The following is a 138,395-nucleotide window of genomic DNA, read 5'->3' on the forward strand; positions in this document are numbered from 1 at the left end:
CTGTGTATAGTAAACAGTGACCGGCACAGCGTGCCCTCTTGTCTGAATGCCAGGGTCAGAACGACCTGTCATGTTGCCACTTTGATCATGGGATTTGGACCAGAAAGAACCTGGGATTTAGACTTCCCTCTGGGTTTGGCTCTTGACTCTGTCACCTGTTGGCTGCATGACCTTGGATAAGTTTCTTGACCCTCTGAGCCTATGCTTCTTCATCTGAATAGTGGGCGTGTGCAATCTGGGCCCCACTTTAGGATTCAGTCCTGTTTGGTGAACTAATGGGGAAACCCTATGGGGAATCGCCCTCTCTGGAGGAGCTGCAGGGAGCCAAGCACAGTGGGCTCACCAAGTGGCCAAGTGTCCATACTGGAGGAAGGGGTAGTTTTAAGGACATTGTGGTTACACTGGTTGGAATCCACCCTTGGTTCTACCCCATACTGGATCTGTTACCGAACCCAAGTCCAGCTACCACTGCCAAAACAGAAACAAACCACCCAAAAATCAAACTGTTGGTAGAACAGGAAGGCAGCTTTATTCAGCTGAGGAGATGGTAAACTAACTTATCTCAAAGACTCAGATTTACTGAGGGGGTTTTAAAGAGATTGAGGGCATGAAATCTGGGAGGTGAAAAGCAGGAGGTAGGGGGACATGTAAGAGGCCAGGTGCAAATTCCTGTGAAGAATTGTCCTGGCTTCTGGTCGCGTCCTTGATGTTATCTTAGGGTCCTGCAGGATTCTGATGTGCTTCGGGGTGGAATCAGCATCACTTTGTTGATGTCTTCCTTGGTTTCTCAGGGTCTGGATAGTATGTGTTTCATGGCAAGTCTGCAAGTCCAGGCCGACTGAAAAACAACTTCACATTTATGTAAATAATGTTATCTTACCCTGTAACCAAGTTTCAAAATATCAAACAATCATGGGAAATGAGGGAACTCAGAGAAACGCATGCTAAGAAAAAAACTGTCTTTTTTTTTTTTCTAAAGCCCATGTGGTTTTAGGTCTCAACATGGCTTCAGTTCTGCTTATTTCAATAGATCTTTGTCTGGTTCCTGGGCAGAGCTGTCTCTAAAACTAAAAGGATTGTCTTCTGATACTCCGTAAGACTCTGGGGTACAGAGTCACTGCAATGGGACTCCCATAAATGAGCAAAACAGGAGAGAAAGTCATCTTCACTTGACGTTCCTCACAGTAGCTTTACCAGAGTGAGTCTGCAGAGCAGGGAAAGGGACAGTGCCTGGCACCTGGGCACTGATGTATTGGTGAGTATATAAGACACCCTACCCCAGGGACCCCTCAAAAGTACAGAGTGGAAGGCACTTTGATGGAAACTAGGTTCTACATGAGAACTGGGAGTAACAAACTAGCATTTTGATTATTAGTCTGGACATGGCTTCATTTGCCCCACTCTTGGTGTATTAGGCAGGGTTATTCAGAGAAACAGAACCAATAGGGTATGTACAGATATATAACAGGGGATTTATAATGGGAGTTGGCTCAAAATTATGGAGGAAGTCATGGTGCATTTCCCAGTCCAAAGCCAAAGGCCTGAGAACATGGGGTGTAGGGGAGGCAGGGTGGATCATGTTTAAGTCCTGGAGTCCAAATGCCTGAGAACCAGGAGCTGCTCCAATGTTCCAGGGCAGGAGAAAATGGATATCCCAGCTCTAGAAGAAAGCAAATTCGCCCTTTCTCCACCTTTTTGTTCTATTCGGACCCTCAACTAATTGGATGCTGCCCACCTGCATTAGGGAGGGCAGATCTTTACTCAGTCTACCAATTCAAATACTAATCTCTTCCGGAAACAACTTCACAGACACACTGAGAAATTTACCAGCTATCTGGGCAGCTCTCAACCTAGTCAAGTTGATACTTAAAATTAACCATCACACATGGTGAAAGACACTTGGTTAATACACCATGGGGATCAAATGAGATGTTCCCAAGCATGAGCTTGTCCAGGGTGTTTTAGTCCATTCTGTGTTGCTATAACAGAAACACCTGAGACTGGGTAATTTATAAAGGAAAGAGGTTTACTTGGCTTACGATTCTGGCACAGCTGCATCTAGCGTGGGCCTCAGGCTGCTTCTACTCATGGTGGAAAGTGGCAGGCAGCTGGCGGGTACAAGCAGATCACATGGCAAGAGGAAGCAAGAGAGAGAGGAAGCAAGAGAGAGCGAGAAGGTGCCAGGGTCTTTTTAAACAACCAGCTCTCGTGGGAACTAATAGAGCCAGAACTCACTCATTAATCCCCTCCTCCCCCAGGGAGAGCATTAATCCATTCATGAGGGATCCGCCCCCATGACTCAATCAGTTTCCAACACTGCCACACTGGGGATCAAATTTCCAAATGAGTTTTGGAGGGGACAACACATCCAAACTCCATCACAGGGTGAATACACAGAAAATGTCAGATTTCCTCAGAAACCATGCAGGGAGCCCAACAGACCCTTTGGAGAATGCTCAGCATATCCCATGGTGTGTTTGGAGATTGAACAGCATTCCCATGGCAAATATTTTCAATCCGAAAGTAACCTGACACACATCTTTGAGCACTTCCTATGTGCCAGTAAGGTATACATACTAAGAGAGGTTTGAAGTTGGTTTTTTTTTTCACTCAGTACTTTACAGTTTACAAAATACTTACATGTGAATTTTACTTACATTTGTCCTCACAGTAACCTGATGATGTAGGCTCCCCCCATACAGATGAGACTTCATTTCAAAGAAGTGACATGATTTGTCCATGATAACTCAGCTGGTAAGGGGGGCGCCGCTGGACTTGAACCCAGTCTCTTCCAGTTAAAGTGGTCTGACTCCAAGTACTGGAGTGAAGACAGGTCTCTGTGGCTGGACATGCAGATGAGGTCAGCTGGGGCTTGAGCCCAATCTAACCCGAGGGTGGAAGAAAGGGTGTGAGGAAGGAGGGTCTGTGGGGAAGGCGGCCTCCCAGTTGGGGCTGGCCTGGGGCCCCTGGAGCTAGCACCTGGCTTTGCAAATTTCACAGAGAATTTCTATGGACCTGTCAAAAGGAAACTGCACTTCACTGCCCCTACGTCGCTGAAAGTCAGAACAGTGGCTTTGCTCCCATAACACTGTCTGGACCTTCCAAATCTCCTCTCGTGACTTTGGCAACTGCTAGTCTCAGGGTCTGTATCCCAATCATTTCTACGTTTCCCTGGAGAATTAGTTATGATGTTCTAAAAGTATGCAAAGCCACATACTGAAAGGTGCCAACGTGAGAACATTAGTTAGCCAGAAATAATGCTCATTTCAAATTACAGGGGGGGAAAAAAACCAGAAGAGATAGGAAAAGACATGAGCATTTATGGGCCAGATTCTGTATAATCTCTCATAATCTCACAATTATGATCTCTTACTATATTCACTACAATATAATTTGGAAAATATCATTCCCACTTTAACAGTGGATGAAACGGACATTCAGAGAGACAAAGTAACTTGGCCTAAGGTCACATAGCTAGTAAGTGGCAAACCTAGGAAATGAATCCAGGCCTGACTTCAGGGTACGTTCCAGTATACCATAATTTACGGCCTGTGGGATTCATGTGGAATTAAGAAGCAACCAGTAAACACGATTTCATTGACAGTAAAATTCTTGACCCTACTTTTTTAATTAACTCAAGTTTACAAACAATAGAATTTCCAAATGATCAGCTTCAGAAGAGTTCTTAAATCATTGAAGTACTCAGGATTCATAGAATCCCGATAATTAGACCTTGGCACTGAGGGAGATGCCCATGTGTAGCTGAGTGACTCTACATGTGACAGTGCCCTGTCAAAAATGGGGCCCACCTTGCACTGGATTGAGGATGCGGAGGAGATTCTCAGTCGAATCTGCCTGATTTCCTCAAACTCTGTTTAACACAAGTGCCAAAGATTGACACATCCTGCACACTTTGCTTTCTTTGGCAACTCCAACTTTGACAAGAGAGTAAAAACATCTCCCCCTTGACAGGAACAATGTGTGAAATGAAGGACTTCAGGTGCTTTGCCAGTCCCTGACAGTTCTTCAGAAGGAAGCACTTCCTGCCTGTTTTACTCAATCCTGGTGCAGGTGAGTCACTGCGTTGCCAGCCAGGCACGTATTTTAAGACACAAGAAATCCAAGCTGGAACCAGTAGTGAAAGACAAGGGATGGATTGTTGCCATTCTCTTTGACGGTGTCATGTTGTCATGGTGCTAGGAAAATCACTTCCATTTAGAGTCCCACTCACCAGCTGTTTTATTGGAATTTTTGACACTGGGAGGCTGGTGGCCTCCAACACAGGCTTGGGACATGGATGTACACACACTCATACATCTGCTGCAGACACCCACTCCGGAGGGCTTATGTGTGTTGTTTGGGATGTAGTTAAAAGGCTGTGCTCATGGTGAATGACAACCCTGTTCCCCCTAGACCAGCTCGAAGGGAGCCAGCATGACCCCTCCAGTTACCCACCTCACGTGATCTCACCAGAAGCTTTGGAGCAGTCAGCGACTGCATGAGCTCACCTCAGCCTCTGTCTCTGGTTCAGCATTTGGCTCTGGAAAATGCCACTGTTGCCTGTCTCCTAAACATTATTTCAAGGCTCAGGTGTTACACCATTCTGAGGGGTGGGGGGGAATTTGAGGTCCTCCAAGAGCTGGTGGACAGAGGTGGGGGGATGCTGCCCAAGGGAATTTACTAGAATCCATTGTCAGGCTGCATTCCACAGCCTGGCATTGCTGGGAAGTCAACTACCTGAGGCCTGTCCTGGCATCCACACTGCAAGTTCCCTGTATCTGCACTGAAGGGCGTGGGGCATTCACCAGTACCAGCAAGCTCGCTTTGAGCAGGAAATTAGGTTCTGTCGTGGCCCTCTAGGGTGAACCACACTGGGGGAGGCATGGGGACGAACTGCTGTCCCTACTCAGACTTTATACAGAGCTGGGTGAGCAGCGGCTGCCTCCCCCACCTCCTGCTTTTCTTTCAGCTGGCCTTACCTGGGGGACTGCAGTGGCCATGGGGGTGAAGTGGGGTTCTGGGGGCTACCTTGCTACCTGGCTAATCTGAATCCCCTTAATTAAACTAAACCTTCATATAAATGTTAAATAAATCATATAAATGTAAAATCCAAGCAAGTTCCATTCCTGGGCCCTGTAGTCCCTTCCCCTAGGTTCTGACTCAGGAGCCTTATTTTTATAAAGGGCCCAAGTGATTCGATTGCAGGTGGTCTAGGACCACGCTTTGAAAAACACTGAGGCAGAAACAAGCCAGCAAGCATATGGGATACATCTAGTATGAGTGGTAATTCATCTAGTTTTCTAAAAATAGCACTATGGGCTGGACTGTGTCCCCCCAAATTCATATGTTGAAGCCCTAATCTCCAGTACCTTAGAATGTGACTATATTTAGAGATAAGATCTTTAAAGAGGTAATTAAGTTAAAATGAGGTCTTTAGGGTGCGCCCTAATCCAGTATGCTGGTGTCCTTTTACTAGGTTAGGACAGATCAGTACAGAGGGAAGACCACGTAAAAACAGAGTAAAATGGACAACTGCAGGCCAAGGAGAGAGGCCTCAGAAAAACCAACCCCACCAACCTCATGATCTCAGATTTCCAGCTTCCAGAACTGAGAGAAAAATTTTGCTGTGTAAGCCGCCCAGCCTGTGGTATTTTGTCATAGCAGCCTGAACTGACTAATACAGATAGGAACCTGATCTCACTCAGTGATCAACTCAGAAGGTAGAGATTGCTTCAATATATTGTATAAACAAGGCTGGTTTGGGGACCAGAAGACATGAGCCCCAGACCTGGAGTCGAAGAGGTGGAGCCACAAACATAGAAAGCACGCGTGTCTACACTCGAAGGCCAGAGCCTTCTTCCCGGCCTTACCACCCAAGGCACTGTAGGTAAGACAGCTGTTATTTTATTTAACTAATCGGTATAGAGTGTTTACTATCATATTCTACACTGTGCAAATATTAATACATTTAATTCTCATTACAACCCTGTGATGTAAGGTCCACATCCCTTACTCAAACCCTTGGAGCCAGCAGTGTTTGGCACATCATAATGCTGGGATTTGGAAAAGGGCATGCAGTATATGTATAAACTACATAACATCCTGCAGCATCAGTAACAGAATCCTGTAATCAAACATACTAATATTTCTGTGGGGAAATGTATATGTTGCATACATAAAGACCATAAGTAGCCTTGTGTCAACTCAAGGAAGGTTTTTATATAAAATACAATTATTTCAGGTCAGGTTTTGCTGCCAAATGAGTTATAAATACAATTTTTGGTATTTAGAGATTTTAAGGTTTTGAAATTATGGACCTATATTATCCCCATCTAACAGATAAAGAAACTGAGGCACAAGGAGGTTAAACAGCTTACCCACATTTGTAAACTCATAAAAGGTGGGGCTGGGCTGCCAACCCAGGCTGTGTGGTTCCAGAGAAAGTGGAACACTACACTGGCTGCCTCTATGGGCCTAACCCGTCAGGACCCAAGCTTGCTATGAGAACTGGATGCAAAGTTGGTAGCCTTCTCTTATGAGTTGAATTGTGTCCCCTGTCCAACTAATACAAGATCCTTATCCAGTATCGGATTCTGCATGTGAGATTGATAGGTGGTAGCTAGTCACACTCGTTATCATTATGACCAAGGCCTCAGATTCTTCATTGAAAAATCAAGTCAGTCAATTAGATGATTTCTAAGGGTCTTTCTTTCAAGTCCCAGGTCTAATTTTCTATGTTTATAACACGAGGATAATTCAACTCCACTTATATCAATGGTCTGGTTCTTACAGCATTTTGTTGTTGTTGTTTTAAAGATCACCTAATGTAAGAGGTCTTAAAAAGTGAAACAAAACAAAAGAAAGAACTTATTTTTTTGTGTTGTGGGTTATACATTAAAACTGAAACCATGAGGGCCCTAATGTGCCTTCTGATGCTGCTGCTTGTCCTGTGAACTCACTCGGTCCTCGGCTTTTCTGAATCCCTTTCCCTCGTGTCTTCAAGGTCTGCGGAGTTAAACCCACAGTATGTGTTTGGGCTACAAATTCTGCAGAGGAACGCAGATCTAAGAGGTTGTTTTCTGTGAGTTCAGAATGTGTTTCTGGAATCCTATTTAGACCTGGAAGGTTTGGGTTCTTCATCCCCTCGCTGCCATTTCACTGAATAGATAAAAGAGAGTCCAAAAGGACTGTTGTTGAATAATTTTTCTGTTCATAGAACAAGGCATAATTGGGGCCAGACTAGGGAAAGAGGTAAAATGTTAAAAAGTTTTTCTCAGGCTTTAGTGTCAGGAATCCCCGTTGTCAAGCTGGTGTGGAGCACTTCGGCACCAAGCCAAGGGGCCTCTCATCTCCCCGCAGCCCAGGGCCCATCCCAGAGCCAGGGCTGGCTTTAGCACTGCCTAAAGGTTTTCTATCTTTGCTCCTTGTTCCTGGTTATCTTCCCCCAATTTTAGACGCGTGCCTTCTCCTATCAACAGATGCAGCTCAGTGGAAGTCTGTTGGGATACAAAAATTGTTGCAGGGTGGGGGCTGTCACTTTTTGGGATCTCCTGGTTAGTGATTCCATCCATTGCCAACATGCGAGATTTAATTAAGCAAGAGGAAGTATCTAATACATTGAGCTGCTTGGGAGTATCCTCAGTGCTTAGCCACAAGCATGGCACAGAGTAGGTGCTCAATAAAATTATCCGTTGGATGAATGAATCTTAGTTTTCTTCCTTCTTCAGAGAGGTGCTCTGTGATGTGTTAAGTTCAGGCATCGTGGCCACAAACAAAGTTGGAAGATGCTTCTGCTTCATAATAGCTGTCATGAATCATGTCCAACAAAAAGGTCCTGGGGTCAGGAAGTAGAGGACACAAAATCCTGGTCTAGCTTGGCCATTACCCACGAGGCCCCAGGGTCTTCAGCCTCCCTGTGCCTCACTGTCCTTCACTGCAACATGGAGGTCATCACGTCTGCTCTGCCTGCTTCACTGTTCACTGTCATGTTACAAGAACATGACAAGAGAACAGATGTGAGAGTTCTCTGAAAGCTTCAGAGACCATGCTGAGGGTATTACTTTTATTATCCTCTTATTGGTACAGACATTTGTAGCATTGAACTGCTCATAATTATTTTTGACTGCCTCAATCTCTTTTCTTCTACATGAGCCTTCAAGGACCAAAGCCAAGTTTACTTCCCTCCCCAGGTGAAGAAATATACATCCTGGTGAGGCCAAGCACTGCCAACTACCAGTCTCCTTGGAGCTCAATCATCTGCTTGGTCAGCAAACATTTTCTGCAGCACAGGTGGTGAGTGAAATGTTGATTAACAGAAGACCAGCTGAAGAATAGTTGTTCCCTGACCCAGTGGCTGTGCTGGATGCCACCCAGAGCAGAAGCAGCAGGGTCTCCTCATCCGGAGGACTGTGCTCCTTGACAGCATCCTTGAACCAGCCAGGGAGCCCTCGGCCCCCCAATCTGGACAGAGCAGGCCCGGGGGTGAGGCAGCTTGCTGGGGACAGCCGCCAGCAGCCAGCAGAGCGAGGGCATGCGCCCAGGCCTCCGACTCCAGGCCGCTGCCTTCTCCATGCCCACGCCTCTCCCTGTGGCAGGGGAGGGTGGTGCTTGCTTCCTCCCCGTCCTGCTGCAGATGCTGTTGCTAAGGTAACCGGGTGAGCAGAAAACAGAAGCAGCCCGGGGGGTCTTGCTGCCTCCACCTGTGCGCCCAGACAGTTTCTCGTCTCGGCCGGAAAGACACAGTCAGGCTTTTCGATCCACGCTGAGCGTGTGTTGGGGCCTGAGGAGAAATGCCTGAACTGTGTGACAGCCCGTATTCCCTGAACACTCCTGGGCATGTTTTTAGACAAGATGTTGAAGAAGGAGCAGATGATGAGGGATTGAAATTGCTTGAGTGTGCCAGTCATCAGTCCGTGGTGGGGCTGAAATTGCCCAGCTGTGGTATCCTTGGTTTACTTGAGGCCTCTGTAGCATGAGACGGCTGGGGGCCCAGCCTCAGCTCGGTGCTGTGTCTCTGGCTTCCCTGCTGTCCCCCAAGATGGGCCCCTCTAAGCTTTCAGACAGGGGCCTTTCTTAAGGAGCTACATGATACCATGTGGCTGATGTGCTGTGGTTGCTGGGATGGGTGAGCAGATTACAGCAAAGCTCGGGGCCTTCCCTACCTCCCTCAGCAGACCCACAGAGTTAGTTGTGAAGGAGAGAGGAGAAGGCAGGCATAATGAGCCAGTTTGGCTGCACTGACCCCTCAGAGGATGGCCAGACCACGGGCAGGGGCTGGAATTCGGTCCCCACTGCAGAAAAGGAGGGGAAGGGTCAGCGCCTGTACCTCGACCTCCAGCGACCCCCAGAAGAAGCCGAGCATGTCCACATCTGAGACTGGACTTCATTTAGGGACTCCCTGGTGTAGGACCTCACTGCTGCTACACACCCAATTTCTTTGGGGTGCAGTTGGAGAAGGCAGACCTGTCCTAGTGCTGGTCAGAGAAGTTCGGCCTCTTGGGGCCAAACATAGAACAGATACACATGAAACATAGATAAACAAAAAGAAGAAAATAAAAAACACTCATACATCTGCCACTGGGAGATCATCACGGTTAACAGTTGGGGGTGTTAGCAGCATTTGGGTTTGTGTCTTTTTCCTCTGCCTGCATTCAGCTCTTCAAAAGCCAAGTCCAAACCTCTCCTCCGCTCCATGTACCCCCAGAGCCACCACAGTGCTTCCCATTCAACAGGGACTCTGGGTGTGCATTTCAAATAAACGGGTGAATAAACACATAGATGAGTGAACAGAAGGTGGGAGAAGTTTCCTACCTGTAAGTTGCCCCAGAGGAGGCACAAGTAAGAGAAAAGAAAGGCGTCAGTCCTCGGAGGGCACACACACCCTCCCATCCCTTCCCCAGCTCTCTCTGCTCCCCCTGGGGCAGAGTTGGTGCCAGGAAGTGAGCGATGCACAGTGAACAGGCGAGACCTACACCATGACATTAGTGGAAGTATAGAGACTGAAGCCCCAGCCCTCCCTTGTGACTTGGAAATGTCAGCCATGGCTTAAGGGAAAAGAGAATTCATGGAAGCAACCAAGTCAAGGTCACCACATGCGTGCAGTATTTTAGGCTCAGCAAGCAATCTGGCAAATTTAAAGCCTCTTGTGAATGGGTTCCAAGAAACCTGATTTTAGCAGTGCCGTTGACACAGGAGTTCATCCCCATGACTTGCCCCTCACTGGGTTGAAGATTATCATTGATTTATCCAGAGCAGAAACAGCAGGATTCCTCATCATGTCTTGGAAGGCAGCCTAAGCAAAGGCACAGAATTAACAGATTGTCATTATTAATTCCAGTACAACTTCCTATGAGTCTGTGCAGTAAATCACAGGCCCTCTTAACAGGAGTTTCTCTGTGTTTGAGTGGAGTCAATGTTTTTTTATGGGGTAGGTCCTCATTCTTAATTATAAAGACAACCTTGAAATCACAAATATTCATTACTCCCACACAAGTCCAGAACAGGTGCTATAGGAGATGTAAAATAAGTAGAACAATCCCTGTATTTCTTTCATTTGAGCATCAATCATTTATTGACGCCCTTCTATGTACCAAACACTGTGCTAGGCGCTGATGTTACAGTACATTACAATTGTTATTCCTTTCAAAAGTGAAAAGATGAGGTCAGAGAAATTAAATAACTTACCCAACTCGCTCACAGTCACACAGTTTGTAAGAGACTTGGGATTAAAATAAAGGAAATAATCTAACAGTTTATTATTTTTTTATTATCATTTTAGTGCCATTCGTGTAGCTTTAGAAATACTCAGCCAACATTTCACGGGCCTCCATCTCACTAACCCACAGCAAGTCACAATTCACGCCAGGGGAGTAGGAAAGAGATTTGTGCTCATCTATTCTTCCACCAGGGAGCCTCCTGGGAGAGGCTGCTATAGGCACAACCGAGAGTCCACCTGCCCTCTCTCTGTCCTGGTTCACAGCGATCTGCTGATGCCTGCCTTCCACACAGTGCCCAGAGATGGCCCTACTGCTGGGGCCTATCGGAGGCCCACAACCAACAGAGCAATGGAGGCGATGCCTACCCTGCAGAGAGGTTCAATTGGGTAAGGTATACACGATATCTGGCACCTAGTAGTTTCTCAGTCAGTAGTAGCCATTATTGTTGTCCAAATCAAATCTCACCCTGCCCCCCCAAAAAAAATTTCACCCAAGAAGTGGAGTCATAATTTTTTAAGCCATGAACTATCAAGTATTTATTAAAGATCTATGTTTAAGCAGAAAGATTGATAAATGTTGTGAGGAAAACCTTGCTCACCCTCTCCAGAGTGAGTTTCCTAGACAGGCAGCAAATAAAACCCACAGCAATGAGCAATTATCCCACAACTCAAGCATCTGAGATACAGGAAGGAGAGATAACATTCTCCTGGGCGTCTGCAACCCTGGAGATAGAGGCGGTGAGTGTGGGTGGGTGGAAGCCCCTTAGAGACCCACTGGCTGAGACCCCCAGCACTGCATCACAGCTAACCTCTCACAGGCCTGCTTTCCACACCCTGTTTCTTTCTCCCTGTTCCCCAGAGTTCACTTTTTTTTTTTTGCTCATGAAGGTATTTTCCTTCCTGAGAGCCACCAAGAACCTCCAGAGCATCCTCAGGTTATCTGTCGCCAGGCCTGGCAGCTCCTCACAGGGTTCTGACCTCACCTCCGGCGTCAACCTTATCAGGTGTGGACAGAGTCCTCTCCCCTGCTCTGGGAGCTACAAGCCCAGGATTGTTTCCACACCCTGTCCCCTTCCTCTGCAGTAGAAGAGGGCCAGGCACCTCTGGGACTGAACATGGTGGTCACCTGCCAAGCCAGGAGTGACCACAGTGGTCTGCAAGTGAAGCCATGAAGCCCTGAATCTGGGAGGAAGGGTGAGGTTTATATAATTGTTGACAAAGAGCAAAGCAGATGCTGAGCTTGGCCAAGCAGGAGAGAGGGAAGAGGATGTTGGGAGGAGACCGCTCAGGTCCTCATGGGGACACCAGCAAGGAGCAGCAGGTCGTAATGGGGATTTAGTCTCCTCTGGAACTTTTATCCTGCTAGGGAGCATGGGGGTCCAGCTGAGCCCAGTCTTTTGAGAATTGGGTCTTGGGGTGACTGAAATAGGGATTTAGGGAGCTCACTGGGAACCAGAGAGGTGGACGTGGGCCCTTTGCTTCTGGGTGCCTGAGCACCAGTACCAGCTGCTCTGTGTCAGCCCATATTCCGTGATCAGAAAGGATGCGTCATTGACACTGCAGCTCTGATTTGTTTAGGTTTGTCTGCTTGAGTGCTCCTTGAGGTTGGTGGCCTGGGGGCAGGGCAGGGTGGGCGTATTTAATCAAAACTCATCCCATAGGGGCTGTGGCTGCCCGCTAGGTCAGCTGCAACCCCTTGTTCCTTTGCACTGGGCACTTGCCTTTATGGAACGTGTGCATGTCTGTCAGTAAACAACTTATTGACTGTCTCCTGAATCATGGGTGTGCAGTTCCCAGAAGCTTCACACATTAGTGTTTTCACATTCTAGGACCTGGAAGGGGGACAGAGGTCAGACAACTCCTCACTGTGGAGACTGAGAGCCCGAGAGGCTGCAAGCACCTGGTGGGCCAGGCCTCGTCCTGGGTGGAGAGCCAGGTGAGTTGCGCGAACCCACGGGGCTTGTGCCTGCGACTGGCAGCTGCGGCCTTGTCAGTAGAAAAGACAAGCAGGCACACCGCGGGCACATGCGGCCCGACGGCTGTGGCCCAGAGAAAAGGGAAGCGGAGGAAAGGCAGCGTTGCCTCCGCACAGCTTACGGCCCGCACGGGCTGTGACCACAGCTGGGAAGTCGTCCTTCCCTCAGTGATGCTCACACGCGTGCAGAGTGATGCAGGGCAGTGTCTCTCCGTGCCATGCTGCCTGAAACAGCGCAGCACTGGGAACAATCTAATGCTCATCGATAAGGGACTGATGAAGTAACGTCTAGTCTGTGCATACAGTGGCATGCTGGGAGTGACAGGCCTCACACATCGATGGGGCTGACCTCCAAAATACTCTGCCACCACAAACAAGTACAGCTAGGTCAGAGCTGTGCATTGCCATGTGTGTTTAGAAGGGGTGGGGGGACTGCGGAAGGGAGGAGGATATATATTTATGTACTTGTTTATGCATAAACTTTGGAAGCATTCACAAACTGGTGATGCTGTAATATTTTATTCCTCCAGGAAGGAGTGCCTCCGTGGGTGGGAGTTGGAGGGTGCTGTATACCAACCCAGCCCAAACTTAGTGGCTTAAGACAACCACCATTTATCCAGCTCACAGTTCCGTGGGTTGGCTGGGCCGGCTGCGGCCTCTCTCCATGTGGTCCATTCTCCAGATGCTAGTCTCACCTTCTTACGTGGCAACATCAAAGTTCCCAGGAGCAAGAGAGCAGCCCAGGGCACGAACGCTTCAATCCTATACTTGCATGATGTCTGCTAAAGTCCGGTTGGCCATAGCAATTCACATGACCAAGCCCAAAGTCAAGGTAGAGAAATAGACTCCATTTCTTAATGGGAGGAGCCACAAATACGACGGCCATGTGTTTTAATCTACCACACGGTAGGTAGGGCAGGGGCGGGGAGGATGGGAGCGACTGGTCTCTTTTTGACCTTTCATACTTTTTGAATTTGAGGCATGTCAATGTTACCTATGCAAAAATAACTAAAACTTCAAAAATTAAAAGATTCCTTGAGATTAGCTTCAGAATAATTTAGTTGTGGAAGGAGACGTGTGGGGAGAAGGGGGAGGGGTGAAGCAAGACTGGCTGTGAGCTGGTGGCTGCTGAACTGGGTGTGGACGCATGAGGGCTCCTAACACTCTCCTGCTTTGTGGATGGACAAATTTCCTGCAACAGAAACTTAAAAAAATAATGAAATAAAAAGGACTATTAGCAAATGCCCACATTCACTGAGGCTTACGTACAAGGTAAGTGCATTGCCCGCATCCTTCACCATCTCTACCAAGTCAACGCCCGCATCCTTCACCATCTCTACCAAGTCATCAGGGCCCTAGTTAACCCTGAGAACTCTCTGCCTCTGTTCCAAATGCCTAGTAAGAGTTCTGCCAGAGGCTGTGCCCTTAAGGCCATGTTCAGTCCATCTGGCAGATTCATCTTTCATGTCTGTGCCTGTGAATGCTGGTGTGTGCTCTGTACTTCTCCTGTGGCTGCTACAAGACAGCTCTGTGAGGGAAGTGACCATGGCACTTTCTATGGATCCAGTTGTGTCCCCCATTCCACTCCAGGCCGAGTCAGGTGATCCTCGCTCCCACCATGCCCTGGGCCTGTCTTTGCTGCCAAATCTCCACACTGTTAAAAATTGTTCATCACTAATCACAGACTAGTATCAAAGAATTACTGTTAAGTTTTTAGATGTGATAATGGTATTACAGTTATATTTTGTTTTATCCTTTTTCAGTATCATGTATATACTGAAAAGTGAACAAATCAGTGTACAAATTCAGTGTACAGCTGAAGAATTTTTTTAAAATGGAAAACACCTGTATTGCCAGCCTGTAGATCAAGAAACACATCCTTGCAAGCAGTATAGTTATGTTCTTTAAAAAAAAGGAGCCTTTGTTTTTTAGTAATAATTCTTAAATATCTACAAATGTAGTGTTATGATGTCTTGGGTTTGCTTCAAAATAATTTAGAGTTGGGGGAAGGTACAAATTAAATGAGATTGGTCACAAATTGATAATTTTTGAAGCTGGGTAATTTTACATGAGGGTCCTATGTTCTCCCCCCCCCACCCCCTCCACATACTTAAAATTATGAGAAAATTTTAAAAACAATTACTAGGCTTTAATTCAACCAGTGTCTCTGAGTCATGCAGTAAAAGCTAAGGGGTGGAGTAAAAATATCTATTTGGTACATTACTTGATAATTAAGGATCTGTGAGTCTAATGGATTAGAAATGTAAATAATTTATCTTTTAAAAACGAGTTTTCATGTGCCTATCTCCTCTGCGTCACTGAGAGCCCCCTGCAGGTCCTGGGTTTTATTCATATCTGTATCCCTGATGCTTAGCACAGTGCCTGGCACACAGGAAGTGCTCATAAGTGTTTGCTGAGCAAATGGATGCTTGAATGTTACAGCATATCCTACATAAAGCCTAACACAGCACAAGAGGGCACAGGTGCCCCAAACTGCTTCAAAACTGAAATTGAAATCACTTACTAATTTCAATTAACCAAGTTCTTTTCTTTTTGTATTTGCTTCCAAACAACAAGTTGCTTAAATCCTAAAATATCAGAATTGAGAAGCACTTAAAATCACTTTAAACAACCTTCTTATGCTATAGATGAAGAAGCCAAGGTGAGTCACACAGCTGGGAGGGACAGAACCAAAGCGGGAACTTGTCCTCATTAGGCCCAGTCTGGCCTATTTTTGTCATACCATCCAGCTCCATGGCTGTTAATTCCACACACCCACAATCCTATTTTCACAGGTAGAGACAGAAAACTTTAAGGAGGTGAATACAATTTTCCCAGGATCTTGGATCATCGTGACTACACAGCTCTCGGAATAACAGTGTTTGCCACATTGGGTAATGTCCCTTACTTTAAGGAAACTTAAAATTCAAAAGCTTTAATTTTTAAAACAAACACAGGGATGATTATTCTCATTATAAAGGGTTTTGGTGCACATTTTAAAAAGAGGTTAGCTCTCAAGTATCTTTGAAATATGAGTCAATTTCTAAAACTTCCATCTGCATCCAGCTTGTCAGGAACAAAGCAACTGTATAAAATCAGGCAGAGCCCAGCCCTGGCCCCCAGTCTTGTCATGTCAAGTGTCACAAGGGTGTTTTCAACATTCCCAAGCCAAAAAATAAATCAATCACAGATAACACACCAAGCCTGAAAATAAATGAGGGGAAAAAAATCTTAAGCATTTTTAACATTATATCTTTAAAAGATATATCAATAAAAAAGCTTTTTAATTAAAATGTTAGGAAAACCATGCCTTACAGTTTAATTGTGGATGCTTTCCAAGCAGCATAATTGTAGTGGTCTTTTTATGTCGTTCATGTTCTGGGCTTCTCCATGCAAAAGTTTTTTGCAGCTTTGTCCAGTGCCTCTTTCAAACATCTTGCGACACTTCCATCCCCCTACCTAACAGGGGTGGCTGGATTTCTTTGCTGTTAAGAGGATTACCGAGACATTCCCTTTATACTTAGACATTCCCTTTAACTTAGAAGACTGTGAATACAGGAAAGCACAAACAAGAGATGTCAAGGAGAGAGGTTGCAAGCAAGGGCTCACTTTAAAGAAGCTCTCTAAGCAAGGAGAAGTCAAAGAATGTTCTTAATTGACACTGATAAAAGCCCGGGCTTGAGAAACATGTACTGGGTGCCATTTTCATAGGCAAGCAGAGGGGTTAGTTTACATCCATCCATCATGGGTTAAACTTTAAGCCCTAGAACTTTGGGTGAGTCAGGGCCAGACTGGTAAAGAAATGAGATACCTTATCTCTAATCAGCCCTGCCTCAAAATAGCTCTCTCTTCCCTCGGGCAGAGACTCGTCATCCCAGCACAGAACAGTGCACGGAGGTGGCTGAACTCCACTTAATGAGAAAGTCAATGAGTGTGCTTTATTCATCTCTTGCACAAAGTTAGATCTCTCTGGGTGGAACAATGCATAATTTAGCAACCTTCAAGATGGCTTGAATAAAATCAGAAAATCCAGCCAGGAAGGACATTACAATTTACCTGGACGGACCCTTCATTTTACAGATGGGTAAACTGAGACCCAGAAAGATGAATGATTTGCAGAAGAACACAAAAGGAGTCCATGGCTGGGCTGAGAGCCGAAAACCTGGGCTGGAGCAGACACTCTCTTTCTCCTGGCAATGCTGCTATCCTCATCTAAAAAATAAATGAAACACTCATGCCCCTGATCATTAAGAAAATCATTTCCAATGCTCCAAGAGTTTCCGAATCAACACTTTTACAGGCAGCTCTTGTGAAACCCTTTCATTGTGAGTCTCTCAAACTTCCTCTTCTATCTTCATAAACCAGACAGCTTTATTTCGGGCAAAATATATGGGCTGCCACTGTTGTTTCTTTCCCTGCTGTTGGAAGAGAATGTTACAAATGGGTAATTGAAGTACTTATGGGGGGAGGGGAGGTTCTTCTTAGGAGAGAGTCAGACAAAAATGCCCACCAGTCTCATTAGTTGCTCACCCCGGCCAGGGTTGTGACTCACAGCTCAGGACCTGCCCTCCGAGAGACCATCTGTGACATGGCACAGCTCAAACATTCCTGCCACCACGCTTCCTGTACCACCATTTGCATACTGTGCCCTCTTTGTACATCCTCCACATAGTACACAGGCTCTGTCCCAGAGCTGTCTGAGGCACACAAGGGCTAAAGAGGGGTAGGGAAAAGCCAGGGGCTTGCAAAAGGTTGCTAGAAACTGGGCAAAGTAATGGGTATGTAGAACATGGTCAAAGGGCCCGAGTGTGCTGTTAGGAAAATGCCTAACTCTGTCTAGCTTTAAACAGTCTTGTTTCAGGTTATTACTATCTAGGAATTCATGTCAGAGGCTGAAGAGAAATCAAGTGCTCAGACAGGAAATTGAATTTCAACCCCCTTCCATTTCTCTGTGATTGTCATCTCTCCAATGTTCCCTTTTATTTCTTGCATGAGTCACTTGGACTGGACATATCACAGCTCTTAGGTAGAAATTGGTCCCCAGTTGCTCCTCATATGTGGGATTTATCACTTCTAGCTGGACTCCAAGCTACTCCCCAAAAGGTTCAGGGCTTTATAATTCCCACAATGAATCATGCCAGGGCTGGACATACAGCAGGTGCTTAATAAATATTTAATAACCATATCTAGCATCCCAGTTCTAGACTCACTTTGTGCTAAAAGGTTATGCCATACAGGCCCTCACTGCATTCATGAGAAGGCAAAAGGGCAAAGAAGAATGATCACCCAAGGTTTACACCCAGTGAAGGACAGAACCAGGCCTCAATCCCAGGTCTTCTGAAACTAAATCCAGCTTCACTGACTCTTCTATCTATCATAGGATGGAGACAGAGATATTATGCTAAAGGCCTTTAGGTTAGGGCCGATCCTGTGGCGCACTCAGTAGCGTGCTGCGCTGGGAGCGCGGCGACGCTCCCGCCGCGGGTTCGGATCCCGGTGCACTCACTGGCTGAGTGCCAGTCACGAGAAAAGAAAAGAAAAAAAAAAAAAATAAAGGCCTTTAGGTTAAAGTCAGTGAAAATGAAGTAGTATTATTAGGTCCTCGTTTGGGGAGGAGTCTTAGTTATAATTGTCACGCCAACTGTTTTTCTTTTTAATTTATTTTTCTTTCTTTTTTATTTTATTTTATTTTATTTTTTAAAAGATGACTGGTAACGTCATTTAACCTTTGACTTGGTGTTGTCACCACCACGCTCTCCCAAGTGAGCCACCGGCCAGCCCTTATTTTTCTTTATTGACTCATGATAACTGTATATTTATGGAGTAGAATGTGATATTAGGGTACATATATACAGGAGACAATGATCATATCAGGCTATTTAGCATAGCCATCACTTCAAACATTTGTCACTTCTTTGTGTTGGGAACGTTCAACATCCTCTAATTAGCCACTGAAGTTACCCAGTAATGTGTTGTTCACGGTAGTCTCCCTATACTGCTATGGAACACTGGATCTTACTCTTCCTATTTCTCTACAGTTTTGTGTCCACTGACCAGTTAGCAGTTAGCTCAGTTGGTTAGAGTGTGGTGCTGATATCACCAAGGTCTGGGGTTTGATCCCTGTATTGGCCAGCCGGAAAAAAAGCATTCTTTATGTCAATTTTTTAAAAAAGACAATTTAACTGATATATCCTTAGCTTATGACAGGCATTACACAAACATTTTCATCCATTTATGTAATTGTAAAAGTCTAATAGTTTTTTCTAGCAGGAATTCAGTCACAATCAACTGCTTTATCAGAATAAAAGCAGATTCCTTTTTAGCCGAAGAACTAAAAATAGGAGGCAAATTAATGCCCAGTAAATGAGATAAATCTCTCTGAGGTAAGGCCGTACTGTTCTAATATCAACTCAGTGTGGAGTTTGAACTTTCTCAGTAACGTGCATATTCATGTTCAAAGTTTATACTATCAAGGAACATCAACAAGCATTTAGTGAGTGCCTACTGGGTGCACAGCATGGTTCCGGCTGGCTTTCTAGTTTTGCAACCAATTGGTTATGGGACCTTAGGTTCACACTAAAGGACCCAAAATTTGTGAATGCCAACCATGTGCCAGGAAATTTGAAGACACTTTAGACATGATACTACATTTAATCTTCATGATAACCTTATGATTTACAAACAAGGACTCTGAGGAGGAGAGAGATCATTAATTTACTCAAAATCACACAGTTAATAAATGGCAAAGCTGGAATCTGAACTAGGTATTAGTGACTGTATAAGCCCGTACTTTTCCTGTTCTACTAGAACTTCTTAATCCGAATTCATATTGATATCACCTAAGGAACTTTTATATAATACTGATGTCTGGGATTCACCTCAGACCAATTACATCAGAATGTCTGAGGATTTTTTAAAATTTCCCTAAGTGATTATAATATGCAACCAGGGTTAAGAACCACTGCACTAGATGTGTTGAGCCTCAGTTTCTTCAACTGTACAATGAAGGGTTTAGATGGACATCTCTAAGGTTCTTTCTACTTCTTTAGTCACCAGAACTGTGATGACCTGGGGCCAGTTGCTGCTTAAGCTGCTTAAGCAGCCCCAATTTACACTTGGAATAAGCAGTTGTCACCTACTTTCCACTTAAGTGTGGGCTATGAATGAAGCTGTTTAAACACCCAAGGGTAAGACTCTAAAGCATACAATTATTTCATATATTCATATATATACACACACACATATATTTAAAAAATCAGAACAAGGCCCAAAAGCTCTAGAAAGATTCCCCATGCCACCCTTCTCTCTGTCTTCCTTTCCAGGTATCCATCATAGCTATTTGGTAAAATCCCTATTGATCCAAACTATTTTAATGCCATTCCTCTGTCATCATCACATCAAAAATCTTCTGAAATGTTCATAAAGTTTGACCCAGAATTACTCTCCTAGAAATCTATTCTAAGGAGGTAAACCAAAAGCAGAAAAAGCTTTAAGAAGACAGACATTCATTGAAGTATTATTTATTACAGTGGAAAACTTGAAGCAACTCATATGTCTAAATGTATAGGAAGGATTTAGTAAAATATGATGTAGCCTACAAAATGGAAAAATGGCCATTACAAATGATATTTACATACAGACTTTTAAATGATGTGGAAAAATACTAACATTTGTTACAAAGCTGAATGAAAATGTAGGGTACAAAATTAAAGAGTTAATCTATAAGTTAAATTACAGAGTTGAGTAATCTCAAGTATGTATTTTTTATTTTTATACATAGAAAAAGAAGAAAAATAAGATTATGCAAAGGTTAAAATATCTGACATTGTTTTCACAATCAATCCAATTCTAAATGTTTGAAGAACAGAATACAAACGTGGTTCTGAAGCAGGCCCTGTCCAGAGACATTTTGTATCTGGGCCTGGGCACGTAGGCTTCTATACACAGAGGACTTATAAACAGCAAAGTAGAAACACGAAGGCACAGGTCAACTGCATTTTTTAGGAGTGGGAAGCAAAGATAAATTTAAAACTAGTGTCAAGATAAGGGAGGGGTAGGTAAGAAAACCCAGTGGTGAGGGTCAATCCGACTTTAATCTAGGAAGGAGTCAAGAACCAAATGGGGTTCTCAAGTGAGTTAATAACAACCAAGGTTAACATTTTCAAAGAATTTTCATGCTCATTGTTTCACAGGATCCTCAAATCCCCCTGAGGTGGGTCGGAAGATTAGTGTTGGTGTCAGTCTCTCTTTACAGAAGAGGAAACTGAGTCTCAGGCAGGAGGAGGGACTTGCCTGGTGGCGCATGGGCAGGACCTGGGGAGGCACAAGGCCACAGTGCCGACCCTCTGCCCGCCCCGTGCGCTCAGGGCTGTCAGATCGCCACCTGCAAGGTAGGGTCTGCGGGGTGGACACACCGAACCTTGTACTTTTGCAAATAACAAGTGTTTGCACAGCAATCCCAGCAGCGCAGGGTGATTGCGGGTGGTGGACTCGGAGCTCAGGCTGTGTCTCGCTTTTGGGATGACAGGAGGTCCTGCAGTCAGGGGGCCGCAGGGAGATGCCAGTGGCTTGGGCTGAAACAGAGCCCTACCCTTGACCCTGAAGGGAACCTGAAGCTCCTCTAGGCGGAATTTTACAATGAAGGGCGTCCTGGGACACAATTCAGTGACTAAATAGGGACTATCTGAAAGTGCTCTACCCTGAAGACGAACTAACACATTTAATGATGACGATGACAAATTTAGGAAGCTATGGTAATTCTTTCCTGCTTTGCTTGTCTCACTTTTGCTTCTTTCAAAACAAGTCCTTTTTGCTGTTTTTTTTTTTTTTTTCTTAATTTTGTTTCGTCGATATACAATGTGGTTGATTATTGCTCCCCATCACCGAAACCTCCCTCCCTCCTCCCTCTCCCCCCCCCCCAACAATGTCCTTTCTGTTTGCTTGTCGTATCAACTTCAAGTAATTATAGTTGTTATGTCTCCCTGCCCCCGGTTTGTGTGTGTGTGTGTGTGTCTGTGTGTGTGTGTGTGTGAATTATATATTAATTTTTAGCTCCCACCAATAAGTGAGAACATGTGGTATTTCTCTTTCTGTGCCTGACTTGTTTCACTTAATATAATTCTCTCAAGGTCCATCCATGTTGTTGCAAATGGCAGTATTTCATTCGTTTTTATAGCTGAGTAGTATTCCATTGTGTAGATCTACCACATTATCCGTATCCACTCATCCGATGATGGACATTTGGGCTGGTTCCAACTCTTGGCTATTGTAAAGAGTGCTGCGATGAACATTGGGGAACAGGTATACCTTCAACTTGATGATTTCCATTCCTCTGGGTATATTCCCAGCAGTGGGATAGCTGGGTCATATGGTAGATCTATCTGCAATTGTTTGAGGAACCTCCATACCATTTTCCATTGAGGCTGCACCATTTTGCAGTCCCACCAACAATGTATGAGAGTTCCTTTTTCTCCACAACCTCGCCAGCATTTATCGTTCAGAGTCTTTTGGATTTTAGCCATCCTAACTGGGGTGAGGTGGTATCTCAGTGTGGTTTTGATTTGCATTTCCCGGATGCTGAGTGATGTTGAGCATTTTTTCATATGTCTGTTGGCCATTTGTATATCTTCCTTAGAGAAATGCCTACTTAGCTCTTTTGCCCATTTTTTAATTGGATTGCTTGTTTTTTTCTTGTAAAGTTGTTTGAGTTCCTTGTATATTCTGGATATTAATCCTTTGTCAGATGTATATTTTGCAAATATTTTCTACTACTCTGTTGGTTGTCTTTTAACTCTGTTAATTGTTTCTTTTGCTGTGCAGAAGCTCTTTAGTTTGATATAATCCCATTTGTTTATTTTTCCTTTGGTTTCCTGTGCTTTTGGGGTTGTATTCATGAAGTCTCTGTCCAGTCCTATTTCCTGAAGTGTCTCTCCTATGTTTTCTTTAAGAAGTTTTATTGTTTCAGGGTGTATATTTAATTCTTTAATCCATTTTCAGTTGACATTAGTGTATGGTGAAAGGTGTGGGTCTAGTTTCATTCTCCTGCATATTGATATCCAGTTCTCCCAGCACCATTTGCTAAAGAGGCAGTCCCTTCCCCAGTATATAGGCTTGGTGCCTTTGTCAAAGATCAGATAGCTGTAGGTGTGTGGGTTGATTTCTGGATTCTCTATTCTATTCCATTGATCAGTGTGTCTGTTTTTATACCAGTACCATACTGTTTTGGTTATTATAGCTTTGTAGTATAGTTTAAGGTCAGGTAGTGTTATGCCTCCAGCTTTATTTTTTTTGCTCAGCATTGCTTTGGCTATGTGTGGTCTTTTGTTATTCCACATAAATGTCTGGATAGTTCTTTCCATTTCTGAGAAAAATGTCATTGGAATTTTGATGGGGATTGCATTAAATTTGTATATCACTTTGGGTAGTATGGACATTTTCACTATGTTGATTCTTCCAATCCAAGACCATGGGATATCTTTCCATCTTCTTGTATCCTCTCTAATTTCTCTCAGCAGTGGTTTGTAGTTCTCATTATAGAGATTTTTCACATCCTTGGTTAACTCAATTCCTAAGTATTTTATGTTTTTGGTGGCTATTGTAAATGGGCAGGCTTTCTTGATTTCTCTTTCTGCATGTTCACTATCGGAGAATAGAAATGCTAGTGATTTTTGTGTATTGATTTTGTATCCTGCTACTGTGCTGAAGTGATTTATCACCTCCAAGAGCTTTTTGTAGAGGCTTTAGGCTGTTCGATATATAGGATCATGTCATCTGCAAACAGGGACAGTTTGACTTCATCTTTTCCAATCTGGATGCCCTTTATTTCCTTCTCTTCTCTGATTGCTCTAGCTAATACTTCCAACACTATGTTGAATAGGAGTGGTGAGAGTGGGCATCCTTGTCTAGTGCCTGTTCTTAAAGGAAAAGCTTTCAGCTTTTCCCCATTCAGGATGATATTGGCAGTGGGTTTATCATATATGGCTTTAATTATGTTGAGATACTTTCCCTCTATACCTAACTTATACAGGGTCTTTGTCATGAATGAGTGTTGAATTTTATCAAATGCTTTTTCAGCATCTATAGAGATGATCATATGGTCCTTGTGTTTGACTTTATTAATATGGTGTATCACATTTATTGATTTGCATATGTTGAACCAACCTTGCATCCCTGGGATGAATCCCACTTGATCGTGGTGAATAATTTTACGTATGTGTTGCTGGATTCTGTTTGCTAGTATTTTAGTGAGGTTTTTGCATCTATATTCATCAAGGATATCGGCCTGTAGTTTTCTTTTTTGGTTATATCTTTACCTGGTTTGGGTATCAGGATGATGTTTGCTTCATAGAAAGAGTTCGGGAGACTTGCGTCTGTTTCAATCTTTTGGAATAGTTTGTAAAGAATTGGTGTCAATTCCTCTTTGAATGTTTGGTAAAAGTCTGCTGTGAATCCATCTGGTCCTGGGCTTTTCTTTGTTGGGAGCCTTCTGATAACAGCTTCAATCTCCTTTATTGTTATTGGTCTGTTCAAATTTTCTATGTCTTCATGTTTTAATTTTGGGAGCTTGTGTGTGTCCAGAAATTTATCCATTTCCTCCAGATTATCAAACTTGTTGGCGTATAGTTGTTTATAGTAGTCTCGAATGATTCCTTGTATTGCAGATGAATCAGTTGTAATATCACCTTTTTCATTTCTAATTTTTGTTATTTGAATCTTCTCTCTTCTTTTTTTTTGGTTAGCCATGCTAATGCTTTGTCAATTTTATTTATCTTTTCAAAAAACCAACTTTTTGATTCATTGATCTTTTGAATTGTTTTTTGGGTTTCAATTTCATTCAGTTCTGCTCTGATCTTAATGATTTCTTTCCGTCTGCTAACTTTAGGTTTGGATTGTTCTTGTTTTTCTAGATCTTTAAGGTGAAGTGTTAGGTTGTTCACTTGCCATCTTTCCATTCTTCTGAGGTGAGCATTTAATGCAATAAATTTCCCTCTTAATACTGCTTTTGCAGTATCCCACAGGTTTTGGTATGATCTATCATTGTTTTGATTAGTTTCAATAAATTTTTTGATTTCCTGCTTGATTTCTTCTTGGACCCATATGTCATTAAGTAGAATGCTGTTTAATTTCCATGTGTTTGTATAGTTTCCAGAATTTCATTTGTTATTGATTTCTAGTTTTAATCCATTATGGTCTGAGAAAATACATGGGATTATTCCAATTTTTTTGAATTTATTGAGACTTGATTTATGACCTAATAAATCTATCCATGTGCTGACAAGAAGAATGAATATTCTGAGGTTGTTGGATGGAATGTTCTGTAGATATGTACCAAGTCCAATTGGTCTAGAGTATTGTTTAGATCTTGTGTTTCTCTGCTGATTCTTTGCCTAGATGATCTGTCCAATATTGACAGTGGGGTGTTCAGGTCCCCTGCTGTTATGGTATTAGTGTCTATTTCCTTCTTTAGGTCTAATAGAGTTTGTTTTATAAATCTGGCTGCTCCAATATTGGGTGCGTACATATTTATGATTGTTATGTCTTCTTGATGGATCAGTCCTTTTATCATTATGTAGTGTCCCTCATTGTCTCTTTTTATGGTTTTTAGTTTAACGTCTACTTTGTCCGATATAAGAATAGCTACTCCAGCTCGTTTTTCTTTTCTGTTTGCATGGTAAATCTTTTTCCATCCTTTCACTCTTAGTCTATGTGAGTCTTTATGGGTGAGGTGGGTCTCTTGAAGGCAGCATATAGTTGGGTCCTCCTTTTTTATCCAGTTAGCCAGTCTGTGTCTTTTGATTGGGGAATTTAAGCCTTTTACATCAAGAGTTGTTATTGAATAGTGTTGATTTATTCCTAGCATTTTGTTGATTGTTGTTTGGTTGTCTTAGGTGTCTTTTGTTCCTTGCTTTCTGATTTACTGTTTGGTTTCTGTGTTTGTTGGTTCCTTAGGTTGTAGATAGCCCTTTGTTTGTTTGTTTTCTCTTCATGAATGCCATTTTTATTATACTAGTGGGTTTAGATATTTCTTGGGTTTTTATGGCAGTGGTAGTTATTTTTCAGGAACCAAACCCAGTACTCCCTTGAGAATTTCTTGTAAGGGTGGTCATGTGGTGGTGAACTCCCACAGTTTTTGTTTGTCTGAGAAATATACTATTTGCCCTTCATTTCAGAAGGATAGCCTTGCAGGGTAGAGTATTCTTAGCTGACAATCTCTGTCTTTTAGTATTTTGAATATATCATCCCATTCCTTTCTGGCTTTTAGGGTTTGTGATGAAAAGTCTGATGTTAGCCTGATTGGGGCTCCCTTATAGGTGATTTGATGCTTCTCTCTTGCAGCTTTTAAGGTTCTCTCTTTGTCTTTGAGTTTTGCCAATTTGACTATAACATGTCTTGGAGAAGATCTTTTTGGGTTGAATATGTTTGGAGATCGTTGAGCTTCCTGGATCTGAAGATCTGTGATTTTTCCTATACCTGGGAAGTTTTCTGCCACTATTATTATTTATTTATTTATTTTTTAAAAGATGACCGGTAAGGGAATCTCAACCCTTGGCTTGGTGTTGTCAGCACCACGCTCAGCCAGTGAGCAAACCGGCCATCCCTATATAGGATCCGAACCCGTGGCCTTGGTGTTATCAGCACCGCACTCTACCGAGTGAGCCACGGGCCGGCCTCACTATTTTGTTGAATATGTTTTCAATGCAATCTCCTTTTTCCTCCCCTTCTGGAATACCCATGACTCGGATATTTGAGTGCTTAAGGTTGTCTGATATCTCTCTCAGATTTTCTTCAATGCCTTTGATTCTTTTTTCTTTTTTTTTTTTGTCTGCTTCTGTTATTTCAAACAGCCCATCTTCAAGTTCAGAGGTTCTCTCTTCAACTTCGACAAGCCTGCTGGTTAAGCTCTCTGTTGTGTTTTTTATTTCCCTGAATAACTTTTTCAGTTCGGCAAGTTCTGCTACATTTTTTTTTCAGGGCATTGGTTTCCTTGTACATTTCTTCTTTCAGGTCCTGTATACTTTTCCTCATTTCATCATGATGCCTAGCTGAGTTTTCTTGTATCTCATTCAGTTTCCTTAGAATTATCACTCAAAATTCCTTGTCAGTCATTTCAAGGGCTTCTTGTTCTATAGGATCTAGAGCTTGAAATTTATTATCCTTTGGTGGTGTACTTTCTTGATTTTTCGTATTTCTGGTATCTTTTCTTTGATGTTTATTCATTGTGGCAGGGGGTTTCACAGTCCACAGGTTTGACACTATTGACTGACTAAGATGTTGCTGTTGTTGCCAATTTGGTATCGCTACCTCAGTGACTCCCTGTTCCCTGCGCTCTGGTCCGGGCTGCTGGGATGCGCCGAGGCACCGCAGTGCATTTGGTCTCTGCAGAACTTCCCCTTCTGCTGCAGGATGTTTTGCTGTTGTTAAATAGGATTTTTTAACTTCAGAAACAAAAGCAAACTATTACAGCTTTTTTTTCAAAACAGAACTTAATCCACAATGGAGGTTTTTTTCTAGAGTTTAAAATGTATTTGGAATTTGCACAAAAGCCTTTCACCTCAACATCTTTTGTCCAAATAGAAGCACAAAATTATACTTGTCTTTCCTTCCACAGAATGCATTGCCAGTATCTTGCATACACATTGACTTGTTCACATTAAACATAGTCTTATTAGATAGCTATTAAATGTTGCTCTCAGAGATTGTCCTCACAGTTTAAAACGGGGTTAGAAGTTGCCAAAACAATCAGCAATGATAACATGTAGGGTACTCTGCAATTCCCTAAACTTTTCCCTTCCTGGAATCATGAAGGTCTCTTCCTGGATTAGATCACTCTAGTACTCAATCCTTTAACATTTCTCAGATCCTTTAACATTATACCTCTAAGCTTTTATCCATTTTAAGAAATGGTCAGGTGAAGAACAACTTTAAATTCTCTGTAAAACTCTGTTCATTATGCTTCTTAGTATAAAAACCCTTGCAAATAATTTCCACTTGGACTTTAGTACTAGGATAAAGTTCGACTATGCTTTTTTAAAATGAATTAATGAAAGCCACAAAATGCATGGGACCATTCTCTTTGCCCTTATGGCAAGGAATCTCAGAGCTTAATTTTGTGCTCAATTTCTTGAATTCCGCTTAGCCTATGTTTTCTGGCATAGTTCCCATCCTATATCCCTTTTCCTCCCAACCACCATCAGATTTTTCTTTCTCTGAGTTATTTATCCTGTCTTTGTTTTAAGGTGCATGTATCTTCTTTAATGATTTCCCTCAAAACTTCCCAGAAATGGGAGGATATAAAAATTAGCTATTCTAGATTGCTTCTAAATGTTCTTTGAATCTGCTTTAAACAGCATATGCAATCATTTTTAGTTTTGGTATTTGTTCTGGTGACATTCACTTGCAAGGCACCTTACCAAAGGCCTACCCAGAATTCCATACAATCCCAGCAAGTGAGTTCTGTCCCTTTTGTCCTCTCCGGAAAGCATATCTAATGTATTACTGTTTCGAGTGAGTCACTCGCAGGCTTCAATACTTTTTTTATTAGTAACAACTGACTTGCAGAACATCTTACAGCTGTGGGAGCCCCCCGCAGGCCCCAGACCCTAGGTGCAATGCAGCTGCCCTGGGATATGCCGGGACACCACAGCTCATGAATCATTCCTTATTTTTCTTCAAGTGGTAGCACAGATTTCCTTAATTTCAAGTGTGGTGAACTGAACTCATTGTTCGATGAAGCCTAAAATCTGTGCTTCCTTCCATCCTGCAGGAAAACTTGATTTCCCCAGAATTGATTTCTTTAGTCAAAGGAGTCTGCCAATTGTAAGGAGACTTGTATTTCCAAAGACACTCAATAAGCAACTGGGAAGAACTCTTGGGTTCTGAGGACCCTTACAGGAAAAGCTGATGAAGGACAGGAAGAGAGTGAATGTTTCTTAAACCTTGGCTATATGCTAGGCACTGTACCTAGTGCTTGGCAAATTTCTTTCAGCCTTCCCAGCCGGCCTCCATGATAGGCACATTTATACCCAATTTCCAGGTGAGAAAGAAGGCTTAGAAGGGCTAAAATTCTTGCTTGAGTTATATCACTATTGTCTTAGTCCTTTTTGTACTGCTATAACAGAATATCACAGACTGGGTAATTTATAAACAACATATTTATTTCTCATGGTTCTGGAGGTTGAGTCATCTACGATTAAGGCATCAGTAGGTTTGGTGTCTGGTACAGCCCTGGTCTTCGCTTCAGAGATGGTGCCTTGAATGCTGCATCCTCCGGAGAGGAGGAACACTGTTTCTCACATGGCAGAAGAATGGAAGAGAGAGAACCCGCTCCCACAAGCCCTTTTTATAGTGGCATTAATCTATTAATCAGGGAAAAACCCTCATGACCTAAACACTTTCCATTAGGCCCCACCTACCAACACTGCTTCATTGGGGATTGTTTCAATATGAATTTTGGAGGGGACAGAAACATTCAAACCAAAGCAACTATTTAGTGGTGAATCCTGCATTCTAGCCCAGTCTGACAGATGAGGGGGCGCATTACATGCTCATTATCATATGCTCACGCAGACTGGGTACACAGGGCCCTATAGTGCAGGCCACTTATAGGGATTCCAAGGCCAGAGGGCCTGGGTTCAAATTCCAGCCCTGTCACTTGTACATGACCTTGAACAAATTACTTAACTTGATGGGGTACCTGTTTCATTTCCTATAAAATGGGAATAGTTGTAAGGAGCAAATTACTTAATCCTGGCACAATATAAGCATTCAATGAGTGTTAGCTGTCATTATCCAGTTATACTCCACTGTTATTTTATTGTAGGATAGGAAATGCTGCTTTCTTGCCCAAGTGATAGCATTTTTGTGTCACCTATCACTTAGAAATCATTCACTTGAGATGGTAGGCCTGATAGTGGGGTCATCTTGGGAATCACCTAGAGAGTTTTAAAAAATGATGATTGTGTCCCACCTCTAGAGATTCTGATTCAGTTGGTCTGGGGAGTAGCCTAGGCATGGTGGAGAAAGGAATTTTTAAAAGCTATTAAATGCTCTTAGTGGTTCTGGAAGTGTATCCCTGGACCAGCAGCCTCAGTACCACCTGGGAGCTTGCTTGCTGGAAACACAAATTCCCAGGCCCCACCCCCGACCTACTAGCTCAGGTACTTGGGGAGTAGAGCTCAGCAACATAAGCCCTCTGATGATCTGATGTCCACAGAAGTCTGAGAACCATTGCTCTAGGGGAAGGCAGTGCCCTCTGAGACTGCCCATCCTAAATACAAGGCCCAAGGACTGACGCTGACCTAGAGGGCTTATCTGTTCATTTACCCTGAGCAAGGGAGACTAGTACACTAGTCTCCCCAGTGCCATAATATGCTGTAACGCTGTTCATCCATCCTCTCCAAGCCCCAAGAAAAGCCAGGTCCTCATCAGAAGTCTCTTTATTAAATATTGAAGGACCTCAAGCTAATATCAATCAATCCATATATTTCATGATGAGGAACATGAAACCATAAGCCAAAAATACTGAATTCCTCTGAACCCAAGTTTCCCAGAGTCCATTGGCTACAGCCCCCACCTTCATCTCTTCATTCAGGGAAGTGCTGCCACTGGCCTCAGAACATTAAAATCCCCTCTCCTCTCCTGGGCATCTCTGGGATAGGTACACTATCCTTTGCTTTGGCTCCACTCCTTTTCTTTCTTTGCTCCCACTATCCTGCTCCCTTTCGCATAATTGACACTGTCTGCCTCTTATTGTATTAAGACACCTAAGGAAGTTTTAGTTGAATCCTGCAGGCCATAGAGACACTCTGCCCCCTTTTAGGTGGCTTTGCATGACTCTGACACTCTCAGAGGTACCGGTATCTATTGCTCTCTCTTTCTTACAGAGCAACGCCCCATAGCACTCATGCTTCAGCACCTGTCTCTTGTTCCTGCTTCCTTATCCATCACTAATCTCTTGAAAATACCGTTTACATTAAACATTTGCCTTTAATGTTTCTCAAAATTATATGGAATGTGTGATCAGAAGATGTTTCTCTAATGTCACACAATCTATCTTTCATCTGATTAAAGAGAAATGTCACTGCAGTTTCTAGTGGAACAAATGTCATCTGTGTGTCTTTGCTATTTTAACTGCTCACAGGAGAAACGCTCATGTTTTCCTCATTGGGCTACATGTAACCATCCACTAGGAAACCTACACTATAACTTTATAATTTTTTAAATCAATTTATTTACTTCTAGATAACTTTATATCAGCTTTAAGCAAGTGAACAAGCAACAGAATCATCAAAACAAGGGCAAAAGAACAACAGCAGAGAGTGAAAGAGGAGAAGAGAGCAGAAGAGAGCCAATGTGAGTGAGTGATCAGGGAGGGGAGGGAGCGGAAGCAGAGGGATCGATGGATCCAGAGGGTTCTGAAATCGAAGGTGGGAAGAATCGACCACAGGCAAGTATTAACCTCAACCTTGACAAAAAAGGCAGGAGGGAAACAACAAATTCCAGTGCTCTGTATCAGCGTGTTGGGGGTGCTTTTCCTATTGCTTCAGAATTTCAGCTGATCCCTCAAAGCTAAGCAGAGGGGTGTCGTGTGGCCACTACATATTCTAAGTGGGGAGGTAGACCATGCACACAGAAGCTGCTAAGCAGTGACCCAGAGTCCATCGCCTACCACAGGGGTGTATGGAGGAGAGGAGCAGGTTGAGGAGGACTAGAGCAGGGAGAGTCCTCTCAAGAGAGCTGTCAATATGCTGAGAACATGAACCATCTGCCTCATTCCAAGTGAGGATTACCATTCAGAGAAGGCAGGGTGTCTCCCAGGAGGAGAGACTGATATCTTGCCTGCTGGCTGGTTTCCACAGAGCCCTGGAAACTGTTCGCCCCCCTGCCACTACAAGACTGAAACAGAATGTGGGGAGAGGGTACCCAGGAATTTTAAAAACCCAAGACTAGACCCTGATTGTTTGAATATCTGTAACTTAATCTGAAATACTTCAACATAGGCAAGAGGATTCTGTTTGTGTTTGTTAAGCTATTCTGTAACCCACATTCAGAGGCAGCTACTATGAGGATATATAAAGTTACCTTTTTCTTTGAGCAATACCAGAGGCTTTGTTAATTAGCATAAAGTATACTTGAAATGGGTTTTATTTTGTGAAATTAGTAGTATGCGCATTAGTCGCTTGGCCAAAATATTTGAGAGACTCTCCTTGTACTTGCATGAACTGGGTATAGATTTGGGGGAGCCTGTAGCCTATACCCTTAAAGACACCTGAGGCTTCATCTCTAAGTAATTCTATATCCAACAGTTGGTTCAAAGGAATCTGGTTGTCTAATGCTAACTGTTCAGTCTATTTTAATCTTGCCACTATAATATCATCATGTTTTCCCTAAATGAATGTTTTGTGCAAGGGCAAGATCTTTCATGGCAATCCAGTAGCAGAGTTGTGAAGGAATAACCACCCTTCACCTCACTCTACATATTGGTGGCCACTATTTTGTACCACAAGCAATGGTCAAGCCTGGACAAACTGGCCTAGGACAATTCATAACACTGAAACTTAGCTGGAAAAATCAAAAGGTAAGAAGATGGCTGGGACAGAAGAGTGAAGAGGGATGGCCGAGTGAGTGTGATGTGCATTTCCAGTGCTGAGCAGGGCAAAGATGGGAGTTGACCAAGGCTCAATAGAGACTTTGGAGGGTGTCATCTTGACAGAGACCCCACCCAAGAAGACTAGCTGCTGGAGTGAGGTGACCCTAACAGAAAGTTGGGTTTTCATGGGGTTGTACTATTGGTTTAGGGACTGGGGAGAGTTGTGATTGGCCACTTTGCCAGAGAACTATGCAGGTGGATGTCTCCAAAATGCTCGCTGAGTAAAGGGCCTTTATTTGAACATGTGCCACACTCTGAGTCAGTAAACTCTCATCTGCCCCTTACCTCTCCCCGCTCTCATTAGCCCTCTCCCCACCTTGAAGCAGCCAGAGGCAGCAGCCCGAATGGCAGAGGAGTGGAAGAATAACGTGGGAAACTAGTAGAGAAGCTAACCACCTTTCTCCCCAGCACCCCTCTTCACTTTTGTAGGCTGCAGGGCCTTATCAGGCCCAAACTAGTGTGGGAAAAAGCTTTATATTGAATGAGACGTTGAAGCTTTGATGTGAGACTGGACTGGGTTTTCCAAACCTAAAAATGAAATGTTTATAATAACTGAAAGTGACCAGAAAAGCTTTGGGATATGCCTGGCATTTCACCCATGAAAGTGGAAGAATAATTCAACAGAGTGGGCTTAGAAGGGAGCAGTGAGAGAAAGTTAAGTTGCTTATTTTTTATATCCAACTGAGTCCAACTTGATCAATTATCTACAGCTTTCATTACTGAAAGAAAGGATCTTGGTGTTTTTACTGTAATTTTCCAAATTATTATTTTTATATCTCATTAAGTAGAAATCAAGGGATGGCAACTTAGTTTTCAAGCATGTTCTTTAAAACCACAAACTAGATAGGTTCATGATGACTGACTAGGGGTGCCCAGCTCTTGCTTTGACACAAAGTCCAAGACAACAAATAGTTAATCACACATTGAATAGAGTGTCTAAGAGAAAACACCAGCATTTGACTTCCAGTCAAGATGGCAGAATAGATGGTACCCAGTGTCACTCTCTCCCACGATCAACCAATTTATAACTATTAAAAAGCAATAACTGCTAAGCTGGGGCTGCTAGAGCTCAGGCAAAGAGAAGGAGAGACCTATGGAGTTCAGGAAGGCAGGAGAAGCCATGATGAGAAAAAAGACCACTCCAACCATTTCCAGCCCTGACCACCTCAAGGCTGGCCCTGGTGAGCACATGGAGCAAGAGCTGGCAAAAACTTCTGGTATCCTTTGTATGAGGTTGCTTGGAGGCAGCAGGGGACAAGAGGGCCTTGGTGGCCCCCAGGCCAGCAAGACCACTAACAGGGTTCCCATGGACCCACATAGGGTTGAGGGGCCACAACAACTGAAAAAAGGAGCCACTCAAAGACTAGTGAATCATTGCAAAAGACTGGCACACAGCCCGCCCCATGGGAAGTGTTTGGAGTGTGGGCAGTAGGGGAGACAGGCCCACCAGGGGAACATGGGGGCACAGCATGGACAGCTGATCTGCCCTCCAGTCAGCACAGGATCACTCAGTGGAGACTGGTCAGGAATATAGAATTGCAGCGAGTGCAGTTTGCTGAAAAGACTCAGGCCCAGACCAGAGTTTCCACACAACCCAGGTGTACCAGACCTCACAAGACCCGGAAGTGCTTACAAGGTCAACAATGAAAACCTGAGCTGCACAAAAAGCCTTCCCTGGGGAATCAACAGCAAAGCAGCAATTTAGCTCAACCACAGAGCTCAAGTACTGGTCCCCACAGGAAGTTCCCCCATTTTAGAAGTAAACAAAGGACAACAAATTAGTTCCAGTGCAGAGTTTAAGTACTGGGAATAGGGAATACTCCAACACAGAACTGAAAGAAAAAACAAAAATCCCACAGATCAGAGACAAAGTTCTGATATTAAGCTCTAAGGTCTAACACCACCAAAGAACACCTATAAAACCTAGAAGGACTGGATGTCCCTTGGGCTCCCAAGCCAGGGTGGGGAGAGGGCCAAGGGCTTCACCCATGCCCCCTAACATCTGCATCCAGCCCAGTGATGGCCACCAGGCCACCACCAGAAGAGCCCTGGGCTCCCCTGCTGGAATGAGGTGGGGGACACCATGGGCCTTGATCATGCCCCACTCCCTCCTCCTCCCACCCTATCTCCCTCCCCTTTCCACTATCCCCCTCCCTCCCAACTGCTCCACATCTTAGAATGTAAAAAAAAAAAAAAAAAATTAATAAATATACTAGAATTTAAAAATAGAAAAAAACGCACAAAACACCAGAATTCAGCAAAATAGGTAAGAAGACACCCTGAGGCTCAGAATCTTAGGATGGCAGCATAGAAAAACAAGCGAAGCACCCAACCGAGATCAGCTCAGAACCAGGGAAGACTCCTTACTGTGGGGAAAAAAGGTAAGTGAAAAATCTCCAACAGTTTGCAGTCCCACCATGGATGCTTGTCGTCCTAGCTACAAGAGAGCCACATAGCCCTTGCAGGCTCCCAGAATAGGGAGCTGCATGGAGCCCACAAGACTGCATTATTCCACAGAGGGAATTCACACTGAGCCCCCACATCCCCTGGGTCCAAGGCTGCTGCAAAATATCATCATTTTGGGATCAGAAACACCACCAGACTGCATTCTGCCTGGAGCCCAATAGCCCTAGCATCTTTACATCCCTGAAGCCCCCTTGACATTCTGTCACACCATGACTCTGACACCAAACCCACAAAACACCCTGTACCCTGAGAACAGACAGTTCAGCACAGTGGACAGGCAACTCCCAAGACAAAGGGAGCCAAGGTTCAACCTGAGAGCTGACTGGTCAGGGCCCTCTGCCACCACTGGCAGCCCTGCTATCTTCAGTGGAATGCCTGTGTGGGTGAGACTTTCTCCCAGGGGCACAAAGTCCCACCACAGCTCCAGCAAACCTATCTAGGCCACCCAGTCTAGCTGAGAAGCTGCAGAGCTCTCCAGCACCTCTGCTGGGGACACAGGATCTTGGAAGTGGCCCCAGTGAGCCTTCTCAGAGTCTTCCATCCCAGCGAGGAGCTGCAGAGCACACCAAAGCCTCTCTTGGGGGCCCAAGATCTTTCCCATGACTCCATCGACCATGTTCAGTATCACCTATTCCAGCAGAGGGGCCACAAAACTCCTCAACATTTCTCCGAGGGATCCAAGGTCCTGGCTGCAGCACCTTCACCAGGGTTGGCCACTCTACCTGAGAGTTGCAGGGCACCCCAGTGCTTCTCTCAGGGGTTCATAGTCCATACCCATTTTTCTGGCAACCACACCCTCTATAGTAGAGGAACAACTGATTGCCACAACACCTCTCCCAGAACATACTCCCAACTGCAACACCCACTTCAGCAGAGGAGTTACTGAAGGCACTAATGCTTCTCTCAGAGGCTTGAGGTCTGGCTTGCAGCCCTAGCAAAGAAGGGCATTATATAATAATAAAGGAATCAATTCAACAAGAAGATATAACAATTGTTAATATATATGCACTCCACATCAGAACACCCAGATATATAAAGCAAATATTAATGGATCTAAAGGAAGAGATAGACCCCAATACAATACTGGTTGGGGACTTCAACACCACTCTTGGCATTGGACAGATCATCTAGACAGAAAATCAACAGAGAAACATTGGATTTAAACTGCATTATAGACCAAATGGACCTAACAGACATTTGCAGAACATTCATCCAACAACTCCAGAACACACATCGTTCTCATCAGCACACGGAACATTCTCCAGCACAGACCACATATTAGGCCACAAATAAATCCTCAATACTTTTTTAAAAATTGAAATAGTATCGAGTATATTTTCAGATCAAAATGGAATAAAACTAGAAATCAGTAATAAGAGAAACTGCAAAAATGCATAGAAATTAACCAAAATGCCCCTGAATGACCAATGGGTCAAAGAAGAAACTGAAAAGGAAATAAAAAACTTCCTTGAAACAAATTAAAATAGAAGCACAACATACCAAAACCTATGGGATACTGCAAAAGCAGTACTAAGAGGGAATTTTATAGCAATAAGTGCTTACGTCAAATAAGTATAAAGATTTTATATAAACAACCTAACATTGCACCTCAAAGAACTAAAAAAAACAAGAACAATGCAATCTTAAAATTAGTACATGAAAAGAAATAATAAAGCTCAGAGCAGAATTAAATGAAATAGAGACAAAGGATACAAAAGATTGACAAAACAAAAAGTTGGTTTTTTGAAAAGATGAACAAAATTGAAAAACCATTAGCTATACTAACTAAGAAAAAAAGAGAGAAGACTCAAATAAAATCAGAAATGAAAAAGGAGACTTTACTATAGGTATCACAGAAATACACAAAGAATCATTAGAGACTGTTACAAACAACTATATGCCAACAAATTGGAAAACCTAGAGGAAATGGATAAATTTCTGGACACATACAACGTACCAAGACTGAACCAAGAAGAAAGAGAAAATGTGAACAGGTCAATAATGAGTAATGAGATTGAATCAGTAGTCAGCAGGCTCCCAAAAAAGAAAAGCTCAGCTCTTGCTCATACCATTCACACCATGTGATACCCTGCTTGCCATGGGACTGTGCAGAAACTCCCCACCAAGATGAAAGCCCTTACCAGACGTGACCCATGGGCCCTAGACTTCCCACCAGCATCCAAAACAGTAAAAAATAAATTTTAATTCACTATATATATATTTTTAAGAAGCTCAGGACTGAATGACTTCACTACTGAATTTTACCATTTTTTATTTTTTTGGTGGCTAGCTTTTACAAACTTTTAAAGAAGAATTAATACCAATTTTTCTCAAACTATTCCAAACAAAGGGTATTCTCCCAAACTCATTCTATGAGGCCAGAATCACCCTGATACCAAAACCAGACAAGGACACAAGAAAAAAAAAAGAAAACTGCAGAGCAATATCTCTTACGAATATAGATGCAAAAATTCTCAACAAAATACTAGCAAACCAAATTCAACAGTACATCAAAAAAATTATACACAATGATCAGGTAGGATTTATCCCAGAGATGCAAAGATGGTTCAACATATGCAAATCAATAAATGTGATGCACCACATCAACAAAATGAAGGACAATAACCACATGATCACATCAATAGATGCAGAAAAAGCATTTGATAAAATTTAACATCACTTTATGACAAAAAAACTCTTAGCAAATTAGGCATAGAAGAAAAGTATCTTGACACAATAAAGACCATGGATGACAAACCCATAGCCAACATCATACTGAATAGGGAAGAGTTTAAATCTTTTTTCTAAGAACAGGAACAAGACAAAGATGCCCACTTTTCACCACTGTATTTCAACATAGTACTGGAAGTCCTAGCTGGGGCAATTAGGCAAGAGAAAGAAATAAAGGGCATCCAAATCAGAAAAGAGAAAATCAAATTGTTCCTGTTTGCAGATGACATGATCTATATAAAGAAAAAACTAAAGATTTCACCAAACAACTTTTAGAACTGATAAAAGAATTCAGTAAAGTTGTGGAATATAAAATCAACATGCAAAAGTCAGTAATGTTTCCCTACACCAACAATGAACTAGCTGAAAAAGAAATCAAGAAAGCAATCCCATTTCCAATATCTACCAAGAAATAAAATATCTAGGAATAAATTTAACTAAGGAGGTGAAAGATCTCCACGATAAAAACTATAAAACACTGATGAAGGAAATTAAAGAGGACACAGAAAAATAGGAAGTCATTCCATGTTCATGGATTGGAAGCATTTATATTGTCAAAATGACCATACTAGGGCTGGCCCGTGGCTCACTCGGGAGAGTGTGATGCTGATAACACCAAGGCCACGGGTTTGGATCCCATATAGGGATGGCCAGTTGGCTCACTTGGGAGAGCGTGGTGCTGACAACACCAAGTCAAGGATTAAGATCCCCTTACTGGTCATCTTTAAAAAAAAAAATTGACCATACTATCCAAAGCAATCTGCAGATTCAGTGCAATCCTTATCAAAATACCAATGACATTCTTCACAGAAATAGAAAAAATAATCCTAAAATTCATATGGAACCACAAAAGACCCCAAATAGCCAACACAATCCTGAACAAAAAGAACAAAGCTGAAGGCATTACATTACCTGACTTCAAAATATTCTACAAAGATAAAGTAATCAAAACAGTACGGCACTAGCATAAAAACAGGCACATGGTTCAATGGAATGGAATAGAGAACCCAGAAATAAATCCATGTATCTACAGCCAACTGATTTTTGACAGAGGTGCCAAGAAGCTGCATTGGGAAAGGACAGCCTCTTCAATAAATTGTGTTGGGGAAACTGGATATCTACATGCAAAGAAAGAAACTGGACCCTTATCTCTTACCATATACCAGAATCAACTCAAAATGGATTAAAGAGTTAATTAAGACCTGAAATCATAAAACTACTAGCAGAAAACATAGGGAAAACACTTCAAGATGTTGGTCTGGGCAAAAAATGTATGGAGAAAACCTCTAACGCACAGGCAACAAAGCAAAAATAGGCAAATGGGATTAAATCAAACTAAAAAACTCTATACAGCAAAGGAAACAATAGTAGAGTAAAGAATAACACCAAGGTCAGGGATTCAGATCCTCATACCAGCCAGCCACAAAAAAAACAAAAAAAATGAAGAGGCAACTGGCAGAAAGGAAAAAAATATTTGCAAACTATTCATCTGACAAGGGATTAATATCCATAACATACAAAGAATTTAACTCAACAGCAAAACAAATAATCCGATTTAAAAATGGGCAAATGACCTCAATAGTCATATCTCTAAAGAAAACATACAAATGGCCAACAAGTATATGAAAAAATGCTCAACATCATTAATCATCAGAGAAATACAAATCAAAACCACGATGAGTTATTATCTCTCCCCAGTTAGAATGACTTTTATCAAAAAGACAAAAAATAACAAATACTGTTAAGGGACTCATACACTCTTGATGAGAGCAAAAATTGGTGTAGGTGTTATGGAAAACACAATGGAGAGTCCTCAAAAAACTATAAATAGAATACCATATGATCGAGAAATCCTGCATTTTTGTCATGATGAATATGCTAATTACCCAGATTTGATCATCGCATTGTATACATGTATTGAAATATCACTCTGTACCTCATAAATATGTACAATCAATGTGTGTTAATTAAAAAATAAATTGAAAAAGAGCAACATTAATAAAGTTACTGAGATTTAGATGTTTTATTTTCTGTGCTGCAGAAGACCTTCCTTAATCTATGTTTTTGGTCCTCATTTCTAAGAAGAGTTATTGAAAAGGTCATAATTCTGCAATTCAGAAAAAGGAACAGAGCTAAGTAATTTGGAAAATGTCTCCTCTTGAAATGGATATAGCACCAGAAAGAGAAGCTATAGAAAGGCTTAGGAATTGTATAACAAGGGAGATTAACAAACTATCTTCAGTGATAAAGAAGGGATGGGCAGAGAGCTTGAAAAGTATCAGGGAGTTGAGAGAGTTAATAGGAAGAAAGTGCAAGCTGTATTGTCCACAAAATCAAATTACTGAAGTAAATGCAAAACAAAAGAAAGTCTCACAGAATGTGGAGAAAAAGGGAAAAGAAATCAAGGTAAGAAAAGAGAAGAAAAAGAGAGACCTAGAGGGCCAGTTCAGGAGATACTATCTATGCATAATAGGAATACCTGAAACAGGGGAAAAAGCAAATGGAGTTGAAGCAGTAATTAAGAAGCTAATTGAAGAAAATTTTCTGGAGTTGAAGAACAAACTAGATCTACAAATGGAAAAGACTCACAGGGTACCTTTAAAATTTGATGAAAAGAAAGCAACACTTAGACATATTCTGGTGACATTTTTAAATTTGAAGGATAAAGAAAAAATTCTGTAAATATCCAGACAGAGAAAGCAAGTTACTTATAAAGGGGCAAAAGTCAGGATGACCTCAGATTTTTCTCTTGCAACTCTAATGCCAGAAGACAATGGAATGATATCTACAGAGTTTTAAGGGAAAATAATTTTGAACCAAGAATTATATACCCTGCCAAGTTATCATTTATGTACAAAGGCCACTGGAACACATTCTCAAATATACTGAGGTTAATAAAGTATGTCAACCAAGAACCTTCCCTGAAAAGTTTGCTGAATGATTTACTTCAGAAAACAGAGAGCATGAACTAAAGTAACTCAACAGTATGGAAGCAACTGTATGAAAGAATTAATGTTTTTCAGTTAGCCTGGATTTGCAGACTTGCTATGAGACACATACTATCCAGATCCTGAGAAACCAAAGAAGACATCAATAAATCTATGTTGATTCCACCCTGAAGCACATCAAAATCCAGCAGGACCCTAAGGTACCATCAAGGATGGGAACAGAAACCAGATAAGAGCCTTGGCAAGACCTTGCACCTGGCTCCTTGCTCAGAGCCCCCACAGCTCACATCCCTTCCCTCCTGCTTTTCACTTCCCACATTCCATTCCCTCAACCCCCTTTTAAAAACCTCTCAGTAAATCTGGGTCTTTGAGGTGGCTTTAGTTTGGCCATTCTCCTTCAGGTTTACCGGGGAGATGGGTTTAGCCTAACATCTCAGGTCACCAGGATTCCTGAATTCATATTCCACCAATCAATCAATCAATCAATAAAAGTTACTGAAAAGAAAAAGTTAAAAACCCACAAACTAAAGAGCAGTGGGGTGGGAAGGTATGGGGACATGAATGAGTTTCCTATTACTGCTATAACAAATTCCAACAATTCAGTGGCTTAAAACAATGCACACTTATTGTCTTACAGCTCTGGAGGTCTGAAGTCCAAAATGGATTTCACTGGGCTTAAAATCAAGGTGTAGGCTGGGTTTCATTCTTTCTGGAGGCTCTAGGGAGAAATCTGTTTCCTTGCTTTGAAGACTAGGGAAGATGGCCCCTTCCCCCATCTTCAAAGTCAGCAGCAATGAGGCATCTTAAATCTCTCTCTGACCCTGACTCTCTTGCCTACCTCTTTCACCTATAAGCACCCTTGTGATTACATTGGACTCCCTCAGAAAATCCAGAATAATCTTTTCATCTCAAGATCCTTTTGGGGGGGGGCAGCTGGCAGGTACAGGGAGCCAAACCTGCAAACCTATGACCTTGATGTTGTAAGGCTGCAACGTTTCTTGGTGTTGTAAGGCTCTACCCAACTGAGCTAACCGGCCAGCCCTCAAGATCCTTAATCACATCTGCAGTCTCTTTCTCATGTAAAATGATATATTCACAGGTTTTGGAGACTAGGTAGTAGACATTGTTGGGGGGCCAGTATTCTGCCCAGCACAGGACAGGTCCGGCTACAGGAGCTGAGTCCATGGTTCACCTCTCTGAGAACACCCTCACCCTTGCCTACAGGTCAGCCAGGCACGATGGTGGCAGAGAGGGAAGAGGTTCTGTGTGATCTTGGGGAAGTACGTAATCTGTCCATACTTCCATTTCTTCATCTGTGAAATTATAGAATGAGCTATTCTCTAAAGCCCCTTCCAAATCTAAATCCTATTCTCCTTTTCTTGTCTGGCAAGACATGCATTTGTAGAAATCTGGCTGTCTAACTCAAGAAACTAAACTAATCTTGTTCTAATGCACACTGCCAGACATCCCACCCCCGGCCACATTGCAGAAGGCAGGCAGAGCTTTGCTTTCCCAAAGGGAGAGGGATGTAAAAGACACAGGTGGGAGGCTCTGGCCAAGATGCCTCTCCCAGCCAGGCAATGAGTCGCCCTCCCTGTCTCCTGAGTCACCATCGAAGGCCTTGGGCAGTGGTGCCAGTCACAGAAATGACTGCTGACTCAGAGATGCCACAGTGGTCCAGGGAAGCCCCAGCAGAATGAGTCATGGCCAGGCCCTCACAGGCCTGCTCTCCTCAAATCAGCACACAGACTCTCTCTTGATCACCTTGGAGCCTCAGACTCTTACAGGAGCGGGTCTCAGAACACTGGAGACAAAGGAGCCTCAGACACCACGTCTCAGATGTCCTTCCCACCAGCCTTCTCCATCACATGACCTCTCAAGCTGGTCATGTGTTTTTGGCTTTCCACCTACTCTGACAAATCACATAGTTTGGGTGGCTCAGCACCCCCTCTGGTCTGGCCTTAAAATTAAGGTTCACTTTGCACCTTCAACCCCATGGTTTCCAGGGAGACATGCCAGCTCCGTTGGGACTCCTCTAGCTACCTTTACCTTCCATCTTCGAGGTAGTGTCATCTTCCAGCAGGAGCTCTGGGCCCTCAATCAGGAGACCAGGGCTTCCTGCTCCTGTTCCCTGACCAGCTGTGGGGCATTCAGCAAGTTACATCATCTCTTTGGGCCTCATCGGGATTCAATTATATTTCCCTTGATGATACAAGGGATCAGAGCAGATCACCCTAAAAATCCTCTTCGACCATACTCCATCACAGAGCTCTTGAGCACAGTGAGGCTGGCTCAGCCTGGGGAGAGCCATGGCTGTGACCACATGTCTGCCCTCCTCCCAGGAAGGTACCGAACCCACACACCAGGAGTGCCCAGGCATTCTGCCAAGCCAAGGGTTCCTTGCCTTTCCTTGATCAGGTTTCTCAGTCCCCCTCCTCCCAATCTAGACCAGATTGTCACCTCTATTCACCAGTCCCATGGGTGTGTGGCAGGGGTGTGGGCAGGGGTGGGACAGGGAGACCCAGAAACTGAAATGTTACTCTCATTCCTCATCTGCCTGATGGGCCCATCATACCTCCCCCAGCTGGCCCTGCCTAACCAGACCAGCACTGGGGTCACTCTGTGTGAGTGGGAAGCGATTCCTGCCTATTTTGAGACCCTGGGGATGAGCGCTGCTCAGTGGGTGGATGTCACCTCTGTCCCTGAGCATCTGGAACATCTGGGGCCCCCACCCACCCAATTCACTTCTCTAAGGCCTCTGTGCAAGACCATCTTCCCCTGCTTCAGGCTTAGCCCCACTTTGCCAAGGACTACGTATTCCCAGAATGTTTTTAGCTCCTTCTGAACCACAAAGGTGCTCTCTGAAAGAAAGCAAACCCCCCAGTGGCATTCTTGGTTTCCCCTAAAAAAAAATCTTTTTCTTCTTTGTTCAACATGAAAATTTGTTTTTTTGTTTTTCAGATGGACTTATGCACCACCCTCTCCTTTCAGAAGGAAACTGAGCACAGGTGTGTGCACTGGAAGGTGTCTGTACACCAGCGTCCCTGCAGTCTGGGACGGCCTATGTTCCCCAGTGCACAGTGCACGCTGCCAGGCAGCACGCTGGTGTTCCTCATGGGGGTAGAGAACCGCCTCCCCGAGATCGGATCATTGCATGCCTCATGTTTTGTTTGGTGTTGTTTCTGGCCTTTCCTTCTTTGCTGTACCTCCTTGCCTGGGCACTCAGAGCCCATGTGGCACTTATTTCTTCCTTTGCCCTTTGCACAGTGAATTGCCTTTTGTGTGCCTTTGATGTGGCACCCGCTCCCAAGGGAGGGGGCAGGAGCGTCTCCCGCCTCAGGAAGAGAGTGACAAAGGCGTGCTTGGTCGGCCCTGGAGGCCCCGGTCTGGAACGGAGGGTCGCCTCTGCCCGGGTGTGGAAGGTGGAGCCGCGGCGTGGGGCCCCGCGGGGCCGCGCCCCAGCGATGGTTCAGGGCCACCACGACACAGTTCATCCTGGCAACGTTAACGAAGTGTAGCTTTGGCCTCCGGGTCCCCGTCCTTGACTACTCAGCCTGTCCGAGGCTCGGAGGGAATAGTGTCCCGGGAGGAGCCAGGAGGCTCCGCCGGGCTCCTCCTCTGCACTGTGTGACCCCGCACGACAACCCTCCCAGGGCGATAACTCCTGCCCCACCCTTCCTGGCCTTCCTGGGCCTGCCGTCGAGAGGAGCAAACACAGCACTCTCCGAGGGAACGAAATGCTGGGAGAAGCAAAAGCCCTTTGTGAGTCAGAGGCCATCGTTGTTGCCTGTCTCTCCCCACTTCTTGCCAGCCACCCCTCACCCAATTTCCCACAGCATCTAGTGACCTCGTGCTGCCCCCCAGTGGCCAATCTGCTCCTCATAATTCATTTCTATTATATTTCTGTAAACTCAGAAGAAAATTAAATGAATAACAAGAGAATTAATAATAATGAATAGTAACGAACCCAGTCTGAATTATATTCATTCTTACACCAATGCAATCATGATATATAATTTTCAATATTTTTGGATGGAGGAAATGGTCCATGAAAGCGAAAGTGCATCATGAGGACCTAGAAGCGAGGCAGGAGGCACGTCCGAGCCCGCCCTTCCCGGTCCTGCTGCCCAGCTGCTGGATGCTCCTCTCTGCAGGGAGGCCTGTCTGCCCTGGTGGTGGCCACTTGCCAAGGCATCCCCCAAAGGGCCCATATTTCCCCAAGATGATGAGGACAGGATGTAGGAATGGGTGAGAAACCAAAGCACTTGGCTGCTCTTCCTCAGCCCCTCAAAACCTTTTCAAATCCTTCAGGATTACAAAACACTCTGATAAATAACTATCTTTTTCTTTACTGATATTGAGACATCACTAGTTGGTCTGGAGAGAGTCCCTGTGTATTAAAAACAAGTGACCAGTAACTGCTGTGTTTCCTCTTTGAGAAGCTTCCTCAGACGTGATCTCACTGACAGCTCCCCACAGCCCTGTCCTTAATTCCAGATGAGGAAGTTGGGGTCTGAGAGGTCACATGCTGGTGAGAAGGGAACAGCTTGAACCCAGAACCCTCACTCTTTTTACTATATTGAGGGCTTGGAGCTGAATACTGGGTGGACCCCCATGGCTCCCAGCCCTGCAGAATGAGAACAGTCTGCCTGGTGGAGAGGAAAAAAATGCACAAGCCTTTCCTCCATACCTGAGGAATAAATAATCTAGTCAGCAGTCATCCTCTAGTCATGAAGAATAATCGACCAGAAACCCATGCCCTTTGACGTGGATAACCACTTTCCTCTTTCCTTTTCCCTCCTCCCCTGGCAGATTCCTCCAGCGCATTCATCTCTTCACTACTTGTACTGACTATTTGCAGGCTTCCAAGTGGCTTCCTTGTAGACTCAGCTTCCTGGCATTGGTACTAGGATGAAAGCTTGTCCCCATGTCCTCTCCAGCCCTGTGCCTTCTTCTTTCCTCCTGAGCAGGCAGGATGACGGGCATCTAGAGACCCACAGCAGAGCTGAGAAGAATTTTGTCAACTTTGTGCCAAGTGTTGTCTTGCTTTAATGAAACCAGTGAGCACAATGCTGAGAAGTTTGTGAGGGTCTGACAGCAGAGGGCAGGTAGATGGGCCTAGGGGACCCCAGAAGGCAGGTGGACAACTCATCGCAGGTGCTGCTGGTTCCAGGACTGGGTTTTCTAAGAAGGGCTTCATGTGATGCATGAGGATTCTTGCCAGTGCACAGAGAACCTTCTTCCAGATCTCCCATCTCTGGGGTGGCACCAAGTGAGATCATACCTGGATTCGTACACAGTCTAGGGAAACACATTTCATAAACATCTCTTGTGTGCCAGGCCCTGGCATTTTTGCATACATCATCTCATAACTATCAGGAAAACTCTGTGAGGTAGGGATTATTTGCCCTGTTTTACATATTAGTAAAGTGAGGTTCAGAGAGGTTGAGAGACTTGCCCAAGTCACAAAGCTAAGCAGGAGAGTATTGATTCAGGGCATGATGTGAGCTCCAGCAAATGTTACACCCTGAAATTATAGGTTGCCTGAACAAGGACATCTCTGGTCACTTTTCCTCTTTGGGGCACAGCATGTTAGGTGAGTACCTAGGGTTTTTCCCAACTGGATTTGTACAGTGAGTAATCAGATAACTTAGTTATGCATAGATACGCCTGCACCCAGAATTGGCCTTTGTCCCAGTTTCTGTACCCTTCCTCCACTACACACAAAGGCTAAGTCATGGCTGCATCAATCCCTGTGGCCTCATTTGTCTGTCTGTCACAGATGTCTGGGCAGCTGTGGGGCAACTGACTAAGATAAGGACGAGAGAATATGGGCTTTGGAGACAGGTAGGCTTGAGTTTGAATTCCATCTCTGCCATATTTTCAGGGAAAAACTACCCAGATTGCGGGATGGGGATGGAGACAAGGAGAGATGGAGAGGAGGTTAGAGTCAGAATCACATGGCCTCAGCCTGGTTCTGAGAAGAGGAGAGGGCAGGTGCCAGGGCCACTGCCCTATGCCACAGCCCTCTCCAGAACAGTTGGGCCCACTGCTGGTAGCTGGCAACCCTCAGTTCAGGGAACACAATTTCAGGGGATCAAAGAAGACTTACGTGTTTCCCTAGATTCTCTCCCACACTCTGGTCTAAAACTCTGAATCAATAAGAGTAATTTCAGAGTAAAAGGTGGGTCTAGGAGGCTGAAGTGTGGCCAAGTGCAGTGGTTTTCCTGGGCCCGCCCTGAGTGCTCAGATGCCACCACGTTACCTGGGAGGGCTGAGTCCGTGACCTGGGCTTCAGCTCCTACCTGCCCCTTATATCATGGCATTAGCCTCAGAACTCACCTGGGTGCCTGAGATGAAGACAGTGCTAAAACCCGTCAGAGTGGTCCACAGGGCATGTGTGTGTGTGTATGTGTGTGTGTGTCTAGAGCAGCACAGAGGAAGAGGCCACTGGGGAGGAGAGGGCAGCACTGCCCCGCTGAACCCCTCTAGTGCTGAGAAAGGTTTGAAGCTACTCATTGGTGGTGCTGGTGGTTGTGCGGGGGTGGAGTGTGGGGGGCTGGTATGAGAAAACAGGGCTGCTCTGTTCCAGGCCTAAGATAGCCCAGGCCCACACCCAAGCAGTGGCTGCCCCACCCCTGCCCTGGCCTGAGTCAGCCATCGGCAAATGCTAAGTGTTTCTTAGAACCCAGAAAGGTCTGTGTAAGGGCAGACCAAGGAGCCCAGGTCTCTGATGGAAGGTCACCAAGCCATACTGGCACAATTCAACCACAGCCTGGCTCCACCAGTACAGGCTGTATGGGCAATGCTTACTGAGGTGCGTTCATCTCTGCTTATCAAGATTACATGGGCCAAGGCCAGGTGTACCCGGGCCAAAACAAGCAGACCTTGACCGGGCAACATACCAATGTGTTGGTTTCACCATGTTCTCTCTGCATGTCCCTCAGTTTGATTGACACGCCATGATTGGGAAGGTTGAGAATGGCTGAGATGAACTGCCACACCCTGCTCCAACTCTAACTGTTTCTGTTTATAGGCACAGCCTTCATATCCAGTGCAAAGGGAAACAAGGTGGTTTTTTTCACAAAGAGGAGTTGCTGAATCTCAACTGCTTGGATGTTTTGGGAGTGCTTGTCTAAAAATCCTACCCACTACTTCAGTTTGCTCTGCGCTTTGTAAGTACAGTCACAACCCCAGACTCTAGGAGAGATTAATCCGGTGTCCTTGTTCTATTTCGTTCCACGTGACCAGCTGAACTAGGTCTTTCTTGTTCAAGATTTGCAAAGGATAGTCAAGATCCCGCTTCAATCACTGGTATTTCAAAAGGGTTCTTGAAATGACAAAATGGTTCTTTTGCACTGCCGACATTTTCATCATCAATGAATATTGATGAAGTGCCCACACGAGGTTGCTTGCCAGTTCTGAACCCAGATAAGAGGAAAGGTTCTTTAGTCTGTTGCAGAGGGGGGTTTAGTCAGTAAACTGCGTTTCTTTTAACTTCCAAAAGCCTGCCTTTTCCTGGAAAAAAAATGTCGTTTTTTTTTTGCAAATGAAAGAGTAAAGCTTTTGCTAATGCATAGTATTTATTCAATTATCATTTGGGTTTCCACAACATTTGTTTTCTGAAGCCCTCAAATTACCTTATTTCTTTGCACTAAAAATACTTAGAGTCAGTTGAACATCAGTTGAGCCCATGACTTGTGGCAGCTTGTGAATTCAACAGATGGTTTCATTTTTTCTGACCCATTCTCTCCCTTGTCATTTACTCCACCCGAGAACAAATCATTCAGATACTGTATTTTGCTAGAATGACTCACAGGGGAAGTCATCGCCCACCGTTGTCCGCAGTCTTGCACTGACCCCTTGTGGTGAGGAGAGAGGCAGGCTGTCTCCCACGCTCACCAGCTGTTACCCTGATGGGAACAGGAGCTGCTGGGCTGGTCTCAAGGAGCAGGTGGTAGGAACAGCTTGTGAGGTCCCCAATGGCCCCAGGATCCTTGGGCACTAAACTCCCGAGTTATGCGCTCTCCAGTGCACTTAGCTTTTGCCTGCTGTTTGAGACACATTGAGCCAGACTGTCTCAACGAAGTCATTCTTTGGGAATCAGATGCTTGGAAAGGTACATTAACTGTCTCAGGTCTTCGCAGACTTTAGCCAAAGCAGGAGCTCCTTCAGTAAGGGGCTGGGTTTCCTTCACCTGAGTATGCTCAGAACCCGGCCCATTGCCCAGCAGAGCAAATACCCCATAAATACTTGTAAACTGACTTCAGTTAATCTCCACCATCAACAGTCATTTAGTGAGCACTTACTGTTTTGGGTCCCTGGTTAAGACCAGATATACAAAGAGGTATTAAAGACAGTCCTAGCTCTGACTGGGGTCTAGTTGGAGACTTAGGCCAGGCACAAGAAATGACACTTGCCAGCACAGAGTGATGTGTTTTAATTGCTCAAGGAATAACACAGGCTGTAAAAGGCACTAGTGCTCAGGAAGAGAGATGCACCTAGCATACAACACTAGAGTCAGCTTTTCTGATTGCTGGGAATTAAGCTGTGCCTTTAAGGAAGTGATAAAAGCAAAATGTATCAAGTACCTCCTACCCTGTGCCAGTGTTTCTTTACATATGTTACTAACACTCACAACAATAACACAAGGGAAATGTTACCACTGTCAACCCACAGACAAGGAAACTCCCACTCAGAGGAATTAAGCAATTCTGCCCAAGACCACAGTCACTGAGCAGGAGGACAAGACTTCTAATTCAGGTCAGTCTATCTTCAGAACCCATGTCCCTTCCACCACCCCCTGCCAAGTAGGAACAGTCTCAAACCTTATCAGGTACCTTTGGCTAAATTCGAAGCAGCTTCCAAAACATGCTGATACTGCTTCTAGGAAGCACTGGCCAAGCAGGGGAAAGCTGATGCCCTCAGGTTCTCTAAGCACAACTCAGGGTTACTAGGATTGATCTCAGGATCTGGCCAGTTTACAACCACAGAGGGCAGACTGGCTGGAGGTGCGGGCATCTGCATGACTCTGATGGATAAGTTCTGCTGGGCAAGTAACAAACAATTGGTAAGCAGCATCCACTGCTGAGCCCCAGAAGACCTCTGATGATTTCCAATCTCATTATGTGGATGCTTTATAAAGAGGCCAGTGAGTCTTGGAAAGAATTAGATTAAAATGGGACTCCAGCAAAGCCATGCAGGCTGATACATAGTACAATGGTTAAGTACATGGACTCTGAAACAAATCGTTTGAGTTTGAATCCTGGCTCAATTCCTTACTAGCTGTGTGAAATCACAACCTCATGGGTTTCTCTCCCACCGTAGGGTTTATGAAAGATGTTAGATGAGTTAATATATGTGAAACAGAAAGGCATCTGGCACAAAGTGCTTATAAGTAGGGGTTGCTATCTTTATTCTCTGGCAGAAGAATTTAGCAAAGGCATGTATGAGAGTACTTCAAAAAGTCCATGAAAAAATAGAATTACAAGATAATATGAATCTTTCCACGAACTTTTTGAAGTACCTTTGTACCTTTAGAGTTATCAAGAGTTCAAGTGTGGATTAAGGGCCTAAATGAGGCTTTAAGCAGACATATCTAAAGACACTAGTGTTCCTTTGGAAACAGACAAGTCCTTACTCTGTTCAGAATAAGGCTTGCTGGTCAGCTGATGTGAAATGTGGAAAGCACTCTCTATCACATATAGCCAAACACTGACCTCTAGTGGCTTGTGTACTTATTACTGACTTGCATTGCAAACTAAAAGCCTCCCTGTAAAGAACAGATTGTAAGGAATACGAGAACTAATCATGCACGAGGAAGATTGTCCTGGACCAAAAGGACAGTTATTCTGGAAAGTGCGGCCATGAGAAGCCCTATACATTGGCAATATAGTTATCTTGATCTTTTAAAGTTACTTCATTCCCTCTAAAGCTGATGTTCCCAAGAGCTTCTGGTTATACATGGCTAGAGAAAGCACAAATGGTATGACTCTTTTGGAAAGTCATACATGTGGAAAAAAGCCTTTAAAATGTTCATCTTGCAGGACACAGGAACTATCTTAAAGGGGTTCCCATTGGCCTCAGCTGGGATGATCTGAGCAACAAAATAATGATAATAATGGAATATAACTCAATAGAATGAAAGAGTCCCTACTGCTATACATACAAATGAATAAAGGAAGGAAAAGAGAAAGCTCTTTCTTACAGTGGGATTCCAACTAATAAATGTAGATGGAATGCTGGAATTAGAAAATCATTTTCAATAATTGTTTCAGGCAAAAATCATCAATGGTTGCTAAAATTAGTAAGAAGTATGATTAAAAAACGTTTAAAGGTCAAGGGTTCAAATCCCCACACCAGCTAGCAGCCAATGAAAACAGAAAACAGACCAAAAAAACACAATATTTAAGCTGGCCGTTTAGTTCAGCTGGCTAGAGCGTGGTGCTGTTAACATCAAGGTCCTGGATTTGATCCATGTACCAGCCAGCAAAAGAAAAACAACAACAAAAAACCCCACAATATTGATAAGATCATAAAGTATCTCTCTCATAAGATAGCTGTAATTACAAAGGGAAAAACAGTAACGTTTTAGTAGAGAACAATGGCAGACAGCACCTCAACCAGTGATCAAAGTTAACATCAGTTAATGGAACAAATCAATGTCATGTGCCTCCTAATATGACACCGAGGACACAGCCTCACTTCTGCTGTATTCCTGCCCAAAACACGAAACCCAAATCTAATCATGAGGACACATCAGGCAAACCCAAGTTAAAGCACATTCTACAAAACCACTGGTTTATACTCTTCAGAAATGTCAGGGTCATGAAAGCAAAGGCAGACTGAGGAACTATTCCAAGATGAAAGGAAACTAAAAAGACATAACTAAAGGCAACGTATGATTCTAGCTTGGATCCTGAACCAGAAAATAGGGCATTAGTAGGAAAATTTGCAATATTTGGATAAGGTGAATAGATTATAGTATTGGTCAATATGTTAATCTCCTGACTTTGATAATTATATTGTGGATATGTAAGATATGTCCTTGTTTTTAAGGAATATACACACTCAAGTATTTATAGGTAGAAGCACCTCATGACTGCAACTTACTCTCAACACATCAGAAAAGACATTACAGACACCTAGAGAGAGAGAGCAAGCGTGGTAAAATGTTAACATTTGGGGAATCTGGGTGAAGGATATACAGGAATTCTTTGCATGATTTTTGCAACTTTTTTGTAAGTCTGAAATTATTTCAAAAAAATTTTAATGTTCACTTCGGTTTCTTTTAGCATTATTTTTCTATGTCATTGTAGTGGGTTGAATAGTGTCCCCCCAAAATTCATGTTCACCTAGAATCTCAGAATGTGAGCTTATATGGAAATAGTCTTTGCTGATGTCATCAGTTAAGAAGAGGTCATATTAGATTAGGCTAGGCCCTGGTGTCTTTATAGGAAGAGAAGACATACATGCAGAGGGGAAAAGGCCATGTGGACATGGAGGCAGAGACTGGAGTGATAAAATTACAAGCCAAAGAATGCCAAGGATTGCAGGGAACCACCAGAAGCAAGGAAGAGGTAAGGATTCTTCCTCTGAGCTCTCAGAGGGAGCATGGCCCTGCTGTCACCTTGATTTCATACTTCTAGATTCCAGAACTATGGGAGAATAATTATTTGTTGTTTTAAGCCAACAAGTTTGTGATAATTTGTTATAGCAGACAAATAAAACTAATACAGTCACCCACCTGCTTAAAACAATGGCTCCCTGGTCTACAAGACAACATAATCCCTTAATCTGAAATCCACAAGCGTCTGATGCTAATAATGCTAATAGCATTTATTGAACATTTACTACAAGCCTCACACCATGTTACGTGCATTATATACGCAATTTCTTTTAAACCTCGTAACATCTAAATACAGTAGGTTCAATTACCAATTCTTTACAGATGGGAAAATGGAAGCTCAGAGTGGTTAAATAACATGTGTGCAAGATTAGACAGCTGATAAGCAGAGGAATTAAGCACTGAACCCAGGCAGTCTGACTCCATAATCCACACTGTCTCCCCTCTAATATTAGTTCTATTCCCTACATGAGCTCTACTGCTCTGGGGCAAATAGGCCTAGTGTTTTCCAGAGTATGCCCCAGGCTGCCCTGACTCGACACACCTTGGACCCTGCCTCTATGTTACATAGCCTCTTCCTCCTTGTCTAAGTCCTTCCTGTCCCAGGTCCAGCACACATTCCTTGTCCTCTATGAAAACTTTCCAGGGCCCTCTGGGCCACATGGTCCACCTTCCTCCTTTAAACTCTGCACCCTAAAATATACTCAGGATTACTTTGGATATTATTTGGCTTTTAAAAAAATTCTTTGTTTCCAACTGGATAGAAAGTGCCCTGCAAACAGATATTAATTACATGCAGGTATTTGCCATATATCTGGACTTGTTTTCCTACCCATATTTCTCTAGTTAGAAACCTATCATTATAACCCTCATCAGGTTATATGAATTATAGTAGGCACTTGACATTTGCAATTTGACTATTTTCAAGTAAGTTGAAAGCTCATTTGAGAAGATGATTTTTAAAAAGTAAAAAGAAAAAATAAATGAAAATAAAATGAATTTTTAAAAATATGTAAAAGAAGGTTCATTGAGACGCAATTTCAATTGTGTGTGCAGACAAAGTCAGCCAGGGGCTAACAGCATGGCTAACCAATTTAAACATGGCTTTGTTTTCTGTTGTTCGTTGCTAGCCCATGTTGTAGTAATTCTTGTTAAATGATTAAAATTTGGTTTGAAAAGGTCCAGGAAATAATACATTTTGAGCAGAAAGTTTTGTACTTTAGGGTGGAAAATTGAACCTCATGGTGACCTTGATTTATGATGTGCCTAGTGCCCTGCACAAAGATCTGAGGTGTCATATGTAATGTAAGAGGTGCTCCAGTAAGAAATTCTAGTTTGAAAAGGTTAAACTGTACTGTGGTTAACTAGTGGAGAGATGCACAAAACAATCTGATTTAATTGATCCAGGAGCCTATGCCACATTCACAGATTTGGTGATTCACATTGGTTCTGGATCATTTCCTGAGATGCCAGGGGTCAAGAGGCAGGAAGGTCACATCAATGAACAAAAGGACCAGAATTCAAGAAAAATAGCACTGTCAGCACACTGACACATGCAAACTAACACCTGACTTCAGTGCTACAATTAATAGGAAGTGGCGGGAACCATTATGCACTGGAGCATGCAAACCCCAACCAGAGAGCTTCTTAGTGCCAGTCAATTGTTGCCATGAGAGATTGTGGATCTTATGCATTCTAATTTTTAATAAATAGCTGGAAGTCTAGGTTTTTAATGTGAATATTTATAATTGTTAGCAGCACTAATCCATTTAAAACAAATAAAACATTATAAAACCAAACAAAATACTTGCACAGGCCAAGATTTGGCCCAGGGTCCATCAGTTTGCTACACCTAGGCTGTTTACATCTCTATCTGTTCCCATTAGACTGTGAGCTCCAGGAACCTAACCTTATCTTTGTACAAGAAGTACCTAGGTAACAGATAACATAAAGTGATTGGATAAAGAACACATGGTCAAGTTTGAAAGACAAGAAAGTGTGAATGATGATGAGGGCTTAAATGTGTCACTCAAAGAATTGATAGTATGTGAAATTCATTCATTCCTCAAGTAATATTTATTGCATATCCTAATATGGGCCAGTTGTAGGAGGTGAGGGGCATACAATAATGAATAGGCCACATCCCTGCCACTCTCTTGAAGCTCATATTCTTCATGAGTAAGACAATGATATTTTGAGTTAGTGGTAGCATTACGGAAAAATTAGAGCTAGCTACAGGATAGAATGTGATAAGGATGTTTAGAGGGGCTTATTTTATTTTTTTGGTGGCTGGCCAGTATGGGAATCTGAACCCTTGACCTTGGTATTATTAGCACCATGCTCTCCCAAATAAGCTAACCAGCCAGCTCCTCAGAGGGGTTTATTTTAGACAGGGTAGTGAAAGCAGCCCCTTCTGGAGAGATGACTTTAAAGTGGGGACCTGAATAATGAAGCCTATCACATAAGATCTGGAAGAAGAGCATCCCAAGCAGGGACAGCAAGTGAAAGGCTCAGGGATACACATATTTGAGGAAGAGAAAAAGTGGGGTTGAAGGAAAGAGGCTGGCACGGGGTTTGTATTTTACCCAAAGTGAAATGGGAAACCAGTGGAGACTTTATGTATTACGGCAACTTGTGATTAACATTTTAAATATATCAGTTTAGCTACTGTTTGAAGAATTGTGGCAAAGCAGTACAGAAAGAAGTCTACACTTAACAGAAAGCTGATGGCTGATACAGGGGAATTTCATGAAATATAAAAGCACACAGCATAGAAATTTCCTCTGTCCTTAGAACTGGGTTAGTATTATACTAAGCATAAGTGGCAAAAGCAGAAAGGTCAAGAGGACACCTGGAATCAGAGAGCCCAAGCACTGTTTTCATGCTTTAATTATGAAAACCTTGTCCAGTTCAGAATCAGATCTAATCTCAAGTAAGGAACATTTTGAAACAGCTGTCTTTTGAACTGTGTTCATAAGAAACATAGAATTTAAAACTTTTCTGAGTAGTTGGGTGCTTTCTAAAATGAACTGTTTGGATTTCAGGAGTACAAACAGAATCCTTTCTATTTTGTACAACACATATAGTAATCTTAATCCATTGGTAATTGTACGTCAACAACCTTCTATCTATGTTCTCTGTTGGTATATGGGCCAGTTTGCAGACAAGAGGTTCAATAACTTGTCATCTATTTGAATGCACAGCTGTCATCGAAGTCCATGTTCCTCCCGTCTCATAAACAGGAATGTTCAAAATGTTAAGCTGTGGCTTCCAGCCTTAGGGTGAAGGGATACAAAGGGTTCAAGACTCCCACAATGAACGCTGCTCCCTTCCAATTTTCACGTGGGGTAAGTTTTCCTTTCCTTGTCAAACTACATGTACATTCTCAATTTCTCCAGTTAAGCTAAGCCCCTTTGACATGCCTATGCTTTTAACTTCATTTTTAAAAATCTGGTCTTTTAAAAAAACTTTTTCTTCATAATTAATGTATTATATAGCTCATGTTAAGAAATGGTTCTTAGGGCAAATGAATATTTGCTGTTATGAAATTGTCTTGCTTTTGTAAACTTTCATGGAAACTAAACTTTTAAATGAGAAAGGCTTTTGATGCAGATTGTGATGTTAACTGATGGTTAACAGACAATACTTGAAGCTGTTAATGCAAAACTTAGAACTTCATTTAAGAGGTAATCATTTTTATGTTCACTTTTTTTTTTCTTTTTCTTTTTCGTGACCGGTAAGGGGATCGCAACCCTTGGCTTGGTGTCATCCGCACCGCGCTCAGCCAGTGAGCACACCGACCATTCCTATATAGGATCCGAACCCGCGGTGGGAGCGTCGCTGCCCTCCCAGTGCCGCACTCTCCCAAGTGCGCCACGGGCTCGGCCCATGTTCACTGTTTTAAAATGGAAAGGTAATGAATTCCACTGGTCTTTTGGGCTTAAGGTAACAATTGTAAAGAATGAGTGTAATATTCCATAACATGACAGGACTTGTATTAAACACTGGGATCATTAGGACAAATACTAAACTTATTTGTATGGCTGTGGTATGGCAACAAAGATATGAGAGAATATACCACGAGAAAGAACATAGATACAAGGTTGTTGAGGTACAAGCACCAATGGATTAAGAATTGGGAACTCAGTGAAATACCTGGTGAATAAGGCAGCAATTTAGTGAGTTATACAGCTGGGTCTCCAGATTTCTGATTTCAGACCCATTAAAAAAAAAAAACTAAAGCTATCAAACCTGAATCTAATTAAGTCTCAAGATTTACTAGTATATAAGAAATACAAGGGACAGAAAAATGTGTTCAATGACAGTGCAGAGTTACAATGAGCAAACCCATAATATGGAAAATTCCTCAGGATGTGACCAAATTTATTCAAATTATAAGTAAAAAAGATGGAGAAATCTGTGATTAAAGCCAATGCAAAACAGATGGACCCTGTTTGACCAAACCAATCATAAAAACAAATGGTTAGAGGGCCGAGCCCGTGGCGCACTCGGGAGAGTGTGGTGCTGGGAGCGCAGCAACGCTCCCGCTGCGGGTTCGGATCCTATATAGGAATGACCGGTGCACTCACTGGCTGAGTGCCGGTCACGAAAAAGACAAAAAAAAAAAAAGAACAAATGGTTAGAAATAGTAAGAAAAACCTGGTCACTAACTGGGTAGTAAGGCATTACTGTTAACTTTTATAAAGGTATTGTGGTTGTTTTATAAAAGTCCTTATCTATTGTATCGAAACATTGGGGATGAAGTCATTTGTGCAAGATTTTCTTCCAAGAATAAAAGTGTGAAGTGAACTGGTACAGATCAAACAAGGTTGCCTTGAATTATTTTTGGAGGTGAGAGACAGGTATTCTACTCCTTCGGAATCCTCTTTAAAAGCTGTAATTATTTTTTTAATAAAACATTCTTAGTGGCAGTATATCTTCCTCTCTTTGTGGATGTATGATTTCTGAAACAGCAGCAAATCATGGAGCCAAATCTAGTGGACAAGGTAAGTAATCAAAGTGGGTAAAAGAAATTTAATGGAAAACTTAGTGTAACTAAAATAATGAAACATTTTGGTTTTAGATAAGAGTTCTAGTTTTTTTCATCAAAACTTTTGTGGTCAGACTTTACTGACCCAGTGAGGCCCAGGAGTCTTATCTTATTACCAAATTCTCCTAGCCTAAATAAAAATCTTATCATTAAATGTTTAAATTACACAGAAGTATTAAAGCTCAAGAAATGGGTCTTACATAACTGTCTTAAAAGTTTTGGTTTGTTCAAAAGGGAGGGCTGGCCGGTTAGCTCAGGTGATTAGAGTACAATGCTATCTAACACAAAGGTCAAGGGTTCAGATCCTCATACCAGCCAGCTGCCAAACTAAAAGAAAAAGGAGCTAGCTTTAGAAATAGTACTTGAAACTGACTTTAAATTACCTTATGGTACCATTCAAGTACAAAGTAGGTTTTGAGTTTCATGTTACATTGTTGGGCCACTCCCATTTTTTCCGTATATACAGTGAACACTGTTAAAATAGCTCACAATGCAGGTGAGAATTGCATTTTAATAACCTCAAACTACATCTAATGGAGGGAAGAATATGTTTGTCAGAAAATCAGTAAGCCATTTTACTATTAAAATTTTGCTTTTTAATAATTTATTTAAATAAGATATTTGAAGAAGTAGTTTAGAAAAACAAGATTTCTATTTTATTTCCTTGTAAAAATCTTTACACATGCAGACAAACCAGTGTTAAGAAAGTATTCACCATCATTTAAACAAATAACCACTTAAATAGAACAGTGTCTGCAATTTTATCTGTATAAAAATAAGATACATTTTTACAGAATTCACGCTCCAGTTCTTATAGCAATAAACAATACACAACTATAATAAAGTACAATTGAACCTGACCATGGTTTTCAATTAGATACTGCTAGGGCATTTTAATGTGCAAAAAAAAAAAAAAAAAAGAAAGAAAGAAAAAATAACATAGTTCTTTTCCAAAAGAAAATGTCCTCAGTGTTTCTAGAGACCTAGAGGGTTTTAAGAAATCAAATCCTAATCAGTTTGCTCTTAATGTTTTGATTATGAGTCCATACATCATACTGTAGATAGGCAAAATCAGGAACTGATGCAGGCTCAAAAGAAGAAAAAGTCAGCGCCTGTGCCTGCTATGTCCTGAGCGACTGCCACCATGGTGCTTGCTTTTATGGGACCTCTCAAAGGAGCGCGATCTTTCACGTCTGTCCCTATGATGTCCCCTTTCATGCCTGTGTTTCTTGGCCGCATCTGAGTGATCCCGAGACTTGCTCTGAGATCGAGAACGAGATTTTTTCCTTTTATGACCATGTCTGTTTGAACTTTTTAAATCATCTCTGGTATGCTTGACCTTAAGGTGAGGAGAACCATGATTATGATGTCTTCGAGGGCTTTCACTGTGACTGCGGGACCTGCTTCTTGATCTCGAGCTGTATGTTCCAGATCGACTCCGCCTATTATTATAACTTAGATAATAAAAATTTGAGGTTTAGATTCAGTTCCTACGGGCAACAGATTATTTTGATGGTTGCTCTAACAGGTCCAAAAAAACCCTATCAGTTGTATTGCTGACAAGTCAGAACTGAAGACTTTCTAAATCTTACTACCCCTCACCTTCTATACACTCGAGCTTGTAACATATCTGACAAATCTTAAACAAATGTATTTTATGTCTATATTGCAAGAGGGGAGTAATTAGCAATTTTTACAAAATGTCCTGGAGCTATGCTTTTTATTATCTTCTACATGCTCAAGGGAGCCACAAGGGATCAGCAATCTTAATTACAAAGCTAACTAGGGAAGATCCTTTGGCCATGGTTAATTTGATTATTAATAAGGGGTTAATGAAACATTCACTTTCCTACCAAAACTGAATTGAAAGACATTTTCACATTATAAACAGGATATTATTGACCTTCTTAGCATTTGTGGGCAGCCCCTGCTCTTCTCCACAAAACACAGGAGAAAACAAAACAAATAGCAATGCCTTTAAGATACACCTCCACAGGGTTTGGCCAGTTAGCTCAGAGTGTGCGGTGCTGATAAAAACCAAGGTCCAGCTTTCTATGCCTGTATTGGCCGGACACACACACACGCACACACACACACAATACCACCACAGAAACAACGCATATCCATACTCATTTCTTGTAATTTGCCTCATGTTAAAAGCCTAATTCTAGCCCAACTTGGAAAACAGTCTGTGTTCAATTTAAAAAAATAAGAAAGCAGTAACTCCAAAATCAGGCTATTCTCCCTAAGAAAACATTTACTTACTGTCTTCTTGGAGTATGAGATCTAGAACGTGATCGTGTTCTTGACCTTGATCGACTTGCACTTCTGCTATTTCTACTTCTCTTGCTGTCTTTTCTTACACTTCAAAAAACACAACATTTTAGTTACAAATTTAGTGAGTTATAAAGTAAATACATAACAAAAGACTCCTCATACCAGTTTTCTAACTCAAGCATGCTCACCCATTGTAAGGGCTTTTGGAAGCCTGTTGTCTATCCTCAGGTTCTTTTTTGACTGTCTTCACATTAATGGAGATTGGTGACTTTTCTTCAGCTTTTACCTCTCTTGGTGATGCTTTTAAAGACACAAAATAGCATGTTAACTGGATTTAACAGAGGGCCAAAAGTTATTTCTAAATGTAAATCAAAGAACCATGCTTCCAAGCATCTCTTTACTTGACTGTCATGAAGGAAAACAGTAACAACTTCTTAACATCATTGTTTCTGCATAACTGTTAAATGCTAAAGCTTTCTAATAATGACATACTTTCAGTGTCCTCAAGTTATTTCAATTCTGAATACATCTTACATGGTTTAGAGGCTGGAGAAAATCCACCGAGGGTTGAAAGGGCTGGAGTTCCATCAGGATTCAATCCCTTTGCTTTTAATTTGGCTTCCTGTAAGGCTACTTTTCTTTTTTCTACTTCTTTTTCCAGCAACTCATAGTTTGGCTGTTGAAAAAAATGAAGTTATTATTTCCCCTTTCTAGCAGTTCAGGTTCTTAGCACTGAGAATATGAGAACAAATTTAAGTAAACAGAAATTACCTTTTTTCTGGTATAAAGCCTAAGTGTTTCTATGCAGATTTCCTGGATCTCCTCTTCCGTAGTACCAAAAAGAAGAAACCAATGGGGACGAGTAGGCAATGGAATCTAAACCACAAAAAAAGTATGGTTTATATTAAATGTGCTGGTTTTATTGGAACCACTGATATTTCTTGTTATTTACCCTACAGAACAAAACAGGCTATATATATATACCCACCTGAAGCGCTCTAGCTGCAAGGTAGATGCAAGCACACGCTATAGTCTCTGGTTGAAATCGAACAAAAACATTGGTTCGAAGACTGTCATTCATATAATTCCTGAAAAATATTCCAACTATAAGCTTTGTATGGAAACAAATGAATTCTTCTGAAGCTTATATAAATTTGGAGACTCAATCTACTTTATTCTTTTTTCTTCTCTTATTCATATTCACATTCTCATATCCTAGCATATAACAATTCTTAACTCAAAAAAAAAAAAAAAAAAAAAAAATTAGTGAGGTAAGAATTTAACACTAGGACCATTCTTTAGTTTGTCTATATATGACCACAGCCTACCTTAATAATTCCACACTATTACCCAATTGGAAATTACTCAAGTTCCTTTAAAAATATATTTCTATAAAAAGCAATGCTTTTAAAGTCAATTTTGATATAAATAGTTTCAGAAATGATAAACCACTCCAACAATACTTCAAGCCATTAATTATTGACCATCTCTCCTTTATCCACAATGAAAAGCAGTGTCAACCAAGTTCTTTCAAAAACTGAAAATACTGTGATGGGGTTAAAAAGGCATTTTCAGTGAACACCTGCTAAGTTACACTTATACTAAGAAAACTAAGGTACTTCAGAAAATCTAGGTAAGGGAATAAAGAGCAATAAATATACAGAATGGCCTTGTTTACATACCTTTTTTTGTGACTAGGTATAAAATAAAACGAAACTATTTCAATTAATAGATTGCTGGACTTTTATTAGTGAATCCTCCCCACAATATTCCTAAACTATTAAAGAAATTTTTACAAGTTGTTAAAAAGGTTAAGCTAAAATTAAATGGACTATTTCTTAAAAATCCTGACCCATGAAAACAGCTAAAATCCATTTTATAGAACACATTTAAAAAGTCATGCATTTTATGAAAGCAACGAGACTTTTTTAATATTACTAATATTTACTGAGTCCAAAAGAATGCAGCAGTCATAAAAAGAACATCTTGCTGGAAAAGTCCAGAACATAAAAATTATTTCACTTAAGTCCTGCACATCAACAGTGTTGTGAAACAGTAGTTGTGGCTCAGCCACAAACTCCTCGCTTGACCTTTATAATAAGCCAACACTCCAAATCACATATGTGCATGTTTTGAAGTCCAAGATCTAAAGCATTTAAATATTAACATCTCTTTCAAAAATGAAGTACTTCTTACTTCTATTACTGCCTACAATGTAGCCCAGCAGCTATAAATTAACCCATTTTAAGCTGCAAGCTGTAGTTTCCTTTGGTAGAATTCATGCTATACAGACTAAAAATAGAAATCTTGTCAAATTCCTAATTTTAAAAACCATTTAATTCATAATGGCTGGACAATACATCTATCAAAAATGAACTATTCATTTTGATAGTTACAGGAATACATTAAACACATAGGCATGTTGAATAGTTACTTCTAGAAGCAAATATACAAATCCTTTTGACACCCCGACAGAACTAGAAGATGCTGCCAGATGGATATGGACCACTTCAGTGAATCTCGGATGAGAGCTTGCACTGGATTGGCTGGAGAGCAGGGCAGCCAATCAGGCCATCCTGAGGTCATGGGCTGAAGTGCAGAGGGCAGAGTTCTATGACTTACCATCATGGACTACCCTTTAATTAAAGAGTAGAAAAAAGAACAAAGTTAAATTGAGTCCTCCATTAAAAGTAATTAGTCAAGCCAAGAAAACAGGAAGCAGAAATAAGCATTATTTACCTTTTGGTTAAAAAATAAAAAACAAAAAACCCCAACACAAAGTAATCTCATTATTTTGGAAAGAGAAAATGAAACTTACTTTATTTCTGCTTCTGTTTTCCTGGCTAAGAAAAAAATGTAAAAAAGCAACTTACCAGGCAGTTTGAACCAGGGTTTGATTACGTTCACATTCTAAGACTTGTAAATACATAACAATGATCTGAAGGACAAGGGAAAAAAACTCCATTTAGCATATTGGTGGTTTTGTCAGAAGTACAGAGTTCAATGAATAAATTGAAAATGTTAGTTCCAAGTTCTAAGTCTTCTATAAACTGCATAGACAATACAGGCCAACATAAAATGTATGTGAGGTTCAATGTGGGTTATTATGTTACTAGATTTTATAAAAATTATGTTTAGAAGTATGTTCCAAAATTATACAGAAAAAAGTGGTAGTTAATTCAATTAAAAAGAATACTATGTGATGGGCACTGTGTTGAGATTATTTCATCTAACTTCCCAACATACATTTCTATCCCAGATAGTACTGACCGGAGCACCCACTCCAGCAACCACTGTGCATTACTTATGTTAATATGAAAGCCAAGAGATGCTGGGAGAAGCCCATGAACTTTCAATGGTAACCATGCTTTCAACATTTTATTATGTGACAGAAGTGTGACAGATACTTTTGCAGCTACATATTATTTATTCCTTGGAATGAGGTATTTCATCATCTGTTTTCTAGATGGGAAAACTGGGATATAACCACAGCGCAAAAAGAACTTATCTATGACCACACAGGTCACACAGGTTAGAGTGAAGATTTGAACCTACATCTTTTTGACTCCCATTTTACAGACAAATCTCAACATCCAAAAGAATGCTTTCTAAAACCAAGGTTAACTCTCAGATATAAACATAATACAAATTCACGTGGAATAAAATTTTAAGAAAAGCACTAATACTTACGAATGTTAACTTCTGTACTCTACAACTCACCTTATGGGGATGCTTGACATGAACACAAAATCCCAACTCCTTTAGCACCCTCCTCTCTGCCTTGATAACTTGATTTTTGGTGTTAATGTAGTTCTGATCAAGGATCAGGGGGCTTGGAGTCCTATAGTTTGTAAGAAATAAAATCAAAACTGTTTTGCACATCCAAAAAATTTTATTTGTGGCATCTCCATTTTCCCTTCCAACCAACTATTGGCAACAGAAACCAGCTTTTTAAACTCCTGCAAACGAGTCAAAGCATTAATCTTGTGCTGTCCAAGTTATGCTAATTAAATATATACATCTAGACTAAGTTCCTAAAGGAACTAACAACTCTAATGAAAAAAAAACTCACTCTAATGCTCCTGGATTTATCCTTGTCAATTTTTTCATTCCAATTATATTTTGGGTATGTGTCTTTACTAACATTAGTGATAACGTGACTTATTATCACATTAAAACGTCATTAGTCTCCACAGAAACTTTCCACTGACAAAACATGCTCCCGAAGACATTTACAATATTATAAAGTCCCACTGAAATTATGATTTTTACTCATTCTATAAAATAATCAACTCTTGGCTGGTTTATGGCCAAAATAACAATTAGGGGGAAAAAAACAGTGGGTAGCTAATCCAGATTCCCATAAAGTGGCAATATGTGCTAAGAACCTATGTCTGTTTAAAAAAAAAAAAAAAAAAAAAAAATCTGAAAACTAAAGATTCAGCTCAATTACCAAAGAAAATACATTTTAAAAATCAGATTCAAAACTCAAAGTGACCTGAGGGACCAGGCCTAAATCTGGTCAGAGTTTAGTCATTAGGCAATATATGCTTTAGTATGCAATGCAAAAGAGAACGAAGACCACAGTGAGGAAACCACAAAACATTCAAGGTCTCTGTGCCATACTAAATTATAACTTCAATAGTATCTACTATACAGAAGACTGTATGTTAGTGGTTCAATGTTTTGAAAATATCACACTGAAATGTCGTACCCAAGTGTTTTCTTTTTTATATAGGAGAAATACCCATCATTTACAGTTTAAGAGAATGTCTCTATGCATTACAATCCAAAACCAGTTTCTTCCTGACAAGTTTTTAGTCAGAAAATGTTAAGGAACTGGACTTTCATTTTATAAGTCTATGAAATTTATCCATGTCCTTTGATACATTCTTAGATCCAACCAAAAAGCACATTTTTAAGACACTGATTATATGGTAAGTATATGGGTAGAAGATGTAAATATTTTCCCCCATATTCAACTCATTTTCAACCAAAAGACTCAAGAGTTTTTATTCCTAGGAAGAACACAATATTTATTTTTAAGAGAGTCATTCTGAATGCACACCAGATACACAAAAATGTAATCTATTTTAAAAACAAAATCTATTTAAATACATCCACTTGAAGATTAAGAAACAACTGGAATGAGCTACATGATCCATCCCTACGGTGACTTGTTAAGAGTAAAAAATCAGCTATCATATACTTTCCTTATTTTCTCCCATTTCAATTTTCAATAAAAACTAGAGTGGTAGGGCCGGCCCGTGGCTCACTTGGGAGAGTGTGGTGCTGATTAACACCAAGGCCACAGAAGTTCGGATCTCTATATAGGGATGGCTGTTTGCTCACTTGAGAGAGCGTGGTGCTTACACCACCAAGTCAAGGGTTAAGATCCCCTTACCGGTCATCTTTAACAAAACAAAAAACAAAACTGGAGTGCTTACTAGGCTATTTCTAAATAATCTACATGATTTTTATAAAATTAAACAAAAGTTGGCAAAGCTGACAAGATTAAAAATAGCTGTTAAATTAACAGTGCCAAAAAATGGCCTTCACTCACTTCAATTCCTATTACAGCTATAAAAGGTGTGAGGAATGAGGCCACCAATTGGGGGATGAGCTACTTTCTAAAATTAAAATATAATGTCCATTTTATCAGGACAGTAAGCTACAAATTGCTCTTTGGAAAAAAAAAAATCAAAATTAACTCAAATGAGAGCAACCAATATATATATCACATACTGCAAAGATGTTACGGTTTATGATTTTCCAAGTTTTATCATTATTACACAAAATTTGGGAAAAAGTCAAATCTACCTGAGAGTCTTTAACTGATGACTAGTTGGTTATCTGGTGGCTCTCCTTCAATCGACATTAGGAGATAAAATAGCTCCAGCATTACAGCTACAAACCACTTTAACTCTCAAACCCCTTCAATCTGGACATTTAACTGTACCATTAGAATTCCTATAAAAATACAGTATAAAACTCACAATTCTCATTATTCTCCTTTTACATTTCAGAGTTACCTCTACCTCTAAGAAAACCTGCTTTTTTTAAGAGATGCCTTCAGATAGTGATAAACTTTGTTTTTCCAATTAACAAGCTAAGCACTTGTTTGAATCACCGTTACTATCTAGTCCCAAATCATGCTTAATCACTAAGTAATTTTGCTTAACCAAATTATTTTCCATCTACTCTGCCACAATCCTTATTTTTTGGGTCAAAATCCTAAGACATCAAAATAGATTACCTGCAGTTTTTGAAATTAATTTTATGGGTATATAATCTCATACCTTTGTTTTGTTCAGAACTGGTTTTACCTCACAAGTCAAGGAAGGCTCAATGAACATGTAATTTACAACTACCTTACAGAGATGATTTTGTATCAAACAGAAAAATGTGTCTCCACAAATCAGCAGTAAGCAAAGGTTCAGGAAAAGGATTTAAGCAAGTGCTTTACTTAAAGTATCAATTAGTACTTTCTGTGGCAACAAGCACATTAACTTTAATCAAGGCTTGCTAAAATGTCCTCCCCAATCAGTTTAACTTTCCTTGCCAACAAAAACGTTGAAGAGGCAGCAAAAAAAAAGAAGAGAAGCCTTCTTCTATTCGTCGAAATGCAAATAATTTTAATTATCAACACACAAACTATCTTCCTTTAAGTTTCTTTTGTCAGATTTTTCTGATTAATTTATATGAAAACAATTTTCAAATTTCAGGAAATTAAGGTTTTTGATCCTTTGAGGTTTATTATCTGGTCTCTGAAAATGGCTATTTTCCTTTTTTAGCATGATTAATGTAATAAGAAATAGAACACAACAAAAAATAAGGATCAGGAGGTCCAAACATGGTTAGTCTCACTCATGTATTACTAACACTGACAAACTGTGGAACTAGTTCTTCAAGAGACTACACCTAATTACCAGATGGTAGTTTACAAGGAAGCAGATTACTACTCAAAATACAGAAATTTGTAATGCCTACTTCAAAGCAAATAGGAACATTCTTTCATTAGGTGTTCAAACTGAAGGCCTCATTTAGAGCCACAGAAATAAACTGCAGAAGGTTGCTGGATTAAATAACAACATCACTTAATAATCTTCCAACTCTCATTGACATTGTAAATACTACACCATATTCACCAATAACAGTAGTTGAAACCAATCTTTGAAAATGTAATTGTCTTCTTTAAAACAAGCCTTAGAATATAAATATGGGCTCCTTAAACTACAAAACAAAAAACAAAACCCACACCCTTAATTTACTGGGAATATGCTACATCTAAATTCCATTTGGAAACTACTGCTATGAAAAAGCAATCTTCCCTTTAAATTCAGCCATTTATTCTGAACTTAAGAGTATTTCCAAACTACAAAAAATTGAAAAGATATAGGTCAAATAATCCAGGATGGGCACTAAACATTGGTATTCTTTTAAAAGCTCCTCTGGTTATTCTAATGTGTTACCAGGACTGAAAAAAATGGCCTAAAGGCTACATAAATGATGTCTCCTTTAATTATCAAGGTCACACTACAATTTCAAGTCATGCATAAACTGGATTAAAACAAATAGCATCATTAAGAAAAATTGACATGCTTTACCTAAGTATAATACTACTGCTAATACTTTCTAATGACATTAACCTATGCCAAAAAACAAACAATAAAAACCTAAGCTATAGTTGTAATAACTTGGACAGCAAAGACAAAAGCTTTTAACAAGGAACAGGAGTTTTTCTAAATGGTTCACCAGTGGCCAACCTGTTAGTCCCCGATTCCAGTGACCTATTCTCAGAGCACTGGCTTCTCCTTGGGGATTTTCGATACTTCACTCACTGTTGCCATGACGACAGCTTCATCTCTATGTACCACTCCACATCACCCAGGCTTTGGTAAATGTAGCTGGTCGCTGTATAGTCGGTTGCAAGGGAAAAAAGAGTTGAAGTTAATAACATATACAAGTTACCTGTCTGAGTAAACTTGTAATATGCACAGAAACACTTTTACATCCTGCTTTTAAAAAAAGGCTTCCATGCAACTAACTCCTTTTAAATTTCATGCTATAATCAACCAGACTTCTCTTAAGATTGAAACAAAATCAATTTCTCTGTAATCATGACCAAAAAAAGCACCGTTACATCAGACAAAGCAGTCAAGTAGGATTATTTTATATCAGACACAGCAGTCAGGTAGGATTATTTTAATTTCTAAGATTTTTAAGAGTTAAAAAGACATAACAGGAAGAAAACTCTTAGGCTCATAGGAAAACTTCAAAAGATAATCATATGTGGTTACATAATAGTTGGCTCAATGGTTCAAAGAATCCTATCAGAAAATTATTTCCTTTAAGCAAACAAAGTCCTTTCAGTAAGAATAAAGAGCTCTGTATTTGAATCATTTGGTTTTAAACACCCTGAAGAATCAGCCAAATATCTAAATACAAATTTAAACTCAGACACACTAAATACCACTTTTGTAAGCTTTCCAATTCCCAGAGATTCCTCATGAAGAAACTAAAGGATATTTTTAAATGGGATAAATTACTCTATCCTTGGACAGTTAAAGTGAATGAGAATAGATGGGGAAGAAAAAGTATGTAAGAAAACTGAAAAATGCTGTGAGAAGTATCTGGATAGCAATGTTTCAGACTTTTTGACTAGGCTAATCATTTTTAAGTTACTTTAACATTTGTTTGTCTGAATAGCTCCATTACTGCCAACTTACAGATTCAACCAATAAGGACTACTTATGTTAGACACCGAATTGGCACTAACCAACGCCCAACCCACAAAACAATTTATAATCCTTTTATAACTAATTTCCTTTTGAACTCAACACAAGTTTGTCTAACATCACCACAATTCCTTAAAAGATGAACACAAGAACTAATCTACACCAAGAACATCCTTCTGCAGGATGTACTAGAAGTCACCTGTAGGTGCAGAAAACCCTGAAAAACTTAATGGTACTGCCTCAGAGCTGCACGTAAGTTTAATCATGGTATCACAACACCTATAAGATACTACACTTTGATCTCTACATATTCTTACAAATTTGAGTAAATGGGCCTTATCTAAATGCAACACAATCAATCTTATTTTTCTAACCCACTCACTAAGACTGTATCTGACCAAAACAAAATACCTGTTTAATCCCTTTGACTTCAACTTCAAACTTTATCCTGAAGTCCTTTCACATCCGGTATTATTCGATATATCGTAGTTCAATGTTGAGAAGTATTCTAACAAAAGCCAACCTCAATTGATAAAGAATTAACTGGGACTTCGAGTAGAAAAACAATCTACACAGAACTTGCCACAATATTAACTTGAACTACAGTGTTTAAACTTCCACCCTTCAGTCTTCCACAGGGAAGGGGAAAAATAACTTACAGAATACACTCACACTTGAGCCCAACTTACTCTTTCTTGTTTAATCTTAAGCCACAGGACTGGTTTCACAGCAGTGTTAGCATTGTCCATAAATGCAACTGCCTCTACAAACTTTAGGTAGCTGGTTAATTACGCTTTTTTAAAAAATTAATTTAAATATCAGTGTGTTCCTATATTGATTTTAACACCTAAATTAAAATTGGTTTTCTTCTGCATTGTACTGACTTGAGAGGAAACATGTTTTGACTTGATGACTGATGCACGGTACACCAGTACCAAGAAAAGCTATGTTCAATAATGCCAATCTTACCTTTTTCCTCTTAACTGGCGTAGATGATGGAATACATTAATCACATCTCTTATTCTTCTAGGTGCTTCTTCGATTTTTGATGCAAGATTAATACAAGCCATGGCAACAATCTGAAATAACCCACGAAGCCACAAAAATAATCATTAGATTATACTGAACTGTAAAGTTAAGAAAAAGCGTCCTGCGTCGCCCGCCCCCCCCCCCCCCCCCCCCGCCAAGGTCTAACGAACTCATTTTGATGAAGAAACTTTAGAACGCAATTGGGACAATCTTTGATGAAATAAATAAAGTTCAACCTGCCATTTCTAAACCACAGGCTTACCCGCTGTGCTAGTACTATACTCTTCCTATTACTCAACCCTTCTTTAATTTTGGATCCAGAATCAAGCTCAGTCTCACGGAACTTCTGCATTTGGCTGAAAATTCTAAGTCTTGATAAAAGGGCACCTGGGCTCAAGATCCATTTTCTAGATCGGGAAACACATTCTAAAGGTTGCCACTTCCCGGCGAAGGAGAGAACTAGGTACAAAGGGCCTACACTAACCACTCCCTTTCTGGAAAAGCAGACTTCTGACACTGCCCCCCCCCCCTCCTTCCCATTTCCGGATGAAGAAATCGCTTTGCCCCCGCCTCCGCTGTGCTTACCTCGAAACTGTGTTTGACGAAAGATTTGGAGTAGAAAAAACGATGAAACAACACCTGCCCGGTTGCCATCGCCACCTGCAGACAAGAGAGAAGAACGGAAGCGCAGGGGTCAGGCGGGCCTGCACCAGGCGCCGCCGCCATTTTGTGCCGCCGCTCGCTTCCCCTCCCCCTCCCGCAGCCGCGCACAGCCCGCGGCCGGATCCTCCCTCCGCCTCCGCGCCCCCCGTCCAGGCACGCCCCGGCTCCCGCTGGGGGCCGAGCAGGAGAGCCCAAGGGACCGGTCCCCACCCTGCCGGGACGCGGTGGGGAGGCGAGGCGCGCCCGGCCGGCCCGGGGCCGGAGCACTGACCTGAGGCAGCCGGAGGAGAATGCCGGCGGCCTGGATGAGCTCGCAGCCCAGGATACGCAGGTCTGTCTCACTGGGCAGGTCGAGCCCGTCCTGCATGGACGGGGTGGGCGACAGCCTCTCCTCCGGAATCAATGAGTGGTCGATGGTGAGCGAAACTTCCGAGTACAGGCGGTCGCCGATCAGGATCCCTCCCGTCGTAGTCGTCGTGGTCGTCGTCCCGGAGCTGGAGCCACCCGCGCTTGGGGCGGCCGATGAGGCGGCGGCGGCAGCGGTCGCTGTCGGGTGAGGCCCGGACGCCATAATCTCAGCGAGCTGCACGCCAACCCGACGCAGCCGGAACCCGGAGCGAGACTAACCAGTGTTCTCGGCGCGACGGATATTCCCGTGACCGCCGGGTTCTGGGCCGCTTCACGCGGAGTGCGCTTCCGCCCTGACGTCACCACGTCCTGCGGAGCGCGCCAACTAGTCCCTGCAGGCCGCGGCCCCTCCCCCGGTGCCTCCCGCCGCCTGCGCAGGGAGTGCCGCGTGCTACTCTCTACGCCGGGGTTGACCTCAGGATCTCTGCGCCTGGGGTCCCGAGTGGTCAAGGGCGCCAAAGGGTCCAAGCTGCCTCGTTTGTAATATATTTAGCCACAGAAATAATCAGGGAGCTTTACAAGATACTTTGTCCCCAAGGTAGAGTTGCGCGATTTTCTAATTTGCCTGAAACCTGCGTCCCTCTCCTCCTTCTGTGGCATTCTCCTAACTTGTCGCTTTAGCGCGGCGCAGGTTCGGCCTGTTGGGCCGACCCTCACCCGCACTGGCGGGTGGAAATGGTAACTCTGGTGTGCTGTATGGACGAATTTGTAGTTTAAAGTGGCAAGGAATCTGGAGTGGGCTGCCCGTCAGTATTTTTAGAGGACAGGACTGTGAACCGTAGTGGTTCCCCCAAAACTGCTCTCCGAGGAGCAAGTAGTTCCCAGTGGTGTGGAAGTAAGGCGAAGGCATACTAACGACTGGGAGTCCGGCTGCTTTGTGCTTGCGAAACTCGTGCTCCGCCAGCGACCGGGCCACAGCTCTCGGTAATCTGGAAAATCCCTGGTTTCCAAAAATAGGCTTAGTCTTTACAGAGGTCATTTGATTATGCCGGGGAGTCCGTGTACTCATATGTGGTTACCGCAGTTAGGCCGAATGGGAGATAATAATCTCATGGGGTTTTTGTCCTCAGTGATATTAGCAATTCCCAAGAATTTTTTTCAAATTTGAAATGAAAACATACTGATTTAAAATTACTACAGACAATCTAGAGTTGGAAGGAATGGAGTACATCTCAGTTTACTCCAATCATTTTATTCCGCGCGTGAATCTCTGAGAGGTCTTCATCCAGGGATTAGAAACATTACCTTTCTATTACATAGCTGGGGTGTTTTTTTGTTTGCTTGTTTTTTTTTTTAAGGCTTAATTTGCTTAATTATGAAAAGTGTATTGAAACTTGAATCTGTAGAGCAGTGGGAATTTGAATACATTTCAATAAATGTCAGTGATGTCACCAAAGCAAAACATTCAAATGCCTCATTTTAAAAAAAGCATTATATCAGCCGTACTTAGTAAATCCTCTATGTCGATGGTTATGAATGTAGGCTGCGCACTAGTATCTCCTGAGGAGCTTTTAAAACGGGATGCCTGAGCCTTACCTGCAAAGTTTGATGTAATTGATTTGGGGTGGGCCCAGCCAGCGGATTCTCATTGGAGAATTTTGCCCATTCTCCAATGATTGGAATGTTCAGCCAAAAGAATGTAATTCTTACTAAAGGATTTAACCTTTCTGGATGTCACTTCCTTCACCTTTCTGAGTAGGCTGCTTCCAGTAATCTTCCCTCCCCAAAATTTAGGAGAGATTTAAAATATAGCTTTTAAGGAATCCTGTTTCTTTAAAAGCTGATATGGCAGTTTCCTGGTTTTGATTATCTATGGTTGTGTAAGATACTATCATTGGGGAAAGTTGGGGAATGGCATAGGAGAACTCTGCTATTTTTGCAACGTCTTCATTTCAAAATAAAAAGTAAAAGACAAAAACTCTAATTGATTATATACTTAATTGAAGTCACCACCTGTATATGTAATGACTTGCGAGTAATACAACTTATTTTTAAGACTATTTCTTTTTTTTAAAAGATGACGGGTAAGGGGATCTTAACCTTTGACTTGGTGTTGTCAGCACCATGCTCACCCAGTGAGCTAAGCAGCCATCCCTATATGGGATCCGAACCCATGGCCTTGGAGTTATCAGCACCACACTCCCGAGTGAGCCACGGGCTGGCCCTAAGACTATTTCTTAATGGCATATTTCTCCTCTTAGAGAGTCTTCCACCGTACCTCTCCAATAAGCTGACTTTGTGATGTCTTGATGTATTTTATAATATATTTTTACCCTCTAGGTTCATGATTAATCCAAAAGAAAGGTTCACAGGCTTAGGAGAGAGAAGTCCTGGGCCGGGGGAGAGGGGGAGGGAAGGGGTGAGAGGGAGTGTTGTTATTCAGTAGTGTACATCTCTACTTCTGTTATCTTTACCCAGTGTACCTCCCTGCTCAGTACCTCCTGTATCTGGCCATCATTTGCAGAAAAGCAGAACCACTCAGAATAATCCCTTAACGTTGTGCCTATTTTCCACTCCTTCCTACTATGTCCAGAAGATATGATTGTTTTCACTGTTTCCCCCTTCACCTTCAATAAAGGTGGAGTGAATGGATCAACATTTTATGTATTTGCATAGTATTAACTCAAACTGTGATGTTACTTTTACTTTTACTATTTTTTTAATCCATGACTAATCAAGGATGAGGAGAGTAGGGCAAGTGGCTCCACTCCACAAGGTTGTCTAAGGATGGGGGTGTAAAGTAAGGCAAATCATAACTAAAGCCAAAATGTTTTCGTTATTTTAGCTTTTATTTTAATTACACTAAGTTTCCATTTATATTGTCAGCTAGGGCTCAGACCCTTCAAACCCATTGTAGAGACTGGATCCCCAGACCCCTCACATGCAGGTCCAGGCTAGGCAATTGAGAAAGATTCTGGGAGCTGTTGGCAGATGACACGAGCTCAGTCCTCAGCAGTAGCAGCAGCTTACGGGTCCGATAGCTTACAAGTCTGGCAGCTTACAGGTCCAGCGGTGGTGGTAGCCTTGAGGAGGGTCTCAGGGGCACTAGCAGCAACAGCCTCCAGCAGCAGTAATGGCCTCCCCATGGGCCACTCCCCTCCCCCGGGAGGGGGCATCTGGGGAGGTGGGAGGCCGTGGCACCTGGATCAGAGCCACTCATCCTTTATACTTAAGTTCATAACCCAGGACAACTGGGTGCCCATACACAATTACATTAAGTAGTAACAAGGAACACCTGAGTATATTTACAGCGCATGCTCAGCAAGATTCTGAACATCTAAGGGGCCCTGACCATTTTCCTATATTTTCCCAACAGGGTGTTAAAAAGAAAATTATTGGGCGGTTAGCTGATGTGAGTTCAGATCCCCATCTGGCCAGCCCCCCCCCCCCCAAAAAAGAACGAAAAATATTATGACTCTGTTCTATCCTTTTCAGTGTGAAATTCTCCCAAAAATCATAGTTTGGAAAAATTGTTTTGTTTCAAAGTTATTTTGAGAAGAGTTGTTTTTACATGTACCTGCTTCCAAGACATTAACATTAAAATATGGAAAAACTAAATGTGTATTTTAAGCTACCAAGCTTGTTGTAATTTGTTACAGCAGCCCTAGAAAACATACAGTGACCTTAGGTCCTGCAAATAACGATAAACTTCAGTAGTATTTTTATCTCATTAGCAATGTAAAATCAGATAAGCCATATTAACCACATTTTTTATGCTGTCAGATGTAGGCTACCAGCCTTAAGCCAGGGAAAGCTTTGTAATGAACGATAAAAGCTTGTCTGTCTTAGTTTTCCTGATTCAAAGTGAGACAGCCAGTGAGAATCATAGGTGGAAAGAGGTGTAGGGGAGAGAAGACTCTCTGCCCTCTGAAGTTTCGATAATTGAGTCTATGAAATAAACTGACAATAGATCAACAGGAGAAAAACCATTTTTAATTATGTGCGTATACACAGGAGTCCCACAAAATATGAGACTCAAAAAAGGATCAGTTGATTAAAACTTATATAGCAACCTGAGCTACAGAAAGGAATATGGGCCTGGGGCTATGGGGGAGGGTGACTATACAAGTTATAGGAGGATAGGGGAAGGAAGTGCATGGCGATGAAAGATTGTCGTGGTAAGCAGATAAAAAGTCCCTCAGGTAATAAAAGTTGTCCTGGAGCATCCCTCAGAAGAGCAGTCTGTGACAAAGTCTGTCTGGGCATGGTATCTCATCTTTCCTGGTTGATAAGATTCCCAGGGAGGGGACTTATGACAATTATATTTCTTCTGTCTTTAGTCAGATAAAGGAACTTCAGAGAAAGATCCTCCCTATGATTTGTGGGAGAAAAGGGGGAAAGAGACAAGAGGGCAGGGGAAGGCCAAAGAGACCTTGGTTCTCCTTTAGTTCCACACACTTAACATGCCAAAGCGCCATGCTTTGGGTTATCATTTTTTGGGCCCCCACAGTAGAAATACATAGAATGTATATACCTCTACTAGGGGAAGTATCCCATCACTTAATAGCTATGTGACTTTAGACAAATTACTTAATTTGCTTAAATTATGTAGACCATTATTTTAAGTTTTCTCACCAATAAAATGATATTAATAACATCTACCACAAAAGATTGTGGTCAGGTAAAATGGTTACAGATTTGTTTATTTATTTTCTGGTCCTTGGAAATGCAAACTACCCACCCGGTGTTGTCCAGTAGTTAGTCTGTTCTGTCCCAGGGACTTTTAGTATATCAGCTGTGAAGCATTTTGTTCATTCATTATCTTTAATGTCTTTTTTATTGACTGACAACTAAATACCAGGCTCTATTCTAGGGTTGGGGATATGGTGATGGACAGGACACATTCTACCTTCAAGGAGTTTGCAGATAATACATAGATTTGAAAAGTGATAAATTTGGCAAATGCTTTGTAAAAAAGAAGTTGGAAGGATCTCTGAGATATTAAGTGAACTAAAGGAAGTTCCAGCACACTATGTGTAGTGTGATACCTTTTGTATGAAATTAACAATATGTATATATTATATAGAGATATGTATATATCTAGAAGGATAGATATGCTGTTACTTCAGGGGAAGGCAATGAGCTAATTTTGGTGAAAAACAGGAATACAGTAGGAGGCAAGGAGGCTTTCATGTTTTACTTTGAATAGTTCTGTATTGCAGTGCTTCTCAAACTATAATGAAGGAATAATTCTTGCAACCTGGTATGGAATGATACTTTTATAAAATCCAATAAAGATGAATTGCTAGTAAAATGAATTTTTTAAAAACATTGAAAATTCAAGCTTGAATTGTTTATCATTAGATTCAACGGATAAAGTTATTCTGTCAACTTGCCATAAACGTTTCTGAACATTTACTCTCAATTTCTGCATGTATCTCATTGAGGACTGGTAACAGTTCAGAGTTAGGTGCTGGTCCACTCTTTGAGTGGCTTAATTTTTGATTTTTTTTTTTTTTTTTAAACCCTGAACATATATGACTTGTATAATTGCAATTAATTGCTTTGGAAAAAAATTCCCATTCAGTCTGATAATAATAGAAATAGGTACAAACACAGAAATGGTTCAGAGGATGGAATAATTTTGTGGGCAAGAAAAGAAGGTGACAAAAAGGAGGCAATTTGTGATCTAAGTCTTAAAGACTACATACATAGGCACTTATCAGAAGGATAGGTGTGGAAGAACAGTTTAGGCAGAAAACAGGAACCAAGACAGGGAGGTATATTACTGGGGTGTGTTGAGAAATATATTGGCCATCCGTTTGTTTTAGCCTGCCCAGCATTCAGTCTCCCTTCTAAAGTTTTCCCTTGGGGACCCACAACTTCTCTATTCTCAGCAAATGTGGTTTGGGTGGGGCTGACCTCTTCCCCAGTTTGTGAGCTAATGGGCATCTCCCATCCCCTTCCTTCCCTCACAGTGATTGATTCAGGAGGTCAGTCAGGTCCAGGACTTTTGCTAGAACCATAACAAGGGGAGGAGAGAGAAGTGCTTGCTCCTGTTGGGATTGCTGAGAGGAGGATGTAAACCCAGAGGTACTGACTGCCATCTTGACACAGGAGAAGAGAACCAGTTTGAGAATGAAGCCAGCAGACGAGCGGAAACCAGAACTAGAAACAGAATCCAAAGACTTAGTTTATGCCCCTGCACATAGCCATATCCTATATTCTACTACTGGGATTTTCAGTTAGATGAACACAAAACTTTGTTTTTATTCATTTAATCTTAAATCCATTTTAACTGAAAGACTGATACAAGGGATATTATTGCGGTGTGCTAGAACAGAGTGTGTGTACTAGGGAATAATGTGGCTGCAGAGGTGGGCTGGTATGTGAAGGGCTGAGGAATAGGCCCTCATTTCAGGGGGCTCCCACGAGCTCTGGAGGGTTTAAAACAATGATTACCTCAACAAGAAAATCAAGAGAGCGTGGTGCAGATAACACCAACGTCCAAGGTTCAATACTGGCCAGCTCCCCCCCCTCCAAAAAAAACCCCAAAACCAAAGAAGACAAAAACCCAAACCTATAAATTAGAAACTTTAATATTAAGAATATTTAGTTCTTCAAGCTTTTCTAGTAGTTTCATTTTTGCTACTGTTTCACTCTAATGATGCCAAAACTTGAAAACATGAAGGGAAGGGCTAGGGAACTGGTTGGGGCTGGAGCAGTGACTTTGGGGCTTGGATATGGCCGTGGACAATTAAAAATAGAAAGAACCTAGCAAGTACCTGAAAATGACATTTTAAAAATGATTCCATTTTCCTTCTAAGAATGAGAATTATAATTTTATTTTGAGCAATGAAGTGGCTGACTCCTTTTAGTAATGTTTTCTATGTCTAATAAACACTCAACACAAGCAAAATTTCCTGAAGAGAATTTTAGGAGTAATAAGAATCAGCATTTCTTAAGCTCCCTACACATTTTAATAAGTTTTCTCTGAGGAACACATTTATTGGCCATTCTGAACATTATAAAACAAAAACAAATGAACAGCACATCAAGCTCCCTGCATATAGTTGTCATGTCTCTTTTGTATAAAACAATTCCCTAACTTCTTGTCTTTTATATTTTTCATGATTCCAGGCCAACTATCTTGAAGCATGTCCTTCAATTTGTATTTGTCTGATTGTTTCATGATTAGACTCAGATTCAGGTGCTGTTGTATCCTCCATGCTTCAAATCAAGGGACCCAGTTATTGTCTAATTTTGCCCAACTGTTAATTTTGATCATTTGGTTAAGGTGCTGTCTACCAGATTTCTCCATTGTAAAAGTACCTTTACAGCCTTGCAATTAATATGTAATCTGTGAGATGATTCTTTAACAATAAATAGCATTTTAATACAGATATTACATACATTGTTTCAAAGAAGGAAGATGACCCATAATGAAATTTTGTGCAGTTAGAATTATTTTAACAATGGGCCGGCCCGTGGCTCACTCGGGAGAGTGCGGTGCTGATAACACCAAGGCCACAGGTTCGGATCTCTATATAGGGATGGCTGGTTGGCTCACTGGCTGAGCATGGTGCTGACAACACCAAGTCAAGGGTTGAGATCCCCTTACCGGTTATCTTCTATTAAAAAAAAAAAAAAAAGAAAAGAAAGAAAAGGAATTTCAACAAACCTCTATTGAGTATCCGCTAAAGTATGTTATACTAGGTGCTAAGTAAGGTCAAAGTAGTGAAAACTGACCAGCAAACAGATGCATCAAATGCTAAAAGAAAGGGCAAAATGCCACAGGAGTATATAGGAGAGTGACAAAGACCATTAAATGTAAAGAAATGGAAGTTCGGAGATGTGCAATGACTTTAGTGGCAGAGGTGAGATTAGAACTTTGGTTTAACTGATGCCCAGTACAGTATTTTTTCCATGACAGCATCCAAGGGCTCTATTGTAATGCTGGTTCTCCAGGTCAGTAATGTTTTTACTTAGCATCTGTTATTTATTACAGTGAAAACAATTAACGGTACCTTACTGTGTAAATAAAAGAACAAACTTCTTCCAAACCCACCATAAGGTACTTTAGAGAGAATTTTATTTGGATTGATTTAAATTATGTACATTGTGACATTAAACTCACTGGAGGGCGGGTTATCTCGGTTAGAGCGCAGAGTTAAATAAGGTTAAAGGTTTGTATCCCCACACCGGCCAGCTCCCCCCCCCCCCCCCAATTCACTGGAGCCCTAGTCTAGTTTTGCCTCAGGGAAGTGTTTCTTTGTAGCGCCAATCACACACACTTAAAACTACCACAGAACACAATCTTTCTTCTCACGAATCACAAACATTCAGAGGAATCTATATCCTGGTCTTGAGAGTAACAACTTAAGTGATGCAGAATTGCTTTAACGTTTACAGTGTTTTCATACGTATCACTGGACTCTCGAAAAGTCATTACTCCTTAAAGTGGGAAGCAGGGATTAGTGTAAAATGTTGGCTAGGCTACTAATTGCTTGGCCTTTAGATATAAGAATATCTAGTGTATACCTAATTTTCATAATAGAAAAATTAGGTAAATAATCTTATACATATAATTCATTTATATTCATTCAGTCATTCCTGCTATGGGCAGGACTATCGCAGCTTCACACACAATAGCTGGATGGATCTGGTGGTCAGTTCTTAGGCATTGTTATGGTGGATTGCGGGACTTAATATATTTCGTACAGAGTTTTCGAACTGTAGACACTGAAACCCCAACCTGGACTCTTCCCTGGCCTGAGGGAGCTCAGGCAGAAATAGGTGGACAGGGAAGACACGCTGGAGAAGCTTCGATTCTACCCCTTTATCAATACTTCCGGGAGCTGTTTTTAAACGTGAGAGCCATTACATCATTTGCTTTTTCCTCTTCCCTTCACCTTCTCAATAAGAAACCTCTTAACATGCTGCTTTGGCGTAAGTGGGTTTAATGATTATGGCATTTCCAATTTTTACGGAAGGATTCTGGCGATACGTTAACACTACAAACCCCAATGGAGCTTCAAAGATCAAGAGGACGGGCGGCGTCCCTGGAGGGCTTACCTGCTGCGCCACACCTCGTCAGACCAATGACCTGAGCGTCCCTCCTCCCACCCTAAGGCCCAGACACCCCGCCAAGCCTCGGCGCCCAGCCCAGGAACCTTCGCGGACAGCGGTGCCACCGAACACGCGCAAGGCCTGGCAGTGGGCTCCGGGAAGCGAAATGATTTCACAACGGCCGAAGAGGGAGGAGCACACCCAACTCGTCATTTCTAGTAAGCCTCGACCATGCCCAGAGGCGGGGGCGGACCGGAAGAGCAGCTCATAATCCGGAAGAACCGCCCGTCTCGGGCCGCTCTGCGCACGCGCGGCGTCTTCATCTTCGCGCAGTTAAGGTCGGGTGGCTCCCTCCGCCAGTCATCGCGCAGCCGGATCTAACTTATCCGCCTTCTCCGCCCGCGAGCCTTCCGCCCATGCGCGGCCGTGGCGTAGCCGGGCCCCGCCCTTCGCCCCCCGCGGCGCCGGCCTCTTGTGACGTAAGCAGCAGAGTCCTCCCACCTAGTCCCGGTGTGTTGCTGCGGGCGGGGCGGGTGGTGACCTGCCCCTCCCTTGGCGTGAACCGAAGTGAACGTAGTAACCTCTTTTGTAATTTCCTAAGACTTCATACTCAGCCTCTCAACTGTGACCATTTCCTAATAAGGGTGAAAACGCGGGCACTTCTCACCCTGGTTCATCACCTTCCTAGCTGGGAGTTCTGTTAAAAGGAAACAACTGCAAAGTGTGTCGTTATTCGGCTTTATTTGGACGCTTTGGGTTGCTGTGTTTATGCGTTCTCTTCTTGTGTACATTAGAGGAAAGCAGAGGGACAAAATGATAACTTTGCTTGTGGAGGCTGGGGTAAGCAACACCCAGTCTGTCTTGATGAAATTACTGTAAGGATTTTTAACTTTAATTTTCATTTGGATTATTCAGGAATGGCATCTTGAAAGGCTGGGTATAAAAAGCAGTTAAAGGGCTTCTAGGAGTGGTTAATAGCTTTGTAAGCTATTTAAGGCCCAAAATGAAAATCAAGATGTACTCGTATTAGAAATAAAGAGTGTAAACTTTTAAGGGCTGAAGTTTTTGTCTACGTTTTACAGATAAGGAAACAGACCCAGACATTTCTGTGACTTGCCCAAGAGGGATGGAATTCAGGCCGCTGCTTTCACTATGCCAATACTATGGCCAGATTGAACAGGCCTTCTTTAGAACCTGCTGGGTCTGGACATCTACTGCCTCTTTTCTTGCCTTTTTTCTCAATTGTCTTTTTCACCTTTTCCATGTTTTTGGTTCCCTTCCTGGGTTCCCTTCTTGTCTCTTTCTCCATCCCAACGCCCACCCTTTTGCTTCCTCCATCTCTTTAACTTCTGTTTTCTTGATAGTCGAGCCAACCTTTCCTTCTCTTACCTTAAATGACCATAAAAGGAAACAGAAGAATTTTAAGTTTATTTTCATACGAGTTATTAGCTTGCTTTAAGGTTGGTTTGAGGAGAAAGTTCATTTACAAGTAGACATATAAAATCTTCTCTGATAAAGCGGTCCTCTACTTTCTTCCGTAGCTGTTCAGTGAAAGTAGGAGTGTGTGTTAATGGTGGAGAGAAGAGAGGATGAGGTGGGATAGCTAGGAGAGGTAGAAGGGGGGGGGGGGCATGGTGAGCTGTTTAGAATCAGAAGCAGGAGAAAAGTCATCTATTTAAACAGAGAAGTGCTTGAAGTGTTGCAAAACTCCATTCCAAATAACATAGTTCTGAGTTCTACAAAATTCAAGAAACACGCATGTACATCCAATCCCTGCACGTGCATCTGTGATGCATTTCCTCAGATGATTTGTGTCTCTTTTAGGAAAAAAACTGTAGCTCTAGCTGCCCCAGAAGAAGTAATCACAGGAGTTCATTGTCTATTCAGTGACAAAGATTGTGAACTTCTGTGAAATATAAAATGTCATATCAGTGTTGCCAGACTATATGGCCACCTTGGAGGCTTCTCAATATGGTGGCACCTGTTCCCAATTCTGCTAGTTGTTGTTATCCTTGACCTGCACTTAGGAAACCTAAAGCACAGAGTTGCTTGCCTAAGATTATACAACCTCCAAGAACGCCAAACTGCTGCTGCTGTTTCCAATTCCCTAGTCTCTGAGTGAACATTTCTAGTAATAAGGAAATAATATCTAATTTAAAATGAATAATAGAATTCACTAAAATATACTATATAAGCCATTTCTATTGCTTATAAGAATACCTGAAACTGGGTAGTTTGTAAGAAATATTTATTGCTTACAGTTTTGGAGGCTAGGAAGTCCAAAGTTCAGGGAATACATCTGGTGAGGTGACTATATCCTTGGTGGTGACCATACAGTGATGCAGGGGTATCACATAGTGAGAATGGCAGAAGCAAGAAAGAGATTCTCACATGCTCTCTCCTTTTAAAGCCCCAGAATCACGCCATGACTACCATTAAACCATCAATAGATTAATCCATTCTCTAGGGCATGGCCCTCACAATCTAATCACCTCTTCAAGGCGCCACCTTTCAATTACCTTAGTAGGATTTCCCACCCTCTTAACACTGTCACAGTGGGGATTAAGTTTCAAATACATGAATATTTGGGGCACACAATTCAACCCATATCATGTACTCACACCAAGGGACTAAAGAGTTCTCTCTTTCTATCAATTTATCTCTTTGGTGTTTGTAACTGTTTGGTCAACAGTAACTTGCAGAAATTGATTGGATTGAAAACATACTTTGTATTTTGCTAAAGTAGGTTTGAAGGTATGGCTGAAGTTTGGTTTATGTTTCAGTTCCCTATATTAAAAGAAAACACACTACTCTATATCCCATAATTTAAAAATAATTGCTCACTTGAAGGACATTTGGTAGCTGGATAGTGAAAACAGAAAAAAAGGTACACTCTATGATCTTAAGTACAAATATTTATGTTAGAATAAGTTATTCCCATATCCATGTAATGCTATATGCTTACCCTGAAGTCCACAAATCACAGCAACACTGCTATTCTACATTGTTCTCTTTTTCAAAAAAGTCTACCTTCCACAGTGGTAGTTTTTAAACTTTTATATCTTATAAGTAAACCATAAAATTGGGAACCTGGATCCCAGGGTGGTAGAAACACGAAGCTTGCTTATTCGAAGGACAGTCTTATATATTTACAGGACTTTATTGGCTGGCTGGTTAGTTCAGTTGGTTAGAGAGCAGTATGTAACACCGAAGTCAGGAGTTTGGATCCCCGTAACCGGCCAGCTGCCAAGAAAAAAAAAAAAAGTCAACAGCGTGGACCTTTTTACTGCTAGAACTATAAAACATGAAAACATGTAGACATGAAACAATATCCTCACCAGGAAAATGCTATCAACTCTATTATTGGGAAGCTTGGGGATACATTTTATTAACATCTGCATTCATGGGATCAAATTTGAAATGAGAACTCAAAGGGCAAGGTTTATTAACCTAAGTCCTTTCCTCTTACAGCTAAGGTAGAAACTCTCACAATTTACAGGCAATTTGCACGGAAAGCATTAGCAAGGGATTGGGCTTTATATGTTTCATTGCTCTGAAGCTATAATAGAAAACATCAAGTGAAACAATGTATATGTGCAAAGAGTACACGAGATTATTTGGAAAAACTTTTATTCCAAAGTGTTGTGAACTTCCATTCTGCAGATGATTGGAATATTTTTTTTTCTTTTTTCTTTTCTTTTTTTTTAGTTGAATCATAATTGATTATACATATTTTGGGGTTCAACGTTGACTTACATTGATCAAATCAATATTATTAGCATATACATTATTACAAATTGTACTTATTCTTTATGCTTCTTATCTAATCTCTCTCAAACCCTTTTTTTTCCCCCCTTCCACCTCTGATAACCCTAGATTTCTTCTCTCCTTCTGAAAGAGTAATGGTTTCTCTGTTTATTTGTTGCATAGATGATCTGTCCAGTGCTGAGAAAGGTGTGTTCAGGTCCCCCACTATTATCATAGAGCAGATGCTTCTTCTATCACTCTGGAATGGGCTATGTGGAGAGAGACATCCTCTTCTTTTCTTTGGTCTCCATTGGTGACTCTCCTATGTTAGTGCACTTGAGTGGTTGGCAGGCTATCTGCGTGGTGGTTGTGGTATCTAGCCACTTTTGTGGCAGCTGTGGCTATTGTGGTGGCTGTGATGGGCCATCCACATGGAAGTGGTGTTTTTGGCATGCTCCTTGCCTGGTTGTGGGAGGAGGGGATGGTCCCTGGCTCCATCTATTTCTACATTCTAAGATGTTGTTCTGGACTAGTTGGGTGGGAGAGGGAGACAGAAAGGGGGAAGGAGACAGGGTGAGAGGAGGAAGGAGAGGGGGCATGGTTGAGGCCCGTGGATCCCCCTCGTTCCTGCAGGAGAGACAGGGGGCTTCCAGTGGTGGCTTGGTCATTGCTGGGCTGAATGCAGATGTCAGGGGGTGTGTGGCTGAAGCCCTTGGTCCCCCACCGCCCCAGCTTGGGAGTCTGGGGTGCTTCTCACGGCGGCTTGGTGGTCATTGCTGGGCTGGTTGTGGGTGTTCAGGGAGCATGGCTGAAGCCCTGGGTCCTCCCCTCTCCCTGGCTTGTGGGCCCAGGGGCTTCTGGTTCTTCTAGGTTTTATAGGTGGTGAAGTGACACCTTTACGAGTTAACATCAAACTTTGTTTCTAGTCTGTGGGTATTTTGTTTTTCCTTTCAGTTCTGTGTTGCATTATTTGCTGTTCCCACCACTTAAACTCTGCACTAGAACTAATTTGTTTTCCTTTGCTTACTTCTAAAATGGGGGAACTTCCTGTGGGGACCAGCTCTTGAGCCCTGTGGTTGAGCTAAATTGTTGCTTTACTGCTGATTCCCTGGGGAAGGCTTTTTGTGCAGCTCGAGTTTTAATTGTTGACCTCATATGTACTTTTGGGTCTTGTGAAGTCTGGTATATCTAGGTTGTGTGGAAACTCTGGTCTGAGACTGAGACTTTTCAGCAAACTGTACCCCCTGCAGTTCTATATTCTTGACCAGTCTCCACTGAGTGGGCCTGTGCCGATTGGGGGGCAGATCAGCTGTCCTTGCTGTGCCCCAGTGTTCCCCTAGTGGGACCGTCTACCCCACCAACTGCACTCCGTTCACTTCCCATGGGACGGACCATGTGCCAGTCCCTTGTGATGACTCATCAGCCTCTGAGTGGCTCCTTTTTTCTGTTGTCTGTGGCGCCTCATTCCTATGTAGGTCCATGGGAACCCTGTCAGTGGTCTTGCTGGCCTGGGGGCCACCAAGGCCCTCTTCTCCCCTTAGCCTCCAAGCAACTTCATGCGAAAGGCACAGCTGCACCTTTTGCCAACTCTTGCTCTGTGCACTCAGCAGCTCCAGCCTTGAAGCCGCTGGGGCTCAAAATGGTAGGAGCAGTTCTTTCTTTCTATCACTGTGGCTTCTCCTGCCCTCTTGAACTCTGTAGGTCTCTCCTCCTATTCCCCTGAGCTCTAGCAGCCCCAGCTTGGCTGTAGTTGCTTTTTAATAGTTGAAAATTGGTTGATTTGTGGGAGAGAGTGACACTGGCAACCATCTATTCCACCATCTTTACTGGAAGCCTGGAATATTTTTGGATAATGAATCTACTCATTCATATTGACATAAATGTCTTTGGCCTTCATACTCTGTCGCAGTTACTATTGCTGTATAGCAAACTGGCCCAAATTCAGCATCTTGAAACAACCATTTGGGTCAGTAATTCAGACAAGACAAGGCAGGCATGGTTGATCTCTCCTTCTTGAGGTCTCAGGCCTTATCTCTCAAGCTGGGCTGGCTCAAAGACTAGGACTGCTGACAGGAGCATCTTGTCAGTTAGGCTACTTTAGGTGGCTTGGTTTCCCTACACCTGGTGTTCTCAGGGTAGTCAGATTTTTTATGTGGGAGTGTTCTCGTACATAAGGTGGATACTGCATCACCCTGTTACCCAGTCTCGGTAGGATGTCCACAGGACCCTATTGATCAAAGAGATCACAAGCCTATCCATATTCAAGAAGCCATAGACCATACACCTCTGCATAAGAGGAGTGTCAAAAACTTGGGGCCATGTTTTAAAACTGCCTCTTACTCTATATCTAACCCTCTTTTACTCTTATTCAATTCTGAAGAATTTTCCTTTAGATACTTTCTCAAAATGAGTACAACACATTCATTAAATTGGGGTTGAAGAACAGTGAAACTACCATGTAGTGATTTTTTTCCTCAGGGAAAGCAGATAGAAATAACAGACCGTGGCTGCTGTTTTTAAACAAGATTTGTCAATATCTGTGTGTCCCTTCCGAGAGATAGGCTGTATTACTGCAAGGAGAAAGAATATGTAGTCATTCCCTGTTGAAATCCCTTTTATTTAGAAATCATGCTTGCTTGCTTGCCTTTTCTGTTTGTTTTTTGGATATATATGCCTTTAAACAGAGAGAGGAGAAGCTTGCCTGTTGCTATCTCAATAAAACTAGTTAAAACATCCCCAGGGCCAGGTCTAGGGCAAAATGAGTAAGGCACTTGCTTTAGCTGAAACATTTAAGGGATGTCAAAAAACTCGGTAATTAAGACAAACATTTTCATGTAGTATTTTTAAAAAATCAAACTTAATGACAAGCAATCCATACGAAGTATCAACATCTTATTTAATTATTATTTTGGGGGGCAGCTGGATGATATGGGGATTTGAACTCATGACCGTTGTGTTGTAAGGCTGCACTCTGACTGACTGAGCTAACTGGCCAGCTCTGAAAATATCTTTTTTTTTTTTTTTTTTTGGTGGCTGGCCTGTACAGGAACTGAACCTTTGAGCTTGGTGTTACAAGGCCACACTCTAGCCAACTGAGCTAATCAGCTGGTCCATAGTATCAACATTTTTCATACAGTGTACCCTTTTTTTCAGGCTATTATAACAAAGTACCAAAAACTGAGTGTTTTAAAAAACAGAAATGTATTCTCTGTGAGTTCTGGAGGCTAGAAGCTGTCAGAGAGAAACCACATGACTTTCTCCCAGCTTCTGGTGGTTGCCAGCAATCCTCGGTGTTCCTTGGCTTGTAGCTGCATCACTCCAGTCTCTGCCTCCATTATCACAAGGACTTCTTCCTTGTGTGTCTCTGTGTCTTGTCCTCTTCTTGTAAGGACACAAGTCATTGGATTTAGGGCCCACTCTAATCCAGTATGACCTCATCTTAGCTTAAATAATTATATCTACAAAGACTCTATTTCCAATTAAGGTCACATTCTGAGGCTCGGGATGGACAAGCATTTTTGCAGACACTATTCAGCACTACAGGCAAGATCAATATTACTGATTTTTCCTTTTGCCTTGGAATCCAATATAGCTCAGCGTGTCATCTCTCATTCTGCCCCAATTTTCAACTGTTTCGTTGTCTCACCCATTACAGGTGTAGATGTTAAGTATGTTTCTATTTGTAATAGACAATGAATTACAAGGTCAGTTTTTAGCAGTCAGTATGGGCTGACCACTGCCAGCTGAGTTACTATTGCATCAGCTCCGGAGCCTCAGCCTGAGAAGGCTGCTGTGCACATTCTTCCTGAGAAGTTTTTACCGACTCCCCTGTTTCAGCTTCCACATACCTATGTGATGACCCCTAAATCTATCTATCCAGCCCTACTAGTCTCCCAAGTTCAAGTCTTCTTGTCTCTTTTATTGGCGTGCACTCGTCCATGCTGCTCCCAAAACAAGCCCTTGAGAGTCACCTCAACTCTGATCACTACCTCTCCCTCAACATTTCATGTGGTTCCACCGCAGAGATTCTGGATCACCATCCTCTGCCATGATTCTTAGGCTTTTATCAGCAGGTATCAGCCTGGGTATGGAGATATTCCTGTAGAATATTATGTTTATTGTGATCTTCTTGGAACAGTTGTGACTGTGTTATGGGTTTAGATATTAAGTATACTTTAGCTCAGAAAGTACAGTAAATTATAGATAATTTTGTAGTTGTCAGCATGACTTGGATGTTATGTGTTAATGCTTTAGTATTGCTCAACTTAGTCCACCCTGAGCAAATTCTGTCTCTCATCTGTAAATGCTCCCTTCACCTCTATCTGTAACAGAAACCTTTCTCTCCCTGAGGACACTGCTCCCCTGCAGCCCTCTCTGGCTGACTGTTCACAGGCCTCTTGCTCCTGGATCTGGAACAGAGTGAAAGTCCTTTCTCCTCCTGGCCACTTCTGGACTATTTCTCTCTCTGCTCCCTACCCCTACTCCCCAGTTTTTAGTCTCCTACTCCTTCAGAGTGCAGTCATTTATGAACCCCTGGTTTCTTCTCTGACTTTTTGATGATATTTATCTGCAGCCTCACTGCCATTCTCTGAAATTACTTCTGATATCAATATTCAAGTACATGATCTTTCAATAGCCAGCTTTCATGTTTCATTGACTTCCCCTCCTCCAACAATCATGTCCTCTTCCCTCTAGTGGCCACTCAACTCTATGAACCTTCTCTAAACCTTGTCTTAGCACATCTCAGCCATCACTACTGTCTCACTCTATCACCTCCAATCTTTGCAGCTCACTCCTAGTAGTTCTTTTCACACCATGTTATCTTCTGTTCTCTTTGCCTGGTTTTAATTTCATGATCAGTTATAATTACTCCCGTGCATAACTCTCAGCTCCCAATCTGAACCCACTCAGCATAACATAGCTCCAGAAAAACACACAACCATCCCGACTGGGCTCACTCCAAATGACTGCAGCCTCAAGTGGACCCTTAATTCTATCCAGCGACCACACATTACCTTAGAGCATTCACCCTTTCCTAGATAATCCTTCTGAATAACAAGCACGTTCTCCCAGGCACCTAGTTTTTACACCTTCCTTTCTTTCTTCAGACCTCTTGTTGTGAGGCTGCCACATGGAAAAGGAACCAGAATACCCAGCTGAGAATTTAAAAGGGGCTCTTTATTGGCCGACTGGTGACTGTCTCTCCAAGAAAGTCTTGGAAGAGAACAGCCCTGACTTGAAGTTTAGGGTTTTTTTTTAAAAGGCACATTTGTACATTAGTCAAACAGTTAAAATTATCAAATAGTCACACACTTATAGTTATCATATAGTCACACACAGACACACATACCCTCCTGGTGTGAGGAGGGGGTTTGGGGAGGCCTAGGGCAAGCTGATAACAGAAGCTGAAACAAGCCAGTTAATCGCTCAGGGGCAGCTTGGGTGGGCAACAGCAAACAAAATTTAAATCTCTCTAAGTGCAGACTAATATTTAGCTTTTGACTTCTATCAAGGGGGCTGAAGAGCTGAGGGGGATTTTCAAACAACAACATTTCCTAAGCAATTCAAACACTATTTAAACTTAATGAATCTATCTTGTCACACAGCAAGCAGTTTCACAGAAGTGAATTGCGTATGTTATGAAAGTGGGGGTCACCCTATCTCACTCTAACACCTCTCCCATCCTCACTCTGTCAGTTTTCTTTGTCAAAAGACAAAATAGGAACAAATTCAGTGTAAAGATTTCATTGGCTTTATTTGTGATTCTAGAATCAGGCAAACACTTCATTCCATATAAGAGAATAAGTGTTTCAATGAGCTGAGCAGAGGAGGTTGGTTTTATAGATAGAAAAGGCTGAAGAAAGCAGAAACAAAGAACCAAAAGCAGATTGGTTATTTCCTTGTAAAGCGGGGACAGGGAGACAGGACAATAGAAACATAATTGATTGGTTACCATCAGGTTACTTTTTGTGTAAGGATGAAAGCACAGGAAACTTCATTATCATGCAAATTGAAACTGGCCTGTTTGAGAAATTAGCTGTTGTCTCTCCTAATTTCTTAGGTCAGATAACAATTGAGTTTCTGTTTGGTGACATGGAATTTTTAGCATGGATAATTGTATTTTGATTTTTCATCTGGTCTTTTGGGGCCTAGTGCAAGAGTTTAGTCCACAATAATGGCCTCCTGTAATTTTTATCTAACACTTTAAGAAAACAGAAATAATCCAAACAGAACTTCCATAGCTCTTACCATGTCTGCCCACCTTCTGCATCTGGTTCACGCACTCTGCCTTCTCTGCTATTTCTGTGGGTGGACTATCCATGCTCCCAGCTCAGGGTGTCTCCTTCATCTGTGTTCTAGAGCTGATCTCCTTCCACTCACTCAAGGTCATTGCAGCAGAAACTCTTCCCTCTTCTTCCATTATCAATTAATAGCAATTGATGCTAACCATGTATTAATCCATATTGACTAATTAATACAATTATCTATCAATGGATTGTTTTTATCAGTACACTATTTTGTCTAATTAAAAAACAAAGAAACCTCTCTTTTGCTCTTATATCTCCATCTATTGCTCTACTTTTCTGCTCTCTTTCACAGTAAGACACCTTAACATTCTCCCAATTCCTCTCTTCCCATTCTTCATTGGACCCACTCAAACTTGGTTTCACCTTTGCCGTGTCACCAGACCTGCTGCTGTCAAGATCATCATGACCTTCACATCATTGGTTGATTCTCATTGCTCACCTTTTCTGAACTATCAGCAGCTGTGACACAATGACCTGTATTAGTCAGGGTTCTCCAGAGGGACAGAACCAATAGGATATGTACTTATATATTTAAGAGGAGATTTACTAGGGGAATTGGCTCATGTGATTATGTAGGCTGAGAAGTCCCCCCATAGGCTGACTGCAAACTGGATGCTGGTAGCGTGGCTCAGTCCAAGTCTGGAATCCTCAGAACGAGGGAAGCCGATGGTGTGATTCTCAGTCCAAGGCCAAGGCCTAAGAGCCCAGAGGTGCTGTTGGTGTAAGTCCTGGAACTTGAAGGCTGAAGAGTCTTGAGCTCTGATGTCCACGGAGAGGAGAGAAGAGTGTATCTTAGCTCTAGGATAGAGAGTAATTCACCTTTTCTTCTGCTTTTGTCCTCTCCAGGTCCCCAGCAGATTGGACGGCACACACCCATATTAAAGACAGATCCTTTCTACCTAGTTTACTTAGGCTTACATGCTAATCTTCTCTGGAAACACCCTTATAGATACACCCCAAAATAATGCTTTACCAGGTTTCTAGGTATTCCTTACTCTGGAAATATACCCAGACGAATGGAAATCATCAAGTCGAAGGTATACCTGTTCCGCAATGTTCATCACAGCACTATTTACAATAGCCGGGAGTTGGAACCAGCCCAGATGTCCATCATCAGATGAGTGGATACAGAAAATGTGGTATATCTACACAATGGAATACTACTCAGCTAAAAAAACGAATGAAATACTGCCATTTGCAACAACATGGATGGACCTTGAGAGAATTATATTAAGTGACACAAGTCAGGCACAGATAGAGAAATACCACATGTTCTCACTTATTGGTGCGAGATAAAAATAAATAAATAAATTCTCACACACACGCACACACACACACACACACAAAAAAAAAACCGGTGGGGAGAAGAAGACATAACAATTACAATTCCTTGAGGTTGACATGACAAGCATACAGAAAGGACAGTGTTGGGTGGGAGGGGGGAGAGGGAGGAGGGAGGGAGGTTTCGGTAATGGGCCACAATAATCAACCACATTGTTTATCAACAAAATAAAATTTAAAAAAAAAAAAAAGAATGTCAAAAGTCAAATTACAACAAATTTAGTTTAATGATCTTAATTGGCTTTATTGTGGTTCTAGAATCAGGCAACACTTTATTCAGTAAAATAGAGTAAGTGTTCCAATGAGCTGAGCAGAGGGGGTTGGTTCTATGGTCAGAAAGGGCTGAAGAAAGCAGAAACAAAGAATGAAAAGCAAATTGGTCACTTCATAGTTACTTTCCTTGTAAGGTGGGGAAAGGGGACAGGGAGACAGAACAATGGAAAGATATCTGATTGGTTAATTTCAGGTTATTTTTTATTGTAAGCATCAAAACATAGGGAATTTCCTTTATTATGCCAATCGAAGATTGAAACTGGCCTGTTTGAGAAATTGGTTGTTATTGTTCTCTCCTAATTTCTTGGAAGGTCAGTGTATTAGTCTGTTATCTGTTGCTTGTAACAGAATACCTGAAACTGGGTAATTTATAAAGAAACGAGATTTATTTATTACAGTTTTAGAGGCTGGGAGATCCAAGGTCCCAGGAACACATATGGTGAGGGCCTTCCTGATGGTGAATCTCTACCGAGCCCTATATGATGAGAAAGACCAGAGCTTTTTCATGTGCTCTCCTTATAAAGCCACCAGTCTATGCCCATGGTAACCCATTAAACCTTTAACCCATCACTTCTTGAATGGATTACTCCATTCATGAAGACAAAGTCCTCATGATCCAATCACTTCTTAAAGTCCCCACCTTTCAAATACCATAATCAGATTTCCCACCCTCTTAAGACTATTACAATGAGGGATCAAGTTTTCAACACATGAGCTTTTGAAGGACACATTTAACCCATAGCCGTCAGATAGTTTAGTTTTAGTTTGGTGACATGGAACTTTAGCATGGGTGACTCTATTTTAATTTTTAGTTTCTTCTGTTGGGGCCTAGTTCAGGAGCTTAGTCGAAGACAATGGCTTCGTATAATTTTTATTTAACAAGAGTGAGGATGGGAAGTGATTGTGGTGGGAGCAGGGGAAGCCTAGGGAATGGTAAGCTTTGGTGGAAGATTAACAAGCAAGGGGAGTGAGCCAATTTCTAGCTGGCTTGCCAAATGTTAGTGACACAGTAGGCTCTATCAATCTCTAGGTTTGGCGGGGACAGATTGGCTTGGTCTGACAATTTTCTGGGAAATGAGTGGGGAAAGGGCCTGGGACCTCTTGCAGGCCAGTATGTGGATTTGCCCAATTTTTTTCTGTTTTTCAGTTCACCCTGGCACCTGCCTTTCCAGGCTCCCTGGGGGCACTTTTGATCTCTGACTCCAGGGTTCCTGATTCTCACTGGTCCCCTCTCTGTTGGTGCTTGGGTTTCAGTTTTTTCCTGGATCGGTCAAGCTTAGCCATAGAGTTGCCAGTTTCCTAAAAATGTGATTTGGTTGCTGTTTTTTTCTCTCCTATTTCTCATTTTCCTGTAGATTTATAACTTTTACTTTCCTCTTCTGTCTTTTGAGAGAGTGGGAAGAGTGGAGATAAAAGCTTGTGCTCAGTTCTCCATATTATTAGGTCATTAATTTGTTATTAAGCTTTTTAGATGATCACTGCATGGTTTTCCCGTAGAAGAGGACTTCTTCAATCATATATATAATTATATATGCTATATTTTATTTTATCATGGGAATAAATGTTTCACTGGTTAAGGAAACTTAGTGTGTATTCGGGCCATCTAGTGGACAATTTGAATGTAGCACCATAGGCTTTGTTTGAATCTGACAGGAAGCCTCCTGAAACCTACAAAAAGAGCAAGAAAGTCTCACTTAACTACATCCTTGGTGTCTCTGTGCAAAATCTTCCCAAACAGAAGAATGTGTCCTCTACTGTATGGAAAGGACACAGACACAGACACATACACACACACACACACACACACACACACACACACACACACGTTTATTTTGTAGTTTATTATACTAGCCATTTCATTTCATCTTCATGGCTATTTTAATGTCTTACTGCTGAGATTTAAAATGTTTTCTCCTAACATCCTTGTGGGAGATGAAAAAATAACTGACCTTACTATTCTCCTTTCTTTATAACAGCCTTTTTATTCAACATGGATTAGATCCTATTCCTTTCTTCTCTGGGATGTTTCGCTAGTCCACGGCTGGCCTTTCCTAGGAATTATTTGAAAGAGAAATGGCAGATATGATTAGGCTCCTGGACCCAGTAAAAAGGCAGAGGCTCAGAGGTACCTGTGGTAACTGAGACAAGCTGCCAGCAGATTATGCTGCTCTGTGCTTATTAAGATTTCCAATTATGCCAAAGTGAATTGAAAAGACCTAAGTTTCCAGTCTCTCAATCTTACCCTCAATAATTTCATTTAAAAAAACAAACAAAAAAACAACTGATCTGAAGATTGCAGGCAGAAATTTAAAATTACTTTAAAATTACTTTTCTCTTTTCATAACTCCAAGAAGATTTGATGTCAGTAGCTGCAGAACCCTGCTGCTCAATTCAGGCAACTCTTGAGAGTTCCCATAGTGTCAAAATATATGACTCCTGGTGCTCCCAAGTGCAAACCAATTAAAGTTTTAAATAGATCAAGAGTGAGCTAAAACCTGCTAAATAATTTAAATGTCATGTAGTGGCCAAATGTCATTTTTAGCCCTCATTCAAAACAGTTTTGGTGCCTTCTAGTATTTATCTTAGGGTGATTTACCAAATAGTTTTGAGTCAGGGATATGATAGCTGCTTCTGCTATTGGAATGAAATGAAATTGGAATATTTCCGCATCATAAAAAATGTTTAACAGCTTGAAATGTGCATAAGTTCCAACTTGTATTCCAGGGACATCTGCTTATTTGGCTGCAATACAGTGTTGTTGCTTGGTTTGCCATCAAATAACATCAGCAGTTATAATTTATTACTTTGTAATTGAAAAATAAAAAGTATATATGTAATGTCAGGTAAATAGTATAAGAACAAAATTCATAAGATTGATGGGCAGAGGATTTAAGTAATCAATGTTTAGTCTCAGAAAGTTTTAAGAGCTGGGAGAGAGACATATCATTTGTCCACAAGCAAATGCCGTGAACAATCATATTAGTATGGTTATGGTAATAGTGGCACTAAGAGGCAGCTGACATGTACTGAATGCTGACATGCCAGACACTGTTCTTAGTGCTTTACTTATATTAACTCATTTGACCTTTACAACAGGTCATTGAGGTAGGTACTATTGTTATACCCATTTTATAGACAAAATTGAGGCACAGAGATGTTAAATTGCCTGCCCACTAGAGAGAAGTCAAGTAGGGATTGGAGCATTTGGATTATTCTTTGGTCTCCTAGTTCGTATGGATTTTGGTCAGTACAGCTTTGACAGAAGGATCCTCAGAAAATCATGGAAGTCCCTTCAATATAACAGGGCACAGTCAGCACTCGATCATCCTGGGTCAACGCTCCAGGCAGAGCCTGGAAATGTTGGCTCAAAGATGAGGCTGAGGGGCCGGCCCGTGGCTCACTCGGGAGAGTGCGGTGTTGAGAACACCAAGGCCCCAGGTTCGGATCCCATATAGGGATGGCCGGTTAGCTCGCTGGCTGAGCGTGGTGCTGACAACACCAAGTCAAGGGTTAAAATCCCCTTACCGGTCATCTTTTTTTAAACAAAAAGGATGAGGCTGAGCAAACGGGGCTCTCTTTGGGTCCCTGAGCAGATCAGCTTTAGTTGGACCCACCTGCTCTTTTGACTCCATGAGGGGTAAACCACTCCTGGAGAATTGAAAGTAGATTTTACTTTGCGTAATTGTGGTCTGGGATTATTTGTAACCTCCAGATATTAGAGATTGATGGACTTGAGTGTAACCAAACTAGCTGTGGGTATGTAATAAATAGAACATCATTAGCATTTTTCTTCTTCTTAGTCACAAATCTGGTTCTATTCTTTTACTTCAGGTATGTGGGCCTTTAAAGCCTTAAAGATAAGAAACGAGTTTTAAAAACTACCTCACAAAGGTTTTTTGAGGTCCATAACAATGGGTTTATCATCCTCAATTTACAGATAAGGAAACTTGGGACTCAGAAAGATTAAGTGGTTTGCCCAAATTCATATGACTACTGGCTATAGAATTAAGACTAGAACCTAGGCATTTCATTGAATTTATTAAAACATATACACACACATACACACTTATTATTCTAGGCATGTAGTATTAATATGTGTGCATGTATAAATAACAATGCCCACTGAGTGTTAAAAATTTTAAGTAAAGTGGCCTGATGTAAAAATGAAGTTATGCTAATTTCAATTTTATCATCTATTTTCTATTTCCTTAGTTACTATTAAGAAATCTTTATTTATTTTATTTTTTATGGCTGGCCAGTACAGGGATCTGAACTCTTGACCTTGGTGTTATAACATCACACTCTAACCAACTGCGCTAACCAGCCAGCCTTAAAAGAGCTTTAGAAGGAGGACAGATAATGAAATCATCTATATAGGATAGATAATTTAGGGGGTTTTCTGCTTTAAGGACAGAATCTTGGTAATCTTTCGAGGTTCACTCTAGTATTCTAATTCTCTTTTTCCTTAATTAAAACAATTTTTTAAAGATTTTCTTTAACTAATTTTCTTAAAACATTTTTTTGTAAGATGATGTACTTTTACAGTAGTTTTACAAGCTTATCATACCTAATACAATTTATCCAGAAGGAGGCAGCATTTTACTATTAAATTCATGCTTCCGCAAAGGTTCTAACAAGTATTTTTTTTTTTTTTTTAGAGACGTAAACTACCTTATCCAAAAACCTTTAGGACAAAAATTCTTTGGACATCATTAGAGCTTTGCGTATTGAAACAGTTTATAAAATCCAAATCTTGCTCAAATTAAATGCATCTAAAAATATAAATAGCATATATGGTAGCCAAATTCATTGGCAGGAACTGTTTTTGCAGTAAAGATACTGATTAAAATAATATAAAGTTGAACAGAAGATGGAGTAGAAGAATGAATAATTCAGTTATTGCTAACTTGTAGAAAATAAGTACTCGGTTAACAAGATATCAACTTTTGGAAAAAAATTTTGATTCACTCAGAAGTAAAGATAATGAATTAGTTTTAATCATCTACCTAATTTCATAAGTATAACTTTCTGTTTCTTTCCTTGTTTTTATAGAATCACAGGATCTTTAGAAGGGACCTTGAAATTTCATGTGGCATATTTCAGTGATTATGGGTCAGAACTCATTTCATCCATCAAGGGAAGTGAGCATCTATCTGCTTTTAAAGGATTATGAAGAGGGGATTCCAACATGGTAGGGGAAATTTAGACTTGAGAATGGCAGGATGGCAGGGGGAAATTTTCCTGTGGCCCTGTACTTGAAACAAGGGCCCAGAACTAAAAATAGTAACTGGGGTCTGATACTTTCTCCAAAGTGTTCCTAAGGGGCTGAAGAACTGTACATCAGTCCCCACCCACATTCCCTGCCCTTTAACACTGTGTCCCTGATCTATAGAAGAAGCCTGAGGAGAAGTGGGGTAGGGTGAATTCCTCCCCTTTCTGTTGGAAAGGGGTTGCTTCTGACTCCCATCACCAGAGGGAAACAGGCTCTGATAATGGCTTTTAGTGACTGCCCCTAGTTTGACCTCTGCTTAGGCAACCCATTCCTACCAGAGCAGAGAAGACGAGAGCTGGGGACAGATGGCTGGTCAGAGAGAAGAGGCTGCCATGGAACAGTCAGCTTGCTTACCCCTTGTGTGGCATGGCCAGGTTTTGAGAATGTCCTCAGGACCAGGGGACATAGAGAAGGCAGCTGTCTTCAGGTCACCTTGTTGTAACCCCAAGTTCCTTCCCAGGACTGTGTACCATGACTTGGGGTGTATTACTGGGGATAGTTGAAGAGTGGGTGGAAGAGGTCTAGCTGGAGCTGAATTTTCCATCTGGGAGGACAGTGCATGTGGATTCCCCTCCAGTGCCCTCTGACTAACTCTCCCATGCGCTCCCCTATCGGTGGACTTGAGATGCTGGCACTCACACTCAGGGTTCACTGGAGAAGCAGAGCAGCTGACAGGGAGAGGGCCACAGCTGAACCTGTTGGGTGAAGACCCTGTCCCTTTCCTTCCTCCTTTTATCAACTTCAAAACCTTGGAGGAGCCAGACTTTGGAGAGGGGGATTGGGGTGTCCCACAGCCAGCACTCCTCCTAATTCCATTTCATCTAAACAGTCGGGGTCCTGCCTCAAGCCTTCTCTGGAGTGCTAGGATCAGGAGGAGATGAAATTTAAGTAGAGCTTGAAATCAAAGTTTTAGATGGTCTTTTAACAACCAAAAATGAATAGAAAGTGATGCAATCTGTCCAGGATGTCATGGAGTGATGAGAAAGGGAAATAAGGAATATGGATGAAGGCAAGATTAGGGAAAAGTTAAACTACTGCACATTTATGCTCCAGTAAGAAGATATAAATTGGCAACATAAGTATGTAATGGGAATGCTGTTTAAACACTGATATAATTTTTATTTTTCCTAATGCCTGTTTCTACTCCACCCTTCACCATTAAGGCTTATTTTCCAGAGAAGGAAAGAACAGTGTCAGAGAAGTTGTGAAGGAAATCGAAATAATCAGTGTTTCCCACCCAATGGAAAGAGAAAATAGATAACACCTCTGGTATCTAGGAAGTTCTGTGTGTGTGTATATGTGTGGTGCTGGGGTGGGTGGGAAGGAGAGGCAGACAGACCTACACATGCATACACACTGTACATGCCCATTGGGAAGAGGAAGGAGAGCCTGGGGAGGAGGAGAGGTGAGAGATCAAAGTGCACCCTGACCTCTTCTCACACCTTCAGGGCCAAAGGGGAGAGAGTTAAAGAATAGCCATGTTTTTTTGGGGGGGGCGGTGTATACTCATATTCCTGGAGCAAGGAGGTTTGTTCTAGTTTCCCTAGATACAGCCTAGGAAAATTTCAAGCTTTCTAAGAGAATCATGTTGTCCAATATGGAACCACCCAGGCAGTGAACTAGAAATGGCTTAAAGGTAGCATCTAAGGAGAGAGAGGGTCAAATACACAGCCACAAGAAACCCTTGACTTTGTGATATGAGGGATCCAGAAATTCTTACCTGCCCTGATGCAGGAATTGAAACCAGAGGCCTGCTAGGGCTGTGGTAGCAACAAGCAGGATGACCTCCCAGTGCAGGCCTGTTGGGGCCGGTGGATGGTGAGGTGGAGGTGGACTCAGAGGATCTGCAGGACCACCTGGGCTAAGGTGGCGCCCGTCAACAGGAGCAAACCCTGAAAACCCCAGCTTTGCCAAAAGAACTGACCACAAATGTCACCAGGTAGCTAGTGAGATAACTCTGAGGAGGCCAGCTCTGGGTCAGCTGTCCACCTCAGCCATCCGCAGGGATTTGTAATCTCTGTCCTGCCCTAAAGTCCCCAGTTTGGGTGGAAGGAGGGAAGGAACAGAGAGGAGAGACCAGCCTTAGAGGGAGTTTGAACTTTGAGCTGACAGCGTATTTAATTGGATGAGGCTATTTAAACCAAACTAACTGACTCTTAGCTGGCAAGTTTGTATCCTCCTGAAAGGGATAAAATTCAGCACCAGTTAAAGGATGAGACACAAACACAAGGCAGCTGGCCGGAGAAGGTTTTTTATTCAGCGGGCACATCTGCTTTTATAGGGTTAGAAGAGAGCTGATAGGTTTGCTGAGGACACGGGGCGTTCGGGGATTGGATGGATTGCGTTGCTAAGGGGCCTGGAGCAGGGAGCCTGTGCTGATTGGCGTGCGATTTGCGCTGGTAGGAAGGTATTGTGGCCCCAGCGGGAAGGAGAAGGCGGAAGAGAAGGGTAGCCAGCACCATGATGGGGTGCGGCCGAAAGGGTTCTCATACGACCTAATACCTCCCTTATCCACCCCATCCCAGCACCTCCAAAAGCGGGCATGGGGCTTGCGAGGAAGTTTATATCATCTGTGGAAAGGCATAATGACACCACCTTTTTAATGCATATAAATCTTCTTGTGTATAAATCATCTTTTTGGTGCATATAAATTGTAGTGTGTCATTAAACAGATCCTACTACAAATATTTTCAGTCCCCCTCCTCCCTGCAGAGCCGGTGTGGGTAGAGAAAGAGGCTGAGAGGGTTGGAGGGGGAGGGTGAGGGGAAAGGAAATTTGAAGAAGATGAGGAGGGAAGAGGGCGGACAGGAGGGAGGGGGACAGAGGAGGAGGGACCCAGAGCCACCGGAGCAAATGAATTTGCCCGAAGGACTGACCTTTGGGGAAAGAGAGGAATTAGAGGGTTCTTAGGAAGTTTTGCTCTGTGATATGCAATGTGACACCTTCTTGATCTCCTAAAGACACCTTTGGTCAAGAAACACGTTCCTGTCCCACTCTTTTGGATGCCGTTTTCATTCTGATACTTTGGTGTGTTGGACAGGCCTCAGGGCCTGAGAACCTTGGGGTCATATGCTTTGCACACCGTGGTCACCCAGGCTAAAGTGTAACAGACTCCCATTGTTATGAAGTCTGTCTTGTGTCTAGGCCCTTATGTTGAAATTTATGAAATCCCTTCCTGTTTTGTCCCCATTGGAGAGCAGTCTGTCCCTGACCTGCTTAATAGCATTTTAAATGGAAGTTTGCTATGAAATCGACCTCCAGCTTTTCCTTTCCTAGGTAGAATAACCCCAGTTTCTTTTTTCTTTTCGCACAGATTCTAGGCTTCCTTCTGAGTCCTTTATCACCTTTAGCCTTCCTTGGATTTGCCAGGTATATGTCTTCAGTTAATTTGCCTAGAGTAGGATTAGCAAACACTACAAATAGTGCTTGGCTCATGTATTTGTCTTCTCTATCTCTTTCAACTACTTTACATTTACTTCTTCAGACTATTTGGTTAATTACATAAAAGGTCAAATTTTAGTTATGATGGTCCTTATGATTTCAACTGTCTGCTGAGTTATTTGGACTCCTTCAATTTAGATCTCACTGCCTTCTGCAACAATGGTTAGAGGACATTAGTGTTATATGATTTTTTTGATAGTCTATTTCAATGTAAAACTCTTAGTGAATATTTAGAAGTCTGGTTTATTAAAAGTTTAGAATGTATGTTTACTTGAAATGAAAGAACTTTAAGTCTGTCACAAATGTCTACTTTGGTTGATTACTTGCCTAATGAAGCATAATGTACAAAAATGCTGAACATTCCATTCAACCATGTGGGACGAACTGGGAATTCTGAAGCATTAAATTTCAGTGTAAGACAATGGGAAAATTCCATACAATTAAGAGAAGAAGGGAAAAAGAAAATGATAAGTTTGTAATTTCCTGGGAAAAAAATTGAAGAAGGATTTTTCTTCTGTGTAGAAAAGTTGGGAAACAGTTCCAGAATTTCAAAAATATCCTGCCTTTATGCATTGAATTTTGTGGTCCACTTGAAGTCTTGAAAATGATATTTGCAAAAGCTGATTGGATTAGTTCTACTGAGAGCATCTTTTACAGTAAAAGGCTGCTTGGAGATAAGCCCTATGATGTTTGAGAATATTATCAAATACTTCATTCAGTACAGGTACTCATGATCCCTGGCACAAAATTATAGATGTAGTTTTAAACACTTTCTTTAGGCTATGTTGAAACTTTTTGGACAAGGTCACAAGTATTTTGAAATATCAAGTACATTATTTTGTTTTTGACCAAAACAATAGAAAAGTAAAGCTGTGTTTAAGAATGTGTTATAGGTGCAAAGTAAAGTGGAAATTTGAGCTAATTATCTAGGTAATTCAAATATAAAAGTTTGGGATACCCATTTAGAGGAAAAAGTGAGATTGAGTTTAATTCTTTATTGAATTGACTTAAAACCAGAAAGTGATAAGATTGGAAATAATGTTTTTGTTTTTTTGGTTTGTTTGTGTGCATCATTTTGGTAGCAGATTATTTATTTGACACTTAGTTGAATGGTACCTAGCTGTTAGAAAATGTTTTCTCTAAATATACACTTTAATTTCTTTGACTCTTGCCTTATTTCCTTCAATTAATTATTTTGTTTCCTTGAGTTCTCTTGTTCGAAATGAAAAGAGAATGGTCTAGGATGTGCTTTAGTTTTCAAGTTTGCCCATTTATTTTCTGTCAGTGTATTCATTAATCATAATGTAGTCCTTGGTGAGAGAGGACTAGAGACATGCACAGTGAAAGAAAATGAAAAGAGGAGGACATAGAAGGAAGATGGGGTGGATTTGGTCTCCGATGCCACTGTGGTTATATTAGACTCAGAAAGTAAAATTAACAGGCCTGTGCTCAGATCACACACATCCAGCAGTATACATTTTCCAACACCCAACTCCACAAAATCATTAAATCACACGAAGGATGAACATCATCCTGAAGAGTATGACAGAGGTGCACTTCACCTACCCTGAGTCCTCCCATCTCTGCTGACAGGTGGTTGTGTCTTTTCTGTCACTGTAGCAAACCAGAAGTGTTATCACCTTTGAGGTGTAAGCAACACAATTAATCAGCATCGTGGTGGGCCACATCAGACAGTTCCGGAGAACAGGGCCTGAGGTCAGGGGAGAGCAATCTTATAAACACAGGGGAAAGGAATATTGAGCAGTGCACCTATCACAGCACACCGATCACTAAAATATTTTAAATTTTCAAAACAATTATGGATGAAGTATCTTGGACGTTTAAAAAAAAGAGATAGCATCGCTATTATGATTTTGTTTTTATGTCATTGGAAATAATGGATTTTTATTGGGTTAAGGCAACAGGACAAAGCATCTGACATTGTTTAGTGCTAAGTGAGGCTGGTAGTTGGTAAGAAGTATAAAAATTAAGGAGAAATATATATATATATATAATGACATTAGCCAAAATAAGTCTAGAAATGTGATTCCAGCAAGTTTTTGCCTTATTTCTTGTCTCTTTTCCCTTCCTAACAACCCCAAATTCTTATATCTCTTTAAACCTGCTCTTGGGAATGTTCTAGAAACAAATTTGTGAATTTCAGCCAGTATTTTACCTCTTCCAGAGGTATTTACATCTTAAGGTTTTTCTTTCTTTATAAAATGTAAGCTTTGGGCTTCCAGTCAAGATGGCGGAATAGGCGGTCCCTGGCGTCACTCTCTCCCACAAATCAACTGATTTAAACTATAAAAACATAACAACAGATGCATATGGAACGGGGAGACGTTCAGCGGAGGAGGCAGAGGCTCCACGGAGACCACATGCCCTGCGGGGCCACCATCACACGAACTGGCAGATAGGCTTCACTGCTGCCACCCGGCTCCATTCCCAGCCCAGCCCAGTGCGCTCAGAGCAGAGAGACATCCGGCAAGGGAGGCGGAGGCTCGGCAGGAGACACACACCCTGCAGGGCCGCCACTGCATGATCCAGCAACCCAGCCCAGTGCGCTCAGAGTGGAGAGACATCTGGCTAGGGAGGCGGAGACTCAGCAGAAATCACAAACCCTGCAGGGCTGCCTCTGCGAGATCCAGCAGCCCAGCCCAGGGTGCACAGAGCTGGGAGACATCCGGCTAGGGAGGCAGAGACTCGGCAGAAAACACAAACCCAGGGCCGGCCCGTGGCTCACTCGGGAGAGTGTGGTGCTGATAACACCAAGGCCACGGGTTCGGATCCTATATAGTGATGGCCGGTTAGCTCACTGACTGAGCGTGGTGCTGACAACACCAAGCCAAGGGTTGAGATCCCCTTACCGGTCATCTTTAAAAAAAAAAAAAAAAAAAGAAAACACAAACCCTGCCGGGCCGCCACTGCGAGATCCAGCAGGTAGGCTTCACTGCTGCCACCCGGCTCCATTCCCAGCCCCGCCCAGTGTGCACAGAGCTGGGAGACGTCCGACTAGGGAGGCAGAGACTTGGCAGAAAACACACACCCTATAGGGCCGCCACGGCGTGATCCAGCAGGAAGGCTTCACTTCCGCCACCCGGCTCCATCCCAAGCCTGGCCTAGCACTCACAGAGCAGGGAAACATCCTGTAGGGGAAGGAGAAGCTCTCCAGGGCCCACACGCTCTGTGGCGCTTCGGTGCATCCCAGCAGCCCAGGCCAGAGCTCAAGGAACAAGGAGAAGTCGGGCACAAGAAGCACAAGCTCAGCAGAGACCACACACCCTGCGGTACTGCCTGGTGATCCAGCAGCCCAGCAGAGTTCAAGCTGACTAGAGAGGTGGCTCCCTGGAGAGGCCCAAGACCCGAGGCAACCACACACACAAGACACTAGAGGCCAACTGAGCTGTCACGGAGGTAGCCATACCAAATAGGCAACCACAGCAACACCTTAGTCAGTCAATAGTGTCAAACCTGTGGACTGTGAAACCCCCTGCCACAATGAATAAACATAAAAAAAAAGATACCAGAAATACAAAAAATCAAGAAAGTACACCACCAAAAGTTAATAAATCTCAAACTCTAGATCCTATAGAACAAGAAGCCCTTGATATGACTGACAAGGAATTTTGAGTGATAATTCTAAGGAAACTGAATGAGATACAAGAAAACTCAGCTAGACATCATGATGAAATGAGGAAAAGTATACCTGAAAGAGGAAATGTACAAGGAAATCAATGTCCTGAAAAAAAATGTAGCAGAACTTGCTGAACTGAAGAAGTTATTCAGCGAAATAAAAAACACAATGGAGAGTTTAACCAGCAGGCTTACGGAAGTTGAAGTGAGAACCTCTGAACTTGAAGATGGGCTGTTTGAAATAACAGAAGCAGACAAAAAAAAAAAAAAGAAAAAAGAATCAAAGGCATTGAAGAAAATCTGAGAGAGATATCAGACAACCTTAAGCGCTCAAATATCTGAGTCATGGGTATTCCAGAAGGGGAGGAAAACGGAGATTGCATTGAAAACATATTCAACAAAATAGTGGCAGGAAACTTCCCAGGTATAGGAAAAATCACAGATCTTCAGATCCAGGAAGCTCAACGATCTCCAAACGTATTCAACCCAAAAAGATCTTCTCCAAGACATGTTATAGTCAAATTGGCAAAACTCAAAGACAAAGAGAGAATCTTAAAAGCTGTAAGAGAGAAGCGTCAAATCATCTATAAGGGAGCCCCAATCAGGCTAACATCAGACTTTTCATCACAAACCCTAAAAGCTAGAAAGGAATGGGATGATATTTTCAAAATACTAAAAGACAAAGATTGCCAGCCAAGAATACTCTACCCTGCAAGGCTATCCTTCCAAAATGAAGGGCAAATAGTATATTTCTCAGACAAACAAAAACTGCGGGAGTTCACCACCACATGCCCACCCTTACAAGAAATTCTCAAGGGAGTACTGGGTTTGTTTCCCGAAAAATAACTAGCACTGCCATAAAAACCCAAGAAAAATCAAAATCCAGTAGTATAATAAAAATGGCATTCATGAAGAGAAATCAAACAAACAAAAACGCTATCTAAAACCTAAGGAACCAACAAATACAAAAAACAAACAGTAAATAAGAGAGCAAGGAACAAAAGACACCTAAGACAACCAAACAACCAATAAAATGCTAGGAATAAATCAACACCTTTCAATAACAACTCTTAATGTAAAAGGTTTAAATTCCGCAATCAAAAGACACAGACTGGCTGACTGGATTAAAAAGGAGGACCCAACTATATGCTGCCTTCAAGAGACCCACCTCACCCATAAAGATTCACATAGACTATGAGTGAAAGGATGGAAAAAGATTTACCATGCAAGCAGAAAAGAAAAACGAGCTGGAGTAGCTATTCTTATATCTGATAAAATAGACTTTAAACTAAAAACCATAAAAAGAGAAAATGAGGGACACTACATAATGATAAAAGGACTGATGCATCAAGAAGACATAACAATCATAAATATGTATGCACCCAATGTTGGAGCAGCCAGATTTATAAAACAAACTCTATTAGACCTAAAGAAGGAAATAGACACTAATACCATAATAGCAGGGGACCTGAAAACCCCACTGTCAATATGGGACAGATCATCTAGGCAGAGATCTAGAATCAGCAGAGAAACATAAGATCTAAACAATACTCTAGACCAATTGGACTTGGCAGATATCTACAGAACATTCCATCCAACAACCTCAGAATTTTCATTCTTCTCATCAGCACATGGATCATTCTCCAGGATAGATCACATATTAGGTCACAAATCAAGTCTCAACAAATTCAAAAAAATTGGAATTATCCCATGTATTTTCTCAGACCACAATAGATTAAAACTAGAAATCAATAACAAATGAAACTCTGGAAACTATACAAAAACATGGAAATTAAACAACATTCTACTTAATGACATATGGGTCCAAGAAGAAATCAAGTAGGAAATCAAAAAATTTATTGAAACTAATGAAAATAATGATACATCATATCAAAACCTGTGGGATACTGCAAAAGCAGTATTAAGGGGGAAATTTATTGCATTAAATGCTCACCTCAGAAGAATGGAAAGATGGCAAGTGAACAACCTAACACTTCACCTTAAAGAACTAGAAAAACAAGAACAATCTAAACCTAAAGTTAGCAGATGGAAAGAAATCATTAAGATCAGAGCAGAACTTAATGAAATTGAAACCCAAAAACAATACAAAAGGTCAATGAATCAAAAAGTTGGTTTTTTGAAAAGATAAATAAAATTGAAAAACCATTAGCATGGCTAACAAAAAAAGAAGAGAGAAGATTCAAATAACAAAAATTAGAAATGAGAAAGGCGATATTACAACTGATTCATCTGAAATACAAGGAATCATTTGAGACTACTATAAACAACTATATGCCAACAAATTTGATAATCTGGAGGAAATGGATAAATTTCTGGATACACACAAGCTCCCAAAACTGAACCATGAAGATGTAGAAAATTTGAACAGACCAATAACAATAAAGGAGATTGAAGCTGTTATCAGAAGGCTCCCAACAAAGAAAAGCCCAGGACCAGATGGATTCACAGCAGAATTTTACCAAACATTCAAAGAGGAATTGACACCAATTCTTTACAAACTATTCCAAAAGATTGAAAGACGCAAATCTCCCGAACTCTTTCTATGAAGCAAACATCATCCTGATACCAAAACCATGTAAAGATATAACCAAAAAAGAAAACTACAGGCCAATATCCTCGATGAATATAGATGCAAAAATCCTCACTAAAATACTAGCAAACAGAATACAGCAACACATACATAAAATTATTCACCACGATCAAGTGGGATTCATCCCAGGGATGCAAGGTTGGTTCAACATACACAAATCAATAAATGTGATACACCATATTAATAAAGTCAAACACAAGGACCATATGATCATCTCTATAGATGCTGAAAAAGCATTTGATAAAGTTCAGCACTCATTCATGACAAAGACATTCTATAAGTTAGTTATAGAGGGAAAGTATCTCAACATAATTAAAGCCATATATGACAAACCCACTGGCAATATCATCCTGAATGGGGAAAAGTTGAAAGCTTTCCCTTTAAGAACTGGAACTAGACAAGGATGCCCACTCTCACCACTCCTATTCAACATAGTGTTGGAAGTACTAGCCAGAGCAATCAGAGAAGAGAAGGAAATAAAGGGCATCCAGATTGGAAAAGATGAAGTCAAACTGTCCCTGTTTGCAGATAACATGATCCTATATATCGAACAGCCTAAAACCTCTACAAAAAAACTCTTGGAATTGATAAATGATTTCAGCAGAGTAGCAGGATACAAAATCAACACACAAAAATGAGTAGCATTTCTTTTCTCCAATAGTGAACAGGCAGAACGAGAAATCAAGAAAGCCTGCCCATTTACAATAGCCACCAAAAAAATAAAATTCTTAGGAATTGAGTTAGCCAAGGAGGTGAAAAATCTCTATAATGATAACTACAAACCACTGGTGAGAGAAATTAGAGAGGATACTAGAAGATGGAAAGATATCCCATGCTCTTGGATTGGAAGAATCAACATAGTGAAAATGTCCATACTACCCAAAGTGATATACAAATTCAATGCAATCCCCATCAAAATTTCAAAGACATTTTTCTCAGAAATGGAAAGAACTATCCAGACATTTTTATGGAATAATAAAAGACCACGCATAGCCAAAGCAATGCTGAACAAAAAAAATAAAGCTGGAAGCATAACACTACCTGACTTTAAGCTATACTACAAAGCTATAATAACCAAAACAGTATGGTACTGGCATAAAAACAGACACACTGATCAATGGAATAGAATAGAGAATCCAGAAATCAACCCACACACTTACTGCCATCTGATCTTTGACAAAGGCACCAAGCCTATTCACTGGGGAAGGGACTGCCTCTTCAGCAAATGGTGCTGGGATAACTGGATATCCATATGCAGGAGAATGAAACTAGATCCATACCTCTCACCATATACTAAAATCAACTCAAAATGGATTAAGGATTTAAATATACACCCTGAAACAATAAAACTTCTTAAAGAAAACATAGGAGAAACACTTCAGGAAATAGGACTGGGCACAGACTTCATGAATACGACCCCAAAAGCATGGGCAACCAAAGGAAAAATAAACAAATGGGATTATATCAAACTAAAGAGCTTCTGCAGAGCAAAAGAAACAATTAACAGAGTTAAAAGACAACCAACAGAGTGGGAGAAAATATTTGCAAAATATACATCTGACAAAGGATTAATATCCAGAATATATAAGGAACTCAAACAACTTTACAAGAAAAAACAAGCAACCCATTTAAAAAATGGGCAAAAGAGCTAAGTAGGCATTTCTCTAAGGAAGATATACAAATGGCCAACAGACATATGAAAAAATGCTCTACATCACTCACCATCTGGGAAATGCATATCAAAACCACACTGAGATACCATCTAACCCCAGTTAGGATGGCTAAAATCCAAAAGACCCTGAACGATAAATGCTGGCGAGGTTGCGGAGAAAAAGGAACTCTCATACATTGTTGGTGGGACTGCAAAATGGTGCAGCCTCTATGGAAAATGGTATGGAGGTTCCTCAAACAATTGCAGATAGATCTACCATATGACCCAGCTATCCCACTGCTGGGAATATACCCAGAGGAATGGAAATCATCAAGTCGTAGGTATATCTGTTCCCCAATGTTCATCGCAGCACTCTTTACAATAGCCAAGAGTTGGAACCAGCCCAAATATCCATCATCAGATGAGTGGATATGGAAAATGTGGTACATCTACATAATGGAATACTACTCAGCTATAAAAACGAATGAAATACTACCATTTGCAACAACATGGATGGACCTTGAGAGAATTATATTAAGTGAAACAAGTCAGGCACAGAAAGAGAAATACCACATGTTCTCACTTATTGGTGGGAGCTAAAAATTAATATATAATTCACACACACACACACACACACACACACACACACACAAAACCGGGGGGGTGGGAAGAAGATATAACAACCACAATTACTTGAAGTTGATACGACAAGCAAACATAAAGGACATTGTTGGGTGGGAGGGAGGGGAGGGAAGAGGAAGGGAGATTTCGGTGATGGGCCCCAATAATCAATCACATTGTATATTGGCAAAATAAAAATTAAAAAATAAAAAAAATAAAAAAAAGTAAATGTCAAGATATTAAAATAAATAAATAAATAAATAAAAATAAAATAAAATGTGAGCTTTGTCCTCAATAAAAGGAATTTCAAAGTCAAGAAAGGCTGAGGAAGAACTTTTTTTTGAAATATAGAGTCCTTTCTAGTACAGTTTTTCTTGCTTCATCTGTAAGGTTGGATGATTTTTGTCTATAATATTTCTTCAAATAAATAAGGTACAAAAAGTGAGAGAAAGTCCAAGTTGATAAGAAATTCATCAGTTAACTCTGAGATGGTCATACTATTGAAAGAATTTTCTGGTCATTCCCTGACATAAGCTGGAGAAGTCTTCACTTGACCACTTTAGAAACATCCAAAGAATGTAAAATTGGTGCCTCTGAAAATTTTTCAGATCTCTTTAGCTTCATTTTATTTGTCTATTTGGAAGGGTGCTCATTCATTTTTTTTTTAGTGTGCTTTCTGGCAATACTGCAATAGTATATGTGCTACCTAGTTAGAAACATGGTTCCTTCCCACCACCTTCGCCCCAAGAGTATTGGGAGAGACTATTAATTAAATAAAGAAGTAGGGCTGGCCAGTTATCTCAGTTGGTTAGAGCGCAGCCTTATAACACCAAGGTCACGCGTTCAGGTCCCTGTACTGGCTAGCTGCCCCCTGCAACACCCGACCCCCCAAAGTAGCAAATTTGGAAAATAGAATATACTAAACATCTGAAATATTTAAGAAAGTTGTTTTTAAAAATGACTCTATTATGTCTATAAAACTTGACCCATATTCTCTTTGATAAAATAAAAAAGGAAATACTTGGTTGAACACAGTATCAGAGTTCATGTTTTTATGACTGCATATCTCAAAATGAAGATATAAATTCTTTAAGTTTGTTCCAGGGATTTGTCAGTTTCCATGTGACTGATTTATTCTTCTAAATAAGGACAAATATATTGAGTTAAAGGTTTGTATCAAACCTATGTCCTAAATAAAATAAAGCAGTCTGGGTGTCACATGGGTATGATGCAGAAAATCACTTATGCAAATAAGTCAGGATTCCAAGTGTATCCGATGTCTATGTTTGTGTATGTTATATATTAAATCATGGGTTTGCATTTCATAAATCTAAGCCCTTGAATTTGTTCTAAAATTTTGATATTTTAATGACCCATTCAGATCTTTTTTCATAATTTCTAGACTATTCAAACCCTCTACTTCTCTACTTCTGCCACTCCTCAGTATGCTCATACCCTAGGCCTCATCATCCCTGGAAATAGTACTAGGGTACCTCAAAAAGTTTGTGGAAAATAGAATCGAGAGATACTACAAACCTTTCCATGAACTTTCTGAAGAACCCTCGTATTTCACCCCTATTTTTTTTCTTTGGTCACAGCATTTTCTCCCACAACCTCCTCCACTTATCCACCCTTCACAATGGTTCTTCCTTCCATTCCATCCTGGCTCTCATCCATGCGCGTGTGGCCAGCCTGCTCCAGCCTCTTGTCTCCCACTGTTCAGTTGAGGCCCTTAGATGGAGCCTTGTCTGGGCCAGACCTGGTCCTTGAAAACATGTTTTAGAAAGGTGAACAGCTTTATTTCATTGTGATGTCCTTCCCCTAACACCTCCTTCTTCTTCCAGCCTGTTGGCCCACCATTTCAGAGTCCTTTGCTTTCCAGCAGCGTGTTCCAGAAATAGAGAGCACAGGGAGGGCCTACCATACAACTGACCACCTCTGCTCAAAGTGGCCACATCACTCCACTCACATTCTAGTGGCCAGTAGAACTTCAAGGGAGGCAGAAAAATGTAGAGGTACACAGAGACATTGATGTGCATTAACAGTTTCTTTAACGTCAGCCTTGTAGGGTGGTTTTGAATTTAAATATCATAACATTTGTAGAGTATTTAGCTCAGTGCTTGGTAGATAGTTTGGTCAATAATTGTTAAATTGCTTGGTATTCCAGTTGCTTTTCTCATGGTAAGCTGATGAATTAGCATTCCACTCATATTTCTGTATGTTTGGTTGGTGAAAGACAAATCAAGCAGGTTGGTCTACACTCAGAGTACTGAAAAAATCACATTTCTGTATAAACAGTGACCAAAGCCTAGAAATACCACTCTGTGGAGTCACCTCTTGGGGCACTTCAGTCAGCTCTGAGATGAATTTGCTTGGTCACAATGAGTGTCTTTCGTGGAATTGCAACAGGTTCTATAATACGTTATTATTTTTTTTTAACCCCCTTCTGATCATAGCTGGACTCTCAGTATTAAGAGCCAGGGGTTAGAGTATCTACTTATAGATATAGAGTTTTTGGGTCATCCTTAGTTATTTCTGGTAGGCTCCTTTGTTCTATTCCCCACAGCAGTTCCTGAACTTTCTGTAGGATGCCTGCTGTGGAATTTCCTCTGAGTTTATTTAGCCTGAAGGGTGTTTGCCTGGAGGTCCTGTCATTCACTCCCTTACCACCCACACTTCAGCCAGTTTAAACCCTAATCCTGACTCATACTGGAATGTGTCACCCTTTCTAACCATTCCATACCTTCTGATCATTCTAATCCCTCTGTCTCTTTGCTTCCCAGATCAGGGCATATCTTCCTCAACATCAGTTTCACTCAGTGCTGAGAAATAAAAGCCATTCTTTTTATTTTGAAACAAACATAAATATATTAGGCAATAGAATGTAAAACCCTCTTGAATTGTGAATCTAGAACGACAAGAAATTTTTTTCCATAAATTGGGTGGAACTCTTGCCTTGTTTCTAGTTTGGTTTCTTTTGCCATTTTGGATTTACCAGGGGAAGAGCTGAAGGGTCACCACTTCTCTCACTTGCTCACCTGGTTAACCTGGACTTGTTCTCACTGAGTCTAATACAGATCCTGAACCGGCACAGCCATTCCTGACGTCCTTTGGCTGGTGGAGATGCCTTTTTTTAATTCTCACAGCCGTGCGTGGCTCTCTTATGGACCTTGTTTATGTTTTCCTTATTATTTAGTTATTTGCCAAACACATGTAGTGCTTACTAAGGGCAAGGCAATCAAAGTGACAAACATATTTTAATCCTCACAGCAGCCATGTGAGGGAGGTACTCGTTTGTGTGTGTATGTATGTATATGTATGTATGTAGGTATTATATTTCTGTGTGTGTATGTGTATATATGTATGCAGGTGTATGTATATATATGTGTGTGTGTGTCTATATGAGAGGCCTTCAAAAAGTTCTTGGAAAGATTTGTATTATCTTTCAACTCTATTTTTCCACAAACTTCTTGAAGTACCCCCACGCATGCATGGGGAAGTGTGTGTGTGTGTGTCTGTGTGTGCTTATGGATCACCGAGGCACAGAAGTTAAATGAATTTCTCAAAGTCACATAGCCAATACAAGGCATAAGCCAGAGCCAGTTTTTGAACTCAGATATCTGACTTCTAAGCCACTATATTATGTTGCCTCTTGCTGAATTTTAGTTGCCGGTAAACTTCTTTCTTTTTCTCTTGACTATAAGGGCCTTGAGGACAATGGTTTTATTTATCTCTGTATCCTTTCAGCCTAGAATGGGGCTGGGCACACATTAACAATACAGCAAATATTGGGTCACCCTCTCCACAGAGAGGGTGTAGGTCACTAGAGTTGTGTGCCTGGGCCACGTGACTTAGTCACCCCATCACCTTCTTTATGTACATTCAGTGGCTTCTAATTTTTAGAGGAATGTTAAACTCTTTCATTTTGTGCGTAGTGGAACAAGTTGTGCAATTTTTGTACAAAACATTTTAAGACAGTTTCCTGGAATATTTTAACAATTTCTTTGAATGATTAAATGGGAATTCTAGTATTCCAATTTCCCTCTGTACCCTGTTGTTTATGATTCTAGGAAATATGGTTTAGTTGTGTCTATCTAAGGTTTGTAAATGTTCAGGGACCTTTGTGATGAGCTCTGAGATTTCATTCTGAACTACCTGTCCTAGAGCTCTGATTTCAGACAACACCAAATAATAGCTTTCGAGGCTTTAGAAGTATAAGCAGATGCCATTACCTGCAATATCAGCAGTTTTCCTTGGAATCTTTCCTAAGCCACATCTCAAGGATCAAAATTTTATATTCCCTGTGAGCTGAATCATTTTGAAAACATACTTGTTGCAAGTGATGAGTGGTTCGAAATAAATCTACTGAGTGTTAGCTCCATGTAGGAGTAATCTTCAGAGCTTAAAAAATCAAAACCATATTTTTTTTAGAAAACATCTTTCTTATGAATATCAAGCTGGGGATCGTCCTTATTTTGTTTATAATCAAAAGGAGGCTTTTGCATTACAACAAATTTTGGCTCTCTCTTGTGGTGCTTGTTTCCCCTGACCCTGCTTTATTTTACATGCATGCATACACACAGACACACACATGCTTTTGTTTGGAATATTTTGAGAAAATGTGGTCTCACTGCTGTCAGTCCCCACATCAACTTTCATTGACTTGCTAATATGGCAACCATGCTGTATAATAACTTTTACCATTACCTAACTTGCATCTGGTTTCCTTTTTCAAAAACTGAAAGGAGTTACACATGTCTTTGTATGATCAGGTAGTTAGAATTATGTCAAAATTATTCTCTCTCCCTGCTTTCCTCTTCTTTCTCCCTTTCTTCCCTCACTTCCAACTTTGGAAATAAACCATCGGTGCTTTTATAGTCAGTGAGTACCTAGAGGGAGAAAATAATTGTTTCCTCTTGAGAGCAATCTAGCAAATTCTGCAAACATACTAAGAGGTGTGAACCAGTCAAAAGGGTGAGGCAAAAGGTATCATATGGTTGAATTCAGATCCTGAAGTAGTTACTTTGGATATAAATGACTTTGCCACTAATTGTTTATGACATATTAAGGGCTATGAGCTAGAAAGATTATAAAGGACAAGAATTTAGGATAGTATATCTGAATTACATGTTGAGTATTACTTGTGGTAGGTAGACGTGTGAAAAACATAATAACTGACACAACCAAAGATCAATGCTTCACATATTCGCAATTAAAATACGTATGTTTGTGTGTGTGTATGTACATATGTATGTATATATGTATATGTATGTACATATTCATTTATTTATGGCCCTTCTTATCCTGGAAAGGATTTGAGATTACTTACCAAAATATACATGATAGGAAGAGTTAAATAAAATTTAAATGATGAATACCATAACCCTAAATGAGGGTAGGAAGATGCAGATGAAACTAGGAGTTACATAATTACATGAAATGTGTACTGTAAGGATGGATCTACTTGCTCATGTTGGCTACAAAGTCTGCTCTAAACTTCCTAGCAGCTTATATAGAGAGAAATATAGGCCCAAAACTGAGTTAGAAGGAGCAAAACCATTCCTGATCCTAAGAAGACCAGTGAGGAATTTCTCAAAAGACGATGATGTAAAATAGTAAACAAAGTCCTCAGCAATATCCCCTGAGTAAATACAGCAACAAGTGTTTATTGGGTTGTTCCATGATCCTGTGCATCCTGAGGCTGGCTTGTATTCACTCCTCCAGATATAGCTGTTTCATTTGTGGAGCTGCCTATTTATTTACCATGGCCCTCTGAGGAGGGTGGATAGCTAAATATTATTGTTTTTCTAGATTAAAATAGGCAACAATACTTTGGCAGCTGATGTACAGCCAATGTATAATCAGAAGATGTGCATATATATTTTTATCATAGAAGTAAATAGAAATTTTCTTAATGTCACTGAGTTAATATTATTACTATTAATTTTGCTGACTGTCTTTTGATGTTGTTTATTTGAATATCACTCCCATAACTTCTGGCATATGTATAAAGGAAAGAGGGCAGAGGTTAAGAGTTATTTTAGGGCCGACCCCATGGCTCACTCGGGAGAGTGCAGCGCTGGGAGCGCAGCGGTGCTCCTGCGGCGGGTTCGGATCCTATATAGGGATGGCCGGTGTGCTCACTGGCTGAACGTGGTGCGGGCGACACCAAGCCAAGGGTTACGATCCCCTTACCGGTCACACACACACACAAAAAAAGAGTTTAAAAAAAATTTTTTTTAATGTATTTTCTGTGTTTGCTTTAGACTCTTTTTTAAAAGGAATTTATTTATAAAAGTGATACATGTTCATTCTATGAGGTTTTGAAAATACAGGAACAGACAAATGGCCTAAATCTCACCACCCAGAAATAACTTTGGCATGGTATATAGTATATGGTGTAACAATGGCTTAATTTTTTAATGTTATGAGTGTTACCTAATGACAGCTATAGAAACTAGCATTATAATTTCTCTACTCATGATTAAGGAAAACTATTGATTTTCTATTTACTTTGAACATACAGAATTATCCTAAGATACTGTGAAACAGGAAGAAAAATACAAAAGGAAAGCTTTGATATAAGGCCAGAGACTTGAGATAAAGTCTGACATTCACACACCCCACTACTGCCATCTTTTTGCTTTGTTTTGTTTTTATTAAACCCTATCAGGTCTCAATTCCACAAAGAAAGAATGTTCCTGAAGTGATGATGCTTCAGAAAGTGGGATGCACTATGTACATGCAAATATTATTATGCTTGTTAAACAACACTGGTGGCTTGGAAACTGGACAAGAACCCAGTGACCAGGACCCTGACCATGTGCTCTTGACCCTTTAGAACTGAAGAAAAAGAGGAGGAATAAAAGGAGAAATTAGAAGGAACACTCCAAATTGACGACCAGATGCAGTGGTCATGAAGTCAGGTATGTATTCCTGCAAGCAAGAGGCAGCCTTCTTTTCTTTGTTATCCTTCTCATCAGCATCTCCCTCTTCTTTCTTCTACTCCATTTCCAATTTCCTTTTTTTTCTTTCTCTTCCTCTTTCTTGTCTTGTTTCTCTTCATTATCTCCCTTCTGTTTTTCCTCCTCCTCCTCCTTCTTCTCCTCTGCCTTCCCCTCTGTCTTTAATTGATATGTATCCTAGATATTTTATGTTAAGACAACTAGTTAACATAGGTAAAGAAAGATAAGACACATCCCTTAGAACTGAGTTTGAATTTTGAATCCAAGTGAAAAACATAAAAATATATGACAATCTTGGCTTTAACAAGAACCGTAGCTAAAAAAAGATGTCCTTTCTTCTAGATGTTCATGCATGAGCATTATGGGGGTGGTGGGGAGATCTGTAATTCCAGCACCATGCTTGTCTTTGCCACATACATGACTGCTCTCAACAGTCCCTCTCACCCCACGGCCAGGGCTGCTGAAAATTCTGACCCTGGAATTTTAGGAGAGGAGTGGAGTTTTTCTCTCATGAACCCTACAGGCAGTCTGCTACATCACACACACACACACACACACACACACACACACACACACACACACACACGCGTATATATAAACATATATATATATGCACACATCATATATATATATATATATGGCTTTCCTGAAAGCTTGTGTGAAAAATGGAATATCAAACATACAAGCTAAGTCTAATTGCACTAACTTCAACACAGCCTTTGAAGACGTATTTCTAATGTGTCATACATGTTCTTTTATTTGTATTTTTTAGTCCACAGTAGAATATACTCTCACATGGGTTAAGTCCAATGAACATCTGAGTAAGGATTAAGAGCTACAGCTTTTGGCATGTCCACCGATTTCTGTCTTTCTCTCAGTAGTATTACTTTTATGAAACCTATATTTTTAACTAGCATCAACAATTTCCATTTTCTCATTTTCCACTACTTTTTATAAAATGTTAATGGTAAAATATAATAAAATAGTCAAATGCTTTCCACAACACCACCTACTGACAGAGATGGCTCAACTGGCCAAAGTGAACTGGCCAGAGTCTGATTGGTTTCAGACAGCTCCGCATGTCATGCTCAAAATGTTTGTATGACAAGGAAAAATTCCGAATGCAGCCTACAGCAGTTAGTTTCAGGGCCCTTATGTATAACGTATGTTTTAAAAAAGGGGGGTTATTGAAGTTGAATTTAAGAAGATAAAGGACCATGTGTATAGGATGGATAGAAAAAAAAATGGCCCAAGAGTAAAATCTAAGTAGCAACAACAGCATCAAAATGACAAGTTGTAAGCATAATGAAGACTTATTGTTTAGCATACATGTTGCTATTATTTAATTTTATTTGGGCGATGGGATGGGGTTCAATGAGATGTGAGTTGAGACAATAAGAGAAGAGAGAGGTATATGGCTGAGAGGCATTGCCATTTTAGTATATTTTCCCAGAAGCATCATTAAAACTGACAGAAAAAAGTAGTAACAATTGGCAATAAGAATAGGGAAGTCAACAGGGATGTACTCAGGCAACACTATGGAGTGCCTGTGTGTCGCAGGCACTCAGGGGATGTGGAGATGGTTGAAGTGCAGTTTTTACCCTGGAGGAGTTCCAGATGCGTTTTGTATAATACCAAGAGCACAAAAATAAAAAGTGTGAACAACCCAAATTGGATAATAAGATTTACTCTATTTGTAATATATTTTAAAAATTAGAATGGTAATAAATTTTCAGAAAATTGTCAAGTACAGCACAGGACAGAAAACTTTTAGTTTTCCTTACAATCTGAGAGTATGTTGCTGACCTGATGTCTCTTCATCTCTAAATACTTTAGTATGTATTTCCCTACCAGCACATTCTCCTACATAACCATCAGAATCAGGAAATTAACACGAATGCATTGCTAACTTCTTCCTGATCCTCAGATGCCATTTAAGTTTTGCCAATCAACCCAATTATGTACTTTATAACAAAAGGATCTGATTCAGAGGCACACATCATGTTTAGTTGTCATTTTAGTTTCCTTCAGTATGGAAGAAGTCCTTCGTCTTTCTTTGGCTTTCACAACCTTGACACTTTTCTGAGTCCAGTTATTTTGTAAAGTATCCTTTAATTTGGTGTTGTCTGATGGTTCTTCATGATTACATTCAGGTTATGCGTCTTTGATAGGTTTGATGGTTAATTTTAGTTATCAGCTTGACTAGATTAAGAGATACCTCGATAGCTGGCATGACATTATTTCTGGGTGTGTCTGTGAGGGTCTTTTTAGAGGAAATTGGCATGTGACTCTGTAGATCGAGTGGGGAAGATCTGCCCTCAGTGTGGGCAGGCAGCATCTAATCTTCTGGGGACATGGATAGAACAAAAAGGCAAAGGAAAGGCAAATTCACTCTCTTTCCTGGAGCTGGGACGCTCATCTTCTCCTGCCCTTGGACATCAGAACTCCAGGTTGTCCTGCCTTTGGACATCAGAACTTCCACCTGCAGCACCCCCCAGGTTCTCAGGGCTTTGGCCTCAGGCTAAAAGTTATGCCATTGGCTCCGCTGATTCGGAGGACTTTGGACTTAAATAGCCATGCTACTGGCTTCCCTGGTTCTCCAGCTTGCAAATGGCCCATCATGGGACTTCTCAGCCTCCATGATCATGTAAGACAATTCCCCCAATAAATTTTCCTTTATATCTCTGTCTTTCTCTATCATTGTCTCTCTCTTTCTTCCTTTCTCTCTCTCTCACTCTCTCTATTATATTGATTCCGTGTCTCTGGAGAACCCTAATACAGTAGAAATATTACAACATGTTCTTTGCATCCTTTCAGGTGATGTAAAACTTAGACTTGTCCCATTACTAGTGAAGTTCATTTCGATCAACTGATTAAGATGGGGTCTGCCAAGCATTTCCATTGAAAGTTACTCTTACTACCTTTGGTGCTTTGAAACTGTGTTTCTCATCAAACTTTCAATTCATTCATTTATTTAAATCTATTTAGAGCCATGGTTTCCTATTTTACTCAGTAGGTCATAATTTCTTTTTAATTTTGATGCTGAAATTATCCTTGATTTGGCCAGTGGTAGCCCCTTCAAGTTGGCTTCTATGTCTTTTTGACATTTCCCCATCATTCTCTGAGGACTTACTTGCTTTTTGACACAGAAAGATGTTACAGGCTCATCTTATACTTCCCTGCTCCAGCTCTGGAATCACTCATGTCCAAGAAATCTACGTTGCTGTTAGAGAATTGTATTTATATTCAAAGATCTGAGTGCCAGGAGTGTTCACTACTGTTGGGGGTTGGCTGTTTCTAGGCACTATCAGTGGGCAGAAATATGGCATATAACTATATATACGGTTTTATTTATATATATGTATAAAAGCACATTTGCATTATATATTTTTCTATGTCTCTATACCCATATAAATTGAAAATCATGAATTTACACTGATACCTCCAAATCCAATCTGACATGCAGAGTTCATTCTAGTTTTCTTATTTTCAATATTTGTACCTTTTTTCTCTGACAATGGGGAACCTGACTTTTAATATTCTTAATTTACTTACTCCATCAACCCCCTGTATGTGACCTATCTCTGCTGCCACCCTTTTGCACATATGGGCACTCTCTTCATTCAGGCTGAGACACCTTGTGCCTGGCTGTCCCCATCTAATGGACAGCCTTTACCATGCTTGGCTTCAACATTCTGTGCTGGGAAGCCCCCATGCCTGCAGGTCTTCCTCCCCTTGTTTGAACTCTGACAGCAGTAGCAGATTGCCCCTTTTTGTGGACACCCTTTTTACCCAGCTCAGGCTCTGATATACCCCCCCTGGGTGGCAGCCATTCTGAGTAGTCACTCTATTTGAGCTTTGACACCCTGCTCTGGGCAACTGTGGCTCTCTCTGGGGACAGATGTCTCCGTTACTCTGCCTCAGTTCATGGCTTTAGAACTGTATTGTTTGGAAGGAAGGGGAAGGCAAGGGAAAAGGGGAAGGAGGGAGAAGAAGAGTAAGCTCTGTTTTAACTTCTAAAATTTGGAAGAAATACCAATGTGATACTGTGTGAGTATATTTGTTTTCCATATTAATGAGAAATGAGGCTTTCTTTAGGTCTTTTTAAAAGGCTAAAATATTAAACATGTTTTTAATCTTTACATTTATTTTCTTCTTAGGGCTAATGTAATGATGGATAATTTGGCTCAGATTTCTTATTTATGTTCTTATTTGGGGCCAGAAGGGAAATCTATTTTAATATACAATCTTTTCTTTTTTAATATGACCAGAAGGATTGGAAAATATTGGGAATTAACAATTATTGGTGAAGAAACTAGATTGTAAAGCTATTTTATTTTAAAATAAAGGTTAGCATTGCTCCTTTTAATCACTTCATGCAGTTTTGCCCCAAAGGCATTTATCCTTGTCTTTATCCATTGAGTTGCACTGTAAACCCAATTAATTTAATCCAGATGAAGTCAAACGGTTATTTCTGTCAACATTTTGTGGTTCTTTGAGGTAATTACTACCAAAATATCAGTGATTGAGTATGAAAAAAATGCATGTAATTATTATTAATTGAAGAGCCACTGAGTTAATAAAGTAGTCCTAGGATATTATACTAGAAATTAATTGAACATAACTATCCACCCTCAAGAGGGAGAGAGTAGAGGAGGCACAATCCTTTCCACTCAGTTAATAGACACTTAATAAATGTTCATTAAATTCAATATTTTCCTAACATTTGAGATCTGGAGTGGCTCAGGGGAGCTAAATAATTTTATTTATGCAAATTCTTAGTATGGCAAGCATTTCAAATTAATCAACGAAGTTAGAAAATCCAGCACCTTGTCTGAGAATTTTAATATCTAAATAGTAAGCTGTATTTAAAAAAAATTAATCTATATAATCAAGTATTTACTTTATTATGTAAAAAGTAATATCAGGGTAAATAACCTAAAGCCAAAAGACTTAAAGATGTCCACAAGCCCATCTCTTTCATTTTCTTTTAAAACCCAAGAAGCCAAGTAATTTTTAAAAATAATAGTATAGCTTAAAATGTAGGGTTTTGGTCTCTGATGGGCTTGGCCTTTCATTATTCTGTGATTTCTGCTCAGGATTCTTACTAACCACAATGTGGAATAATTGTAGGGCCTTAATGCAAGCCATGATTCTGGAATAGCCTCATAAATTCACAGACAAAAAAAGAAGTGGGATGTTTCATGCTTGGTAATGTAATGATAGGGTGTGGAGGAGTTATTGCAAAGTTAGATACTTCTGCAGATTACACAGAATCCAGGGAGCTCGAATTTCTCACTGAAAAGGAAAGATAACCAAAATACCCAACTGTATGTTTAGTGATTCAGCATGACCTTCAAAATGCATTTCACTTTCTCTCTGAACGAATGTGTGTATGTGTTTAAAAAACATTAAACAGAGTCTGAATATACTTTCAAGGATTCATCAATTGCGAAGAGCATAAAATAACAGAATCAAAAAACAAAACAAAGCAAAACAAAACTGAAGGAAACTGTGAACGAGGATGAGAAGAGCAAGGTCTCTGGAAACAGTCAAGAAGAAAGATGACTGACCACTAAATGAGACCCCCATTCACGTTCTGAGAAGATGAAAAAGCAATATCATGATAAATCAATAGGAGAAGTACTTTGCTAAGAGGCAAGAACAACACTTTTGCTTTGGGAAGCAAACAACTCGGAGACTTCAAAGAAAACCTTTTCCCCTCATCTTCCTTTTTATTTCTTTTTGTTTAAATCTTTAAGATTTCTGACAAAAATGTGTCTGATAACAGCTTAGTGGACCTTGAGAACCACTGCCTTGTGCTCAGTATTGTAAGTTAATCATTGTCAACATCCCTCTTCTCCTCTCAGCCCTCCACCCACACCCTGGACCATTTCCCAACAGACCCCATACTGAAACTGTATTTGAACTAAAAATGCTTGCCTGAGGAAACAGAGTTCTTTTAAATTTATAGAGCTTAAGAATCTTAAATGGAATGTTTCCAAAGCACTAAACTAGACTAGGAGGAAAGGAAGGGCTGCCTATCCAAGGGCTAGCTTATGTTCACTTCAGAAATATAAAACTTTGGGGGTTATTTGACAGCAGTTCAATACCAGTTTAGGATGTTAGGAAAGAGATGGATAGGGAGTTCAGACCACTGACTAATCATTCCGAACACAGAAGTCCAGAGAGTTTGTGAGGTTTCAAATAGGTTGTATCATATATAGTATCAAATTCTCATACATATGAAACCCAAATCATCTGTCTGTGAAGTCTGTGGTTTTCACTGATGTTAAGAAATTTTATTCTACCTGCAGTAATCTGGGTTATTGTCCCCAGTTCTTTGCTCCATCCTATAATAAAATAATGTTTTCTTGTCCTTGACCATGGGAATTTAAAATTCTTCCCACTGTGGGAATATTATATTTCACACCCTATTGATGTATGGCTTGGCCATGTGACCTCCTTTGATTAATGCAATATGGGCAGATGTGACAGTGGGTTAGTCTTAAGAGACATTGTATGCTTCTGCACCTACCTCTCATGCTCCTCCATCACCATGAGAAAAACATGCAGTAGGTAACTATGGCCACTTCAGCCTGGGCCTAGAAAGAAGACCCAAGGAGGACGCCTGAACCCAACTTAAAGCTTCAAGTTCACCCTGGCCCCCCTGAGTCCAGCCACCTTGCAGACTCACATAGGGATGTATACATGCTTGTTGTGTAAGCCACTGACTAATATGTGGCTTCACAGGGTTGCTTTCAAAATTTACTTCTTAATAGAAATTCAAAAGATCAAATGACATTCCAAATGCTCTTTCAATATAAATTGCATCAGAGCTTCCAAACATACAAATATAATCAAGTCCTCACGTTAAGTTATGCTTCATATCACTTAAAAATTCTCACCTCACTTTCTTATTGTGATGGATACCTGAGCCATTCAGTAATGACTCCCAAATTAAAAACATCAAATCATTTAACAAACAAAAAGTAGACTATAATACAGCCATTTTAAAGGAAAACGCAAAACCTCAGAACAACCGAACTGTCTACCTGCTCCATAGCTGCACCTGAGCAGCTGAATGTGGAGTGAGGGAGCAGGTAGAGAAAACCCACACTGCTGGCTGGTCTGACATAAGATTTATGGTAAGTTATCTATTCTTCTCACCAAGAGGGACTATTTTATATATTCTCCTCTCTCCACAGACCTCCAGCACCTTCTCCCCTGGACTCACTCTCAGCTTATGACCTTGCTTCTTAGTTTAGGCCATCTTCCCTCTGGTTATAACATTCAAGCAGTCCCTGTGACCATATGGGACAACCTCTCCACTCTGCACCGAACCACGAAGCTTCGTGTGCTGCCTCCTCCAGAACTTTGCTTCTGCAATCATGCTCTCTCCTTTTCACACCATCAGTTTTCACCTCTTTAAGGGATCATTCTCATCAGTATAGAACATGTGATGTTTCTCCCAAGTTCCCCTCCAGTGATAGCTGTTATGTGTGGCAAAACTTTTTTAAAACAGTTGTCTGTATTTGCTGTCTCCAGTTCCTCACCAACCATTCAACCTAACTCACTCCGGTCAGGCTTTCATTCCCATTGCTGCAGCAAATCTGTTCTCATCACTAGGGTCCACTATGCTGCTGAATCCCCTGGTCAATAACATTTAATACTGTTCATTACTCTTTCTTCCTTGAAATACTCTCTTCGCTTGGCATCTCGTTCACTATCTTGTTTCAGTTTCTTCTTACTTTACCGGACACTTCTCCATCTCCTCTGCTGGCTCCATCTGATCTCTTGAACCTCTAAATGTTAGAGAGCCCAGGATAGTGTCTTTGACTCTTTTTGGTTATCTTTTATACCCTTTCTAGTTGATCTTGAACAGTCCCATGATCATCTTATTTGTGTTGAATCCCAAGTTTATATACCTCCTGAGCTCCAAATTCACATCTCTATTTCTATGCCTAATAAGCATCTCAAACCAGATGTGTCCAAAACCAAACTCTTAACTTCCATCTCCTGCTTCTTTCTGTTTTCCTCATCTCAATAATGGTAATTCTGTTCAACCAGTAGCTCAGGCAAAAATCTAGGGGTCATCCTGATCCTTCTCTTTCCTTCACTCCCATATCCAATCAGCATAACCCATTATCTATCTATCTCCGTATTGTCTGAAATATGACTACTTCTCATTGCTTCCACCGCACCACCTCCCATGTCCTCTGGCCTCCTTTGGGTTCTGCCATGGTTGGCCTCAGCAGAGCTGGGAACTAAGGGAGGCCGGGCTACTTCTTCCCTGATCCCTCTTTGATCCAGGCCTGCATCTCTAGCAGCAGCTGTGCCCCACAACTCCGGAGGCCCCTCCTCCATGGCCCCAGTGGGCACTGGGCTCTTCTGTGACACTATTGCTTCCTCTCTTTGCCCCTTCAGCCCTTGGGATAATCTCACCTTTTCTCTTTGGCCTCACATCCCTGTTCATGCCTCTGTAAACTTCAAGCGAAGTCTCTTTACTTGAATCATCTGAAGGTGAATCCCTGCTGGGACGATGATTGACACATTATCTAAAATATCATCCCTCTTCACTCCTTATCCCTTTAACTATTTTTTTCCACAGTATATATTATAAACTAAAATTTATTATCTTTTTTTTTTTTTTTTTTGCTTTTTGTTTTCTGTCCTTCTTCTCCCCTTTCACCAAAAGGTAAGCTTTCTGAGAGCTTTTATTTTTGACTTTTGTATCTCCAGCCTGTAGAAGTATACCTGGTATAGTTTCATGAAAATGTGTTTCCAGGAAAGATGTTACTTACATACTGAAAGGGAGAAAAAAGCAAGTTGAGGAATAATATTATGGCATGGTTGTATTTTTCTAAAAAAATTCTGCTTATCCAGATATAATGTTTGAGTAGTATAAGGAAAGGTCTGGAAACATATGCACCAAAATATTAACAAGGGTTATTCCCAGGGAGTGGATGATACTATTCAGTTTTCTGCTTTGTGCATATCTGTACAGTTTGAATTTGTAAGAGAAGGAAGCGTGATCACTGGAGCCCTATATGAAATTTTTTGGAAAATTACACAAAGTCATCCCTCCTCCATCGTGTGGTCACAGCTCCACTGGCATCAGGAGAGTGAATTTGGTCCCTTACTTGTCACCATTTTGAATACACAATTGTAGAATTTTATGTCTTGGCTTAGAGAGAAAGTATTATTTTGTAAGATTTTTTTAAAAGTTTATTTATATATGCTTTTTCCCCCAATTTCTTTTCCAGCCCATCTGTAAATATTTTCTGAAAATTTCTTGACATTACAGAACCAAACCAAAATATATTAACTTCCCTTATTACCTTTCCTTGACAAAACAGAAAGAAGTATACCCATGGGCAAGAATGAAAACAAATAACAAACAAAAAGCTTATAAAACTAAGTAGGAAATTCAGTGTTAACAGTTGAACACAGAAAACTATTACAATAGTGAAAAAAAATCAAGAGTTGATGATAAAGTATTGTAGAAACAGAAAATTTACAAAGTACTAGAAACCTGGAATTGCCGACTATTCAGAAATTCCACAGATGGATCCTGAGTGGTAAGTAGCAGAAGGAATCTGGGTGCCCCCTAAGGTCAAGGCTAATGTCGGCACCTGATCTAATTTTAAATTGTACCTCAGGTATTTGACAGATCATGTTGAATTTCGATGACTCGACACCTGGTTGTGCACCCAACTAAACATTTTGGAAAAATAAGTTTATGGGAACTTGAATGCAAAGGCACCCAATTTGGCCCAATAGTTTTTCAGCTCTGGAGAGCTGAATTAGGTGCAATGGAATCTGGTGTTGTCACATTACATACAGAAACAAGACTATTGAATTTCCATTTGGTGCAGGTTGTTCAACCCCAGAGGTGGCTCTCCGGATCAGACTTGAGGTACATGATCAGTGCCCCATGAACGGTGTGGGAAGCTTCCTATGTTGCCTGGGATGTATCTGTCTTGACACCAGAGAGGTGGGTTGATACTGGATTGTCATAACTGCCAGAGGGACCAGAGAGAGCCTCTAACAGGCTGTGGAGATCTGGTCCATGTGATCAATGATAGATGGAGACATGTGAGTAATAGTGATAGCTTACCTTGAGTTTTCTCCAGCCTGCCCTGCACATGGTCCTGAGCTTTGTGCTCTCTCCAGTTGCCTCCATCTTGTATCTGCCTTTCCCAAAGAAAGAGCCACACTGGTTATAAGGGATAAATATTTTGGAAAAAGTGAGTTCGTGAGAATTTGAATGCAGAAGTACCCAGTTGGGCCTCAGGCTGCCTGTGGATCAATTGTCCCAGTGGTTGTAGAGTGGCTTATGTCCTCTTCCAGATTCTTAATGATCACAGGAAATGCATTACAGATGGCACTAGTGAATCTGGCCAAAATAATGATTCTCTGAGGACAATTGACTTCTGAGATGCTGATATGGGCATTATTCTCCCCATGCATCTCCTTAACTACTGCTACTCCTCCCACCCATAGTTCTGCCAACTTCCTTTCCATATAATCTGCTTTCAGTAACACTGGAGTCCATGGTAAGCAGTGTCTGGGGAGGTGACTTTGTCAAGTGCTTGGTCACTGGTGGGAATAAACTCCCAAAACTGTGGCCTCAGGGTGACTGAGAGGAAAAGGGGACCATAGGGAAGGAAAAGGTAGGTAGCTAGAGAAGGAACCATGGGGAGGTGCCAAAATAAGGGCAGGTGAGAAAGTGAGGGGAATCCCCTGTCAAAGGAGTGAAAGACGAGGAAGAGGAGGGTGGAGGGTCGGCAAGTGGGAGATGGTGCAGGATGCAGCAGCTCTAGCTATTGCTCTTGCTGCTCTAGGGCAATCTGACTATTTCAAGCCAATATTTCTCTCACTTAACTAGGAACATTTTCTTGTGAATCTAACCCAATTTAAATTGTGTGCTCTTACAGTAGCAGGATACAAAATCAACACACAAAAATCAGTAGCATTTCTTTTCTCCAATAGTGAACATGCAGAACGAGAAATCAAGAAAGCCTGCCCATTTACAATGGCCACCAGAAAAATAAAATACTTAGGAATTGAGTTAACCAAGGAGGTTATCTCTATAATGAGAATACAAAGAAAAATCTCTATAATGAGAATACAAACCACTGCTGAGAGAAATTAGAGAGGATACAAGAAGATGGAAAGATATCCCATGCTCTTGGATTGGAAGAATCAACATAATGAAAATGTCCATACTACCCAAAGTGATATACAAATTCAATGCAATCCCCATCAAAATTCCAAAGACATTTTTCTCAGAAATGGAAAGAACTATCCAGTCATTTATATGGAACAATAAAAGACCACGCATAGCCAAAGCAATGCTGAGCAAAAAAAATAAAGCTGGAGGCATAACACTACCTGACTTTAAGCTATACTACAAAGCTATAATAACCAAAACAGTATGGTACTGGCATAAAAACAGACACACTGATCAATGGAATAGAATAGAGAATCCAGAAATCAACCCACACATTTACTTCCATCTGATCTTTGACAAAGGCACCAAACCTATTCACTGGGGAAGGGACTGCCTCTTCAGCAAATGGTGCTGGGATAACTGGATATCCATATGCAGGAGAATGAAACTAGATCCATACCTCTCACTGTATACTAAAATCAACTCAAAATGGATTAAGGATTTAAATATACACCCTGAAACAATAAAACTTCTTAAAGAAAACATAGGAGAAACACTTCAGGAAATAGGACTGGGCACAGACTTCATGAATACGACCCCAAAAGCACGGGCAACCAAAGGAAAAATAAACAAATGGGATTATATCAAACTAAAAAGCTTCTGCACAGCAAAAGAAACAATTAACAGAGTTAAAAGACAACCAACAGAGTGGGAGAAAATATTTGCAAAATATACATCTGACAAAGGATTAATATCCAGAATATATAAGGAACTCAAACAACTTTACAAGAAAAAAACAAGCAACCCAATTAAAAAATGGGCAAAAGAGCTAAGTAGGCATTTCTCTAAGGAAGATATACAAATGGCCAACAGACATATGAAAAAATGCTCTACATCACTCAGCATCCGGGAAATGCAAATCAAAACTACACTGAGATACCATCTCACCCCAGTTAGGATGGCTAAAATCCAAAAGACTCTGAATGATAAATGCTGGCGAGGGTGCGGAGAAAAAGGAACTCTCATACATTGTTGGTGGGACTGCAAAATGGTGCAGCCTCTATGGAAAATGGTATGGAGGTTCCTCAAACAATTGCAGATAGATCTACCATACGACCCAGCTATCCCACTGTTGGGAATATACCCAGAGGAATGGAAATCATCAAGTCAAAGGTATACCTTTTCCCCAATGTTCATTGCAGCACTCTTTACAATAGCCAAGAGTTGGAACCAGCCCAAATGTCCATCATCAGATGAGTGGATATGGAAAATGTGGTACATCTACATAATGGAATACTACTCAGCTATAAAAACGAATGAAATACTACCATTTGCAACAACATGGATGGACCTTGAGAGAATTATATTAAGTGAAACAAGTCAGGCACAGAAAGAGAAATACCACATGTTGTCACTTATTGGTGGGAGCTAAAAATTAGTATATAATTCACACACACACACACACACACACAAACCGGGGCGGGGGGAAGAAGATATAACAACCACAATTACTTGAAGTTGATACGACAAGCAAACAGAAAGGACATTGTTGGGGGGGAGGGGGGAGGGAGGAGGGAGGGAGGTTTTGGTGAAGGGCAACAATAATCAGCCACAATGTATATCGACATAATAAAATTAAAAATAAATAAATAAATAAATAAATAAATAAAATAAATCGTGTGCTCTCTGAGAGCAGGGACCATTTTAAACAGGAAAAGATTGCTTGTATATAATATTTTGAACCCATGGCTCTCAAAGTGAGGTCTCTGGACTAGCAGCATCAATATTTACTGGAAACTCATTAGAAACGCAAAATTTCTAGTGCCAACCCAGACTGACTTACTGAAACTCTGGAGGTGGGGCCCAGTGATGTCTGGGCTAACAAACTCTGCAGTGATTTAGACTCAAACTATAGTTTGAGAGCCACTGCATTAAACTCTGATTCATTGACTAGTCACTGTGCTCATTTCTAGTGCATCAATTCTTCTGGGTCTTCTTCCCTTCCTGGATAAATGGAGAATCTCTCCTCTCCATTTCCTTGAAATTAGGCATGTGACTTGCTTTTATCAATAAAATGCAGGTAGAGATGCTGTGTTTTCCAGGTGGAAGAGTTTAAGAGTTGGCATATGGTTTTTCATGCTCTCTTCTCTGGTCATAGCGATTGTAGAAGGATATTTTGATATGGATGTCGCTATGATCAAAGCATGCAGGAATGCCAGAATACCCCCTGAAAGGCAGGTTTGTTGAAGGTCACCTGCTCCAGATTTGTGTGAGCAATAAATAAACTGTAGGGTCACTGAGATTTTGGGATTGTTTGCTACCTCAGCCTAAATTGGCCTATATTGACTATTTCACTCACTTATAAATACTATGTAATTATAGTGCTTGTACAGTTTCAGGCACTTTAGCAATAAATATTAGTTACGTGAATTTAATGAAGAATGAAGTTGACATTCAATCAATAAATGCCTATAATTGTGAGAGTAGATCAGGTAGATTAACCAGTTCAGTTTTATTTATTGACTGGTACTGTGATAGACACTCGGGATACAAAGATGAATTAGACACAGTTTCTAACCTGGAGGATTTTGGTTGGAAGATAAAACTGGAAAGGTTGATTATTGTCAGAGTGTGGGGGACCTTAAATTAAAGACTAAAGAATTTTGACTTCATCTTGTAGACAATGGGAAGGGAAGGAGGGTGTCAATGGATTTTGAACAGGAGAGCACTATTATTAAGTTAGCATTTTAGGAAAATTAATCTGCTGGTGGTGGAGGAGGTATGGGAAGACAAGTTGAGAGGCTATTTCAAAAATCTAGGTATGAGAAGAAAGGGCCCAGGCTGGAATGCTGGTGATTGAAATGAAAGAGCATAATCAGAAAAGAGAGAGATTGGAAAGTAAAAACAGGATATTGGATACATGAGATGGGGGAGGTGAGAAAGAAGAGTGATTCAAGAATGACTCTTGATTTCCACACCTATGATGCCCTAAGGGAGGTTGGGAGGAGGTAGGAGATGATGAGATCTTTTTGTTATATGTTAAATTTGAGGCACAACAGTTCATTTATAGAGAAATGTCCTTAAGGGTAGTTTGTGAAGTGGGATTGGATGGAGCTTGGCAGAGAAATCAGAGCCAGAACCAGGAGGGTATAGTGCAGTGGTAATACTGGAATCAGTAAGAGTAGATGAGGTATATAAAGGAGAGCTTGTACAGAGAGGAAAGCACAGGGCTGTGAGAGAAATCCACATTTTGGGACAAGAGACTGGAGAAGAGTTAGCAAGAGAGACAGGGAGTAATCAAAAAGGTGAGGTAAGTAGGATAGATTATTTTTATTGAGCACTTACTATACTAAGAATTTTATGTGCATTTTCTTATGTATAACTCAGAGCCTCCCCTAGAAGGAAGAGTTACCTGATATTACAGATGAGCCAACTGAGACTGAGAGAAGTTTAAGAATTTTCCCTAAGGTCAAATAGCTGCTAAATGGTAATGCCGGATCTGCTTGACAACAAAATCTATGTTCTTAACCATTGCAAAAACTCAAATAATCTGAATTTTCCATGAACTGGTGCTTGTTACTGAGAAGGGGCTGGCCAACAGGGTCACCTGCTATAAGTTCAAGAGCGATGGTGTTTGAGAAAAGTCCATTGATTGGATGAAGAGGAAGTGATTGTTGTGACTGGAATGGTGGGGAAGAGCCTCACTACAGGGGGTGTAGTTGACATAGAAGGACATCGTGGAGATGACCAGTCAGGAAACTGAACAAGAGGAAGGAATACTTCCTAGAGGACACTCAGGGCTTACTTAACAGGTGCATTTATTTCCAAGACAGAGAGACCATTTACATGAAGGGGTCCAGTTGTGCCAGAGAATGAAAGTACCACAAAGGCGGTGCCAATGGAGTTGGTAGTTTGAGGAGGATAGAAAGACTAGGATCTGATGTCCAGAGGAAGGGGTCCATTCTGGAGGGAGAAAGGCAACTGCTTGCTTCAAGACCGGAGGGAAAGACCAGCTGAGTGAAAATCTCTCTTAAACTAAAGATACTCTGGCATTTCTTGAATGTATTGGTTTTATGTAAGTTCCTTTTACCACACTGACACCAAATAAAGCTAATTATAATTTAGATTAGCTCAGAATTAAAATTTCCTGTTATTAAAATATCCAAGTTTGTGAAAATGTGAGGACTATTCTTTAAACTTACAGGTAAAAATTGGATTTATAAGATAAAATATTATATTCATTCAAGTTATGTCCCCAAGTCCTTAGTACTTTGTTTTAGGAATCAACTACCCATTCACCTGCTGAGCTCACTTCCACTGCCTGGTTTGAATTCTGACTCTTAAAAAATGCTATTTAATAACTTACTCTTATTTTGGATATGTATTATGCAGCTTTTTAAAAAACATCCTTTATTAAAAACATCTTTGTATTTTAAGTTTATTTGCTCTGGCAGCTTTAAATTCTAATATACACATCTGAATTATTTTTGTAATAACTCATTGGTTTCTTATACAAATTCTGAGGCATGTCTAATAGTCTGCCATTGTAATCTGAACCAGTTTTTTTTTTTTTTTTCCCCTGAGCAAACAAAAATCAGAAGAGCTTTAGGATTAATTACATGCTTAAACATTTAGTAACTCCCCAAAATGTGAGTGAAATGAAATGTGTGGAAATTGTCACCTCAGTATTATAAATAAATCCAGCCTTAAGGAATGTCCTTGGCTTTGTCAGGATTTAAGGAACATGAAGATTGGGAAATTCTTATGAGATTTAAAAAGGAACAAGAACACCAGTGCTATAAAATATAAGAAAAGTAACCCAATATTTTTGTCAGAATAAAGTTTCCTCATAAAATGGAAAAAAATATATAATTTAATTTGCATGACTTTTTGTTGATTCTGGTTTATTTTGTTGCTTTCATTTGTTTATTTGCTTGGAAAGTTTGAGCTGTTGGGCCCTCGGACTAAGGCCTAAAGAACTCTGAGCTTCATTGTCCTTGACTTGCCACATGTGTAGGGAAAATTGCTTGATTTTTTATTTTTTTATTTTTTTTATATTTGTGAATCACGGATGAAGAGAGTTATACTACTTACCTTTCAGAAAACATTTGTAAGTGTTTGTATGAAAAGCTGGACAGTACTTTAAATTACAGAGAGCAGCTGGAGAAAATCAGAGTGAGGCCGAGGGGACACATTGTGCTGCTCAGCTCCCGTGGGGGCACCGGGTAGTTCTGCCATTCAGCGCTGGCTTCACCAGCTGGTTCTACTGTGGCTTTGGGACACTACTTTTCTTCCACCCTGCTGTTCCTGCTCCAGTTTTTTTTTGCTGACCCTCCTTCCTTGACTTGGCTCTGAAATGCAGGGATTCTCTGAAGTTCTACTTCCACCCTTCTCTTCTTTCGTTCCCCATGTGCTGGAGCAGTTCTTTTTTACTCCCAAGGTTCCAACCGCATGTCCAAATATCAATCAGAGATCTGTGCCCTAGGTACCTCAAACCCAACATCTCAAAATTTTTTCTTCTTTTTTTTCTTTTAATTTTTCAATTTGATTTATATTTATTTTTGTGGGGTACAGTGTGTTGTTTGAATACATACACATACGCACAATGAATCATAGAGGGTAGATAGCATAGTTTGTACCCATTAGTCTACCCCTTCTCCTTCCCCAAACCCGCTCCCCTCTCAGCCTCTGGTAACCATTGTTCTACTCTCTACTTCCAGGAGAACCACTTTTTTTTCCCTCAGATTCCACATTTGAGTGAGACTACGTGGTATTTCTCTTTCTGTGCCTGACTTACTTCACTTAACATGATGGTTTCTAGTTCCATCCATGTTGCTGCAAACAATAGGATATCATTTCTTTTTACATCTGAATAGTATTCTACTGTGTACATTTACCACAGTACTTTTTATCCATTCATTCGCTGATGAGCATTTAGGTTGATTCTATCTCTTGGCTACTGTGAATAGTGCTGCAATGAACATGGGGGTGCAGGTATCTTTATGATATACTGATTTCATTTCCTTCCCAATAGTGGGATAGCTGGATGGTAAGTAGATATATTTTTAATTCTTTGAGGAACCTCTGAACTGTTTTCCACAGTGGCTGAGCCAACTTACATTCCCACCAACAATGCAAGAGAGTTCCCTTTTCTCTGCATCCTCGCCAGCATTTGTTATTTTCTGTCTCGTTAATAGCCATTCTAACTGGTTTGAGAACCAACATCTCTAGAATTTAGCATGTCTTCCAGCCTTCTACCAAAATGCTTTCTTTTCTGGACTCCTTATGGTTGTGAACAGCATCACCTTCTCAAACTCAACAAAACTAGAAATGTTTTCATTTCCTTTGCCTCCCATATCTGATCAATGACAAGTCTTATTAATGCTATCTCAGATGACTTTGTCTCCTTCATTTCTTTTTTCTTTTTTTTTTTTTTTTGTCTTTTTCGTGACCGGCACTCAGCCAGTGAGTGCACCAGCCATTCCTATATAGGATCCGAACCCGCGGCGGGAGCGTCGCTGAGCTCCCAGCACCGCACTCTCCCGAGTGCGCCACGGGCTCGGCCCTGTCTCCTTCATTTCTTACATCTGATAAGTAGCCACGTTCTGTTTACACAATCTCTAAAATGTTGCCGATTCCTCTGTTCTGCTGCGCTTGTTCTGGCTTCATTACCTGTTGTATCAACCAGCTACCTGCCTCCTTCCCTCCTCTCTTCTTTCCTGCACGTGGTTGCCAGAGTTGTTTTTCTAAAACACAAATTTAATAATAATGATCCTTTGCTGAAAAACCAGTGGCTCCTGCAGCATAGTCTGTCTGCAGCCTCATTTTCTGGTTACACTGCCTCTCCCTTCCCTTGTACTGTAACTCAGGTGTGCCTTATGGTGTTCATTAAGCGTACCATGAAACTCCATGGCCCCATGTTGGTTTGTCCTTCTTTATTTTCCACTTGGCCAAATTATACCAATCCCTCAAGGTCCAGTTTCATAAGAAAGACATAATAGAGTATGTCCAGAACATAGTAGGACTCTAATAAATACTTTTGGGACTGAATTAAATTTAAAAGAAAATACAAAAACCTCATGATACAAATAAAGGATGAGGGATTATTTTGTTATCTGAGAAATATAACTGAATTTAACTTCAATGTAAGTCTAGTCTATATTGTCCGTAATCCCTCTCTTATCCTAAGCCCCTGCCATTGGTGTGACCTGCCTTGGACAGTCCTTCACAGGTCTCTATTTCAAGAGAATTTCCATTTTTTTTAACTAAAAATTATACTGTAATGAACATATTACTTTTGCAAGTGTATCTGTAGTGTAAATTCCTAGCACTGAAATAAAAAGGAACATGGATTAAAAACATTTGATACATGTTGCCAAATTTTAGCCACTACCCTTATACCAAAAGTGTATGAACATGTCTGGTTTCCATGCCCTCTCCAAAAGTATCATCAAACTTAGGTCTTTGCCAATTTTATACATAAAGTATGTTATTTTGGTTTATATTTCCTTGTTAATGAGGTTCTTTTTACATGTGTATTGGCCATTTCTTTCTCTTTCTGTGTTCCTTCCCTGTTCATACCCCCTTGTTCAATGTTCTATTGGGTTGGTCATCTTTGTCTTATTATTATTATTCTTTTCTTTTCTTTTTGGCAGTTGGCCAGTATGGAGATCCGAACCCTTCACCTTGGTGTTGTAACACCACACTCTACCTCACTGAGCTCATCGGCCAGCCTCTTTTATTGATTATACTTGTTCTTTGTAATTTAGGAAATTAGTCCTTTGTCTACAATATGGGTTGTAAATAATATCTCAAGTTTACCAAGTGTCTTTTGATTTTGTTCATTATTATTTTTATTGCATACAAATTTTAAATTATTTTGTAGTAAATTTATCAATCTTCTTTTTGCTTGTAAGTTTTGTGTCATTCTTAGAAAAATCTTTTCTGTTCTAAGATTATAAATAAATACATCCAGTTTTCTTCAAGCATTATTATAGTCTCTCTTTCAGAGTTTAAATCTTTGATCTGTATGAAATTAGTTTGGTATAGGAGTAAGATGAGAATTTGTCTTAAATTTTTCTAAGTTGTTACTAATTATACAAAATCTACTTATTAAATACTCTTTTTTCTCACTGGTCTGAAATGTAGCTTTTACACTGGATTCTGATGTGCAGTTAGGTGTATTTCTGAACCCGTACAATTCAATTAGAAGAAATTTATGGTGCACCAAACTACTAGAGTAGGAAATCAAGCGCTACATCAGTGTTACTCTGGATCCAGATCTGTTGACAGATACACATTTCAATCAGAAAACTCACATGAGTAAAGAAATAACCTATGACTGAATCTAGTTTAGCCCTTGAGCTCTCATGTCCATTCTGTGGCAGAAAACTTAATTCAGCCAATTCAAGGTTTCTCTGTCTTCCATGGCTGATCTAAGATCTGTGGGTTGGGGATGAGACAGCTTTTCTCTCATCCAGGATTTGGTGAAGGGGGTGAGTCTGGTAGATAGCCATCTTCTGTCTTCTGGTATCTACGAGATTTAACTCAATCTGTCTGGTCCTTATCATTGTGCACTAGCATCTATTTATGTCCCATCCATGGGCCTTTATTTGCAGTCATGGTACCGGAGCCCTCTCTCTTTCCGCATCCCAGGATCTCTCTTAGCTCATCTTAGCCCTTTTCAGGGGGAGGCCTGGGAACTCTTGGCTGCTTTCCCTACACTACCCAAGGTTCTGGGTCTCTGTGGCACAGTGCTCAGGCCCATCCATGGGGACATCTCTCAGCCTTTGCCACTTTTCAGCTCTGGTCTAATGTGGGATGTAGGCTTCTCCACGAGGCTTTCAGTGTCTCTGGACTACACCCTGGGAAGGGGGGCAGAAGTATTTTATGCTCTCAGGTCTCCCTAAAAAACAACGCTGGATTTCTCTTAAGAGACCACACTCCAGTGCCATGGATTTGGACCATGACACATGCAGGATATAGGGGCCCCTTTCTCAAGAATTCATGTCAATTATTCATTTTTCTTGCTTTCTTTTCCCAATTATCTTCTTTCCTCTAACCTGTGAGACTTTCCTCTGGTCTTGGGAGGCACAGCTGCTGTAGTAGGAGGAAGAGAATGATTCATATGTTACCCTGTGATCTTTCCAGCTCTGTTGTTTACAGCACACACTTTGACCATAGTATAGACTTTTGTTCTAACATTTGGAAAGTGAGCCAAGCTTTTGAAACCAAAACAATCTTTTTTCTCTTAAGAACCTTATTTACAAATCAAAATATTTTAGCTTTTAGTATCATCATTTCTGTTATGAATTTTGAGAGCCTATTTTGGAACTCATGGCTGAGAATTTGATTCTGTTCTTGCTGCGTCAGGAAGAGTAATGTGCACAAAGGAGCCCTGGGATAAGCCTTTGTTAATATCTCAAAAAATGATCTGTAACACTGAGTCCTTAACTGGGCACCTATACTCCTGTATCTGTCCCTGTGATTACTCCCTTGGTCGGGATCCATTTCAACTGCTCTCTAGTCCTCTTGGTTCCTTATCTCTGTTCTTGCATAGTCCCTACTGTCTTTTGAACTGGGGTTCTGCCTAGCTTCCCTTACCACCAATTCTCCTAGGGACCAGAGTCTCAGAATGTACCCCTCAGCAGGGCCATCATTTTGATTGCAGAGCTGTCTACCTTCTGAACTTTCACCTACTCTCTCCTCTGGGAGCCTCCTGATAGTTCTCTGCCTCGCTCCTGTTGCAGCTGCTGGATCTTCCCAAATCCCCACCCCACATCACCCAGCTCCTCTGCCTGACAGGAGGACAAAGAGTGTGCTGGTGTGTGAGGTAGGGGCGTGGGGTGGGGGTGGGCAGGAGGCAGTATGTGAGAAGGACACCAAAGAGAGTTACTACAAAAAAGACTGGTTGGAAAGTGGATTGCCAAGAATAAAGCATCATAATGTTGTCCAGTTGACCCAGAGTAGCTTAAATCTCTGCTTCCTTTTGGATTAAAGCTTTGATATATTTCCGTAGTTAGTGACTCTTTTTCATGATATCACCCTCTTCCCTCCCATTTCATTTCCTACCCCTGAATAATCTTCAGGTCTCACTTTGAGTATTTAGTCATTATTAATATTTTTTTCATATCAAGAGGTAGCTATTGTCATTTTTTTTTTTTTTTTTTTTTTTTTTGGTGCAATGAGTAGCTTGATCTTATTCTCCGGGCTGTTGTAAATGGCTTGGTCTTTTAAAATCATTCTTCTCTGACGACTTATTTATGCTCATTCTCTTATTTCCCATTCAGTAAAAAGCCTTTAACACAGATGTTTTTATTTTCAAATGATAATTAGGAAAGAAAGCACTCTCATGGAGGCTGGAGATTACAAGGTAAGTTGTACAGTCTTCTCTCACAGTCTGACAATATGTTGCTAAACTACCAAGTTCAACTGGTTGTGGTTCTCCAAACGAATGATATTCTCTTTCCCCAATCCTACCTAAAAGTGAGATTCACTAGGAAAATTTTGCCTTTTTGGGCAAGCCTAGGTTTAAAAATTTTTTTGACTCAGCTACTTCATTGGTTGAAAACAAAACAAAACCCAAAGCAAACATGGAGTAGAAGCTTTTATGAATGTGTTCTAACACGAAAAGGACATGGAACCTGCTTAAGACCCTCCCGGATCATTTCAAATGGCTCCATATTTTGCTGTTCCCAATATAACTTCCCGGTGTTTCCACAGGAAGCTCTCCACATTCATGAACTTTTTGAGTCATCCAGGAACTCTTAGAGCCTGATAAAGTGAAGGGATTAGGTAGGAACTTTTCATATATGAGGGAGATTTCTCTGTAGGTTATGTCTGTCAATTAGATAGTATCCCTTTCTTAACCAAAAAGCAGTTGATCTGTCACACGGAGAAAGACAAAATAGTGGACATTGCTCATTGATGACTTTGGTGGAAGGAAAATAACAGCACATGGACTTCTGTTTCTGTTATCATAACAGACTAGATACCCTGAAAAACCTCCCCATACAAAATACCTAGAAATGATGAATATAAGATATATTCAAATATAAGATATATCCTTTAAAATATCAAGCTTTCAAGAAAACAGGAGAAACTCTCAGACACCAAACATGGTGAGGTGATGCTGATACTAGTCCCCAGTCCTGGTCTGGGGACATCTGGTGATCTCGGTTATCAGGAGGCTTGGGTTTCTGATGTGGGGACTAGAGGCAAGGCCTTGACCCAGGCCCGGTAGGAGGTAGAACTGAGGCTCTGCATGATTGCTGACCCTCAAGAGGCCATGTCACCAGAAAGACGATGCTTAGGAAAAAGGAAATGGTAAGAAAGTTTGTCTGCTTCACCTGGCCTCTGGGTAGGAAAAAGACTTCCAATTCTGCCCATATATGGTCTTTTCTTGTTTTGTTTACTTTACTTAAATTTTCTTTTCAAATTAATTAATTAATATTATTTTTTTTTTACATTCTAAGATATTGTTGTGGAGCAGTTGGGAAGGAGGGGGAGAGGGGAAAGGGGAGACAGGTAGAGTGGGAAGAGGAGGTAAGGGGGGGAGGGGTTGAAGCCTGTGGCACCCTCCTCATTCTGGCAGGAGAGCTCAGGGGGCTTCCGGTGGCAGCTTGATCGTGGCTGGACTGGATGCAGACTTCGGGGGGGTGTGGCTGAGGCCCTTGGGCTCCCCCCACCCCAGGAGTCCAGGGGGCTTCTGGTGGCAGCTTGGTCATTGCTAGGCTGGGTGTGGATGTCATGGATGGGGTGTGGCTGAGGCCCTTGGCTCCCCACTGCTCTGGCTCAGGATCCTGGGGAGCTTCTGGCAGAGGCTTAGTGGTCATCACTAGGCTGGATGTGGACATTGGGGGGCATGGTGAAGGCCTTCAAGTTCCCACCGTCCTGGCTTGGGAGCCTGGGGCACTTCTGGTGGCAGCTTGGTGGTTGTTGCTGGGCTGGATGTGGACATCAGGTGGGTATGGCTGAGGCCCTTGGCCCTCCTCCCACCCCAGCTTGGGACCCTGGGGGGCTTCTGGTCCTTTTAGGTTTTATAGGTGTTCTTTGGTGGTGTCAGACCTTTAC

At 41.2% G+C, this 138,395-nt stretch overlaps 1 protein-coding gene across 6 annotated transcripts; it reads right to left on the bottom strand.

Moving 5' to 3' along the window:
• Nucleotides 1-506: 506 nt before the first annotated feature.
• Nucleotides 507-70,511, bottom strand: CCNL1 (cyclin L1). 6 transcript variants are annotated; one of them, XR_010022676.1, is made up of 12 exons: nucleotides 70,136-70,511; nucleotides 69,787-69,861; nucleotides 69,142-69,251; nucleotides 63,155-63,275; nucleotides 62,308-62,372; nucleotides 60,423-60,522; nucleotides 60,206-60,310; nucleotides 59,969-60,110; nucleotides 59,623-59,734; nucleotides 59,423-59,521; nucleotides 10,165-10,291; nucleotides 507-9,810 (listed from the first exon to the last, which is right to left on the bottom strand). XR_010022676.1 is itself a non-coding variant. In XM_063087727.1 (11 exons), the coding sequence occupies exons 1-11, from the start codon at nucleotides 70,433-70,435 to the stop codon at nucleotides 10,273-10,275; spliced, it is 1,248 nt and encodes a 415-aa protein (XP_062943797.1). In that variant the 5' UTR covers nucleotides 70,436-70,511; the 3' UTR covers nucleotides 10,019-10,272. The 6 variants fall into 6 exon arrangements, 5 of the variants coding, with proteins under 5 accessions (XP_062943797.1, XP_062943795.1, XP_062943791.1 ...); XM_063087727.1 differs by lacking the exon at nucleotides 507-9,810 and having other exon boundaries at nucleotides 10,019-10,291; XM_063087725.1 differs by lacking the exons at nucleotides 507-9,810; nucleotides 10,165-10,291 and adding an exon at nucleotides 45,390-45,782.
• Between the last annotated feature and the right edge of the window lie 67,884 nt (nucleotides 70,512-138,395).

This window comes from Cynocephalus volans, chromosome 1 (assembly GCF_027409185.1).
Source record: "Cynocephalus volans isolate mCynVol1 chromosome 1, mCynVol1.pri, whole genome shotgun sequence".
NCBI classification, from domain to species: domain Eukaryota; kingdom Metazoa; phylum Chordata; class Mammalia; order Dermoptera; family Cynocephalidae; genus Cynocephalus; species Cynocephalus volans.

What these genes read in the sequence shown, in the direction of transcription:
- CCNL1 (XM_063087721.1), bottom strand. Translation starts at nt 70,435, where the DNA reads ATGGCGTCCGGGCCTCACCCGACAGCGACCGCTGCCGCCGCCGCCTCA. An exon ending in TTCTCCTCCGGCTGCCTCAG is followed by an intron (nt 69,862 to 70,135) that starts GTCAGTGCTCCG and finishes TCTTGTCTGCAG; the next exon opens with GTGGCGATGGCAACCGGGCA. An exon ending in CGCCAGTTAAGAGGAAAAAG is followed by an intron (nt 63,276 to 69,141) that starts GTAAGATTGGCA and finishes TACAAACTATAG; the next exon opens with GACTCCAAGCCCCCTGATCC.